Source organism: Homo sapiens, chromosome X (genome assembly GCF_000001405.40).
Source record: "Homo sapiens chromosome X, GRCh38.p14 Primary Assembly".
NCBI classification, from domain to species: Eukaryota; Metazoa; Chordata; class Mammalia; order Primates; family Hominidae; genus Homo; species Homo sapiens.
In genome coordinates this window covers 155,881,067-155,985,119 of record NC_000023.11, presented here as the reverse complement: position 1 = coordinate 155,985,119, position 104,053 = coordinate 155,881,067, and the positions used below count along the sequence as shown (strand labels likewise).

General features: G+C 40.2%; 1 protein-coding gene and 2 pseudogenes across 7 annotated transcripts, besides 2 other annotated features; 2 read left to right on the top strand and 1 right to left on the bottom strand.

Annotated features, from left to right (window-relative positions):
• On the top strand, positions 5,795-6,128 carry ELOCP24 (elongin C pseudogene 24; annotated as a pseudogene).
• On the top strand, positions 23,675-23,750 carry LOC124905299 (uncharacterized; annotated as a pseudogene).
• Positions 25,445-25,963: an enhancer, noted in NCBI's record as "NANOG hESC enhancer chrY:59291828-59292346 (GRCh37/hg19 assembly coordinates)". NCBI's record gives its function as "activates a minimal SCP1, AML or CMV promoter by ChIP-STARR-seq in primed H9 embryonic stem cells {active_cell/tissue: H9 hESC(primed)}" and the evidence as "EXISTENCE:reporter gene assay evidence [ECO:0000049][PMID:30033119]".
• VAMP7 (vesicle associated membrane protein 7) lies at positions 41,351-103,775 on the bottom strand. 7 transcript variants are annotated; one of them, NR_033715.2, is made up of 8 exons: positions 103,672-103,775; positions 95,573-95,662; positions 89,440-89,497; positions 86,871-87,008; positions 84,533-84,623; positions 65,240-65,307; positions 45,327-45,419; positions 41,351-43,237 (listed from the first exon to the last, which is right to left on the bottom strand). NR_033715.2 is itself a non-coding variant. In XM_017029760.2 (8 exons), exons 2-8 carry the CDS (start codon positions 95,489-95,491, stop codon positions 43,169-43,171), a joined length of 522 nt encoding a protein of 173 aa, XP_016885249.1. In that variant the 5' UTR covers positions 95,492-95,662; positions 103,672-103,775; the 3' UTR covers positions 41,351-43,168. The 7 variants fall into 7 exon arrangements, 5 of the variants coding, with proteins under 5 accessions (XP_016885249.1, NP_005629.1, XP_011529490.1 ...); XM_017029760.2 differs by having other exon boundaries at positions 95,487-95,662; NM_005638.6 differs by having other exon boundaries at positions 95,508-95,662.
• Positions 76,755-77,306: an enhancer, noted in NCBI's record as "H3K27ac hESC enhancer chrX:155137478-155138029 (GRCh37/hg19 assembly coordinates)". NCBI's record gives its function as "activates a minimal SCP1, AML or CMV promoter by ChIP-STARR-seq in primed H9 embryonic stem cells {active_cell/tissue: H9 hESC(primed)}" and the evidence as "EXISTENCE:reporter gene assay evidence [ECO:0000049][PMID:30033119]".

Below are 104,053 nucleotides of genomic sequence, written 5' to 3'. Positions count from 1 at the left end.
AAGAGGTACAAAAGCAAAGACTAGCAATATAAGGTCAGTGCCCTAAAGAGGTACTGGTCAGTGCCTTAAAGAGGTACAAAAGTAGAGAGTAGTGAAGACTAGCAGAGATTTGCAGGGACAGACAGGAACATTCTGAATTATGGAAATTAGCTATGGCTCAAAGTCCAATCAAAATCTGAGAGGGCAAATATAAAAGGAATAGAGAGGAGGAGGCAAGGAAGGATAAAAATGCTCTTTCTTTTCTCTCCGACAGGACCTTTTGGATTCAAGGTTGTGCTAGCAATAGGAAATGTTACTCTTGATATAAATACACGTTTTATTACATGCTCTGAATGTTGCTTGTTTACCTGCATTAATTCAACCTTTGATAAAAATCAAATTATCTTGATAATTAAAGCCAGGGAAGGAGTTTGGTTCCCTGTGTCACTAAATAGACCATGGGAGACATCACCCTCTATTTATATTGTAACTGAGATCCTTAAAAACTCTTATCCCATTCCAAAAGATTTACAGTTGAAGGCCATTGGAGGCTCTACATTTGTGGATTTTGTTCTGGTGGTTGTGTGCTTGTGCTGTCTCCTTTTAGTCTGCAGATGTGGAAGCTGCCTCTGAAGAGGAAGCCACCTCTGAAGAGAAAGCTGCCACCAAGAACAAGCAATGAGAGCTGTGGCGGTTTTACAAAAAAGAAAAGGGGGGCATGTTGGGAGAAGCTGAGTGTTGGGAGAAACAGAGGCAGGGCTTGCAAGTCTGAAATGATGTAAAAGAGTCTTGGAACATGTCCAAGGTCCAGGGTCTAAAACCCCTCATGGCCTTTGGAACACCAAGCTCTGTGCTAAAAGGTGGAAGGCTACCCTGATGCACCATAATCTAAGCCCAGGGCATAAAACCCCTCATGGCTTGGATAGAATCCAGGGCTCAGAGCACAAAACCCCTCATGGCTTGGATAGAATCCAGGGCTCAGAGCATAAAACCCCTCATGGTCTCTGAAATGTGTCTAGACTTGCTGGCTCCTTGCTCCTTGCTCTCCCAGGATTGATTGTATCTTGAGTTAAAAGAACCTGCTCTCCATTATCTCAAGTAGCAGAGCATATTCTAAACCATTACAGCTGTAAATCTTGTGCTTAATGCAATGCGCCCTTTCAACCCCACATTCTCACCACCTGTTTCTTTGATCACCAATAAATAGTCTGGGCTTCCAGAGCTCAGGGCCTTCACAGCCTCCATACTCACATTGGCCCCCTGGACCCAGTTTCTCTCTCTAACTGTCTTTTCTCATTCCTTTGACTCCACCAGACTTCGTCACCCCCATGACCTGGTGTTGGGTCTGATCACCCCAACATCTGCCCCTGCAGCAGATTTATGCCTGGACGTCCAGGTGTTTCCATATATCCTCTGAAATCTAGGTGGAGGCTTCCAAGCCTTAACTCTTGCCTTCTGCATACCTGCATGCCCAATACCATGTGGAAGCCACCAAGACTTGGGGCTTTCACCTCTGAAGCAATGGCCTAAGCTGTACCTTGGTCCGTTTTAGCCACAGCTGAAGCTGGAGCAGCTGGGATGCAGGGTACCATGCCTCAAAGCTGCACAGACCAGCAGGGCCCTAGGCCCAACCCATGGAACCATTTTTTCTTCCTCGGCCTCTGGGCCTGTGATGGGATGGGCTGCCACAAATATCTCTGAAATGTCCTGAAGACTTTTTTCCCATTGTGTTGGCTATTGGCATTTGGCTCCTTGTTACTTATGCAAATTTCCACAGCCAGCTTGAATTTCTCCCCAGAAAATGGCTTTTTATTTATTTATTTATTTTTAGATGGAGTCGTGCTCTGTCACCCAGGCTGGAGTGCAGTGGCACAATCTCAGCTCACTGCAACCTCTGCCTCCCAGGTTCAAGCAGTTCTCCTGCCTTAGCTTCCCGAGTAGCTGGGATTACAGGCGTGTACCACATGCCCAGCTAATTTTTGTATTTTTAGTAGAAACAGGGTTTCACAATGTTGGTCAGGCTGGTCTTGAACTCCTGACCTCAAATGATCCACCTGCCTCGGCCTCCCAAAGTGCTGGGATTACAGGTGTGAGCCACCATGCCTGGCTGGCTTTTTCTTTTGTACCACATGCTCAGGCTGCAAATTTTCCAAACTTTTATGCTCTGCTTCCCTTTTAAACATAAGTTCCCATTTCAGACCATCTCTTTGTGAATGCATATGACTGTATGCCATTGGTAGCAGCCAGGCAACATCTTGAATGCTTTGCTGCTTAGAAATTTCTTCCACCAGATACCCTAAATCATGTCTCTCAAGTTGAAAGCTCCATGGATCCCTTAGAGCAGGGGCATAATGCTGCCAGTCTTCTTGCTAAAGCATAGCAAGAATGACCTTTGCTCCAGTTCTCAATAAGTTTGTCATCTCCATCTGAGACCACGTCAGCCTGAACTTCACTGTCCATATCACTATCAGCATTTTGGTCAAAACCATTCAACAAGTCTCTAAAGTTCCAAACATTCCCACATCTTACTGTACTCTTCTCAGCCCTCTAAACTGTTCCAACCTCTGCCTGTTACCCAGTCCCAAAGTCACTTCCACATTTTCTGGTATCTTTATAGCAGTGCCCCACTTTCCTGGTACCAAATTTCTGTATTAGTTCATTTTCATGCTGCTATAAGGAACTACCTGAGGCTGGGTAATTTATAAAGAAAAGAGGCTTAATTGGCTCACAGTTGTGCATGGCTGGGGAAATCTCAGGAAACTTACAATTATGGCAGAAGGCATCTTACATGGTGGCAGGAGAGAGACAGAGTGAACAGGGAAGTGCCACACTTTTAAGCCATCAGATCTCATGAGAACTTATTATCATGAGAAAAACATGGGGGAAATCCACCCCCATGATCCAATCACCTCACTAGGTCCCTCCCCTGACATGTGGGGATTACAATTGGACATGAGATTTGGGTGGGGACACAGAGACTAAACTATATCAGGTATTGATGGAAAACCCCAACGAGGCTGTTTCACACCACCAGTCTCTTGTAAAAGGGAAGGTTATGTCTTTAGCCACTCCTTTTTAGTCATGCCAAGCTCTCCTGTTCCATTATTAGGTCATGACTTACTCACAAAATTACAAGACAATTTATAGCTAAGGCCCCACTTTCTAACTGTATGAACTCACACTTCACTAAAAGAGCTGCTACAGTCTATAGAACCTCACATTCTAAAACAAGTGCCGTTTGAGGTCTGGAATACTTCTATTTCTGGCCATTCAATATCAGCTGCTCCCATCATCATTCAGCTTAAAAATCCCAGTAAGTTCCCAAGAACCGCCAATACCCCTTGAAACCAGAAGCCCAAAAAGTGTTAAAGCCCCTAATAACAAAATGTTTAACCCATGGATTATTGTGCCCTTGCAACTTGCATTGCAGCACTCCCATTTTTGCTGCAAAAAAACCAGATGGCTCCTACCAGCTAGTACAGGACCTTAGAATTATTAATGAAGCTGTTATTCCTATTCATCCTATTGTCACAAACCCTTAGTCTCTTTTGGACAAATTTCCTCCACTGCAGCTTGGTTTACTGTACTTGATCTTAAGGATGCCTTTTTCTGCATTCCGTACACAAGATAGCCAATTTTTGTTTGCTTTTGAATAGCAAGACCTAGATACTCAAATAACTTAATAGTTAACTTGCACTATTCTGTCCTAGGAATTCAGAGATAGCCTCCACTGTTTTGGACAGGACTTAGCTAAAGACCTGTCCACCCTGCAGCTTCTCCCAGATAGCAATCTACTCCAGTATGTGGGTGACCTGCTAATCTGTAGTCCTAACAAGGCTGTTTTAGAGCAAAATACAGTACGAGTACTGAATAAAATTGCTGATTGTGGATATGAAGTATCTCCTTCTAAGGAACAAATATGCACATAAAGGGTTCAATTTGGGGGTATTTTAACCCCTGGTACAGAGAGCCTCTCTAGCACTTGTAAAGATCTTATTTTACACATGACAACTCCAGTAAATAAATAACAGCTTGAGTCCTTTTTGGGTAGGGCCAAGTTTTGCAGAATATGGATTCTTTCTTTCAGATTAATTGTAAAACCTTTATATGAAGCCCTTAGGGGTTCTTATAACCCTAACCCTAACCCTAACTCTAATACCTAACCAAATCCCAACCCTAAACCCTGTAAACCCAGAAAATCTGAGACAGGTCTCAGTTAATTTAGAAATTTTATTTTGCCAAGGTAGAGGATGCAGGCCCCTGACACAGCCTCAGAAAGTCCTGATGACATGTGCTGAAGGTGGTCAGGGCACAGCTTGGTTTTATACATTTTAGGGAGACAAGAGACATCATTCAATATATGTAGGAAGTACAGTGGTTCCGTCTGGAAAGGCAGGGACAACTTGAAGCAGGGAGGGGCTTCTAGGTCACAGGTAGGTGAGAGAAAAATGGTTGCATTCTGTTGAGTTTCTGATAAGCCTTTCCAAAGGAGACAATCAGAATATTCATCTACCTCAGTTAGCAGAGGGATGACTTTGAAAAGAATGGGAGGCAGGTTTGTCCTGAGCAGTTCCGAGCTTGACTTATCCCTTAGCTTAGTAATTTTGGGGCCCAAGATATTTTCCTTTCACAACCCTGACCCCTAACTTTAACCCTAACCCTAACCCTAACCATAATCTCTAATTCTAACCCTCACCCTAAGCCTAATCTTTGCTCTGACATTCTAACTCCTTAACCCTAATCCCCAACGTCTATCCTACACTTAACCTTAGCCCATAATCCTTCAAAAATTCTGGGTTTTTTTTTTTTTTTTGGTATAACCTCTAACCCTCTAACTGCTAACCACTAATACCCTAAATAGTACACCAAGCCATACCTTTTTCTAACCCCAATCGAGTACTGACTCAAACATATGATATCACCAGGACAAAAAAACTAAATGTTAATAAAACTCATAATGATAGACTTAATAATGTTTAACCAAATCATAGTAAGTGGAATTTGGTACATAGCGAAAACATTATACACCACAATGAAGAGGTCTTTTTTTTTTTTTTTTTTTTTTTTTCAGAAAATCAAAGGTTTTTCAACATACTAAAGCCATTCCTTTTCCGTATACTATATAATTAAAATGATGGGAAAAACACGTTTATCTCAACTGTTACAGAAAGTACTTAAAGATAATCAACGTATTTAATGATAAAAACCACCAATAAGCTGAAGATTCGAATTTTCTTCACATGATAAAACACCTTTATGCAAAACCCATAACAATCACCACCTGAATTGTTGGCACCCAAAGCTTTAAGATCAGGAACACAGCACTGATGCTCACTTTCATCATTGTGTTCAACACTGTACTAGAAGTTCCATCCAGAACAATTAGAAAAAAAAAAAAAAAATATATATATATACAAAGTCATTCATATGTGAAAGAAAAAAGTAAAACTACCTACTCACAGATCCCATGATCTCATACACAGAAAATCATAAGGAACCAACAAGAAATTGTTAAAACTAGTAAAGAAATTAAGCAAAGTTACAGGACAAAATATTAATACACAAAAATATATTTCTGTATACTAGCAATAAACGATATGAAAATGAAATTAAGACAACAATTTCATTTCTGAAAACTAACAGGCTGGAATACCTCCAACTGCCCTGGAACACACAGGGCAGGCAGCTTGGGGTGGGGGACGGCCTTGGAATAGGGGCTGTGGTGCTACATGGGGACTTGGCTGCAGTGGCTGCAGGGCTGACAAGAAACAACTGAAGTTCCTAGAGAATCAAAGTAGAATTCCTTAAGAACATAATGGATGAAGAGGAGAAAACGTACATTGGCTGTGAAAGCCCTGATGCCAAGATGTCAAATGAATATCTTCTGAATCATAAATATGTTGTAAAAAGAGAACACGCCCAAACATCAGGAAGAAGGAAACCCATGTTGAGTGGCCCAGGTCATTTTGCTGAGAATGAAACCAATTAGGTCAATTTGAGAGAGATCTCTTCACAAGTGCTGCCAAAAGCAGGCACGTATTTTACCTAAAAGTTTCGCTATACCTACAGCTCCACAGAGATTCTTAAATTCCCATTTCACCTGAAATGACACTAGAACTGCTGAGGCTGTGAACTTCCTAGATTGTTAATAAAATAAATTGTAATAAACTGTTAGTTCTTTCAGTGTTTAAGACCTGTACTTGAGTTACTATTTTGTTTCATATATAGCATGTTCCTTGTATGCAATGGAGCTACAAAATTCATTGCAAAGAAGATTGTCTTCTGTTTTTTGCATGGCAGAGTTGAAATCTGTTTGCAACATCAACAAATTAAGGACATTTTCACAAACTGAGAGATAAACAAATATGTCAATTCATAGGTGGTTTTGCCTTATCCTTTGGATATGACTTTTAAAATCAGAGCAATGATGACATAATGCTGCTGAAAATTAGTCATAAATGAACGTGTTCTACAAGTAAATAATGGGGATAAGTGTTTTTATGTATTTAGTATTTTCTTTAGAAAACTATTTCGATCTTATAGCTGTCCATAGCATTACTAGAGTTATGCAAATAATTGCATTATAAACATATTCATAACTTAGCCAAAAAATTGATTTGTATAACATTCCAGAAATAAGTGTTGAGGCTGGGTGTGGTGGCTCATGCCTGTAATCCCAGCACTTTGGGAGGCCAAGGCAGGTGGATTTCTTGAGCCCAGGAGTTTGAGACCAGCCCGGACAACATAGCAAATCCTCGTTTCTACAAAAAATACAAAAAAATTAGCCGGGTATGGTGGCTGAGGCTAAGACAGGAGGATTGATTGAGCCCAGGAATTAGAGGCTGCAGTCAGCCGTGATGGCACCACTGCACTCAAGCCTGAGCAACAGAGTGAGACCCTGTCTTAAAAAAATTAAAAGAGGGGGGGGAAAGAAGAGTTGGAAATTTCTTATGTCCTTTGGATAAGCTTTCAGTTATTTTTTAAATGTGTCCTGTCATTTTTATTGCTACAATTTAAGAAGTTTATTTAAAAGCAATTCTGGAGGTTATTAGGTACAACTTGAAGAGGTAACTAACTGGTAGCCAGATGGTCAGCGAGTCACTATTACACTTTAGAGTTTTTATGCATTATGCCTCTTTTGGGCAATTCAAAGTACTATATTTTCATTGACTATAAAGCATCCTTTGGAATTTTCAAAACAGAAAGCAAAAAAAAAAGGTTGGGTGTGGTGGCTTATATCTTTAACCCCAGTACTTTGGGAGGCCAAGGTGGGAGGATTACTGGAGCCAAGGAGTTTGAAGCTGCAGTGAGCTATGATCACCCTACCACACCCTACCTGGGCAACAGAATAAGGCCCTGTCTCAAAAAAACAAAAAAAAATCAACAGTAATAATGTTTTAAGAATAAATTTAACAAATATTCAAGACTTAGACATGGAAAATTACAAAATATTGCTGAAATAAATTCAAGAAACCCTAAGTAAATGTAAAGACACTCCATGTTTATGGATTAGAAGACAAATATTAATAATTCATCTGCTTAAATATCTAAGCTTACTTTACTAATTGTCCATTGTATAGAGAAATATATTTGCAAATATTTCTGTAGGTTGTCAAGATATACACTAGCACTTTTGTCAGTTAACTGTACCTTTTGATTACATAAACATAAGTGTTTAAGCCTGAAATCCCTTGCAACTGCTAATTACTGGTGCATGCAGCCCCCAGTCACGTACTCCCTGCTTGCTCAATTGATCATGACCCTCTCACATGTACCCCGTTAGAGTTGTGAGCCCTTAAAAGGGACAGGAATTGCTCACTTGGGGAGCTCGGCTCTTGAGACAGAAGTCTTGCTGATGCTCCTGGCCGAATAAACTGTTTCCTTCTTTAACTCGATGTCTGAGGGGTTTTGTCTGCGGCTTGTCCTGCTACATTTCTTGGTTCCCTGACTGGGAAGTGAGGTGATTAATGGATGGTCAAGGCAGCCCCTTAGGTGGCTTAGGCCTGCCCTGTGGAGCATCCCTGCCGGGGACTCCAGCCAGCTTGAGCAACACAGATCCTGAGAGCGCTCCCGGGTAGGCAATTGCCCTGGTGGAATGCCTCGCCAGAGCAGCATGTGGCAGGCCCCCATGGAGGATCAATGCAGTGGCTGAACACTGGGAAGGAACTGGCACTTGGAGTCTAGACATCTGAAACTTGGTAACACTAGTCTTTGGAACTTGCCTACCCCATTTTAGTGGAAATGTGGCCTGATCACCCACAGCGTGCCCCCGCCAGCACTTTGGTTTTTTTGTTTTTGACTTGACTTGGATTGCTTGATACTTTGGTTTTGGTTTTGACCTGGCTTGGATTTCTTGATACTCTGATTTTGGTTTTGATTCTGGTTTGGTGTAAACTGTAAAAGTGTGTGTGTGCCCTTTTTACCTGTTCTTTGTTTTGTGGTGTGCGTGTAGTGTGAGCGTGGTGTTTTGTCTTGAGAAAACATGGATCAGGCACAAAGTAAGCCCACCCCACTAGGAACTATGTTGAAAAATTTCAAAAAGGGATTTAAAGGAGACTATGGAGTCAACATGACACCAGGAAAATTTAGAGGTGGGTTGGCCATCAGAAGGAAGCCTGGACAGGTCCCTTGTCTTGAAGGTATGGCAGAGGGTAACCTGTAAGTCAGGGCACTCAGATAAGTTCCCATATATAGATTCTTGCTTACAGCTAGTTTTGGACCCCCGACAGTGGTTAAGAGGACAGGCAGCAGCAGTACTAGTAGCAAACGGGCAGTTAGTTAAGGAAGGTTCACGCTCCACCTGCTGAGGGAAGTCAGCACCAGAAGTCCTGTCCGACCCAACACTAGAAGAATCATGGCAGGAATTGGTACCAGCAGTACCCCCTCCTTATCGAGAGGAAGGGCTCCCCACCCCTGAGCCCACAGCACCTACACCTCCACCAGATAACCACACCCCTAGACCACCCAGAGTAGACAAAAGAGGAAATGAAGCCGCGGGAGAAACTCCTCCCATGGCAGCTCGCTTACAGCCCAAGACTGGAATCCAAATGCCCCTGAGAGAGCAGCGATATACTGGGATAGATGAGGAGGGACACATGGTGGAAAGGCGTGCCTTTGTGTATCAACCTTTCACCCCTGCTGACCTCCTCAATTGGAAAAATAATACTCCATCTTATACCGAAAAGCCTCAAGCTTTAATTGACTTGCTCCAAACTATTATACAGACTCATAATCCTACTTGGGCTGATTGCCACCAGCTGCTCATGTACCTCTTTAATACAGATTAAAGGCGAAGGGTACTCCAGGCGGCAACTAAGTGGCTAGAGGAGCACATCCCAGCCGATTACCAAAACCCCCAAGAATATATAAGAATTCAGCTGCCAGGAACAGACCCCTAATGGGACCCGAATGAGGGACCAGACATGGAGAGGCTAAGACGGTACCATGAGGCATTAATAGAAGGTCTAAAGAAAGGGGCTCAAAAGGCTACAAATGTAAATAAGGTCTCTAAGGTCAACCGAGGAAAAGAGGAAAGTGCAGTGCAATTCTATGAAAGACTGTGTGAGGCTTACCATATGTACATTCGTTTTGATCCAGATAACCCTGAAAATCAGCGCATGATTAACATGGCCTTAGTCAAAGCACAGAAGATATCAGGAGAAAATTGCAGAAACAGGCTGGGTTTGTGGATATGAATACCTCACAGTTACTGGAAATAACCAATCAAGTGTTTGTGAATAGAGATGCAACAAGCCACAGAGAAAGCTGTAAGGAAGGCGAACGCCAGGCCAGGCAAAACGCCGACTTACTGGCCACGGCCATTAGGGGAATTCCCCTGAAAGGAGAGGGAAAGGGGGGTTCCAGGAAGAATACCCAGTCTAATGGCACACTCTTGCAACGTAACCAGTGCGCCTATTGTAAGGAAATAGGACATTGGAAAGATAATTGTTCCCAACTGAAGGAAAAGCAAGGTGATTCACAACAAAAGACCTCAGATAAAGATGAGGGAGCTTTGTTCAATCTGGCTGAAGGGCTACTGGATGGAAGGGGACCGGGCTCAAGCGCCCCCAAAGAGCCCATGGTCAGGATTACAACTGGGGGCAAGGACATTAAATTTTTGGTTGATACTGGTGCTGAACATTCAGTAGTGACCACCCCAGTCACCCCCTTATCCAAGAAAATCATTGATATAATCGGAGCAACAGGAGTTTCCACTAAGCACACTTTCTGTCTACCACAGACCTGCTCGGTGCGGGGACCTGAGATAGTTCACCAGTTCTTTTACATGCCTGACTGTCCCGTGCCCTTGCTGGGAAAAGGCTTGCTTAGCAAGCTGACAGCCAACATCTCCTTTACAAACAGGGCTCTTTACAGCTAAAGTTACCAGGAACAGGAGTTATCATGGCCCTTATGGTCCCCCAGGAAGAAGAATGGAGACTTTTTCTAACTGAGCCAGGCCAAGAGATAAAACCAGCTCTAGCTAAGCGATGGCCCCAAGTATGGGCAGAGGATAATCCTCCGGGACTGGTGGTCAACCAAGCCCCTGTACACATAGAAGTTAAGCCTGGGGCCCAACCAATTAGACAAAAGCAGTATCCAGTTCCCAGAGAAGCTCTCAAAGGAATCCAGGTTCATCTCAGGCGCTTGAAAGCGTTTGGAATTATAGTTCCTTGCCAGTCTCCATGGGAACACCCCCTCCTCCCTGGTCCCTAAGCCAAGGGACCAAGGACTATCGATCGTACAGGACTTGCGCTTGGTCAACCAAGCTACAGTGACTCTGCACCCAACAGTTCCTAACCCTTACACATTGTTAGGGCTGCTGCCGGCTGAGGACAGCTGGTTTACCTGTCTGGACTTAAAAGATGCCATCTTTAGCATCAAAATAGCTCCTGAGAGCCAGAAGCTGTTTGCCTTTCAGTGGGAAGATCCGGAGTCAGGTGTCACTACTCAGTACACTTGGACCTGGCTTCCCCAAGGGTTCAAGATCTCCCCTACTATCTTTGGGGAGGCCCTGGCTTAAGACCTGCAAAAGTTTCCTGCTAAAGACCTAGGCTGTGTCTTGCTCCTGTATGTGGACTACCTTCTGCTGGGACACTCCATGGCAGTTGGGTGTGCAAAAGGGACGGATGCCCTGCTTCAGCACCTGGAGGACTGTGGGTATAAGGTGTCCAAGAAGAAAGCTCAGATCTGCAGACAGCAGGTAAGCTACCTGGGATTTACTGTTCAGAAAGGGGAGTGCAGCCTGGGGTCAGAAAGAAAGCAGGTCATCTGCAGCCTACTGGAACCTAAAACCAGAAGGCAAGTAAGGGAATTCCTAGGAGCTGTGGGGTTTTGCAGATTATGGATTCCAAACTTTGCAGTACTAGCCAAACCTTTCTACAGGGTTACAAATGGGGGCGACCGGGAGCCTTTTGAATGGGGGCCTCTACAACAGCAAGCCTTTTGTAAGTTAAAGGAAAAACTTATGTCGGCCCCAGTCCTAGGACTACCAGATTTGACAAAGCCCTTTACACTCTATGTGTCAGAAAGAGAAAAAATGGCAGTTGGAGTTTTAACCCAGACTGTGGGGCCCCAGCCAAGGCCAGTGGCCTATCTCTCAAAACAACTAGATGAGGTTTCCAAAGTCTGGCCACCATGTCTAAGGGCCCTGGCAGCAACAGCCCTGTGAGCACAAGAAGCAGATAAACTAACCCTTGGGCAAAACCTGAATATAAAGGCCCTCCATGCTGTGGTAACTTTGATGAATAGCAAAGGACATCATTGGCTAACAAATGCTAGATTAACCAAGTACCAAAGCTTGCTATGTGAAAATCCCCGCATAACCATTGAAGTCCGTAACACCCTAAATCCCGCCACCCTGCTCCCAGTATCAGAGAGCCCGGTCAAGCATAACTGTGTAGAAGTGTTGGACTCAGTTTATCCTAGCAGACCTGACCTTCGGGACCAGCCATGGGCATCAGCAGACTGGGAGTTATACATGGACGGGAGCAACTTCACAATCCACATGGAGAAAGATGTGCAGGATATGCGGTGGTAACTTTGGATGCTGTCCATTGAAGCCAAACCATTGCCACAGGCACTTCAGCCCAGAAGGCTGAGCTCATTGCTTTAACTCGGGCTCTAGAACTCAGTGAAGGTAAGACTGTAAACATCTACACTGACTCTTGATATGCCTTTCTAATCCTTCAAGTGCATGGAGCATTATATAAGTAAAAGGGCCTGTTAAACTCTAGGGGAAAGGACATAAAATATCAACAAGAAGTTCTACAATTATTAGAGGCAGTGTGGAAACCTCAGAAGGTGGCAGTCATGCACTGCAGGGGACACCAGCGAGCTTCCACCTCAGTGGCCTTAGGAAACTCTCGAGCTGACTCAGAAGCTTGAAAAGCAGCATCTACCCCTTACTGGGCATCGGTAGCAACCCCCTTACTCCCTCAAACACCTGACCTGGTACCTACCTATTCTAAGGAAGAAAGACTTCTTCCACTCAGAAAGGGGGCAAGTAAAAAAAAGGAGGATGGATCAGACTGCCAGATGGGAGGGTAGCTGTGCCTCAGTTGCTGGGAGCCACAATCGTATTGGCCATGCATGAAACCACTCATCTAGCACAAGAGTCACTTGAAAAATTGTTAGGGCAGTACTTCTACGTCTCACACTTGCCAGCCCTTGCCAAAGCAGTAGCACAATGGTGCGTTACTTGCCCACAGCACATTGATAGGCAAGGCCCCACTGTTCCGCCCGGCATACAAGCTTATGGAGTGGCTCCTTTTGAGGATCTTCAGGTGGAGTTCACAGAAATGCCAAAATGTGGAGGTAACAAGTATTTGCTGGTTCTTGTGTGTACTTACTCTGGGTGGGTGGAGGCTTATCCAACACGAACTGAAAAGGCCTACGAGGTAACCCGTGTGCTTCTCTGAGATCTTATTCCTAGGTTTGGACTGCCCTTATGAATCGGCTCAGATAATGGGCCAGCATTTGTGGCTGACTTGGTACAGAAGACAGCAAAGGCATTAGGAATCACTTGGAAGCTACATGCCGCCTACTGACCTCAAAGTTCCGGAAAGGTGGAGCGAATGAATTATACTATCAAAAATAGGGAAAGTATGTCAGGAAACAGGATTAAAGTGCATACAGGCCCTTCCTATGGTATTGTTTAAAATTAGATGCACTCCTTCTAAGAAAACAGGATACTCCCCTTATGATATACTGTATCATAGGCCTCCTCCTATATTATGGGAGCTTCCAGGCACTCCCTGAGAGTTAGGTGGAATTGAATTACAGCGACAGCTACAGGCTTTAGGAAAAATTACACAAACAATCTCAACTTGGGTAAATGAGAGGTGTCCCATCAGCTTATTCGCCCCAATTCATACTTTCTCCCCAGGTGGTCTTGTGTGGATAAAGGACTGGAACGTAGCCCCTTTGCGGCCACGGTGGAAAGGACCTCAGACCATCTTCCTGACCACCTCCATGGCTGTAAAGGTAGAAGGAATCCCAGCCTGGATCCACCACAGCCGTGTGAAACCTGCAGCCACTGAAACCTGGGAGGCAAAACCGAGCCCAGACAAACCCTGCAAAGTGACTCTGAGGAGGACAACAAGCCCTGTTCCAGTCACACCCGGAAGCTGACTGGTCTACGTGGCTGAAGCATGAGGAAGATCATCATGGGACTCATTTTCCTTATAATTTGGACTTGTATAGTAAAAATTTCCACTGATTTTCTCCACATGGAGACTGCTCTCAGTGTATACATGAGGTTACCGAGGTAGGGCAGCAAGTTAAAACAATCTTTCTGTTCTATAGTTACTATGAATGCCTAGGAACTTTAAAAGGAACATGTTTATATAATGACACTCAGTACAAGGTATGTAGCCCAGAAAACGACTGACCAGATGTGTGTTATGACCCCTCTGAGCTTCCCATGTGGACAGTTTTTGAAATAAGATTAAGGACTGAAGACTGGTGGGGACTCATAAATGATACTAGTAAAGTATTAGCCAGAACAGAAGAAAAAGGGGTGCCCAAACACATAATCTTGAAATTTGATGCCTGTGCTGTCATTAATAGCAATAAGTTAGGAAGGGGATGCGGCTTTTTTAGTTAGGAAAAAGGTGATATTACTGAAAATAAGTACATTTGTCATGAATTAAGACTGTGTAGAAATGAATGTGGATGCTCGTCTTGTGTCATTTGGGCCACTTAGATAAAAAATGAAAAGGATCCAGTCCACCTTCAGAAAGGAAAAAATGGCCCTTCCTGTACTAAGGGACATTGTAACCCCTTAGAGCTAGTAATAACCAACCCCCTTGATCCTCACTGGAAAAAAGGGGAGCGTGTGACCTTAGAAATCGATGGGGCCAGACTGGATCCTTGAGTAAATATCTTAGTTCGAGGAGAAGTTTACAGACGCTCTCCTGAGCCAGTGTTTCCAACTTTCTATGATGAATTAAATGTGCCAGTACCAGAAATTCCAGGAAAAACAAGAAATTTGTTTTTGCAATTAGCCGAGCATGTAGCCCAGTCTCTCAATGTCACTTCATGTTATGTATGTGGAGGAACTGTAATGGGAGATCAATGGCCATGAGAAGCCCGAGAATTAGTAGCTACAGACGAGTTCCTGATGAATTCCTGGCTGAAAAGAATCACCCTGATAATTTCTGCGTCCTAAAAGCCTCAATTATTGGACAATATTGCATAGCTAGAGAAAGAAAAGAATTCACTCACCCCGTAGGGCTACTTAGTTGTCTAGGACAGAAACTGTATAATGGTACCACAAAAACAGTCACTTGGTGCAGTTCAAATCACACAGAAAGGAATCCATTTAGTAAATTCCCAAAGTTGCAAAATGGGTGGACTCACCTGGAGTCCCACCGGGAGTGGACAGCCCCCACTGGATTATACTGGATATGGGAGCATAGAGTTACGCCAAATTACCCGACCAGTGGGCAGGTAGTTGTGTTATTGGCACTATTAGACCATCTTTCTTCCCACTGCCCACAAAAACAGGTGAACTCCTGGGCTTCCCTGTGTATGCTTCCTGCAAAAAGAGAAGCATAGCTATAAGAAATTGGAAAGATGATGAATGGCCCCCTGAGAGAATCATACAATATTATGGGCCTGCTACTTAGGCACAAGACAGCTCATGGGGATACTGGACCCCCATTTACATGATCAACTGAATCACACGGTTACAAGCTGTCTTAGAAATAATCACTAATAAAACAGGCAGAGCCTTGACTATACTGGCCCAGCAAGAAACTCAGATGAGAAATGCTATCTATCAAAATAGATTGGCTCTCGACTACTTGCTAGCAGCTGAAGGAGGGGTGTGTGGGAAATTTAACCTTACTAATTGCTGTCTACACATAGATGATCAAGGGCAAGTAGTGGAAGACATAGTTAGAGATATGACAAAACTGGCACATGTGCCCGTGCAAGTGTGGCATGGATTTGATCCTGCAGCCATGTTTGGAAAATGGTTCCCAGCGCTAGAAGGATTTAAACCTCTTATAATAAGAGTTATAATAGTAATAGGAACCTGCTTACTGCTCCCTTGTTTGCTACCTGTACTTCTTCAAATGATACAAAGCTTCATTGCTACCTTAGTTCACCAAAATGCTTCAGCACAAGTGTACTATATGAATCACTATTGATCTGTCTTGCAAGAAGACATGGGTAAGGAGAATAAAAGTGAGAACTCCCACTGTTGAGTGAGATTCTCAAAGTGGGGGGGGAATAAGGGAGGAGACCACCCCTCATATTGTCTTATGCCCAATTTCTGTATCAAAAGAAAGAAGAAGTAAAAACTAAAAGGCAGAAATAAAATCCACAAGCAGACAGCCCGGCACCACACCCTGGACCTGGTAGTTAAAGATCGACCCCTAACCTAATTGGTTATGTTATCTATAGATTACAGACATTGTATAGAAAAGCATTGTGAAAATCCCTGTCCTGTTTTGTTCTGATCTAATTACCAGTGCATGCAGCCCCCAGTCACCTATCCCTGCTTGCTCAATTGATCACGACCCTCTCATGTGCACCCCCTTAGAGTTGTGAGCCCTTAAAAGGGACAGGAATTGCTCACTTGGGGAGCTCAGCTCTTGAGGCAAGAGTCTTGCCAATGCTCCCGACCAAATAAACCACTTCCTTCTTTAAGTCGGTGTCTGAGGGGTTTTGTCTGTGGCTTGTCATACTACAACAGAATTAGCCGGACAAAGTCTTAGAAAATTTGATAAGGTTGGGGGCGCTGGGTGCATGGGTTAAGAGAACATGCATAAAATTCCTGAGACACCCACAAGCCTGCTATGTCCCTGTAATTGAAAGCAAATTGGACTGCAGGTAATTGGGGCTGACTGAATGGGAGAGGGGAGCAGGCAGGAGCACTCATGGGCCAGTAGACCATGAAAAGCCATATGGACCTTGTTCTAAGGCCAGTGGAAACCCATTAGGAACATTAAATCAGGAGAGTGACAGGATGAGATTTATGTGTGTATTTTGCCATTATCAAGTTGAGATCACCTGTGGTGGGTGGGTGGCTCTGTGTTCCTCCTGGTGGGCTGTACTGAGGAGTGCAGTGTTTGCAACTGCTCAGGAGGAAACAGGGGGCAGAAGTGAGAGAGGAGAAAGGAAAAAACCCGGTCAGGCAGCAGTTAGGGTGGGTGCTCAGATGAATCCTTTCAAACAAAAGAACAGCCTGCAGGCACAGATAAGGAACATGCACAAGGGGACTTGCCTAAGACATGGCTACAGCACACCAGATAAGAAAAGCTACACAGGTGACTTGCCCAGACATGCCCACAATGGAAAATTCTGTCCCCTGACACATGCACAGTAAGGGGGAACAAAGCAATTAGGTAGTGAACTCAAGATAAGAGCCCGCATGTGCACTAGAAAGATGGGGTGGCGCCACCAGAAATTCATGCCTTATGCAAATGAGATACCAAGACCTCATCTGTTTCTTATAAAAGCCTTTGCATTCAACTGTAAAAACAGCAACCCTCTTCTGGGTCCCCTCTCCGTAGTGGAGAGCTTTCATCTTTGGCTTATTAAACTTTCACTCCAACCTCACCCTTTGTGTCTGCACTCCTTAACTTTCTTGGTCATGAGACAAAGAACTCCAGGTACTACCTCAGGCAAAGAGAAACTTCTATGTTGTGGTGCATTGGCAAAACTATGACAGAGGCAGCTTGGATTCATCTCTATTATTTAAATCTGCCAAGGTTGTGAAACTGAGAGATAGTCACAGGAACAGTTCCAGGAAAAGAAAACTGGATCCAAAGGGAAAGAGACATTTTTCTCACAGTCAGCACAGGCAGTAAAGTGAACTGGGTCAGCTGATTGGATTGTCAGGTAGAAACCATATTGATTTCCTGATTTGGAGGTTATGTGGTGGTTACCTGGGAGAGTGTCCCTGCTTTGAGTAAAATACAGTAGAGTATTTTGTGTGAAGTTGCAAATCTGGTACTGGAGTGACCACTGGGGAATCTGAGAGAAAGGATAAAAGGTATTTTGTACTGCCATTGCATGTTTCCTATAAGTATGAATTTACTGGAAAGTAAATTACTTTATAAAACAACCATATCAATACCATACCAGGAAAGTAGAGATGACATCAAACTTCATTATAGAGGCTCCATTTCAGCCAAAGCTGTGAAACCAATAATTCTCAAAAGAGTGTGAATTTCATTAGTGGCCACTGTGTGGACATGATTCCATCAGTAGTAGGGGCCACTGAGTGGATACTAACTACTAGAGGCCATTGTGTGAATATATATTGTAGCCACTATGTCTTGGATGTTGAGAATGATCTCAGGGTGCAATGGCAACAGTGGGATTTTGGGGTTATATTTTTCTACATGAACCCTTCCTGTGCAGAATCCTCTGAATCAGAATCTCCGCTACACTCCGAGTTGTGGACAGAAGCTTTTAATTCACCACTGAACAGTATCAAGTTTAGATCTCCATCCTGGAGCCTTGAGGAAAATGAAGTTCTTGTCTCCCTGCTCCCACCATCTGAGGGGAGATGGTCAGAAGAGGCGGGTTCACATGCCATCTGGTGGCTGTCAGGACTCAGCACAGGACGCTCTTGCTCACAGTTTATCGGTGGACGTGTGCCCCCTCTTGGCTCTCTTGAAAAATCAATACAATTCAGCATTCATTTACTCAGTGCGATTATTTTGGAAATTCACTATCCCGTGTATTTTTCAAAAATAGTGATGGAACAATTATTTAGAAACCATATGGAATGAAAATAATGTACATGCAAACTAAAATTATGCAAAAATTCACTCACAATCATCCATAGGCTGAAATTTGAAATGCAAAACTATAAACATTCTAGAAGAAAGCCTGTGCAACCTTGGATTTGGTGCTGAGGTTTAACACATAATACCAAAAGCCACATCACAAAAGAAAAAATACTGATAACACAGACTTTATAAAACTAAATTTTCAACTCTGAGAAAGAGCCTATTCAGAGAACAAAGACAAGACACAGACTGGGAGAAAGTATTTACAAAATACATATCTGGTAAAAACAATTGTATTAAAAATATAAAAAGATGTTGGGTGGGGTGGCTCATGCCTGCAATCCCAGTTACTTGGGAGGCTGAGGCAAGAGGATGGCTTGAAGCTAGTAGTTTGAGACCAGTCCGAGCAATATAACAAGACACTGTCTCTAAAAATAATGATAACACAAAAAGAACTCTTAAAAAGAAGCAATAAGATAACTAAAAACCCAATTAAAATGAGTAAATAGCTAAATGGACACCTGACCAAATAAAATATAAAGATAGCAAATAATCATACAAAAGGGTGCTCAACATATCATTAGGAAATTGTAAATTAAAACAACAATGAGATAGCTGCACACCCTTTAGAACTGCTGAACTCTAAAAGAGCCCTGATAAACCACTTGCTGGAGGCTGAAGAACAATAGGAGCTGTCATTCATTGGCTGGTAGAACGCATAATGGTACAGTCACTTCAGAAGACACTTTCGCGTTTTTTTTTCCAAAGCTGAACAACTCTCACCTTATAATCTGACAATTGCACTCCTAAATTGCCTGTATTTAGACAACTGCTTTGAAAAGTTATGTTCAAACATATACCAGCATGTAATTATGTACAGCAGTTCTATTCATAATGGTCAAAATGTAATCAGAATTTCCTTCAATAGCTGAATGCATGATCAAATTGGGGTGCATCTATGCAATGGAGTACCATTCATAAATAGAAAGGAATAAACTATCTACGCATGCGAAGACATGGGTAAATCTTGCATGTATACTGCTAAGTGAAGGAAGCCAGTCTGAAGAGGCTACCCACCATTTCACCCCATTTTATATCATATTTTGGGAAAGGCAAAATTACAGAGATAAACGAATCAGTGGTTACATAGGGTGGGTATTTGAAGGTACTTCAATGGTGGATACCTGACACTATGCATTTTATAAAACTGATATAGTTTTACAGCCCAAAGAATAAATCACAAGCTATACAAATTAAATCAAACATTTAGGGTGCAGTAGTATCCAAGGATAAAATATAGAATGGGATCAGGAATCTAACTGTATTACAAATTTATGGAAAAACTCACTGCAGGTGATGGGCAGAAAGTGCTAACCTAAGTCACTTTGGAAATGAGTAGAATCTATAGTCTAAAAGCAGAATATACTGAATATAAATAGTGGTCTCTATTTTATAAAGTTCTCTCCCCCAGGGGTAATAGTCAATTTTGAAACCAGTATATCTGTAAAAAGAAAAAAAAACCTGTTTTTCATCTATACTCTCAATACTTCACTTCTGACACCAAATATATGAGGGATTTTCCCATATCAACCAATTCTCCAACTTTCTGGACACCAGCTGGGTGTTATATAGTTCAATTATGACATGAACTAACTGGAGTTATTACATACCTAATAGTTTAAGGGCTCAGTAACACCAGACTGCCCCCCCCACTTCAGATGCCAATCACAACTAGTAAATCCCCAGTTTACTCATACTTCTGTATGACTTAGCTGCAAATTGAACAGTCCCACACCTCCTCCTCAGGATTGATAATTTGCTATGATGGCTCATAGAACTCAGGGAAACATTTACTTATGTTTACTGGTTAATATGATCTCAATGTTGGTGTCCCCCCAAAATTCATATGTTGAAACCTAACCTCCAAGAGGATGGTTTAAACAGGTAATTCATTGTCAAGTGTTGTGGGAAGTCAGAGACCCCAAACAGAGGGACTGGCTGGAGCTGTGGCAGAGGAACATAAATTGTGAAGATTTCATGGACATTTATCAGTTCCCAAATAATGCTTTTATAATTTCTTATGCCTGTCTTTACTTTAATCTCTTAATCCTGTTATCTTCATAAGCTGAGGATGTATGTCACCTCAGGACCACTGTGATAATTGTGTTGACTGTATAAATTGATTGTAAAACATGTGTGTTTTAATGATATGAAATCAGTGCACCTTGAAAAAGAACAGAATAACAGCGATTTTTAGGGAACAAGGGAAGACAACCATAAGGTCTGACTGCCTGCAGGGTCAGGCAAAAAGAGCCATATTTTTCTTCTTGCAGAGAGCCTATAAATGGACGCGTCAAGTAGGAGAGATACCACTAAATTCTTTTCCTAGCAAGGAATATTAATATCAATACCCTGGGAAAGGAATGCATTCCTGGGGGGAGGTCTATAAATGGCCGCTCTGGGAATGTATGTCTTATGCAGTTGAGATAAGGACTGAGATACACCCTGGTTTCCTGCAGTACCCTCAGGCTTACTAGGGTGGGGAGAAACTTCACCCTGGTAAATTTGTGGTCAGACCGGTTCTCTGCTCTTGAACCCTGTTTTCTGTTATTTAAGATGTTTATCAAGACAATATGTGCACTGCTGAACATAGACCCTTATTAGTAGTTCTGCTTTTGCCCTTTGTCCTGTTCCCTCAGAAGCATGTGATCTTTGTTAGACCCTTACTAGCAGCACTGCTTTTTGCCTTTTGAAGCATGTGATCTTTGTACCTACTCCCTGTTCTTACACTCCCTCCCTTTCTGAAACCCTTAATAAAAACTTGCTGGTCTGAGACTTAGGTGGACATCATGGTCCTACTGATATGTGATGTCACCCCCGGCAGCCCAGCTGTAAAATTCCTCTCTTTGTACTGTCTGTCTTTATTTCTCAGCCGGCCGACACTTATGAAAGACAGAAAGAACCTACACTGAAATACTGGGGACAGATTTCCCCAATAATCAAGGCTCTGCCCTCATGAATGGCACAAGTGCCCTTATAAAAGAGTCTGTAGGGAGCCTGTTTCTCTATTCTGCCATGTGAGGACATGGCTAGAAGGTACTATCTCTGAGAGACGAGCCCTCACCAGACATGGAATCTTCCAGTGCCTTGATCTTGGACTTTCCAGGCTCCAGAATTATATGCAACAAATTTATGTTGTTTAAAAGTTACCCAGTCTATGGTATTTTTTTATAGCAACCTGAAAGGACTAAGACCCCAGTTCATTATAAAGGACATGGTAAAGAAAACACATGAACAGCCAGATAAGGGGGTACACAAAGCAAAGTTTGGAAGTGCGGAAGCTCTGTCCTCATGGAGTTGGGGTTTGCCATGCTCCCTGCACATGGATGTATTTAACAATTTAGAAACTCTTTAAACCCTATCTTTTAGGATTTTTTAAGAGACAAAGTCTCGCTCTATCCCAAGCCTGGAGTGCAGGGGTACAATTATAGCTTACTGCAACCTTGAACTCCCGCCCTCAAGCAATCCTTCTGCCTTAGTTTCCCAAGTAGCTAGGACTACGTGCACACACTACCACACCCAACTCTCTTATTTTCTGTAGAGATGGAGTCTCACTGTGTTGCCTAGGCAGGCCTCAAATTCCTGGCCTGAAGTGATCCTCCCACCTCTTTCAGGGATTTTTATGGAGGCTTTATCACATAGGCATGATTGATTATTAACTCAATCTCCAGCCCCCTTTCCCCTCAGAGGATAGGATATGAAGCTGAAAGTTACAAGCTTCTAATCATGGCTTGGTATTTCTGGTGACCACGCCCCATCCTGAAGCCATCCAGGAGCAGAGCAAAAGACATTCCTATTACCTGAGAGATTTTTAAGGCATTTGGAAACTCTGTGTCAGAAACCAGGGTCAAAGACCAAATATGAGAACAAAAAATGCTCCTAGCACCCCTATCACTCAAGAAATTGTAAGGGTTTTGGGAGCTCTGTACCAGGAAATAGAGACAGAGACCAAACATATATTTATTATTAAATCACAACTTATAATTTGAATCAACAACAATAAATTCGGTGTTTATACTGGAACAAGGGATTAAATAAATGGCAGATGGTAGAAGCTAATTCCTTGCTGTCAGAGTGAGAATTTACAGACAAGAAAGGCAGGGGAGGCTAGAATAATTCTTGTGATAATGGATCAGAGTCCATTGATTGGAGATATCAGTATAAACTCACATGTAGCTTAATATATACACAGATGGATCCACATAGAAATCTTTATAATTAGGCATGTATATGTAGGTTAGAACACACACATATATATTTCCTTGCATTGTCAGCTGTGAGGGACAAGATGCAATGAGCATATTTAGCTGCCAGATATAAGTTTTTAAAACCATTCTCTAATAAGGGAAATCAGTGCTCTTGGAAGAAATAGCTAAACTAGGGCTGAGACAGTAAATATATGAGCCAGGATACTCTTGAAGTGTCAGAAAGAAATTGTTAAAACAAAACAAAACAAAACATGCAGTTATGTCAAAGGAAAACAGGAGCCAATAGAAAGATCTCCCAATGGCCACAGGTAGGAAATCAAAGCAACAAAATACTGTACAATTGGATAATAACCAAAAGATTGAAGTAACTGTCTGGTTGTCCATACTGGTCTAAATAAATGATTAAATAAATATGCAAATTGGCCAAATAGAAATATCTTATACAGAAGAATTCCAAATACCTAATGTAGATACTCAGCCATCAAGGAAGTAGAGCTAACTCCCTACTCCTTAAGTGTGGGCTCTGCATGCTTATTTCCTCCAAAAGAATACATACAGTATGGACATGGGGAAAAAGTAACTTCACAGTGAGAAACCTAAAAACACTACCTCAGCCAGGTGATCAAAATTAACATTAATGGTGATAATGCATCTTGAGAGCATGAAGAGACTAGAATAGCACTACACATCTGATCTGCTTCCCCCAAACCCGTAACCCCAGTATAATTATGAGAAAAATACCAAGTAAACCACAATGAGATATTTTCTACACAATACCTGACCAGTCTTTCTTACACTGTCAAGGCTATCAGAAGGAAAGTCTGAGAAACAATCATAGGCAAGAAGAGCCTGACATGACAACTAAATGTCCTGTAGGATCTGAGATGGGATCCCAGAATAGAAAAAGATAGAACTGAGGGAAACCAAATAAAACGTGGGCTTATTTAGTAATAACATATTAATATCTGGTCATTAATGGTAACAAATGATGTAAGATGTTAAGAAGACATCTGATACATACTAATATGTTAATAAGAGGGAAAACTAGGTTGCAGCTACAGGGGAAATCTGCATTCTTCTTTCTAATTTCTGTGTGAATCTAAAACTAATTTAAAATAATAACTTTATTCAAAACGTAATTTTTTTCAAACATCTGCTTATTTATTTGTACTAATAATTAAGACTATACTTTCAGGGATTATTTCTATAGTTTGTTAATTATTTGTACTAATAGTAGTAATTGACACTAACTAGTCCTACATTTAAAAAATAAGAACATTCATGATGCTGTGAAGTATATAATGCAGACTAATAAATAATTCCAAATAAGTGCCTCTTTTGCATGTTTTATGTTAAAATAACATACTCGTGTAAACTTATTAATCATATTTTTTACTTGTGGTGTGGTTCTGTCCTGGGTTCACTCTCTAGAAATCTGGTCACCTTAGACCAGGGAAAAAATCACATTTTAGAGACTATTTCAATTCATTGCTGAACATTTTCAAAAGTACAACTTTAAAAAATAAAAAAGGGCCAGGCACGGTGGCTCACACCTGTAATCCCAGCACTTTGGGATGCCAAGGCAGGTGGATCACGAGGTCAGGAGTTTGAGACCAGCCTGGCCAACATGGTGAAACCTGGTCTCTACTAAAAATACAAAAATTAGCTGGGTGTGGTGGCAGGCACCTGTAATCCCAGTTACTCAGGAGGCTGAGGCAGAATTGCTTGAACCCAAGAGGCGGAGGTTGCAGTCAGCCGAGATCGCGCCACTGCACTCGAGCCTGGGTGACAGAGCAAGACTCCATCTCAGAAAAAAAAAAAAGGTCCAAATGACAAATTGATTTATTGTGACTGGATCACTTATTGTAATGAATCTTTGTCTTTGTTTCCAAGCATTCCTTTTAACAGTAATACAACAGAAACAAATATTTGTCACTGCAAAAAATATTCAGAGAAAGGAAGAATATGAACAGATTTTGTGACCACGATCATTCGGTGTCTCCTTGTGATGCTTTCTAAAACAGAAGAGTTTAAAGGGATATTCAAAGTCAATTTTAGAGAAATTGATGAAATTAGATAAACAAAAGTGGCAGGACATTCTATGAGTGATTTTAGATATTGCTATGTCTTGAGGAAAAATGTAATATACCTTTTAGAGGATCACAAAGGATTATTGGAAGCCCAGACTCTGGAATGTTTCCAAATTCAGTTGAAATTATGTCAATATAGGTAATAATGAAGGTAATGATAAAATGGGATCTGTGCCTTATTTGTGTAATAAAATCCACAGAGTATTTAATGCTCCTAGGAAAACATGTTAGACTTGAAATACAGTTAATAATATCAAAAGCAAAATACACTTCTGTAAACCAAAAATAAAATTCTAAGGCTCCCAACCTTCTAAATGGACTTCCTCCTCAGCCAAGGCTCTCTAAAATTTAATCTGAGAGACTGTTTCAGGCCAAGACGGGAAGTGAGGGTCAGACATGCCTCATTATACCTCTTTGGAATTAACATCAACACAGACTTTAAGTATGATAAGAAACATTTTAAAACGTATTCTCTGTGAAGCCTACTGCCTGAAGACTTCCTCTGCAAATAAGAACTTGGGTCTCTAAAATCCTTTATCTTAACCCAGACATTCCTTTCTATTGATCCCAGGTCTCTAGATAAATTCAACCAATGGTCAACCAGAAAAATTTTAAATCTACCTGTAAGCTGGAAGCCCCCCATTTCGAGTTGTCCCAGCTTTATAGATCAAGCCAATGTATTTCTTAAATGTATGTGATTGAAGTGCCATGTCTCCCTAAAATGTATAATAACAAGGCGTACCCTGACCACCTTGGTACATGTTCTCAGGACCTCCTAAGGGCTGTGTCCTAACCATAGTCACTCATATTTGGCTCAGAATAAATCTCTTCAAATGTTTTACAGAGTTTGACTGTTTTCATTGACACTTCCTTACATTTGATTGTACAACAGAAGTAGCTCATCAGGAACAAATGTACCATATTGAAGTATGTTCATATTGTTGACCTAAAGGAAGAAGCTGAGGCACAAAATAGAATTTTACAGTTTACTTGAGCTAAGATGAGGACAGCTGCCCAGAAGACTCAGACCTAAATATCTGTAGATATGAGCTCCATTCAACTTCTGTTACAAGCAGGTTTTTTAATTTGGCAGCCAGCACCAGGGCACCAGGGAGAGAGAATCTCCTGATGATCCACAGCTGTTAACATTGAAGTGTTAATTGAATGCAAATGACAGGGAGAAGAAACTTCCTGGGCATGTGCTTAAGAGACAAAATGGTGAAGTATGACCTTCTGGGGACACTCCACCAGAAAAGAGAGGAAAGCCTCAGATGGGCACGCGTACAAGCTTCCTAAAAAGACGGCAAGTGCTCAGTTCCCAAGGGTAAGGAGGGCACTGTGCATGCGGGCAGCCCACCCTAAGGGAAAAATCATGGGAAAGAGGTGAGCCTATAAAGTCCTAGGATCAAAGTTAAATGCTGTCTTTGACCTTCAGATGCCTACTTGGGTCTCTTTCAAAGCGAATTTTCCTTCCTTTCCTGTTCTATAAGCCTTTTTAAAATAAACTTACACTCTTCTTCTAAAACTCGCCTTGGTCTCTTCTTCCACTTTATGTCCCTCAGTCGAATTCTTTCTCCTAAGGAGGCAAGAACTGAAGTTGCTGCAGACACATATGGATTCACTGTTAGTAACTCAGGGTAACTTGGATACCTGCCACTGGTAACAATAATGGAATAAAGTTTTCTTGACTTTACTGAAACGATGTGTTGATGAGAGGAGGTGCCAGCTGGGCTTCCTGGGTCTAGCAGGGGCTCAGAAAGCTATGAAACTCATTTTCTGCAACAGGACTTACTTTGGTCCTGGATGAATAATATTGAAGATATATGCTTAAAATATTCCTAACATCAGAATTTGTGCATGTGTTTTCTTCCCCAAGAAAGCTATAAACAGCGAAACTTTTGCTGTAAGCTTCCCTGTGTCCTCGCTCCCTCTCTCCCTTCCCCCTCCCCTGAAACTGAAAGGAATGTTAAAAGCCCGTTTTTCTGTGACCAGCAAACCTTATCTATGCTCCCAATTCCGATTCCTTGTAAACACAGTTTGTAAAATCCTGTGAGATCCTGTCTCCTTTGCCATGCCGCTGCAAGGTCATAAAGTAGATAACCTTAAGTTACAATTCCGGTTTCCTCAGATCTGATACATGTTAATTGTCTTTGTTTCTCGCTCTGGTAACATCTTCCCGCCGCACGTATTTCCCGCCTTAAAGGGTTTAAAGGGGTGATCAAAAAATCTAACACTGGCTACCGGCCCAGGACCCTTCACGCTGTGGAAGCTTTGTACTGCCACTCTGCTCAATAAAGCCTACAGCTTTTTTCTCTCAGTCTGATCCGTGTCTCTCTCTCACCGCGGCTGCCGCCACATCAATTCTTTGGTGTGGCTAAGGCAAGAACCTTTGGCGTTACATTGAGACCAGAAACCCAAAATGATGGTGACTGAGAGTACTACTAATGCCCTATGTTTTGGTCACCTAGGTGAGAACCTGACCAAAAGGGGAGAGTTATTAACTGGGCTCCTGCACTAGGCCACAACAGACCAGGCCAAACCAGGATGGAATAACTGACGCCAAATGCCACACAACCAAACTGAAGTGTTAAGGAAGCAGATAAATCCCAAAACAGACCAGTGTTTCCTGAAAAAGAAAGGATTCCCGTCTACCTGAGTCAGCATAAGGAAATCCCCTCTGCTTTAACCCTTACCCAAAAAGGGACCTGATATTAACTGAACCCAAAATATCTGAGACAGGTCTCAGTGAATTTAGAAAGTTTATTTTGTCAAGATTAAGGACACACCCGTGACACAGCCTCAGGGGGTCCCGATGACATTTACCCAAGTTGGTAAGGGTACAGCTTGCTTTATACATTTTAGGGAGACATAATACATCAATCAACACATGTAAGATTTACACTGGTTTGATCTGGAAAGGTGGAACAACTCGGGGTGGGGGCTTCCAGGTCATAGATAGATTTAAAAATTTTCTGATTGGGAATTAGTTGAAAGAGTTATTATCAGTAGAAAGGAATGTCTGGGTGGATAAGGGGTTATGGAGACCTAGGTTTTATTATGCAGATGAAGCCTCCAAGTAGCAGGCTTCAGAGAAAAAAAGATTATAAACGTTTCTTATCAGACCTAAGGTCTGTGTTGATGTTAATGCTGGAGGGGTGTAATGAGGCATGTCCAACCCCCTCTTCCACAATGGTCTGAACTAGATTTTCAGGTTAACTCTGCAATCCCCTTGGCTGAGAGGAGTCCATTCAGGTGGTTGGGGGCCTTAGAATCTTATTTTTGGTTTACATAACCAATCAGCTGTTATTTTCCATTGTTCTGTTTCCTTGTTTCCATCTTACAAAACTCACTGTTCTGCTATTGCCCAGTGGGAACTGAGACCAAATAAGAACTTCTGAATTCCATACTGAGACCAAATAAGCCCATTTATAATGATGACAGAGAGTGGAGTCATGGTGACAATGCCCAAAAGTTTTGGTCAATTTCTCAAAATTAAAAGGCTGACCAAAAGGAGGGAGTTGTTAAACTAAATTTGGGCTTTAGAAGCCTCCCAACGAGTCCTTGTAAAGAACTACAACCTAAGTTAGTATATAAACAAACTGAAAATCTGACTTAGAAATCTGTCTTTATAACAAATAGCTGAGGCTAAACCAATCACAGCTGCCAAGTGTCAGCCAATGGCAGGCGGCCAACTGTTCAAACTAGGTTCCATAAAGGCAAATCCAGGCTGTAACCAATGGAGCTGTCTCTGTATTTCACTTGTTTTCTGTATGTCACTTTCTTTTCTGTGGTTATAAACATAACCTGCAGATGTCATGTGGCAGAGCATTCTGGACCATTTTTGGTCCGGACTGCTGCCTGATTCTAGAATCTCAAACAAAAGCCAATTAAGATCTGCAAACCTAGATGTGCTGTAATTTTGTCTTTTAACAGTTGGGTCCTGAAAATGATGGCCTATTAAGCTGAAGTTAATTAAAAATCACTTAAGGTCATCATTGGTGTCACGCGCGTCAGCGTGAAGAGACCACCAAACAGGCTTTGTGTGAGCACCAAGGCTGTTTATTTCACCTGGGTGCAGGTGGGCTGAGTCCGAAAAGAGAGTCCAGCTACAGCCTTGCAGAGAGCCAGCACCCATGCCGGCACCCTGAGCTGCCTGCTGTGCAGTGGCCAGACCCTACAATCGCTCAGACACCCCTCACCACTCCACGCCTGACTCGCCCTTGGCAGGCATGGGCTCCAGGCCAGTAGCATGAGCTGAGTGCAGCCTACCAGGCCAAGTGGGTAGAACGAGTCCAGCGGGCCAGGGTAAAACTGCAGCAAAGGCTCCACTAGCCACAAAGGTTTCCGGCCAGAAAAGTAACACCCCAAGGATCCCTAACAACATGAGGAAAGTAAAACATATGGCAGCGTTCCCTCCTCTGCACTCAGGGCATGGACAGGAACCTTATTCCTCACCTTCAGGTGTCCTGAAGCCAGGGTGCTTCCCCAGGTCCCTCCTGAGCAGAAGGAGGCTTGGGTCCTCCCTGGGCACGACCCCCAGGTGTTCCTTAGCCACAGAGGGTCTCCCAGGTGGGTCCTGAGGAGAAGGAGATTTGGGTCCTCCCTGGGCATGGCCCCCAGCTGTCCTGTAGCCACAGCAGCACCTCCTGGGTGAAACCTGAGAACAAAGCTTGGTCCTCACTGTGGAGGTGCCGGATGTCTACGCAGAGAACATGGGGGCCTCATGAGGGTCCAAAAAGGTGGGTTTGCATGCCCCTACAGGCCGTTGGGGGCAGTACAGGATGCTCAGGCGCTCACGATTTAGTGGTGCCCATAGGCTGCGGTCTGCGGTCCCCGTGAATCTCTGAAAATCCATTGTTCTGATAATTCCATGCCATGATTTTGGAAATTAAAACTGAAAGAGAGCCTACCATCCCTTGCCTTGACCAAAATGGATAGAGATAAAAAGCAAAGTAGATGGTCAACGGACAAAAGTCAATTGATGTCCTACGTATCAGCAATTATGTATGGATAAAACTGGAATTTGAAAGCTGGAATACAGTATTTAAAAAAATCAATATCATTTACAACAGCAGGCCTCAAAATTAAAGTTCTTAAGTATAAATTTTTTAAAAAGGTACACATATGCATTCATAAAAACTAGAAACACAGTTAAAAGAAACAAAACGTAAATAAATGCAGAGATATTCCTTATTCACCATTGGTAGACTAGACATAGTTAAGATAAAAATTCCTTCAAAGTTGATCTATATATTCAGTGCAATCTCAATTAAATTCCCAGCAAACTGTTTCTAAACCTATAATAGACAACACTGAATAAACACAAACTTAAGAAACTCACACATCTGTACCCTAACACTTATTATAAAGCTAAACTAATGAGGAAAATGTGATAACGACCCTGACCCCAACACTGATCCAAAACCTAACCCTAACCCCTAAACTTAACCCTATGCTGACACTGACCCTGATCCAACCCTGACCCTGACCCCAACCCCTACCCAACCCAGATCCAGACACCAACCCCAACCCATATTTATAACCCAGACCCTGACCCTGACCCAATCTCTGACCCCTAACTTTGATCCTGACCTTTAACCTGACCTAGACTTCTGACTCTAACCCTAACTCAATTTTCCCCAGTTCAACTTGAGTGCCTAAATCTGAAACCATAATCAAAACTCAATATTATCCCAAAGTGAAACTCAACATCAATTTCACCCTAACCCTAGTGGTAACACCCACCGTAAGTCCTAAACCAGAATTGAGCCTGTATCCTGAAATTGTAACTGAACCCAGGTTCAGCTGCTTGCTACTTGAAAGACAAAACTCAAGAGACAGGAGGTGAGAGGAAAAGCAGGTTTATTAAGAAAGCCAGCAAACCTAGAAAATGACATGCTAGCATCCTAAAGTATCATCTTAAGTCACTATAAATTTTAGGTTCTTTTAATGTTAAAGGCAAGAGGTAGAGGAAGGAGTTGGGATCTAGAAGTGACCAACAACTTCAGACATCTGGGCGCCAGTGAGGGCCCGAGGAGGTTGGGAAATTCTTTGTCCTTGGTCAGGTCACAATGCTCCTATAAGTCTTTTAACAAAACACAGTTAGTTGTTTACATGCTTTTTTCTTTAATCTCAGAGTTAGTTTTAAAAGCTACGTGATTGCTGTTTTTCCATATTATCTCAGTGCTCTAAAATTATCCTAGCCTATGTGCAGGAATGGGTAAATGTCCCTTAAACAAAAATAGAATTAGTTATGTTAGTTTTTTTGCTGTTTCACTGTTACAAAACCATCCCCACACTTGAACCCAAATCCAGAAATCTTGACACTTAATCCAAATGTAAACTAGGATCCAACTGAAACCTATTAACCCTATCCTGAGCCTAAGCCCAAGTCCCAACCACAATCCTAAACTCTTTATGTGACCTGTTTGTCAATCATAACCGTGACCTCAATACAAAACCACAAATCCTATCCACATCTGAACCCTAGTCCTAAACACTAAACCCTAACCCAAATTGAGGCCAAAGTCCTATACCCTAAAATCCAGCCCAAGTCAAGAGTCTAATCCCAAACCCCAACCAGATTCCAATCAGACACTGACATCAAACCTGATCCCATCCATAACATCAATACCAACCTGAAGTTGAACCAGAAGGTGAACTATGAACATGAACCAAAACCCTAATTCAACCCCCTAAACTCTAAAGTCAAGCTTCATTCAGAGCCTATGCACAGGCCAGGACATCATAAACTGCAATCCAAATCTGAATCAAACCCCAACTCCAATTCCAACCCTAACCCTTACCATAAACCTCGATCCCAAACTTGAACCCAAATCCAAACTCTGAATTCCAAACAGATCATGACCTGAACCCTGACCCCTACACCAATCCAAAATCCTTAACCAGAATTGAACACAAACTCAAACTTTAAACCGAATGTAACCTGACCCAAAACCTAAACTCTAAACCCAAGCTGAAACCTGAAGCCAAACATTGAAGCTGAATAAAACCTTAGTCCAAACTTCTAAACTTTAAAACCAAGCTTAAATCAGGAGCCCAACCCAGGCATAAACCTGAACCATACCAAGCCCCAAAGTCAAAGCCAAACCCAAACCTAACTCCAATTACAACCATTACTGTACCTCTAATTTTAACCATAAACACTAATCCCAAACTCTAACCCAAACCTAAACCCTTAACCATGAAACTGACATCTGGGCCTGCGGTTCTGCCCTCTGGGGGCATGGCTCATTCTTTTGTTCCCAGCTGCACCCACTGCTCCTCCATCTAAGGATGAGACTGCTCACCCTGGGCCTGAAGCTCAGGCCTCTGCCTATGCTCATGTGGCTCAGCCTTTTGTTTCCACAGCTTCACCATTTGGGGCCAGGCTGTTTCCTCTAACTCCAGGGCGATGCCACCCTTTAAGCTCAGGACCCCGCCCCCTGCACTCTGGGGTCTGCTCTCCTCTGGGTTAAATCTGCCTTCTACCATTGTGATCTTGGCTCTGGTCTTTGAAACACAACACTAAAACTGAACCAGCACACGAACCCCCCTATACATTGAAACTGAGCACAAGTGAGAGTCCAAGTTCAAGCCCAACCACAAACCCCAATCAAACCCAAAGCTGAACCCCACCAAAATCCCAGAACACTATACTTACATGTGGGCAAACCAGAACATGTACTTGAACCCCTAAACCCTAAAACTTAGCCCTAGAACCCCAATTCTAACATTGACCTGACAAACAAGCCAAACCCCAAGCCCATCCTAATACTAACCCTAATACTAAATCCCAACTAAAAGCCAAACACTGAACACAAGTCAGAACCTGAACCTGAACATTTGAACCTGAACCTAAAACCAAGCCCAAGTCAGAGCCCAAGCCTAAACAAGACAGAACACCAGTCCATATCAAGGCCAATGCTGTTCCCAACTTTGACTCCATGCCACCCTAATCCAACTGTAATCAGGCCCCTTGAGATTTCAGCATCCCAGCATTTTAGTGACTGAAATAATGAAAATTCTGATCAGACCACTGCTTAAACATGTTAACTACTCATTTTTGGCCCATTATTCCTTGTTTCCACAATATAATTATAAACTACTGACATATTCTTTCTTTGTCAAGCAGGAGGAGATAACTTCAGGGCCACGAAAAAAAAAAAATGGCAAAAGGAATGAATGTTTTGAAGGACATTGGGACCAGGTTTTGATGCCCAGAAGTCTGGTTGTTCCAGGTGTTATCTGAGATTGAAGAAACACAGACGTTGCCCTTCAGTTCTCTGAAATACTCCCTTATTCCCTAGCTGCATAAAAACTCCTTGCTGCATCTTTTTGTTAAGGCAGATTTGACAGATCTTGCTCTCCCGCCTTCTTGCTTTGGCAAAATCTAATAAACCTTTCTCTATCTCTAAGAACTGGTGTCTCGGTGTTTGGCTTCAGCTGTGCATTGGGTACACGAGTTTGAATCTGGGGTTCCACGACCCAATCGCAATAATCCAAAGCAGCCCCAACTCAATCCTAGCCCAAGTTCTAGTCAAAACCAGCACCCCAACCCTACCCTAACCCTAACCCAACCCCAAGCCAAGCCCTAGCTTCAGCCCTGGTACAAACCTGAGCATGAACCTAGACACTACACCAAAAGCAACTCTGACCACAACACCAACCCTAAACTTTAAAATCGTACTTGACTACTACTCAGACCTCACATCTAAACCCTAAAGACAAATCCAAAGGAGAACACAAACATGAACCCTAAACTGTAAAGCCAACTCAAACCCAAAGGTGAACTCTCAACCAGAATATGAACCTGAACTTCAACCCTAAAATTAACCTTAACCCTAAGACATGAACCAGGACCCAAACTGTAAACATGAACAAGAACTCATACCCTTAAATGCCCAAACCAAGCCTGAATCAGAGCTTGATCTGAATCCTGATCAATACTCCTGATGAAATTCCAACCCCGAACTTTGACCTCAACCCCAACCCTAATCCAAACATAATCAGAAACAAAAAACTCTAGTCACAACCTGAACCCTATCCCCAATTCAGGCTAAGCCTTAGCCCCAGTACATTCAAAGAACAGGCCAAGTCCAAGTGCCAGCTCCAGCCCATGCCAAGCCCCAGCCTGAGAACTGAGTCCAAGCTGAGTCCAAACCCTTACCCCAACCCCCAAATCGACCCTGACTTGAACTCTGTCCCCAACCGTTCCTAACCCCAACCACATACCCAACCCTAAATTCTTAAAACCAAAAACTCCAACCTCAACCTCCAATCTAAACCCATATACACAAACCTGAACTAGAACCTAACTCAAATTTCTAAAGCCTGAACCCAAGCTGGAATCCCTAAACCCCAAAACAAAGCCAAGTCAGGACTCAAGCCTGAGCACCATAAAAAACCCAATTCAAATCCTGCCCCCAACCCCAAACCCAACCCTGACATCCCACACCCACACTTGACATCAATCCCAGTCCCAGCACCAGTGAGAGCTTGAGCTGTCAAGCTAGAAATAGAGCCTGAGCTTGAGCCAAAGCCAAATCCCAAAACCCATTTTGAACCAAACACCAACCTGAATCCCAACCACAATGCTGACTTCAACCCAGAACCAAACCTGGGTTCCAAACCCTGTCCCCAACCACAACTACACCAAACTAAAGCCCTAAACCTGAAATATAACCTAAATCCAAACTCTGAAATTAAAGCATAATTTACTCAAACTCTAAACATTAAAGCCTGACTCAAACCTAAAGGCAAAACCTGAACCCCAATCAAAATCCTAATCCAAAGCCCTTAGCCATAATATTGAAATGGAGTCAAAGCCCAAGTCTGGGCATGAATGTGAACCGCAATCCAAACTCTGAATGTGAACCTAAAATTTAACTCCGAAATCCTGAACTAGAACCTAACTGGAACCTAACTACACCCCAGCCCAAGCCTGAATCCTAAAACCAAACCCAAACCTAAACCCTATGCCTGAGCTACACCTTGACCTCAACCTAGCCCCCAAAAGAAGGCCTAAGCATGAACCCAAACTCAAATTGATACTCTAACCCTAAACTCAAACTCCAAACATGACTAGAACACTGCACCTGACCACTAACCTGAATTCAAAACCCAAACTCTAAAACCAAGTCTGAGGCAAGGCCCAGGCTGAGGGATCATATCCTGACTTAATTCCAAACCCTGACCTGATCCTTTACCCAAATCCTGATCCCAACACTAACCTCAACTTCAACCTTTTCATGGTCCCAAACTCAAACCCAGCCTCAACACTGGCCCAAACCCCGTCCCCATCCATGGCACCAACTCCAGTGTGAGCAGAGCACTAGTTCAAACCTGAGCCCAAAACTCTAACCTGAACCACATTCCAAAACCAACCACAACCATAAATTAGAGCCAACATTGTCCTCAGCCCAGACCCCTAAATCCAAACTTGAACTCAAGTCAACCCCTGCATCCAAACAAGACCACACCCAAACCCGGACCTCTATTCCAATCATATACCTAATACCTGACCCATGCCCTGAGTTTGACCTGGAGCCAAATAGCAACTCTAACCTGAATTCGTACCCAAGCCTAAATCCCTGAACATAAAACCATTGCCAGAGTCTGAGCCCAAGCCCACGCCCAAACCATAAATCCAATCTAAACCTAAACTCAAAACACGACTTAAACCGTGAACTCAACCCTAACACTAACTGTAATCTTAAACCAAATTCCAATCAAATTTGCTCTTAAATTCTGACATTGAATGAGAGTGATACCTCAGGCTTAAAACTTAAAACTAAACCTGAGTGAGAGCTCAAGCCCAAATGTGAATCACTCCAGCACCGACTCCAAACCTAAATCATAATCCTGAACCCAAACCCCAAATTGTAAATCTGAATCCAGACCTGAACCTTGAACCCAAACTACTAAACTCCAAACCCAAGATAGAGCCTGAACCTGAACATGAAAACCCTAAATCCAAATCTGAACCTGAACTAGAATCCAAACCTAGCTAATCCCAATCCCATTACCATTTCCAGCCCCAGCCATAAACTTGCATAAAGCAGGTTCACTGTGCACTGCTTACCAACTTGTCTGGGTCTGGTGAGACAAGTTATATGATGAAGCAAATGTATTAATTACAAATAGGCAGTAAGAGAAAACAGAAGCCTAGGATTCACTGTGAGCCAGTCCCCCAAGGTTCAGGAAAGCTGCTCAGGGCAGATAGAGTCTTGTCTGTGCATGCCTCACTTGCACTGCAATTGAAGGATCCTGGAAAGCAGTTTGCTCTGGATTTTATACCCTGGGAGTACAGGAACTACTTGTCTAAAGCGTCGTATGACATCCTGTTCTGGGTGAGGGGCACTGGAACAAAGCCTGGGCTGTTCCAACTAGCCTTCCTTATCTCAGGGTGTTGCATTCCCAGACATTCTACAATTATTCTTGAAAATTACGAGTGAGAAAGAAGGGAGAACTGGGATGGTCCAAGGATATCTGGAGAACTATCCTGCACCTAGCTCCATCCTAAGCCCCTGTCCTAATCTCAATCTCAGCCAGAGCCCAAGCCCTAGTCCAAACTGAGCTCTAGTCAGAGCTCCAACATGAACTGGACTCAGAGCCCGAGCTTCAACACAGACCTCAAACTGAACCAAATCCCTACCTTAACTCCAGCCCAGAACCAAACTGCATTTCAATAATGTCCTTTAATCCAACCCCAAATCCTAACACAAATACAAATCCAAACTCTGAACCTGAACCAGAACCCAAGTCTGAATCCATACACCCTAAAATCAAAGTCAAGTCAGAGTACAAGCCTGAGCCCAAACCAAATTTCAAACTAAGCCCAAACCTCAGACTCAACATCCACACTAACCCTAACCCAAGCCTTATACCCTAAACCCTAACCATAAATATAAACCTTAATTCCAAACTCAAAATCTAACCCAGACTTGAACCCAAATCCCTAAGCCATAAAACTGATCCAGAGTCTTAACTTGAAATGGAACCCCTAAACTCTAAGCCTAAACTCAAACCTGAGCTAGAACCTTACCAAAACCCCTAAACCCGAACCCATGCCTGTAACCTGATCAATCCTAAACCTAACCAAACCCTGACTATGACCTCAATCCTAAATTTGAACTTGATTCCAATTCAAAACCTTCAATCTGGCTGGGTGCAGTGGCTCATGCCTATAATCCCAGCACTTTGGGAGGCCGAGGCAGGTGGATCACTTGAGGTAAGGAGTTCGAGGCCAGCCTGGCCAAGATGGTGAAACCCTGTCTCTACTAAAAATACAAAAATTAGCCAGGCGTGGTGGTGTGTGCTTGTAGTCCCAGCTACTTGGGAAGCTGAAACAGGAGAATTGCTTGAATCCAGGAGGCGGAGGTTGCAGTGAGCCAAGATTGTGCCACTGCACTCCAGCCTGGGTGACAGAGCAAGACTCTGTCTAAAAAAAAAACCGAAACAAAAAAAACCCCAAAACCTTTCAATCTGAGTATGAATCCAAACCTCAATAATAATCCCAACCCAATCCCTGATGTCAGCACTAATTCTAAAACAGAAGCTCAAGCTGAACTCAAACCCTAACCTGAACTCAATTTCTTAATCCCAAAGCTTACACCTGAACCTGAACCTTAGGAAATAAAACACCGCAATTGTTTTATAACACCAAGTTTTGGGGTTAGGGTTATTTTGCACTGGAGTTCAAATTCTGGGCAAGATGGAGAAAGCACACTCTATTGTGTCTCTCCCACAACTATAAATCCTAGATGGAATGTATGGAGCAGCTAATTTGAAGACTAAAAATGTATGTTAACAGGCAGATTGAAGATCAGAATCTGAAGTACCACCAAACCTGAAGTATTTCATTGCTTTTCCTTCTCAGACCATGTAGGCTCCAGAGGAAGCCCAAAACCTAACTCCTAGATTTTAAACTGGTAATCCTAATCCCCAACCTTAAACCCTAAAAACCCTGACACCTGATGAATTTACCCACTTATCATTATGAAACAATCTTCTCTATCCCTGGCAATATCCTTTGCTCTGACATCTACTGCAGTTTTCTCATTACTGTCTGCATGGTATATTTTCCCATGCTTTTACTTTTAACCTATATTAACATTTTAAGTGAGTTTCTTAAAGATAAGAGTTGACTCTAAAAATACACTTTGACATTTAACACTTTATCTTTTAATTGATGTGTTTCATTTGGAGAGTTTCTATTGCTTAGTCTTCAAGGTCAGTAATTTCTACTTCTGCTATGTCTACTAGGTCATTAATCCAATCCTGTGTATTTTACATCTCAGATATCCTAGTCTTAATTTCTAGAAATTAAATGTGCCTTTTTATTTCATGCCTCTGCTTACCTTTTAGAACACATGTAATACAACATTAATAGCTGTTTTTATATCTTTGCTAATTCTAACATGTCAGTTCTCCATTTATTTAAATTGATAAATTTTTTTATCTTATCGTTGGTCATATTTTCCTGCTTCTTTGTGTGACCGGTAATTTTGTATTTGCTGCCTTACACATTGAATTTTAATTTGCGTGCTGTGTTTGTGTTTCCATAAATATATTCTTGAGGTTTGTTCTGGGATGCAGTTACCTGGAAAACAATTTCATCATCTCAGGTCTTACTTTTAAAATGTATCAAGCTGGATGAGAGGTGTGTTTAGTCTACAGCAATGGTTCTCAATCAGGGACAATTTTGTCTTCCCAACTTTGTGAAATCATTTGGAAGGTTTTTGGTTGTCAGAACTGGGAAGACAGTGGCCCTGGCATCTAGTAGATTGATGGCCAGGGATGCTGGCAAAATACTATAATACAATGCACAGGACAGCCCCACATGACAAAAAATATCTGGCTCCAAATGCCAACAGTGCCAAGGTTGAGAAGCTCTGGACTAGGGTTATTTATTCTCCATTACTGAGGTAAGACCTTTCTGGGTACTCTATCAAATACTCTGTGATTCATGAAATTTTCCAGTTTGAATGCATATACAGGCACTACTTCTGGTACTGCGTGAGTGCAGGAAACTCTTCCGTCTAATCTTTTTTCGGGTGGTTCTTTCTCTGCCATTGAGTAGTTTCCTCAGATCTAGAGTCCTTTCTGTGCAGCTCTCTCCTCTCTAGTACTCTATCCTGCAAAGACATCTGTCTTGATCTTCCTGGAAATCTCAAGTCACATCTCAACCCAGGGAATCTGCCAGGCTCTGCCTGGGTTCCTCCTCATTGTATTATGACCTAGTTACTCTCTCCTCAGAATAAGCTGGTACAATTGTAGGATTCAACTCTTCGAAAGATCACTGTCCTTTGTTGCCTAGTGTCCAGTGTCTTGAAAACTGTTGCTTCATATATTTTGTCTTTCCGGGGGTGTTATTTCACGCAGGTAGGTAAATGCCCTGTATCTGTTACTCCATCTTGGCCAGCAGTGAAAGTCTGTAAGTTGCAGTCTTGAGTTCAATATTCTCTATGAGACTTCTTAAAGTTTTCTTTGTGCTTTTCTAAACTTGCAATGGGGATTTAAAAAGAAAAAACATGGTGTCAGCCCGTGCATGTTAGTTTTCTTATACAGAATATTGCCATGATTTTTTTTCTCTTTGGAAGAGATGTAAAAAGTCACAGCATTTTGGATTTAGATTGTTTGGGCTTAATAAATAGCACGAACCCAAAATAATTTTGTACAGTGTATTCTGACCAGAAGAATGCTTTAACTTACCAAAATTGTCTTGACAAAGCAGTAGAGCCAATACTATGAATGAGTCTAGGAGGAACTGGGCTATGCTAGACTGGCACCATTGCTTTTGCCAGAAGCTGAGAATTTCATAGAATCCCCTTACCCTAGATGGTTTTAGGGTTAGCCTTTCTCAGTGAGTTGCACTTATATGAGACTTGGAAAGCAGAACAAAAGTAGAGGCCAGTACCCTTCAAAGGATACAAAGATGCTTAGGTGCCTGGTGTGTCGCAGCTTTTCCTCAACCTTTTCCATTCCACATCCAACTCATTCTGTGGACTGTTAGTCATGCTAACCAACTGGGGCTGCAAGCCTACTACTTGGTACTTGGCATCAGATCTACTGAAGCTGTGGCTTCCATAAACCTTTCCACATGTCTCTCTTCACACACCAACTTTGGCAAGTGTATTAGTCTTCTCTCATACTACTGTACAGATACTACCCGAGACTGGGCAGTTAATAAAGGAAAGAGGTTTAATTGACTCACAGTTTCGCAAGGCTGGGGAGGCCTCAGGAAACTTACAATCATGGTGGAAGGGGAAGCAGCCACCTTCTTCACAAGGTATCAGGAGAGAGTGAGTGTGTGAAGGAGGAACTGTCGAACACTTATAAAACCATCAGATCTCATGAGAACTCCCTCACTATCATGAGAACAACATGGAGGAAACTGCCCCCATGGTCCAATCACCTCCCACCAGGTCCCTCCCTTGACATGTGGGGATTATAGGGATTAAAATTCAAGGCGAGATTTGGGTGGGGACACAGCAAAACCATATCAGCAAGCAGACATACAGGGCTTCTTAGGTTTTCCAGCAAGCTCCGACCTGTCTGCCTATGTCACTGCCTCAAGTGAAAGCACTAGGACTGTTCTTCTGATCTTCTGGTACCTGCCTTCCAGACCTTCACTTCCCAGTTTGTCACACATTTTTGTAACCTTGAATCCTATATTAAACTCTTTGTTTCCCTAACACTTGTCTTGCCTCTGCTGTCTTCACTGGATTCACGCTGATATACATGGCAACCACAACCACTACTTCCACCCTGTTTATTATACTTGAGAAGATGGCATTGCAAGACATAGACTTGCTTCTAATGTAGAACACTTTGGTAGGGTCTACGGTGCTGCTGTTGTTGTTACATTCATTTCCATCAAGATACCCTGGGAAGCAACCCAGTATCTTTGTCTATCTTGAGGCCAGAAAAGATAGATACCAAGAGTCAAGCAAGAAGAAACCATTATCTAAAGGCACCTACATTCACTATTAAGGAAACTTTTGGATTGTAACACTGTTTTTTTTTTTGCCAAGGGTTTGAAGTAAAGAGAAATAGCTGGTGTCACTTCTTTCTTTATTCATAACCAAATAAATAACCATCTTTTATTTTTCTCTAAGTGTCTGTTAGAGAATGCACATTTCAGTTGAAATCTGGATAAAACCTAGGGAGAACTTAAATAGGCTGTTTTTAAGTTATTGCAGCCTGTACAAAAATATATTCTATACCTGACTTTAGCCACCTTACGTTCAGAGGTCCCAAGTGACTGATTATTTTGTTGTGACCTATCTATTTGTATATTTGATTTGTGCCTGTTTTTCTTTTATTTCTGTTTAGGTACCCTGTTTGCTATAATGAATTATTCCCTCCCACCATTATGCCTTCCGCTTGAGTCTCTTTCAGAACCAGTCATTTAACTTTAGATAGAAAGATTTTTCAGAATTGTGCTAAACTGGATGAAAATCCCTGGGGTTCTTTTTCAGTTCTGTCTAAATCATGCACTCAGGACGATAGTTGTGAAGGCTGTGTGATCATCTCAGAATCTTTCATTGGTTTCAGCATGGGCTATATATTTTTTAAGTTCATTTGTGTCTTTTGAAGAAATTCTACACACCTGAGACTATGCTACAGATCTTTACTGGAAGTCTCCAGGTAACACTTCTTAATATATTTTCCGCATAAGTAAAATACTTTTGTTCTGTAAACAATGGCAAATGTCATCAGAAGAAATTAGGTTCCAGAAAGAACTTCTAAAACAAGCAAATCATTGTATTACTCTTAAATTTTATTAACATCTTCAGTTTGTGCGTCATTTAAAATGAGACATGTGCTTTAAAAAGCATTCTTATACATAAATAGACCAAGGAACAGTTAGGTAATTGATCCCTAAAACATGCACATCAATTTTATTCAGGTGTGTATAAGAAAGGGAAATAAGCTTTAAACCTTTTTCTTTGGATTAAAAACATTTGGAAATTATTCAGGAATGCCAAATGTTTTTCTGGAACAGATGTATTTTCCAATAGGAAATACTGATGCAATTAAGAGGCATTAGTGTTGATAAAGAAGACTGGAAAAACGTTTGTGCTATGCTAGATAAACAAGAAAAGAGTTCAAGTGGGCCTAAGATCTATGTCAAATAAATGAATCAGGTAGCATGAATTGAAAGGTTTGGATAGAAGAACAGGTACCATGAGCCAGATTATGGGACACATATATGTTCAAGGCACATGACTAGGCTAAACAGGTGGCTAGATTCTACAGACTAATTTGTTCATTCATTGAGAAAGTGTAAAATGTAATATAATTTCAATTTAATGGCACTTATTGATAAATAAATGCAATTGGATCTAGGGTAGAAAATGTCTTCCTTTCAGATACACACCAGAAATGCATACTAGATAACAGATGCCAGTAGCGATATGATTACAGTCCAATTTTCTTACACTGCAGTTAAATGGTTGTTAAACTGTTTTGTATTAATTCTATATGTCATACTGTCTATTCTCTTTCAAGTTTCACAAAAGAATTCATCAAAACTAGGCAGATTTAAGAATTTATTTAACCACAAAGAATGCTCAAAACTATTATTCAACAGGAATCAAGCCCAAACCCTGGAGTTGACTGCTGACCGTATTCGGTTTGGGCTTTTCCCAGAATGGAAACACTTTTCCCACACTACCTCCCTTTGCACAGCTAAAATGCTAGCATATCCACTGTGGTTCCCTTCTTTTTCTTTGGCAAGTCAGAGGAATTTACCTCCCCACCCCCTCTACTACATATTCTATTAGCGACACGATTGCCCTAAATATTCACAGAAGAAAAAGGAACACATTTAAAAAACTGCAACTTTCAACAATATTTAAACCTTCATCTTCTCAAATCAACTGCAATGGGAAAACAGAAGATATCAAGCTATCCACTGTATTGTGAATGATCAGCACACTGAACTTTATTCCTGAAAGTCAATATTAGGAGGACAAGGATAATTCTGTGTGCTTCTAATGGGCTAGCAAAATGTTCCCCATCTAACTGAAATAAGAATGTTTCATACTTTACTTGTCTGAGCTCTTAGAAGGAAGCAGCACCAACATCATTACAATTCCCCAAATAACAACTATTATCCATTTATATTGTTTTGAAGCACCTAAAACTTCTCAATAACAAAAGACATTAAGATGAGATGTTAGCAATACTGTCTCTTGAATACTTTTGTGTGCACATACAAAGTTTCTCCATAGTTTTAGTAGATAGCTCATAAGACTAGCGGCGACAGCTTTGAGCAATTAAAAACAAAAATGTTTCTCTAAATAGATGACACTAGTTAACAAACCAAAGAAATAAACAAAAGCCTTTTTAAGGCTACTGCTGCAATGAATGGTTCAATCTGAAGTTCACAGGAATAAACTGGTAGATAAGACAAAGATAAACCTGGAGGCATGGAACAAGATTTTAAAAAGTGAGAAGAGGGTTGAAGAGACTGGCAGATACCATCTGTCAGTATGTGAAAGGCTTGAGTCACATGGATTGCTTTTAACTCCTTGTTCTCTCATATCCTTGGTTAATGGTAACTTCTTCTTTCCTATTTCTTCACACAGCTTGGCCATGTAAATCCACCACAGAGAGGTGAAACAATGATATAGATGAACACCTGGAGGGACGAGGAGAGCAATTTTATTTTCTTGAATCAATCATATTATTCTAAATAATATATATAGGAAAGTAGAGCCTTATTAAGAAATACTTCTGATTCCATTAGAGTAGCAGTTATGTAGTAATGGAACACACTAAACAAGTATTTTCCAAGACAGAAGTGTAGTTAACATTGTCGTTTTTGGTATAACTCACACCCACTTGAACTCTAGCGTTTCCTTCAGTGGGAGAGAAAGCAGTGGGGTTGTTGCTCTTCACTGGTAACTCGGCAGAATCAAGGCTAAATGAGCAACTCATACTGATGTGTCATTAACAAGTCATAAAAAAATCACAAATAACCATAATTCTCCTGAAGTATGGTTTCATTAATTATATTTTTAGGTTTTGCACATGAATTTTATTTTTGATTAATATAAGAATATATTTTAAAAGCCTGAGTAGAAGGCTTTCATCTATATCACTTATGAGCAAGAACACTGCTACGAACTGTTCAGTGGATAATGACACAATAATTACGATGACCAAAACAATGAAAAGCAGATGATGTAAGTAACACTGCAAAAATACTGGTGCTATTACAGATGTGTTTGCTTTTTAATTCTAGATTATAATTTTAAATTATATTATAAAAGTCACTACTTGTTCACATTATTATATCACAAAAAATAGATTTTAAACATTAGGTTCACTGCATTAGTCACTTTATTTTATTTATTTTTTATTTTTTATTTTTGTAGAGATAGGGTGTCACTATGTTGACCAGGCTGGCTTCAAACTCTTGGCCTCAAGCAATCCTCCTGCCTCAGCTTCCCAAAGTGCTGGGATTACAGGCATAAGCCCCTATGCCTGGCTTTATTTTGCTTTAAATTACAACTTTTTGAGATCTTTAAGTGACTGATTTCATTATTTGCAAGCTTGGAAAAGGATGCATTGATGAATTGCATGCCCTTTGCTCCAAAAGTGAGCAAAGCATTTTGCCTTGTAGGGAACTATAAATATTGCCAGGGTTGGGGGGCAGATTACAGCAAATTCTGTTTATTAATGAATAGGTTGAACTTCTGACATCATATTCACACATACACACACATACTCACACATACACATGCCACAAATGTAAAGTTTACCAACTTGATGTAAAGTTGACTATTTGTCACAGCTGTAATATAAGGATTTTTCAAGCTGAAGTACATCTCGTTAGGTGACAACACCTTTTCGCAAAGATTGATATTGCATTTAGAGCTGTGCTCTGCATGTAATAAGTAATCAGTAAATATATTCTGAATTTAACAATTCAGCTGCACAAATCAACCTAAACTCCCAGACCAAATAATAAGTAAGAAGCTAAGCTCAGGAGCCTAAAATGTGATATTAGAAAGAGAAACCTGAGCAAGGAACCATTCAAGGCCATGACAATTACTTCCAGTATAAAATCTACAGATCTATGACTGCTCTTCTCTTTTAGATAAATCCAGCTGTCTAAGGCAGAGGACCCTCAAGCTGTGGTAGAGGAGAAGCAGGGTCAGAGTTATCTGCTTGGAGGTAACTTTGGGCTTCTGGACATGACTGGAGGATGGGGAGGAAAGGCAACTTTATCTGACCATGAACAGGGTAAAGCACCCCCCACCTGTTAGCAATAGTTTTTAAAGTTGTGGTTTAGGACCTCTTTACACACTCAAAAATTACTGAGGACTCCAAAGAGTTCTTGTTTAAGGGGGATTATAATTATCAGCATTTGCCATATTAGAAATTAAAACTTTAAAAATACATAATTAATTTAAAAATAAAAACAATAAACCCATTACATATAAACCAGAAATGTCTTTATTTAAAATAACTACATTTCTGTGAGGTCAGTTTTATAGATCTCTTCCTATTGAGAATATATAATAATTCTCAATAGGAAGGAGGGGTTTAAGTAGAGATATTTCATAGTGACTTCATAGGAAAGCCACTGCCTGGTCATGTGTTTCACTATTAAAAGACATATGTAGCTCATTTCAGAGTGTTAATCATTGAGAAATAATTCTAGTACCTAATTTCTTAGAGATTGAAAAATAAAGCCATACACTAAAAGGACAAAAACTTACAATTGATACGATGATGATGATAATAGTGAGCTTGAGGTTCTTCATACACATGGCTCGAGCAAGATTTCTGCTGGTAGTTTTGAAGGTGACAGACTAGAAAAGAGGCGAGAATTGTTTAACCCCTGGCACTGACTACATGAATGATTTGCAGTAACAACCTGAGAACATTTTACTTCCATTAATTCCATTTAAGTCCAATGACCTCTCTTTACAAGTAGAGACTGGCCATTCATACTCAATAGTTGCCAAAAGCAAGACTCTGCCAGGCCTATCATAAGCAGTATGAGCCCAATGAAAACGCTTCCCTCTTTTTTCTTCTCCACTGCAGCAATGCACATGATGTTGAGCACCAGAAGTGGTTCTTCCCGCTAGTGGAAAAGAATTTTCCTCTCTATACTTCCAATAAGAAAGGCTCTTTTAAAGCCAGCTGACTGCAAGCACATTCGCCTATTCTGCCCCGTATAATTCCGGGGCTTTGAGCCATAAAAACCTGTTTGATTTCTGTAGGAAGATATGTATTTACTTTTGTGAGGGCCAAAACCCATAGAACTTCATTCCTTCTGCTATCCATTTTCTTTTGCATCATCAATTTCTCAGTATCTACTGAACAATTCCCACCAGGACACAAGGAGTTTAAAACAAAATGGCAAACAACCAACCAACAAAACTCCCTAATAATCCAGCAATCCACTCTGGTATGGTCCCACAGATGTATGCAAATTCACCAAAAGACATATAAAAAAATGTTTTGGACAGCACTACTTTTCATACCTTAAACTGGAAACCACCCAAATGCCCATCAACTGTGCAATGCATAAATTACAGGAGAGTCATAACATGGAATACAATACAGTAATGACAATTCACAATCTACTACTACATTTATACAATTTACCACAGATGAATCTCACAAACATCATTTTGAGCAATAGAAACTTGACATAAACAGAATACCTGCTATATTTTATTATTTATCTTGAGACAGGGTCTTGCTCTGTCGCCCAAGCTGGAGTGCAGTGGCACAATTACGACTCACTGCAGCTTTGACCTCCTGGGCTCAAACGATCCTCCCACCTCAGCCTCCTGAGTAGCTGGGACTATAGGTGTGTGCCACCACTCTCGGCCCCTGCTATGTTTTATTAATCTATGTGGAGAAATCAGGACAGTGGCCACCTTTGGAGAAGAGTAGTGACTAAAAGAAGGGAGAAGGGAGCTTCTGGGGTACTGTTCGTGCTCTAGTTCTTAATCTGGGTGTTGGTTCTACATGGTATGTTTACTTTGTGAAAACACAACAAGTTGTATGCTTACAGTTGATGCACTTTATGTATATTATACTTCACATATTGGTTTTAAAAAATCCACTCCCTTAACCATAGATTCATCTCCAACCACATACTCCACAAAGTCTCTGCAGTAGAACAACTGACAGGGGCACCAGTCTTTGGGTTTCACTTCATGAAGACTGCACAGGATGCCACCTGGAGGCACATACCAAAACTGATTACATCTAGAGCTAAATATATATGTTGAATAGAATATATGCATTGACTAGAACTTTTGAGAAGAAACAGCAGTTAAAGTGAGGAGACAAAAAAAGCAATGGGGACAAACAGTCCTTAATGGAACAAAGTTAATATGGGAAACAAGATAGAATAACAGTAATAAAAAAATTTCTAATAAGTATCCTCAGATACAAGACATAATTGAACTAATTTTAAACAAAGTCATCAGAGGACATAAAAAATTAGATAACATGACAACATTCCAAAAACTATATTTTAATAAAATGGCATAATTTTTTAAAAGCAGAACATAAATGAGCAAAAGCAGCTTCTGCAGTAACAATTCAAAAAATTTGTTCTGAAAACAGCAAAATGTCTAGGTTGTAAATCATGAAAGAAGATGTAAGATACACGGAAAACTGATCAAGCAAATCCAGGATCAATTTATACGATCAACAGATATTTAACATGTGCTTATTATGTGCCTGGTACTGATTTACACACCTATTAGCAGTCACAGGAGAGAATACAGCCAAAAGAGAAGGATCAATAATCAAGGGACTAATTGAAGAAAATATCCCCCAAATAAGACAGACTTGAATCTTCAGACTAAAAGGACCTACCCACCATGTGGCAAGAATATTGAAAAAAGGAAAATGTTACACTTTTAGTAACATTTCAGACCTCCAAGCTTTTGTTTCTACTCTAATTTTATTTTTTTCTGCCTTGAAGTATAATTGGCAAATAAAAATGGTATATATTCAAGGTATACAATGTGATATTCTGATAAATGTACACATTGTGAAATTATTACCACAATCAAGCTAAGTAAAATATCCATCACCTCACATAGTTACTTTTTTGGGTATGTGGTGAGAATGCTTAAGATCTATTCTTATAGCATATTTCAAATATTCAATACATTATTATTAACTATAGTTGCCATGCTGTATGTCCGGTATCCAGAACTTATTCATCTTACAACTGTAAGTTCATACACTTTGACCAACATCTCTCCAGGTCTCCCACCCACTGTCAACCACTGTTTTACTCTCTGCTTTTATGAACTGAACATTTTTTTTAGATTCCATATATAAGTGAAATCATACAGTATTTATCTATCTGTGTCTAGTATATTTCACTTAATATAATGTCTTCTAGTTTCATCCACATTTTAGAATTTTTTTTTCTATTCTGTGAAAAATGCCATTGGAATTTCAATAGGGATTGTGTTGAATCTGTGTATTGCTTCAGGCAGTATGAACATTTTAATAATATTGATTCTTCCAATCCATAAACATAAGGTATCTTTCCATTGATTTGTGTCTTCTTGAATTTCTTTCATCAATGTTTTATAATTTTCAGTGTGCACATTATTACATCCTTGGTTAAATTTATTCCTAACTATTGTACTCTTTTTGATGCTATCATAAATGGGATTTTTAAAAAATTTCCTTTGATTCCTGTTCCAAGATGGCCAAATAGGAACAGCTCCAGTCTACAGCCCCCAGCGTGAGCAACGCACAAGACGGATGATTTCTGCATTTCCAACTGAGATACCGGCTTCATCTCACTGGGGCTTGTTGGACAGTGGGTGCAGCCCACCGAGCGTGAGCCGAAGCAGGGCGAGACATCGCCTCACCCGGGAAGCACAAGGGGTCAGGGAATTCCCTTTCCTAGCCAAGGGAAGCTGTGACAGATGGCACCTGGAAAATCGGATCACTCCCACCCTAATACTGCGCTTTTCCAACGGTCTTAGCAAACAGCACACCAGGAGATTATATCCCGCGCCTGGCTCAGAGGGTCCCACACCCACGGAGCCTCACTCATTGCTAGCACAGCAGTCTGAGATTGAACTGCAAGGTGGCAGCGAGGCTGGAGGAGAGGCGCCCGCCATTGCTGAGGCTTGAGTAGGTAAACAAAGCTGCCGGGAAGCTCGAACTGGGTGGAGCCCACCACAGCTCAAGGAGGCCTGCCTGCCTCTGTAGACTCCACCTCTGGGGGCAGGGCATAGCTGAACAAAAGGCAGCAGAAACCTCTGCAAACTTAAATGTCCCTGTCTGACAGCTTTGAAGAGAGTAGTGGTTCTCCCAGGACAGAGTTTGAGATCTGAGAACAGACAGACTGCCTCCTCAAGTGGGTCCCTGACCCCCAAGCAGCCTAACTGGGAGGTACCCCCCAGTAGAGGCAGACTGACACCTCACACGGCGGGTACCCCTCTGAGACAAAACCTCCAGAGGAACGATCAGAGAGCAACATTTGGTGTTCAGCAATATTCACTGTTCTGCAGCCTCCGCTGCTGATACCCAGGCAAACAGGGTCTGGAGTGGCCCTCCGACAAACTCCAACAGACCTGCAGCTGAGGGTCCTGACTGTTAGAAGGAAAACTAACAAACAGAAAGGACATCCACACAAAAACCCCATCTGTATGTCACCATCATCAAAGACCAAAGGTAGATAAAACCACAAAGATAGGGAAAAAAACAGCAGAAAAACTGAAAATTCTAAAAATCAGAGCGCCTCTCCTCCTCCAAAGGAACGCAGCTCCTCACCAGCAACAGAACAAAGGTAGACAGAGAATGACTTTGACGAGTTGAGAAAAGAAGGCTTCAGATGATCAAACTTCTCTGAGCTAAAGGAGGAAGTTTGAACCCAGCACAAAGAAGCTAAAAACCTTGAAAAAAAGATTAGATGAATGGCTAACTAGAATAACCAATGTAGACAAGTCCTTAAATGACCTGATGGAGCTGAAAACCATGGCACGAGAACTAAGTGACGAATGCACAAACTTCAGTAGCCGATTCGAACAACTGGAAGAAAGGGTATCCGTGATTGAAGACCAAATGAATGAAATGAAGCGAGAAGAGAAGTTTAGAGAAAAAAGAATAAAAAGAAACGAAAAAAGCCTCCAAGAAATATGGGACTATGTGAAAAGACCAAATCTACGTCTGATTGGTGTACCTGAAAGTGATGGGGAGAATGGAACCAAGTTGGAAAACACTCTGCAGGATATTAGCCAGGAGAACTTCCCCAACCTAGCAAGGCAGGCCAACATTCAAATTCAGGAAATACAGAGAACGCCACAAAGATACTCCTCGAGAAGAGCAACTCCGAGACACATAATTGTCAGATCACCAAAGTTGAAATGAAGGAAAAAATGTTAAGGGCAGCCAGAGAGAAAGGTCGGGTTACCCACAAAGGGAAGCCCATCAGACTAACAGCTGATCTCTCGGCAGAAACTCTACAAGCCAGAAGAGAGTGGGGGCCAATATCCAAAATTCTTAAAGAAAAGAATTTTCAACCCAGAATTTCATATCCAGCCAAACTAAGCTTCATAGGTGAAGGAAAAATAAAATCCTTTACAGACAAGCAAATGCTGAGAGATTTTGTCACCACCAGGCCTGCCTTACAAGAGCTCCTGAAGGAAGCACTAAACATGGAAAGGAACAACACATACCAGCCACTGGAAAAACATGCCAAATTGTAAAGACCATCAAGGCTAGGAAGAAACTGCATCAACTAACGAGCAAAATAACCAGCTAGCATCATAATGACAGGATCAAATTCACACATAACAGTATCAACCTTAAATGTAAATGGGCTAAATGCTCCAATTAAAAGACACAGACTGGCAAATTAGATAAAGAGTAAAGACCCATCAGTGTGCTGTATTCAGGAAATCCATCTCATGTGCAGAGACACACATAGGCTCAAAATAAAGGGATGCAGGAAGATCTACCAAGCAAATGGAAAACAAAAAAAGGCAGGGGTTGCAATCCTAGTCTCTGATAAAACAGACTTTAAACTAGCAAGGATCAAAAGAGACAAAGAAGGCCATTACATAATGGTAAAGGGATCAATTCAACAAGAAGAGCTAACTATCCTAAATATTTATGCACCCAATACAGGAGGACCCAGATTCATAAAGCAAGTCCTTAGAGACCTACAAAGAGACTTAGACTCCCATACAATAATAAAGGGAGACTTTAACACCCCACTGTCAACATTAGACAGATCAATGAGACAGAAAGTTAACAAGGATATCCAGGAATTGAACTCAGCTCTGCACCAAGCGGACCTAACAGACATCTACAGAACTCTCCACCCCAAATCAACAGAATATACATTCTTCTCAGCACCACATCGCACTTATTCCAAAATTGACCACATAGTTGGAAGTAAAGCACTCCTCAGCAAATGTAAAAGAACAGAAATTATAACAAACTGTCTCTCAGACCACAGTGAAATCAAATTAGAACTCAAGATTAAGAAACTCACTCAAAACTGCTCAGCTACATGGAGACTGAACAACCTGCTCCTGAATGACTACTGGGTACATAACGAAATGAATGCAGAAATAAACATGTTCTTTGAAACCAATGAGAACAAAGACACAACATACCAGAATCTCTGGGACACATTTAAAGCAGTGTGTAGAGGGAAATTTATAGCACTAAATGCCCACAAAAGGAAGCAGGAAAGATATAAAATTGACACCCTAACATCACAATTAAAAGAACTAGAGGAACAAGAGCAAACACATTCAAAAGCTAGCAGAAGGCAAGAAATAACTCAGAGCAGAACTGAACGAGATAGAGACACAAAAAACCCTTCAAGAAATCAATGAATCCAGGAGCTGGTTTTTTGAAAAGATCAACAAAATTGATAGACTGCTAGCAAGACTAATAAAGAAGAAAAGAGAGAAGAATCAAATAGACGCAATAAAAAATGATAAAAGGGGATATCACCACCGATCCCACAGAAATACAAACTACCATCAGAGAATACTACAAACACCTCTACACAAATAAACTAGAAAATCTAGAAGAAATGGATAAATTCCTTGACACATACACCCTCCCAAGACTAAACCAGGAAGAAGTTGAATCTCTGAATAGACCAATAACAGGCTCTGAAATTGAGGCAATAATTAATAGCTTACCAACCAAAAAAAGTCCAGGACCAGATGGATTCACAGCCGAATTCTACCAGAGGTACAAGGAGGAGCTGACACCATTCCTTCTGAAACTATTCCTATCAATAGAAAATGAGGGAATCCTCCCTAACTCATTTTATGAGGCCAGCATCATCCTGATACCTAAGCCTGGCAGAGACACAACACAAAAAGAGAATTTTAGACCAATATCCCTAATGAACACCGACGCAAAAATCTTCAATAAAATACTGGCAAATCGAATCCAGCAGCACATCAAAAAGCTTATCTACCATGATCAAGTGGGCTTCATCCCTGGGATGCAAGGCTGGTTCAACATATACAAATCAATAAATGTAATCCAGCATATAAACAGAACCAAAGACAAAAAACACACGATCATCTCAATAGATGCAGAAAAGGCCTTTGACAAAATTCAACAGCCCTTCATGCTAAAAACTCTCAATAAATTAGGTATTGATGGGACGTATTTCAAAATAATAAGAGCTATGACAAACCCACAGCCAATATCATACTGAATGGGCAAAAACCGGAAGCATTCCCTTTGAAAACTGGCACAAGATAGGGATGCCCTCTCTCACCACTCCTATTCAACATAGTGTTGGAAGTTCTGGCCAGGGCAATCAGGCAAGAGAAAGACATAAAGGGTATTCAATTATGAAAAGAGGAAATCAAATTGTCCCTGTTTGCAGATGACATGATTGTATATCTAGAAAACCCCATTATCTCAGCCCAAAATCTCCTTAAGCTGATAAGCAACTCCAGCAAAGTCTTGATACGAAATCAACGTGCAAAAATCACAAGCATTCTTATACACCAATAACAGACAAACAGAGAGCCAAATCATGAGTGAACTCCCATTCACAATTGCTTCAAAGAGAATAAAATACCTAGGAATCCAACTTACAAGGGATGTGAAGGACCTCTTCAAGGAGAACTACAAACTACTGTTCAGCGAAATAAAAGAGGACACAAACAAATGGAAGAACATTCCATGCTCATGGATAGGAAGAATCAATATCATGAAAATGGCCATACTGCCCAAGGTAATTTATAGATTCAATGCCATCCCTATCAAGCTACCAATGACTTTCTTCACTGAATTGGAAAAAACTACTTTAAAGTTCATGTGGAGCCAAAAAAGAGCCTGCATTGCCAAGTCAATCCTAAGCCAAAAGAACAAAACTGTAGGCATCATGCTACCTGACTTCAAACTATACTGCAAGGCTACAGTAACCAAAACAGCATGGTACTGGTACCAAAACAGAGATATAGACCAATGGAACAGAACAGAGCCCTCAGAAGTAATACCACACATCTACAACCATGTCATCTTTGACAAACCTGACAAAAAGAAGAAATGGGGAAAGGATTCCCTATTTAACAAATGGTGCTGGGAAAACTGGCTAGCCATATGGAGAAAGCTGAAACTGGATCCCTTCCTTACACCTTATACTAAAATTAATTCAAGATGGATTAAAGACTTAAATGTTAGACCTAAAACCATAAAAACCCTAGAAGAAAACCTAGGTAATACCATTGAGGACATAGGCATGGGCATGGACTTCATATCTAAAACACCAAAAACAATGGAAACAAAAGCCAAAATTGACAAATGGGATCTAATTAAGGAGCTTCTGCACAGCAAAAGAAACTACCATCAGAGTGAACAGGCAACCTACAGAGTGGGAGAAAAGTTTTGCAATCTACTCATCTGACAAAGGGCTAATATCCAGATTCTACAAAGAACTCAAACAAATTTATAAGAAAAGAAACAAACAACCCCATCAACAAGTGGGTGAAGGATATGAACAGACACTTCTCAAAAGATGGCATTTATGCAGCCAACAGACACATGAAAAAATGCTCATCATCACTGGCCATCAGAGAAATGCAAATCAAAACCACAATGAGATACCATCTCACACCAGTTAGAATGGCGATCATTAAAAAGTCAGGAAACAACAGGTGCTGGAGAGGATGTGGAGAAACAGGAACACTTTTACACTGTTGGTGGGACTGTAAACTAGTTCAACCACTGTGAAAGACAGTGTGGCGATTCCTCAGGGATCTAGAAGTAGAAATACCATTTGACCCAGCCATCCCATTACTGGGTATATACCCAAAGGATTATAAATCATGCTGCTATCAAGACACATGCACACGTATGTTTATCGTGGCACTATTCACAATAGCAAAGACCTGGAACCAACCCAAATGTCCAACAATGATAGACTGGATTCAGAAAATGTGGCACGTATACACTATGAAATACTACGCAGCCGTAAAAAAGGATGAGTTCATGTCCTTTGCAGGGACATGGATGAAGCTGGAAACCATCATTCTCAGCAAACTACTGCAAGGACAAAAAACCAAACACCACATGTTCTCACTCATAGGTGGGAACTGAACAATGAGAACACCTGGACACAGGAAGGGGAACATCACACACCGGGGCCTGTTGTGGGGTGGTGGGAGGGGGAAGGGATAGCATTTGGAGATATACCTAATGTAAATGATGAGTTAATGGGTGCAGCACACCAACACGGCACATGTTTACATATGTAACAAACCTGCACGTTGTGCACATGTACCCTAGAACTTAAAGTATAATAAAAAATATATATATTTATAAAAAAAATAAAAAATAAAAAAGAATTAAAAGAAAAAAAATTTTTTTTTTTTTGAGATGGAGGTCACCCCTCTGTAACCCAGCCTGGAATGCAGTGGTGTGATCATAGCTCTCTGCAGCTCTGAATTCCTGGGTTCAAGCAATTCTCCATCTTCAGCCCCCCAAGTAGCTAGGACTACAGGTGCACCCAATCACACCTATTTTTTTTTTTTTTTTGTTTGGTTTTGTAGAGATAAGGTCTCACTTTGTTGCCTAGGCTGGTCTTGAACTTCTGGATTTTAGAGATCTTTCAGCTTTGGCCTCCCAAAGTATAAGTATTAGGATTATAGGTATGAGCTACCATGCACAGCCTTGATTTATTTTTCTAATAGACTGTAATCTAGATAGTAACAATGTGATTTAGGGTGGGGAAAAGACACTCCAGAAAAAATGACTATGTGATTTAGGAGGCTTTGGATCACACCAAGTGGAGCTGGAGACTGAGATCAAGCCAGAGGGCAGTCAGTCAATAATGCCTACATAATGAAACCCCAATAAAAACTCTGAACACTAAGGCTTGGGTAAGCTTTCCTGTTAGGCAATGCTCTGCACATTTTGTCACACACTGATGCCAAGAGAGCAACGTGTCCTGACTCCATGGGAAGAGGACAACAAAAGCTCTACATTTGGTATCTTCCCAAACTCCACCCTATGTACTTTTTCCCTTGGCTGGTCTTACTATGTATAATTTGCCTGTAATAAACCATAACTGTGAGTATAATAGTGCTCACAGAGTATTATAAATCCTTCTAATGAACTATCAAATCTGAGGGTGGTTTGGGGAATCCCCAAACTTGCAGTTGGTGCCATTAAGTGAGGGTGGACTTGAGTAAACTGTATAGTTGTTCATGCCATGGCTCCAGCGTGAGTGGATGGCTTGACTGAGATCCTGTTGCTCTGCTCCTCTGTGTTGCCAATCAATTTGGCCTTGAGACCTCACTAAGTTCTTTAAGCCATGGTACCTTTTTTACGTCTTTCCATCCAACACGGGACAAGAATATCTGGGAATAAGCCTCCCCAGTGACATGGGATAAACTTATATCTAAAATGCTGATCATCAATGCTTTCAGAAGAGAAAAATTTTGATCAAAAGGGGGAAATGAGAAAAGAAAAACAGCTCAGAGCAGCCTGAGCTATGTGAGGTATATAAAATTTATCAGGCCCAGAAGACATGAGTATGGGGACTTCAGTCACACCCCCCACACAATGCCCAGGGGGGGCAACTGTTTAAAGGCAATTTGTTGCTGACTAGCTGCCTCAACCATTATCTTCATGTTCCTGGAATTTGTGATACAAAGGACAATGTATAGCAATCAATAGCTTATGCTATTTTAATGTAAATTCTTGGTAAACAAATTAGATACTGCCTCTCCTTTTTTCCTTTAAAAACCTACTTGTAACTGCTGCTAATTAGAACATATATTCAGAGCAACTTGAATCTATGCTCCTGGGTTGCAGTCCTCAAACTTGGCCCAAATAAAAAACGTGTAAACTGTATAGTTGTTGAACTTCTCAGATGCCTAAATTCTTCATGCACTGAAATGCAGCAATATTCAGAGAATTTTGAGAGAAAATGATCTTAACCCTAGAATTCTACACCAGTCAAAAAATTGTTCAAATATGAGACCAAAATAACACTTTTATTCTTGAAGGGATTATCATCCACAAACTCATATGAAGAAAATGTGTGAGGATATACTACAAACAAAGACTAATTCACAATAAATAATTCAAGAAAGAGAAAGATGATGTAGATGAGAAAAAGCAGTGAGGAATGAAACTAATAAATCCGAACATAGCTGTGTGATTCAACAGGTTGTAATGGAGATTCCTCCACCACTCTCAGGTCAACATCTGAACACTGACAAACCATCTGTTTAAAACAAGTTCACCTATAAAGAACAATTGTTAAATGTTGCCCTAAGACATGCCTGTGTCCTAATCCCTATGAATGTGACATATGTGATATTATCTGGAAAAGGGGTCTTTACAGATGTGATTATGTCAAGAATCTTGAGATGAAGAGAGTATCCTGGATTATCCATGTGAGCCCTAAATGACATCACAAATGTCTCTATAGGAGGAAAGTAGATGGAGGCTTGACACACATGCAAAGGAGAAGGTAATGTGAACATGGAGGCAGAGACTACAATGATATAGCCACAAGCCAAGAAATACTGGCAGCCACCTGAAGCTGGAAGAGGCATGGAACAGATCCTCTCCTAGAGCCTCTGGAAGGAGTGTAGCCTTGCTAACACCTTAATTTCAGCCCAGTTAAACTGATTTTGAACTTCTGAAATCCAGTAGTGGGAGAAAATAAATTTTTGTTGTTTTAAGCCACCAAGTTTGTGATAATTTGTGATAGCAGCCACAGAAAGCTAATAACCATATATAAAAAGTTGAAAACCAAATATAAAAAGACACTCTTAAAACCAGCCAAAGGGGGCCAGGTGTGGTGGCTCATGCCTGTATTTCCAGCACTTTGGGAAGCCAAGGTGGGAGGATCACTTGAGCCTGGGCATTTGAGACCAGCCAGAGCAACATAGGGAGACCCGTCTCTAAGAAAAATTTAAAAAATTAGCTAAGTGTGATGGCGCATGCCTGTGGTCCTCCTACTTGGGAGGCTGAGGCAAGGCAGGAGGATCACTTGAGCCTGGGAGGTGGAGGCAACAGTAAGCTGTGATCGTGCCACTGCACTCCAGCCTGGGTGAGAGAGAGAGACTCTGTCTTAAAAAAACAAAACAAACAACAACAACAACAACAACAAAAGCCAAAGGTGGGGTAAGAATCATTATTTTTCAAGTAAGACTAAGAGAAATGACAATCTCTTTGAGAACATATGAAAGCCAAAGAAAAATGGAATGGCATTTTTAAAGCACTCACTTTAAAAAAAAAAAAAAACTGCCATTGTGAAAAACTAAAAAACTCTATGCAAAGAAAGTATTCTTTAAAAAAATGATGAAACAGATTTTCAGACAAAAGCTTAGAGAATCTCTCATCAGTAGATCAACATTATAAGAAACAATAAAAGAACTTCTTCAGTTTGAAGCAAACAAAATCGTACACTGAAACAGAACTGCAGGAAAACAATAAAGGACACAGAAAGAATTACAGGCATATCCCCTTTTATTGTACTTCACATTATCGCACTTCATGGATTTTTTTTTTTTTTTTTTTTTTTTTTTGGCAAATCGAAGGTCTGTGGAAACCCCATGATGAGACTATCAGCACCATTTTTCTGGTTTGTTTTTTTTTTTTCCTGCTTGGCCTGCACTTTTTGTTTCTTTTTATTATTATTATTATACTTTAAGTTCTAGGATACATGTGCAGAACGTGCAGGTTTCTTACACAGGTATACACGTGACATGGTGGTTTGCTGTACCCATCAACCCGTTATCTACATTAGGTATTTCTCCTAATGCTATCCCTCCCCTAGCCCCCACTCCCCGACAGGCCCCAGTGTGTGATGTTCCCCTCACTGTGTCCATGTGTTCTCATTGTTCAACTCCCACTTAGGAGTGAGAACATGCGGCAGCACCATTTTTCTAACAGCATGTGGTCGCCTCATGTCTGTGTTTTGGTAATTCTTATAACATTTCAAACTTTTCATTATTTTCATTCTATCTGTTATGACGATCTGTGACCTCTGATGTTACTATTGTGATTGTTTTCGGGTGCCATAAACTGTGCCTATATAAGGTGACGGAGCTAACGGATAAATGTTGTGTGTTCTAACTGTTCACTGACCAGCTATTCTCTTATCTCTCTCCCTCTCAGGCCTCCCTATTTGCCGAGACACAATATTGAAATTTGGCCAATTAATAACCTTACAATGGCATCTATGTATTCAAGTGAAAGGAAAAGTCACACATCCCTTGCTTTAAATCAAAAGATAAAAATAATTAAGCTTAGTGAGTAAGGCATGTCGAAAGCTGAGATGGGCCTAAAGCTAGGTGTCCTGTGACAAACAGTTAACCAAATTGTGAATGCAAAGAACAGTTCTTGAAGGAAATCAGGAGTGCTACTCCAGTGAACACACATATAAGAAAGCAAAACAGACTTACTGCTGATATGGAGAATGTTTTAGGGGTCTGGATAGAAGATTAAACCAGCTATAACATTTCCTTAGGCCAAAGCCTAATACAGAGCAAGGCCCTAACTCTTCAACTCTATGAAGGCTGAGAGAGGCGAGGAAGGTGCAGAAGAAAAGTTTAAAGCTAGCAGAAGTTGGTTCATGAGGTTTAAGGAAAGAAGCCATCTCTATAACATAAAAGTACAAGGTGAAGCAGCAAGTGCTGAGAGAGAAGCCACAGTAAGTTATCCAGGAGACCTAGCTAAGATCATTGATAAAGGTGGCTATACTAAACAACAGATTTTTCAATGTAAACAAAACACCCTTCTTTTGGAAGAAGATGCCATCTAGGACTTTCATAGAGAGAAGCCAATGACTGGCTTCAAAGCTTCAAAGGATAAGCTGACTTTTATTAGGGACCAATGCAGCTGATGACTTTAAGCTGAAGCCAATGGTAATTTACCATTCTGAAAATCTAGGGCCCGTAAGAATTATGCTAAATATACTCTGCCTGTGCTCTTGAAATGGAACAACAAACCTGGAAGATAGCACATCTGTTTACAGGATGGTGTACAGAAGATCTGTGGAGATCTGCTGCTCAAAAAGAAAAGATTCCTTTCAAAGTATTACTGCTCATTGACAATGAACCTAGTCACTCAAGAGCTCTGATGGAGACTTACGAGGAGATAAATGTCGTTTTCATGCCTGTGTGAAAGGAAAATAAATCTTGGGGCCTCCAAATCACTAAGCTAAAGGGAAAAGTCAAGCTGGGAACTGCTTATGGCCAACCTGCCTCCCATTCTATTCAAAGTCACCCCTCTGCTCACTGAGATAAATGCGTATCTGATTGCCTCCTTTGGAGAGGCTCATCAGAAACTCAAAAGAATAGAACCATTTGTCTCTTATCTATCTAAGACCTGGAGGCCCCCTCCCCACTTCGAGCCTTCCCGCCTTTGCTTCGAGTTGTTCCGCCTTTCCAGGCCAAACCAATGTTCATCTTGCATATGTTGACTGATGTCTCACGTCTCCCTAGAATGTATAAAACCAAACTGGGCTTTGACCACCTTGGGCACATGTTGTCAGGACCTCCTGAGGCTGTGTCACGGGTGTGCGCTCTCAACTTTGGCAAAATAAACTTTCTAAATCAACTGAGACCTGTCTCAGACTTTTGGGGTTCACACCTGCTAATACAACATCCATTCTGCTGCCCATGAATCAAGGAGTGATTTCAACTTTCAAGTCTTATTATTTAAGAAAAACATTTAGTATAGCTGCCATAGATAATGATTCCTCTGATGGATCTGGGCAAAGTAAACTGAAGACCTTCTAGAAAGGATTCACCATTCTAGATGCCATTAAGAACATTCATGATTCGTGGGAGGAAGTCAAAATATAAACATTAACAGGTGTTTGGAAGAAACTGATTACAACCCTCACAAATTACTTTGAGGGGTTCAAGACTTCAGTGGAGTGAGTAACTGCAGATGTGGTAGAAATAGAAGAGAACTAGAATTAGAACTGGAGCCTGAAGACATGACTGAACTGCTGCAGTTTCTTGATAAAACTTTAATGAATGAGGAGTTGTTTCTTATGCATGGGCAAGGAAAGTGGTTTCTTGAGATGGCAACTATTCCTGGTGAAGATGCTGTGAACACTGTTGAAATGACAACAAAAGATTTAGAAAATTACATCAACTCAGCTGATAAAGCAGTAGCAGGGTTTGAGAGGATTGACTCCAATTTTGAAAGAAGTTCTATTGCCAGTAAATTGCTATCAAATAGCAACACATGCTACAGAGAAATCTTTTGTGAAAGAGTCAATCAATGTGGTAAACTTCACTGTTGTCTTATTTTAAGAAATTGCCACAGCCACCACAACCTTCAGCAACCACCAGCCTGATCGATCAGTCAGTAGCCATCAACATCAAGGTGAGACCCTCCACCAGCAAAAAGATTAAGGCTCACTGAAGGCTCAGGTGATTGTTAGCATTTTTTTTTAAGCAATAAACTATTATGCTTAGTGAAATAAGCCAGACACAAAAGGGCAAATTTTGTATGATCCCACTTATATGACATATCTAGAACAGGCAAATTCAGAGACAGAAAGTAGATTAGAGTTACCAGGGGCTGAGAGTAAGGGGAATGGGGAGTTATTATTACTTAATGGTTACAGAGTTTTTGTTAAGGGGTGATAAAAAAGTTTTGGAAATAGCTAGTAGTGATGGATGCACAACATTGTGGATGTAATTAACATCACTGAATTGTGCACTTTAAAAAGGTTAAAATGGCAAAATTTTATGCTATACATATTTTACCACAATTTTAATAATGTAATATACTAAATTCCACTGAAGTGTACCCTTTAAATGGGCAATTTGTATGGTCTGTGAGTTATCTCTCAATAGAAGTGTTAAAAAACAAATAGAGATGGTTAAAAAACAATTTAAAAAGTACTTGAGTAATCAAAATAAAAAAGAAGAGGACAGGGATGCGGCAAATAAAAAACAAAGAGCAAGATACCTACACCTAACTCTATCAAAATTTGCATTACATGTAAGTGGAATAAGCACTTCAATTATAAATATACTTCATATACTCAAGGTAGAGGAAAGTATGCACATGTTAAGGAGACACATGGAAGATATAAAAAAGATCCAAAACAAACCTGTAAAGATGAAACATACACAGGACAGAAACAGCAGATTGCGAACTGCAGAAGAAAAGGTAAGTAAACTTGAAGACATAGCAATAGAAACTATTCTAAATGAAACATAGTGGAAAAAAGACTTAAAAATGAACAAAGCATCAGTGAGTTGTGGGACAGCTTCAAGTGGCTTAATACAGATGTCACTGGAAGCCTAGAAAGAGCTAAACATTTTCATAATTTGATGAAAACTACAACAAACTCAAAGCCAAAGAAACATAAAGAAATATATACCAAGGCATATATATTATAATCAAATTTCTTAAAACCAATGATAAAGAGAAAATCTTTAAAGCATCCAGAAGAAAAAAAAATACACTTTATGTATGTAAGAATGACAGCAGAATTCTTGTCAGAAACAATGTAAAAGACAGTGATGAACCACCGTTCATCAAGTATTAAAAGAAAGAAAAATCACTGACCTAGAATTCTATACTCAGTGAAAATGTCTTTCAAAAAAAAAAAGGAAGTGAAATAAAAACTTCTCAGACATACCAAACCTGAAAGAATTCATTTCCAGTAGACCTACACACTTGAACTACAATGGAAGATTATATGTTAAATTAAAGCATACAGGCAGAAAGAAAATAACATCAGATAGAAACTCGGCCTACACAAAAGAATTAAGAGCACTGAAATGGTAGCTGCATGGGTAAACAGAAAAGACTTCCCTTATTATTTAAATCTCTTTAAAAGATAATCAACTCTTTAAACAAAAACAACAACAATGTATTATGAAGTTTTTAATACATGTGTAAATAAAAATATGTCAACAATAGCATAAAGGCCAAGAAGAAACAGCTAGAAGTATACTATTATAAGGTTCTTATCTATTCATGAAGTGGAAAAATGCCACTTTAAGGGAGATTATAAATCAAAGACATACTGTAAACCCTAAAGCAATCAGAAAATGACAGAATGGAGCTATAGCTAATAAACTGACAAAGGAGACATAATGGAATAACAAATGTACTAAATCCAATGGAAGGCAGAACAAAAAGGGAACAAAGACTAGATGGTATAAATAGGAAACAAACAGCAAGATGGCAGATTTTAAATTTTCCAACGAAGAAAACTCGAGGCCCAATCTGCTTTACTAGTAAATTCTTCCAAACATCTAAGACAGATAATACCAATAGTACCCAAACTCAGAAGATAGAGAGGTAAGATTTCCCAACTTGTTTAATGAGGCCAGCATATTCCTGATACCAAAACCTAAAGAGAAAAATAAATTACAGACCACTATCTCTTATAAACATAGATGCCAAATTCCTGAACAAAACAATAGCAAATCCAATAAAGTGTTATATAAGAAGGGTAGTAAGTCATGACCTTGCAGGAATGCAAAGTTGGTTTAACACTGAAAAATCAATGTAATTTGCCATACTAACTGAATAAAGGAGAAAAACCAAAGATCTCAATAAATGGAGAAAAAGCATTTGATAAAATCATGAATACAACTCTCAAATGAGGAATTAAAGGGAATTCTTCCACCTATTAAAGGGTACCTACAAAAAATCTACAGTTAACCACAAACTTAACACTGAATTTATTTTTTTCAAAAAGTATTGAATTTTTCCCCACAAGATGGTCAATAGGCAAGGATGTTCACTGTTATCACTTGTATTCAGTATTGTGTAGAAGGTTCTAGCCAGAATAAGGGAAGGAAAATAAAAGGCAGGAATGTACAAAACAGTAACCAGAACTGGTAAATGAATTTTTCTAAGGTTGCAGAATACAAACAAGGTCAATATACAATAACCAACTTTATTTCCATATACTAGCAATAAAGAATTAGAAACAAAATTTAAAAATTTGTTACACAATACAAAAGCATGATATTCTCAAGGGTAAATTTAACAAATATGTGCAAGACCTGTACACCAAAAACTAAAAAATACTGCTGAGAAAAATTTTTAAATCCTAAGCAAAAGCAGAGATATGTCACGTTCATGGACCGAAAAACTCTATACTGTCAAGATACCAATGTCCCCTAAAGTGACCTATATATTAAATGCAGTCACAAAGATACACATTGTTGTGGGGTCAAGAGATGGAAAACAAGCTTATTCTAAAACATATATGGAAATGCAAAGCACCTAAAAGAGTGAAGACAATATTGGACAACAAGAATATAGTTGGAAGACTTACACTACTTAATTTCAAGAATTCTATTAAGTTATACTAATCAACACAGTGTGGTACTGGCATAAAGGTAGACAAACTGACCAATGGAACAAAATAGAGAATCCAGAAATAAAGCCCCACAGAGAAGAACGGATAAACAAATTGTGGTAGATTTGTATAATGGAATAATATAAAACAATAAAAAAGAATAAGTGATTACTATAATAAAAAACGTGGATGAATTTCACAGGCATAACAGTGAGTGAAAGAGGCCAGACACAAATAAATTTTAAGAACAGGCAAAACACTATCTGTGGTGATATAAGTCAGAAACATAATTACGTCTATTGGGGATTATTAACTGGAAGGGGTATGAGGCAGCCTTCTGGGGTGTTGGTAATGTTTTCTATCTAGATCTGGGTGGTGGTTACATGGGTATAGATATATATAAAAAATAATTGAGCTATACACTTAAAAGTTGTACACTTGATACAATTTGCTGCACGTATGTTATTCTACCATAAAGAGAGATACCTGTTAGTTCATTAGTACCTTCTGTTTTCAGTCATGAAGTCAACAAAATTAAGACTTTTATTTGTAAAGTACAGATCATACTACTATTGGTCAAAGACAGACCATTCCCCCTAAGCAGGGTAATCCTCAAGAATTAAGAATAACTAAGAGACAGCCTGGAAGTATCAAAGAAATTGGTCTGCAGATCTGGAATCAGATACTTCTCTGTTTTCTTTGCTCCCCAGCAATGGGTCACAAAGTGAGATCTAGAACCCAGGTGTTTTGACTTCCTGTATGGTAGCATCCTTCCTCCACCTACCACATGCTTTGATGAAAAAACTGTTTATAAACTCCTAGAAAACCTGATAGTAGACTGTATATACTAAAACCTGCTGCTAATAGATGTCCCTGTAAAATTAACAATAATGATGAACATTTAAATAGCTCTTACTATGTATCAAATACTGTGTTAGGCACTTTACATGCATTATCTGATTTAATCCTTAAAATGCTCTGAAGTGGGTACATCTTCATTTTACAGAAGATGATGACTGAGGCACAAAGAGGTTAAGTCATTTGCCTAAGGTCACACAACTAGTAAGTAGCAGAGGTGGGATTCAAATCCAGGCAACCTGATACTAGAGCCTGTGTTCTTAACCACTACAATCCAGCTGTCAGTCACAACGAACATAATCAATCACTGTTTTCTTTCAAGGTGTAAACCTGCACTGTACATTTACATTTATAATTGTGTAGACCCAAATTGTAGCTGATCTCTGCCCTCCTTCTGTTCACCATATATCTGTCATCTTTCCTTAAAACTTTCATCCACAGTAACTGCATTGAAAATGTGAGGACATACGGAACCATAGTATAAGCAGCTCACAAGGACACATTGTCTCCTTTAAGGCTTATTGGCGCTTTCCAATCGATGTCTCTTGATTGATACAAGGCAAGATGAAACTATCAGTGTAAGCAAAAAAGTGAATTGTCCAGTTTTCAAGATTCATACTGGGTCACAAACGGCTTGCACATTTGTTTCATGTTTTACAAATTTGTAAAGGGAACAGACTGTTACATGCAGTTGAGGTGCTAAATTATATAGGCCTCAATCCAAAGCTTTAGAAAATTGTTTCTGTATACTGAGTATGTTTTCCAAACCAAAGCTACCTTAATGGCTATTAGGGGATGATGTTTCTTTTCTATGCCTCATTGTTATCCTCATTATTACAAAGTAATCACATAATGGAAATGAGAAAGAAAAAAAAACCACCAAATATTTGAATTTAAGGTATTTCCCAATTATGTTAGCCATCATCCATAGTTTCTCCACTTTACATCAGACTCCATATTATCAGATTCCATACTTACAGAATCCACAAGATTTTCTGTTTTGTCAATCAATAATTCCAATCTTTCTCCTCGCTGAGCTACCAGATCTGAAAATATTGGAAAAGTAGAAAAGGTCAAGTTTTCCATTGTAGAATAAAATAAACTTTTTTTAAAAAAGTAATATAACTTAATGAATACACTGTCCTGGGGCCAAAGGACAGGCATGCTTCACCCACTGGTGACACCACTCGAAAACAAGGACTAGCCCACCTGAAATCCCCATGCCCATCAAAACTTCACCACAGCCTCCATAACAACTACACCCTAAGCCACTAAGAAAAATACAGACATGGTTGATGATGCTGTTTATAGCTGAAGAAATTATACAGACTACACTACTGAATGTACCCATAATCAAAGTCTAAGTGCCCTGCCCAACCAACACCATAGATATATCCTCAAGAAAAAGTCCTTGCATATTAAAGCAAATCTAAAAATTGGAAGAAGTGACCATAGAAATACTATTAACAACTATATGCTAATAAACTTGAAAACCCAGAAGAAATGGATAAATCCCAGGACACATGCAACCTACCAAGACTGAATCAGAAAGAAATAGAAAACCTGAACAAGCCAGTAATGAGTAATGGGATTGAATCAGTAATAAAGTATAATCAGTAATAAAGTCTCCCAACAAAACCAAAACAATGCCCAGAATCAGCTGGCTTCACTGGAGAACTCCATGAAACTTACAGAGAAGAACTAATATCACTTCTCAAACTATGCCAAAAAATTCAAGAGGAGGGAATTCTCCCTACTCATTCTATAAGGCCAGCATTACCCTGATACCAAAACCTGATAAGGACTCAACAAAAAAACAAAACTGCAGGCCAACAACCCTGATGATCACAGATGCAAAAATCCTCAACGAAATACTAGCAAACCAAATCAAACATCACATCAAAAAGATAATACACCATGATCAAGTGGGATTTATCCCAGGGATGCAATGATGATTCAATGCATGCAAATCAATAAACATGAAACATTCCATCAATAGAATAGAGAATAAAAGCCACATGATCACCTTAATAGATGCAGAGAAAGCATCTGATAAAAAAAGCATTTGATAAAATTCAACATCTCAGGGTGGTTGGCAAGATGACCGAATAGGAACAGCTCTGGTCTGCAGCTCCCAGTGAAATCAATGCAGAAGGTGGGTAATTTCTGCATTTCCAACTGAGGTACCCGGCTCATCTCATTGGGACTGGTTAGACAGTGGGTGCAGCCCACGGAGGGTGAGCCGAAGCAGGGTGGGGCGTTGCCTCATCCAGGAAGCACAAGGGGTCGGGGAACTCCCTCCCCTAACCAAGGGAAGCCTTGAGGGACCGTGCCGTGAGGAATGGTGCACTCTGGCCCAGATACTATGCTTTTCCCACAGTCTTCGCAATCTGCAGACCAGGAGATTCCCTTGGGTGCCTATGCCACCAGGGACCTGGGTTTCAAGCACAAAACTGGGCGGCCATTTGGGCAGACACCGAGCTAGCTGCAGGAGTTTTTTTTTCATACCCCAGTGGCGCCTGGAATGCCAGTGAGACATAACTGTTCACTCGCCTGGAAAGGGGCTGAAGCCAGGGAGGCAAGTGGTCTAGCTCAGTATATTCCACCCCCACGGAGCCCAGCAGGCTAAGATCCACTGGCTTGAAATTCTCATTGCCAGCACAACAGTCTGAAGTCGACCTGGGACACTCGAGCTTGGTGGAGGGAGGGGCGTCTGCCATTACTGAGGCTTGAGTAGGCAGTTTTCCCCTCACTGTGTAAACAGAGTGGCCAGGAAGTTTGAACCGGGGAGAGCCCACCGCAGCTCCGCAAAGTCCCTGTAGCCAGACTGCCTCTCTAGATTCCTCCTCTCTGGGCAGCGCATCTCTGAAAGAAAGGCAGCAGCCCCAGCCAGAGGCTTATAGATAAAACTCCCATCTCCTTGGGACCGAGCACCTGGGGGAAGGGGTGGCTGTGGACTCAGTTTCAGCAGACTTAAACGTTCCTGCCTGCCAGTTCGGAAGAGAGCAGCGGCAATCCCAGCACAGTGCTCAAGCTCTGCTAAAGTATAGACTGCCTCCTCAAGTGGGTCCCTGAGCTCCATGCCTCCTGACTGGAAGATACCTCCCAGCAGGAGTCGACAGACATCTCATACAGGAGAGCTCTGGCTGGCATCTGGCAGGTGCCCCTCTGGGACGAAGCTTCCAGAGGAAGGAACAGGCAGCAATCTTTGCTGTTCTGCAGCCTCCGCTGGTGATACCCAGGCAAACTGGGTCTGGAGTGGACCTCCAACAAACTCCAGCAGACCTGCAGCAGAGAGGCCTGTTAGAAGGAAAACTAACAAACAGAAAGGAATAGCATCAACATCAACAAAAAGGATGTCCACATAGAAACCCCATCCAAAGGTCACCAACATCAAAGACCAAAGGTAGATAAATCCATGAAGATGAGGAAAAACCAGTGCAAAAAGGCTGAAAATTCCAAGAGAACAAACTGGACGGAGAATGAGTTTGACAAATTGACAGAAGCAGGCTTCAGAAGGTGGATAATAACAAACTCCTCCAAGCTAAAGGAGAATGTTCTAACCCCATGCAAGGAAACTAAGGACCTTGAAAAAAGGTTAGAGGAATTGCTAACTAGAATAGCCAGTTTAGAGAAGAACATAAATGACCTGATGGGACTGAAAAACACGGCACGAGAACTTTGTGAAGCATACAAAAGTATCAATAGCCGAACTGATCAGGTGGAAGAAAGGATATCAGAGATTGTAGATCAACTTAATGAAATAAAGTGTGAAGACAAGATTAGAGAAAAAATAATGAAAAGGAATGAACAAAGGCTCCAAGACATATGGGACTATATGAAAAGACCAAACCTATGTTTGATTGGTGTGCTTGAAAGTGACAGGGAGAACAGAACCAAGTTGGAAAACATTCTTTAGGATATTAACCAGGAGAACTTCCCCAACCTAGCAAGATAGGTCAACATTCAAATTTGGGAAATACAGAGAACACCACAAAGATACTCCTCGAGAAGAGCAACTCCAAGACACATAATCGTCAGATTCACCAAGGATGAAATGCAGGAAAAAATGTTAAGGGCAGCCAGAGAGAAAGGTCAGGCTACCCACAAAGGGAAGCCCATCAGACTAACAGCAGATCTCTCGACAGAAACCCTACAAGCCAGAAGAGACTGGGGGCGAATATTCAACATTCTTAAAGAAAAGAATTTTCAACCCAGAATTTCATATCCAACCAAACTAAGCTTTATAAGTGAAGGAGAAATAAAATCCTTTACAGACATGCAAATGCTGAGAGATTTTGTCACCACCAGGCCTGCCTTACAAGAGGTCCTGAAGGAAGCACTAAATATGGAAAGGAAAAACCAGTACCAGCCACTGCAAAAACATATCAAACTGTAAAGACCATCAACACTATGAAGAAACTATATCGACTAACAAGCAAAATAACCAACTAGCATTATAATCACAGGATCAAATTCACACATAACAATATTAACCTTAAATGTAAATGGGGTAAATGCCCCAAATAAAAGACACAGACTGGCAAATTGAATAAAGAATCAAGACCCACCCATGTGCTGCATTCAGGAGACCCATCTCATGTGCAAAGACACACACAGGCTCAAAATAAAGGGATAGAGGATTATTTACTAAGCAAATGGAAAGCAAAAAAAAGCAGTGGCTGCAATCCTAGTCTCTGATAAAACAGACTTTAAACCAACAAAGATCAAAAAAGACAAAAAAGGGCATTACATAATGGTAAAGGGATCAATGCAACAAGAAGAGCTAACTATCCTAAATATATATGCACCCAATACAGGAGCACCCAGATTCATAAAGCAAGTTCTTACAGACCTACAAAGAGACTCAGACTCCCACACAATAATAGTAGGAGACTTTAACACCCACTGTCAATATTAGATTGAGACAGAATATTAACAAGGATATTCAGGACTTGAACTCAGCTCTGGACCAAGAGGACCTAATAGACATCTACAGTACTCTCCAAGCCAAATCAACAGAATATACATTCTTCTCAGCACCACATTGCACTTATTCTAAAGTTGATCACATAATTGGAAGTAAAACACTCCTCAGCAAATGCAAAAAATGGAAATCGTAACCAACAGTCTCTCAGACCACAGTGCCATCAAATTAGAACTCAGGATTAAGAAACTCACTCAAAACTGCACAACTACATGGAAAATGAACAACCTGTTCCTGAATGACTACTGGGTAAATAACAAAATTAAGGCAGAAATAAATAAGTTTTTTGAAACCAATGAGAATAAAGACACAACGTACCAGAATCTCTGGGACACAGCTAAAGCAGTATTTAGAGGGAAATTTATAGCACTAAATGCCCACAGCAAAAAGTGGGAAAGATTTAAAGTCAACACCCTAACATCACAATTAAAAGAACTAGAGAAGCAAGAGCAAACAAATTCAAAGGTAGCAGAAGACAAGAAATAACTAAGATCAGAGCAGAACTGAAGGAGAAAGAGACATGAAAAACCCTTCAAAAAGAATCAATGAATCCAGGAGCTGGTTTTTTGAAAAGATTAACAAAATTGATAGACTGCTAGCGAGACTAATAAAGGAGAAAAGAGAGAAGAATCAAATAGAAACAATAAAAAATGATAAAGGGGGTATCACCACTGATCCCACAGAAATACAAACTACCATCAGAGAATACTATAAACACCTCTATGCAAGTAAACTAGAAAATCTGGAAGAAATGGATAAATTCCTGGACACATACACCCTCCCAAGACTGAACCAGGAAGAAGTCAAATCCCTGAATACAACAATAACAAGTTCTGAACTTGAGGCAGTAATTAATAGCCTACCAAACAAAAAAGGTCCAGGACCAGAAGGATTCACAGCTGAATTCCACCAGAGGTATAAAGAGGAGCTGGTACCATTCCTTCTGAAACTATTCCAAACAACAGAAGAAGAGGGACTCCTCCCTAACTCATTTTATGAGGCCAGCATCATCCTGATACCAAAGCCTGGCAGAGACACAACCAAAAAGGAAAATTTCAGGCCAATATCCCTGATGAACACTGATGCGAAAATCCTCAATAAAATACTGGCAAATCGAACCCATCAGCACATCAAAAAGCTTATCCACCACGATCAGGTCAGCTTCATCACTGGGATGCAAGACTGGTTCAACATACGCAAATCAATAAACGTAATCCATCACAGAAAAAGAACCAATGACAAAAACCACATGATTATCTCAATAGATGCAGAAAAGGCCTTCGATAAAATTCAACACCGCTTTATGCTAAAAACTCTCAATAAACTAGGTATTGATGGAATGCATCTCAAAATAATAAGAACTATTTATGACAAACCCACATCCAATATCATACTGAATGGGCAAAAGCTGGAAGTATTCCCTTTGAAAACCAGCACAAGACAAGGATGCCCTCCCTCACCACTCCTATTCAACATAGTATTGGAAGTTCTGTCCAGGGCAATCAGGCAAGAGAAAGAAATAAAGGGTATTCAAATAGGAAGAGAGGAAGTCAAATTGTCTCTCTTTGCAGATGACATGATTGTATATTTAGAAAACCCCATTGTCTCAGCCCAAAATCTCCTTAAGCTGATAAGCAACTTCAGCAAAGTATCAGAATGCAAAATCAATGTGCAAAAATCACAAGCATTCCTATACACCAATAAAAGACAAACAGAGAGCCAAATCATGAGTGAACTCCCATTCACAATTGCTACAAAGAGAATAAAATACCTAGAAATACAACTTACAGGGGATGTGAAGGACCTCTTCAAGGAGAATGACAAACCACTGCTCAAGGAAATAAGAGAGGACACAAATGAATGGAAAAACATTCCATGCTCATGGATAGGAAGAATATGGCCAAACTGCCCAAAGTAATTTATAGATTCAATGCTATCCCCATCCAGCTACCATTGACTTTCTTCACAGAATTAGAAAAACACTACTTTAAATTTCATTTGGAACCAAAAAAGAGCCCACATAGCCAAGACAATCCTAAGCAAGAAGAACAAAGCTGGAGACATCACGCTACCTGACTTCAAATTATACTACAAGGCTACAGTAACCAAAACAGCATGGTATTGGTACCAAAACAGATACATAGACCAATGGAACAGAACAGAGGCCTCAGAAATAACGCTACACATCTACAACCATCTGATCTTTGACAAACCTGACAAAAACAAGCAATGGGGAAAGGATTCCCTATTTAATAAATGGTGTTGGGAAAACTGGCTAGCCATATTCAGAAAACTGAAACTGGCCCCCTTCCTTACACCTTATACAAAAATTAACTCAAGATGGATTAAAGACTTAAACATAAGACTTAAAACCATAAAATCCCTAGAAGAAAACCTGGGCAATACCATTCAGGACATAGGTATGGGCAAAGATTTCATGACTAAAACACCAAAAGCAATGGCAACAAAAGCCAAAATTGACAAATGGGATCTAATTAAAGCAAAGAGCTTCTGCACAGCAAAAGAAACTATCATCAGAGTGAACAGGCAACCTACAGAATGGGAAAAAATTTTTGCAATCTATCCATCTGACAAAGGGCTAATATCCGGAATCTACAAGGAACTTAAACAAATTTACAAGAAAAAAACAACCCCATCAAAAAGTGTGTGAAGGATATGAAAAGACACTTCTCAAAAGAAGACATTTATGTGGCCAATAAACATATGAAAAAAAAGCTCATCATCACGGGTCATTAGAGAAATGCAAATCAAAACCATAATGAGATATCCTCTCACACCAGTAAGAATGGCGACCATTAAATGGCAATCATTAACAAGTCAGGAAAGAACAGATGCTGGAGAGGATGTGGAGCAATAGGAATGCTTTTACACTGTTGGTGGAAGTGTAAATTAGTTCAACCATTGTCAAAGACAGTGTGGCGATTCCTCAAGGATCTAGAACCAGAAATACCATTTGACCCAGCAATCCCATTATTGGGTATATACCCAAAGGATTATAAATCATTTTACTATAAAGACACATGCACACGTATGTTTATTGCAGCACTGTTCACAATAGCAAAGACTTGGAACCAACCCAAATGCCCAACAATGATAGACTGGATAAAGAAAATGTGGCACATATACACGATGGAATACTATGCAGCCATAAAAAAGGAGGAGTTCATGTCCTTTGCAGGGACATGGATGAAGCTGGAAACCATCATTCTCAGCAAGGTAAGAAAGGAACAGAAAACCAAACACCACGTGTTCTCACTCATAAGTGGGAGTTGAACAATGAGAACACATGGACACAGGGAGGGGAACATCACACACTGGGGCCTGTTGGGGGTAGGGGGGCTAGGGGAGAAATAGCATTAGGAGAAATACCTAATGTAGATGATGGGTTAATGGGTGCAGCAAACCACCATGGCATGTGTATACCTATGTAACAAAGCTGCACATTCTGCACATGTATCCCAGAATTTAAAGTATAATAATAAAAAAAGAGCAAATGTGTAACATAGAAATTGCAATGGGTCAGGTTGAAATATTTCCATTTTCATCCATAATTTTAGCAGTATGATGACATAGCTCAAAAGGAAAATAGGATATTCTACTTTTATATATTCAAATAAAAATATATAGTTCAAGGTATCAAAAAAAATTCAACATCTCTTCATGATAAAAACTCTCAAAAAACTAGGCATAGAAGGAATATCCCTCAACATGATAAAGGCCATTTATGACAAACCCACAGCTAACATCATACGGAATGGGAAAAACGAAAAGCCTTTCCTCTAAGAAATGGAAAACTCTCACCACTCCTATTCAACATAGTACTGGAAGGAAGCCCAGTTTCACTACTCCTATTCAACACAATACTGGAAGTCCTAGCCAGAGCAATCAGGCAAGAGAAAGAAATAAAGGGCATCCAAATTGAAAAAGAGGATGTCAAATTATCCCTCTTTGCAGATGATATGATCTTATGTCTAAAAGACCCAAAGACTCCACCAAAAAACTCCTAGATCTGATAAATATATTCAGTAAAGTTGCAGGATACAGAATCAACATACAAATATCTGTAATGTTTCTATGCATCAATAATCAACTTGGTGAAATAAAACTTTATGAAATCAAGAAGGTAATCCCATTTATAATAGTTATGAACATATAAAATATTGAAGAATAAATTTAACGAGTAGGTGAAAGACTCCTACAAGTAAAACTACAAAACACTGATGAAAAAAACTGAAGATGACACAAAGATACAGAAAGACATCTTATGGTCATGGATCATAAGAATGTATATTATTAAAATGACCATAAGCCCAAAGCAATCTACAGATTCAATGCAATCTCTATCGAAGTACCAATGTCATTTTTCACAGAAACAGAAAAAACAATCCTAAAATTAGTATTTCAGGAACCAAAAAAGAGTCCAAATAGCCAAAGCAATCCTGAGCAAAATGAACAAAGCTGGAGGCATCACACTACCTGACTTCAAAACATATTACAAGGCTACAGTAACCAAAACAGCATGGTTTGGTATAAAAACAGACACAAGGTCGATGGAATAGAATAGAAAAGCCAGACATTGATCCACGTATGTACAGCCACACATATATAGGCAACTGATTTTCAACAAAGGTGCCAAGGACGTACACTGGGGAAAGGACACTTTCTTCAATAAATGGTATTGGGAAAACTGGATATCCATATGTGGAAGAATTAAACTGGACCTCTGTCTCTCATCACATACAAAAATCAACCAAGATAGATTAAAGACTTAAATTTCAGACCCAGAACTATAAACCTACTAGAAGAAAACATAGGGGAAACACTTCAGAACACTGCTCTAGGAAAAGATTTTATGGCTAACACCTCAAAAGGACAGGTAACGAAAAGAAAAATAGACAAATAGGACTATATTAAACAAAAAAGCTTTTGCACAGCAAAGGAAATAATCAAGAGTGAAGAGACAACCAGTTGAATGGGAGAAAATAGTTGCAAACTATTCATTTGATAAGGGAATAATATCCAGAATATATAATGAACTCAACAGGAGATATACAAATAATCCCCTTAAAAAGTGGGCAGAGGACATGAATAGCCATTTCTCAAAAGAAGACATACAAATGGCCAAAAGGTATATGAAAAAATGCTCAACATCATAGAAATGCAAATAAAAGCCAAAATGAGATATCATGTTACCCCAGTTAGAATGGTTACTAAAAAGATACAAAATAACAGATGCTGGCTAGTATAAGGAAAAAAAAAAAAAACACTTACACACTGTTGGTGGGAAAGTAAACTAGTGCAGCTACTATGGAAACCAGTGTGGAGATTTCCCCAAAAACTAAAAATTAAACTACCATATGATCCAGCAATCCTACTACTGGGTATTTATGCAAAGGAAAAGAAATCAGTGTATAGACGGGATATCTGCACTTGCATATTTATTGCATCCCTATTCACAATAGCAAAGATATGGAGTCAACCTAAGTGTCCATGAATGGATGAATGGATAAAGAAAATGTGGTTTATAAACACAATGGAATACTATTTGACCATGAAATAGAATGAAGTCATGCCATTTACAGCAACATGGATGTAACTGGAGGTTATTATGTTAAGTGATATAAGGCAGGCATGGAAAGACAAATATCACATGTTCTTACTCACATGTGGGAACTAAAACAGTTGATCTCATGGAGGTAGACAATAGCACAATAGATACCAGAGGCTAGGAAGGGTGTGGGTATGTGGGGCCGAGCAGGGAATATGAGAGGATGGTTAATAGGTACAAACACACAGTTGGATAGAAGGAATAAGTTCTAATGTTTGATAGCAGAGTAGGGTGACTAAAGTTAACAATAGTGTATTATATATTTCAAAATAGCTAGAAGAGAGAATTTGAAATGTTCCCATCACACAGAAATAAATTCTTGAGCTGATGGACACCCCATATATCCTGACTTGATCATTACACAGTCTTTGCATGTAACAAAATATCACACGTACCCCATAAATGTGTACAAATATTATGTATCAATTAAATAAAAGACACTAGACAGCTAGCTCTCTTTTCCTTGCCTGATGGGAGAACAGAGAGAGAAGATGCTGTCTGCAAGCCAGGAAGAGAGCCCTTACCAGAACCTGACCATACTGGCACCGTGATCTTGGACTTCTAGCCTCCAGAAATGTGAGAAAATAAATTTCTGTTGTTTAAGTCACTACGTCTATGGAATTTTGTTATGGCAGCCTGAGCTAAGACAAATGATCTCAAATTAACAACCTAACAACTTAACTTTCTACCTTATGGATCTAGAAAAGAAGGGTAAACTAAATCTAAAGCTAGCAGTGGGAAGGAAATAAATATTAGGGTGAACAAATTAAATAGAGAACAGAAAAACTATAGAAAAAAAATCTATGAAACCAGAAGTTGGTTCTTTAGAAAGATCAATAAAATTGACAAACCTTTACGTAGAATGACCAAGTAAAACAGAAAAAACTTACATTACTAAAATCAGAAATGAAAGAGGAGACATCACCACCAAACTTACAAAATGAAGAGGATCTTAGGGGAATTCTATAAACAGGAGTGTGTAAATAAATTAGGTAACTTAGATGAAATGCACAAATTCCTAGAAAGATACAAACTGCTAAACAGACTCAAGAAGAAATAAAAAATCTGAATAGCTACAGCAAGCATAGAGACTAAATCAGTAATTTTAAAACTTCAGGCCGGGCATGGAGGCTCATGCCTGTAATCCTAGCACTTTGGTAGGCTGAGGCAAGTGGATCGCTTGAGCCCAGGAGTTTGAGACTAGCCTGGGCAACATGGCAAGACCTTGTCTCTACAAAAAAACCAAAAAACAAAAATTAGCCAGGTGTGGTGGCACATGCCTGCAGTCCCAGCTGCTTGGGAGGCTGAGGTGGGAAGATTACCTGAGCCCAGGAGGTCAAGGCTGCAGGTAACCCTCCCACCAAGGGAATGAAAGAGGAATTAGAGAGGATCATGTCACTGCACTCCAGCCTGGGTGACAGACAGACCCCATCTCAAAAAACAAAAACAAAAACAAAAAAGCTTCACACAAAGAAAAGCCCAAGCCCAGGTGGCTTCAAAGGTGAATTCTACCAAACATTTCAAGAATTAATACAAAACTTTCACAAATCTTTCCAAAATAGAAGAAAAGGGGAACACTTCTTGACTCATTCTATGAGCCCAGCATTACCCTGGTATCAAAACCAAAGACATCACAAGAAAAGAAAATGGCTCTCCCTCTCCCTCTCCCCCTCCCCCTCTCACTCTCCCCACGGTCTCCCTCTCCCTCTCTTTCCACGGTCTCCCTCTGATGCCCAGCCGAAGCTGGACTGTACTACTGCTATCTCGGCTCACTGCAACCTCCCTGCCTGATTCTCCTGCCTCAGCCTGCCGAGTGCTGCCACGCCTGACTGGTTTTCGTATTTTTTTGGTGGAGACGGGGTTTCGCTGTGTTGGCCGGGCTGGTCTCCAGCTGCTAACCGCGAGTGATCCGCCAGCCTCGGCCTCCCGAGGTGCCGGGATTGCAGACGGAGTCTCGTTCACTCAGTGCTCAATGGTGCCCAGGCTGGAGTGCAGTGGCGCGATCTCGGCTCGCTGCAACCTCCACCTCCCAGCCGCCTGCCTTGGCCTCCCAAAGTGCCGAGATTGCAGCCTCTGCCCAGCCGCCACCCCGTCTGGGAAGTGAGGAGCGTCTCTGCCTGGGCACCCATCGTCTGGGATGTGAGGAGCCCCTCTGCCTGGCTGCCCAGTCTGGAAAGTGAGGAGCGTCTCTGCCCGGCCGCCATCCCATCTAGGAAGTGAGGAGCGTCTCTGCCCAGCCGCCATCCCATCTAGGAAGTGAGGAGCGTCTCTGCCCGGCCGCCCATCGTCTGAGATGTGGGGAGCGCCTCTGCCCCGCCGCCCCTTCTGGGAGGTGAGGAGCGTCGCTGCCCGGCCGCCCTGTCTGAGAAGTGAGGAGACCCTCCACCCGGCAGCCGCCCCGTCTGCGAAGTGAGGAGCCCCTCCGCCCAGCAGCCGCCCCGTCTGGGAGGTGTACCCAATAGCTCATTGAGAACGGGCCATGATGACAATGGCGGTTTTGTGGAATAGAAAAGGGGGAAAGGTGGGGAAAAGATTGAGAAATCGGATGGTTGCTGTGTCTGTGAAGAAAGAAGTAGACATGGGAGACTTTTCATTTTGTTCTGTACTAAGAAAAATTCTTCTGCCTTGGGATCCTGTTGATCTATGACCTTACCCCCAACCCTGTGCTCTCTGAAACATGTGCTGTGTCCACTCAGGGTTAAATGGATTAAGGGCGGTGCAAGATGTGCTTTGTTAAACAGATGCTTGAAGGCAGCATGCTCGTTAAGAGTCATCACCACTCCCTAATCTCAAGTACCCAGGGACACAAACACTGTGGAAGGCCGCAGGGTCCTCTGCCTAGGAAAACCAGAGACCTTTGTTCACTTGTTTATCTGCTGATCTTCCCTCCACTATTGTCCCATGACCCTGCCAAATCCCCGTCTGTGAGAAACACCCAAGAATGATCAATAAAAAAAAATAATAAAATAAATAAATAAATAAAAGAAAATGATATACCAACAACTCTTAAAAATACAGACATTTAACAAATCCTCAACAGACTACTGGCAGGATGAATCCAATAATATGCAAAAAGGACTATACACCATGATGCAGTGGGATTCATTTCAGAAACACAAGGTTGATTTAATATCTGAAAATCAATTGTTATAATACATCATATTAATAAAGAACAAAAACCATCATTTCAATAGATGTAAAAAAAATTGACAAAATCCAACACTGTTTAATGATAAAACCACTCAACAAATAAGAAAAAGAAACTTCCTCAACCTGATAAAGGACATCTATGAAAAACCCACAGCTAACCTCATACTTAATTGTGGAAGATTCTTCAAGATCTCCCTAAGAGCAGGAATAAGACAATGATGTCCACTCTTACCACTTCTATTCAACATTATACTGGAGGTTCTAGCTAGGGCAAATAAGCAATAAAAAGAAATGAAAAGCATCCAGACTGAAAAGGAAGAATTAAAACTATCTCTATTTGCAAGTAGCATGATTCTATATAGAGAAAATCCTAAGGAAACTATTAAAAAGCTATTAGAACTAATAAAGGAGAACAAGGTTGTATGATACAACACCAATTTATAAAAATCAATAAAATTTCTATACATTAGTACTGAACAATCCGAAAATGAAAGAGAAAAATTCCATTTACAATAGCATAAAAAAATACTTAGGAACAAGGCAAGAAGGATGTTAGAAGAGATATTGTTAAAGAAAAATTATTCTGACACTGGTTAAAAAATGGTAAGGCAGATTTTGAGATTACTGCAATAGGGGTCAAGGCTATCACAATGGAGGGGAGAGATTGAGCTCAACTCCTAACACAACCAAGACCAGTGGGGATTTGTGGCCAATGAACAGAGTGAGGGGGTCAGAGGATGGAAAATTACTAAGAGGAGGCATCAAGGGCAAGGGGATTCTCTCTAAACTGGCCTAACAGGATTCCTGCTAAAAGCTGGCCGGACTTATATAACAAATATAGGGGACAAGGAACTTGATCAAGGGTGGGGTATTAGCAGGATTCTTTGCTAAGACTTCCTTAGGCAGGCCAAGGACAGAGCCCGAGGATGAGACCTAGTTTAACAGAGTGCTCAGAGGAGCTTGTCTAAAATTTGGTGAAGCAGAGTCTTTGTCATGTAAGACTTGCACACTGAAAACTACAAAACATTGTTGGAAAAAATTAAAGAAACCTAAATGAATAGAAAGAAAGCCCATGTTCATGGATCAGAAGTTTAATATTGTTAAAATGGCTCCCTAATTGATCTACAGATTCAACACAATCCCTATCAAAATCCCAGATAGCTTTTTTTGCTATCTGAAATTGACAAGCTCATCCTAAAGTTCATGAAAATGAAAGGTACCCAGAATAGTCAAAGCAATTTTGAGAAAGAATAAAGTTGGAAGATGAATATTTCCTGATTTTAAAACCTACTACAAAGCTATAATAATCATGACAGCCTGGTACTGGCATAAAGATAAACTGAACAGAACTGAAGGTCCAGAAACAAAGCTATACATCCATTGATAACTAATTTTTGATAAGAATGCTAAGATCATTCAACAGGGAAAGAAAAGCCTTTTCAGCAAATGGTTCTGGAACAACTGTATATACATATTCAACAGAATTAAGTTGGATCTCTTCTTTATTCCATACATAAACATTAACTCAAAATAGATCATAGATAGAAATGTAAGAGCTAAAACTAGTCTTAGAAGAAAACAAAGTAGTAAATCTTCATGATCTTGGCTTAGGCGACAGTTTCTTAGATATGTTATTCAAAGCACAAACTAAAGAAAAAAATAAATTGGACTTCATAAAAACTGTTGTGCTTCAAAGAACACCATCAAGAAAATGAAAAGACAACTCACAGAATAGAGCAAAATATTTGAAAATCATGTATCTGATAAGGGTCTAGTATCCAGAATATATAAAGTACTGTTATAGCTCAACCATAAAAAGACAAATAACCCACTTAAAAACAATAAAGTATTTTTAAATAGACATTTCTCCAAAGGTAAAGAAAATATACGAATGGCCTATAAGCACATGAAAAAATGCTCAACATCATTAGTCATCAGGGAAATGCAAATCAAAATCACAATAAAGTACCATTTCACTAGACTGGGTATAATCAAAAAAGATAAGTTTTGGCAAGGATGTGGAGGAATCAGAATCCTCATACATTGCTATTAGGAATGTATAAAGGTGCAGTCACTTTAGGAAAGTTTGGCCCTTCTTCAAAATGTTACAAAGTTGCCATGTGATCCAGCAATTCTATTCCTAGGTATGTAAGCAAGAGAACCAAAAACATATATATATATATATAATATATAATATATATATATGCTCACACAAAAACTTGTACACAAATGTTCATAGCAGCATTATTTATAATAACCAGACCATGAACTAATGAGTAGATACATAAAATGCATTAATGCATTGGAATTATTAGTCATAAAAAAGAATTAAGTATTGATTTATGCTACGACATGAATGAATCTCACAATCATTACGCTAAGTGAACGAAGACACAAAAGGCCACATATTACAAGATTCCATTTATACGAAATGTCCAGAATAGGCAAATTTATGAAGAAGAAAAGGGAATTAATTGTTGCTTAGGTCTGAGAGTTGAGGAGCAACTGCAAATGAGTACAGGGCTTCATTTAGGGATGATAAAAATGTTACAAAATTGATCGCAGCAATGGTTGTACAATTCTGTGAATATAGTAACCACTGACTGTATACTTTAAATGGGTGAATTATATGATATGTGAATTATATTTCAATTAAGCTGTTAAAAAAATGAAAGGGAATTAACTAGGAATGTTCTTGTCACATTTTAAATTTGCTTTTTTTATTTTATTTTATTATTATTATACTTTAAGTTTTAGGGTACATGTGCACAATGTGCAGGTTTGTTACATATGTATACATGTGCCATGCTGGTGTGCTGCACCCATTAACTCGTCATTTAGCATTAGGTATATCTCCTAAAGCTATCCTTCCCCCTCCCCCCACCCCACAACAGTCCCCAGAGTGTGATGTTCCCCTTCCTGTGTCCATGTGTTCTCATTGTTCAATTCTCACCTATGAGTGAGAACATGCGGTGTTTGGTTTTTTGTTCTTGCGATAGTTTACTGAGAATGAGGATTTCCAATTTCATCCATGTCCCTACAAAGGACATGAACTCATCATTTTTTATGGCTGCATAGTATTCCATGGTGTATATGTGCCACATTTTCTTAATCCAGTCTATCATTGTTGGACATTTGGGTTGGTTCCAAGTCTTTGCTATTGTGAATACTGCCGCTATAAACATACGTGTGCATGTGTCTTTATAGCGGCATGATTTATAGTCCTTGGGTATATACCCAGTAATGGGATGGCTGGGTCAAATGGTATTTCTAGTTCTAGATCCCTGAGGAATCGCCACACTGACTTCCACAAGGGTTGAACTAGTTTACAGTCCGACCAACTGTGTAAAAGTGTTCCTATTTCTCCACATCCTCTCCAGTAACTGTTGTTTCCTGACTTTTTAATGACTGCCATTCTAACTGGTGTGAGATGGTATCACATTGTGGTTTTGATTTGCATTTCTCTGATGGCCAGTGATGGTGAGCATTTTTTCATGTGTTTTTTGGCTGCATAAATGTCTTCTTTTGAGAAGTGTCTGTTCATGTCCTTCGCCCACTTTTTGATGGGGTTGTTTGTTTTTTTCTTGTAAATTTGTTTGAGTTCATTGTAGATTCTGGATATTAGCTCTTTGTCAGATGAGTAGGTTGTGAAAATTTTCTCCTATTTTGTAGGTTGTCTGTTCACTCTGATAGTAGTTTCTTTTGCTGTGCAGAAGCTCTTTAGTTTAATTAGATCGCATTTGTCAATTTTGGCTTTTGTTGCCATTGCTTTTGGTGTTTTAGACATGAAGTCCTTGCCCATGCCTATGTCCTGAATGGTAATGCCTAGGTTTTCTTCTACGGTTTTTATGGTTTTAGGTCTAAATGATAAAGGGGATATCACCACCGATCCCACAGAAATACAAACTACAATCAGAGAATACTACAAACACCTCTACGCAAATAAACTAGAAAATCTAGAAGAAATGGATAAATTCCTCGACACATACACCCTCCCAAGACTAAACCAGGAAGAAGTTGAATCTCTGAATAGACCAATAACAGGCTCTGAAATTGTGGCAATAATCAATAGCTTACCAACCGAAAAGAGTCCAGGACCAGATGGATTCACAGCAGAATTCTACCAGAGGTACAAGGAGGAACTGGTACCATTCCTTCTGAAACTATTCCAATCAATAGAAAAAGAGGGAGTCCTCCCTAACTCATTTTATGAAGCCAGCATCATCCTGATACCAAAGCCGGGCAGAGACACAACCAAAAAAGAGAATTTTAGACCAATATCCTTGATGAACATTGATGCAAAAATCCTCAATAAAATACTGGCAAACCGAATCCAGCAGCACATCAAAAAGCTTATCCACCATGATCAAGTGGGCTTCATCCCTGGGATGCAAGGCTGGTTCAGTATACGCAAATCAATAAATGTAATCCAGCATATAAACGGAACCAAAGACAAAAACCACATGATTATCTCAATAGATGCAGAAAAGGCCTTTGACAAAATTCAACAACCCTTCATGCTAAAAACTCTCAATAAATTAGGTATTGATGGGATGTATCTCAAAATAATAAGAGCTATCTATGACAAACCCACAGCCAATATCATACTGAATGGGCAAAAACTGGAAGCATTCCCTTTGAAAACTGGCACAAGACAGGGATGCCCTCTCTCACCACTCCTATTCAACATAGTGTTGGAAGTTCTGGCCAGGGCAATCAGGCAGGAGAAGGAAATAAAGGGTATTCAATTAGGAAAAGAGGAAGTCAAATTGTCCCTATTTGCAGATGACATGATTGTATATCTAGAAAACCCCATTGTCTCAGCCCAAAATCCCCTTAAGCTGATAAGCAACTTCAGCAAAGTCTCAGGATACAAAATCAATGTACAAAAATCACAAGCATTCTTATACACCAATAACGGACAGAGAGTCAAATCATGAGTGAACTCCCATTCACAGTTGCTTCAAAGAGAATAAAATACCTAGGAATCCAACTTACAAGGGATGTGAAGGACCACTTCAAGGAGAACTACAAACCACTGCTCAGTGAAATAAAAGAGGATACAAAGAAATGGAAGAACATTCCATGTTCATGGGTAGGAAGAATCAATATCATGAAAATGGCCATACTGCCCAAGGTAATTTATAGATTCAATGCCATCCCCATCAAGCTACCAATGACTTTCTTCACAGAATTGGAAGAAACTACTTTAAAGTTCATATGGAACCAAAAAAGAGCCCGCATCACCAAGTCCATCCTATGCCAAAAGAACAAAGCTGGAGGCATCATGCTACCTGACTTCAAACTATACTACAAGGCTATAGTAACCAAAACAGCATGGTACTGGTACCAAAACAGAGATATAGATCAATGGAACAGAACAGAGCCCTCAGAAATAACGCCACATATCTACAACCATCTGATCTTTGACAAACCTAAGAAAAACAAGCAATGGGGAAAGGATTCCCTATTTAATAAATGGTGCTGGGAAAACTGGCTAGCCATATGTAGAAAGCTGAAACTGGATCCCTTCCTTATACCTTATACAAAAATTAATTCAAGATGGATTAAATTTGCTGTTTCTATAACTCTAAAAATAAATAAGTCATTTAAAAGGAGTCGATTAAAAACGTTGATTTTTCTGGAAACTTTATGCATCTGCAATAAATAATATTGTAGCAATTGTCTGCCTCCACTTTCGGGCAAAATAAATACATTTGGTGACAAAAAAAAGAATAAAAATAAATAGTAGTTGTCTCAACAGATTCTCTAGTCTCTATCTAGATATATAATTAAAACTAAAATCAATTAAAGGAAATCACTTTAAATAGCCAAGACGTACATATCAAGAACCACGAAAACGTTTGCGCATTTTGATTATTAATCCCATTCCTGATAATTAATCTCAAGAAAATAAGAAAAACATAATAGGCACAAAAATATAACAGTATGGTTACTACTGTAGGATAAACTTCTAAATCAGTCCTACTTAAGAGTATTTGCAACTGGTTGACTAAGTCTCTAAGCATACTGTTCAGTCCAATTGACATTTTCATAGCAAGAGGGCCTCAGTGAAGGAAGCACAATATTGATTGACATTCTTCAGCAAGCTCCTTATCTGGTTGCAAAACAGCACTCTAACACTGTGCTAAAGAACCTATGCGTCCAAAATTCAGGCAAGGTTAGGTAACCCGTGATACATTAACTCAGTGAAATACTGTACAATCACACTGACCAAATTATTCTAAACTGCTGAATTATCATAAGGTTCTTAGAAATTAGTCTTGTTAAGCAAACTAGTAAATTTAGAATGAAGAATAGTTGCAAGGACAAAGAAGAAACCATTTGCACAAGCAGACAGTATCACAGTTGTCTCAGCTGACAATTAACTTCCAATGGTAAGAATAAGGAAGTGCTATTTTGGCTTCTCTAGAATAATTTGACCCCAGTCAAGTAATCTTTATCATTTTTGCCCACATGCATGAAACTATGCCATGAAACATACCTATGTTTCTGACCATGATTCCTTTCAGTTCATCCACTTGGGCTTGAGTCTCCATCACTTTGTCTAGGCCCTTATTCTCAGAGTGATGCTTCTATAAGAAAATAAGTTTTAACTTATGGTACCTAGACATTATTTACAATAGGAAAACAAAAATAAGGGGAATGACAATTTACACTGAGGAATGCTATAAAATTATGTCTCTATTGATATAAAAGATACATGTCACTTCACTGGAAAAATGTTACAATACCCAGGAAAAAATATGGGCAGCATAAAAAATGCTTCTATACAAACTATAAGTATGTAGTCTAAAAATTACCTTATTTTAAATAAAATAAAAATAAACATTATATCAAATATACATGTGACTTGTGGGGCAGAGATTGGGGGGGATATATAATCTGTGCTCAGACAAGGAAGAAAGGAGAAAAAGAAGACTGTAGTTGGGGCAGTGGGGGAAAGAATGCTGCAAAATTGTTCCCCACTTCTTGAGTATGATGAGGTAGGGGCTGGCCCAGCTTCTCAGAATCTGTTCTTGTATCTGCCAGGATCACAGCATATAAACTATTTTTATTGGCTTCTCACAGGATCTAGAATCTAAGACACTGATAATATATAGTTTGAAATTATTTATCCATAGCTAGCAATTATGGGGTGCTTAATACACAATGTTCCAGTCATTTCATTGTGTTAAGTGCTTCAAACGGGATATTATTTAATCCACCCCAAAACTCTATGAAACGATGCTATTATCTCTATTTACAGACAAAGGAACAGGTAGAGATTTTGTTCAGAAGGTCACACAGATCTAGAGCTAATGACAAATTGGTTAATTTGAAAGTTTTGTTTCTAGCTGACCCTTTACTTTTGACTAAGTACTGGTATTTTTGTTGTGGGTAGTGTTTTACACAGTTTTACACAGATGAACATTTCCTAGTGGGGAGTATGAAACAAACCAACTGCTTGAATAATAAAGGTTTATAAGTAACCAATTTAAAGGGACTTTATTGCCAGAAGAGTATGTGTGTGCGTGTGTGTGTGTGTGCATAAAATTTAGAAATGTAATACTCAGAGTATTAAAACCACAGGAGAAGTGAAAGTATTCCATTACAATACAGCTTTTTTTTAAACTCACAACAAAATCATAGCTAGAGCTTACGTCTTTATACTCAAATAGTTTCATGGATAAAAGGGAAGCATTTCGAAAGGTGTCTGACATCATGAAAACATAAATTAAAACCACAATGAGATACCATTACACATCAACTGGAATGGCAAAACTTAAGACCACATCAAGTACTGGCAAGGACGCAGAGACACTGGAACTGCTGGTGAGAATATAAAATGGTACAACCACTTTGGAAAAAAAAGTGGTGATTTTTTTTTTTCAATTACACATCACCTACCATATGACCCAGCAATTCCATTCCTAGGTATTTATCAGAGAGAAATAAAAACATATGTCCACACAAAGACTTATACATGGAGGTTAACAGCAGCTTTATTCATGATAGCTGAAAACTGGAAGCAACCCAAATATCCAGCAACAGGTGGATGGATAAACAAATTGTGGTATATGCATATACTACTACTTAGCAAAAAGGGGAACAAACTACTGATTTATACAACATGGAAGAATATCAAGAGCCTTACACTGACTGAAACAAGCAAGACACAAAAAAGTACATACTGTATGATTCCATTTACAGAAAGTTTACATACTGTATGATTCTATTTACAGAAAGTTCTATGAAAGACAAAACTAATTTATAGTGATAGAAAACAGATCCGTGGTTGCCTGGGGCAAAGTGTAGGGGAGGGGACCAACTGGTAAGGGATATGAGGGAACTTTTAGGGTGATTAAAATGCTGTCTTAAGTACAGTGGTATTTCACAGGTATATTCACATGTAAAACCTCACTAAGCTGACAATTAGGGATTCATACAGATGAGGAGAGTTTCAAATTATTAATTTGGGTTGTTAGAAAATTAAATTTCCCTCATGGAAGGGTAGAAGGTTTACGTATAGTTTAAAAGATCATTTGGCATGCTGAACACATTTAAGCATCAGATGGGTAGTTCAACTAGATGATCTTTAATGCTCTTCCAATCATGAGACACTGTGACCACTATTAATAGAGATAATAAAGACTATCACTGTTTTCTACCCTAAAATGGCCCCTTTACATTTTTTTTTTAATCAGGGAAGTTTTATTATGTTGGCTTACAGTAACACAATCAGAAAACTATATTGCAGGTCAGGGCCCCCTAGATTCATAGTGTTTGAAGGTAATGAAGAAGATATAAATCAAAATACCTTATCCTGAGAAAGATCTTACCAGCTGTGCAGCTAAGACACTTGAGAACTCGCTATTCATGGCATATGGAAGTGCTGTCTGTGCTCTTGAACCGTAAGTAGTCTGGAACCTCTTCTTTATCTCATTCAGAAAATTAAAGGCTCGGGAACGTTCAAAATCCTGAAAAGAGATCAACACAGAACTCACATTTAGAAAGTAAACAAAGATGATGTGAGTGATTAAGAACAACAATAAAAAACAGCTAACATTTACTGAGCAATGATTATCTGAGGAGGAACTAGCATTGATCCTATCTTAAAGATAAGTAAAGGAAGGCTCTGAAAAAGTAACTAACTTGTCCAAAGGTCCAACAACTAGTAAATGAAAGAGCTGAGAATGAATCCAGATATATCTGGTCATTGACAACTGAAGATAATGATACCTAGGTTATCAACTTCTTGACATCAGGAATTGAATTTTACTTCCTCCATATATTTCATAAGATCTATTAGAAGGCCCAGCACAAGAATATGTTTAATAAATCCCATAATAATCATAGAGTCTTTCACACATACAGATACTACTACTGATATTAACTTCAAATCGAATTTTTTCAATAGTGGTGGTATATTTGAAAAGATCAAGTGACATACTCATGTCTAATCCCAGCCAGCCAAAAAGTATGTGTGTTCTCTGTAAGAATACCTTAGAGGAAAAAAATGAATGTGTGTATGTGTGTTTATGTATACATGTATATGTGTGTATCAAATTATAGCTCAAGAAATATGAGGCTCGACTCTAACTATCCCAGATTTCATTAGTATTTTCCTTCTATTCCAAGCTGTTTCACATCAGTCATTTCACATATAGCTAGATTTTTTCGTACTTTTGGAAAATATTGTGAAGCCAGAGATAAAAATCATTGTGATGATCACTATGGTTGACAGTCATTTCCCTTTCACCCAAGATGCTTAGTCTAAGCCAAGGGTTCTTAAATTGGGGTCAATGGTCCAAATTCAAGGGGCCTTTGAACTTGGATAGAAAAAAAGAAAATCACATCATTATTTTTATCAATCGTTAACTTATATTTCAATTGTGAATATAGGTTGTATATTCATAATCGGGGTAGTATTAAACAGTACCTGTAACTGTCACCAACAGAAATCTTTTTTTGTATACCATCACAGTTACAGATATCTCAAAATACTGTCAACACCCATCACATCAAGACTATTAGTTATTAGACCTATGACTAGATCTTGTTAATGAGTTCATAAAGAAGCATATATATTACTACATCAAGTTTTTAAAATATTTTGAATACTATATATATATATATTTCAATATAATTGGCTTTGTTAGAATTGTGTGTGTTTTATACATTTAAAAGCATTCTGGAAAAGGAAAATTAAAAAAAGAAAACAAAAACATTCTGGGAGTGTCCCACAAGTGACGAGTCTGTGATACAATAAAGATTAGGAACCCTGATCTATGGCAACCATGCCAATTCCAAGTCTCTTTGCCAGTAGGCAGTTTAGAAATGAGCATGCAGCCAATAAGACATGAAAGGAAGTTCACTTTGAAAGCAGGGGGAGGGGAGGGCATGCAGCTGGGAAAAGCTTCCTCATTCCTACAATAAGACACTCAAGAAGACACAGTCCCTCTACTCCGGACATGAATAAATAAGTATGTAGCTCTACGAAACCATAATGGCAACCTGTCTGGGAAGAAGGAGACACGGAGATAAGCAGAGAAGAGAAAGGACCTTAATGACATCATTAAGTTACTGAGAATTTTGGGCTGAGAGCCGACAAACAGTCATACCTAACCAATGTAAACTACAGGTTTATATAGCTGATCATAATGTATTGTAATTTTGTTTTTCCAAAGTTCACATACATTAAAGGATTCATTAACTACTGATAGAAGAAATGATGCTATCTAATTTAACATTCCACGTAAACAATTTTTGAGAGGTTTTGATATCAAAGAATTATAATTATGAACATCAATTCTCACTACAAAATAGAATAAATATAGAAGTTGCAAGAGGCTAAGCTAAAACTCTACCAAAATTGAGTTGATTTGCACATACCCCAGTATCAAGTTTTCTTAACATTTGCTGCTCTATATGACAAATGCAAAATATTAACAATTCCAGCTATGTAAAGTTCGCATCACGTTTGCCCACTATAGGTACAGATCAGCAGTCCCCAACCTTTTTGGCACCAGGGACCGGTTTTGTAGAAGACAATTTTTCCAAGGACTGGGGGAGGGTGAATGGTTTCGGGATTAAACTGTTCCACCTCAGATCATCAGGCATTAGATTCTCCTAAGGAGCATGCAATTTAGATCCCTCGGATGCAGAGTTCACAACAGGGTTCACACTCATATGAGAATCTAATGCTGCTGCTGATCTGACAGGAGGCAGAACTCAGGTGGTAATGCTCATAGGCCACTCACCTCCTGCTATGTGGCCTGGTTCCTAACAAGCCACAGACCTGTACCGGTCTGCAGCCTGGGGGTTGGGGACCCCTGGTATAGATAATTAAGAACTGGCTGTATTAACAGTACACATAGTTAAATAGCAATATGTCTTCAAGTTACTTACATCATCAGTGATACAAAGATATACAATCCTGTCTTGGCAGATGTAATGAAACAAATAACTGTAGAATAAAAGATATAAAACTTACTGTGGTTATAAGCAACATCACTTTTACTTCTATCTTCTATCTATGTATAAGCACGTTCAGTACTGCCAATGTCACCATATTACTTACGGATACAGTCTCTTCTCCCTCTTCCCCTTCCCAATATACCTGTTTCTTTCAAGTCAAACTGATAGAAGTACATAAGAAATAAAAAGATCTCTATTCTAGCTACATAGCACAACAGCATGTGTATTACCCATTAGAACGATAGCTGCAAAAGCATAATTGGACTCTTAAAGCATGAACAAGAGATGACATCTTAGGAGGAGGATGTAATTAAGATTAACCCCCAATAGGCCATATGGTTTTCTTTGCTTTTTCCTAAGTTCTTAAAGCAAACATCTTTTCTACCAAATTCTCAACATTTGAGTATCCACTTTGAGTTAGTTACTGTGCTGGATGCTGAGGATACAAAAAAGCAAAACCACCAAGTCCCAGTCTTCATAGGGATCACAGTGTAAGGAATTACAGTGCAGCATGGCAAACAGGATGACAGGAAAGTTAAAGGCAGTACATGGTGCTCTGGGGACACATTAATAGATGAGGCACGAAATGGAGATTTGCCAAAGGGTAACCAGAAAGACTTCCCAGAACAAGTGATGTCTGATTTAAGACCTGAAGAATAAGTAACAGATGGCAAGGTAAAGAGTGAGCGAAAGGCCAGGCGTGGTGGCTGGCTCATGCCTGTAATCCTAGCACTTTGGGAGGCTGAGGCGGGCAGATCGCTTGAGCTCAGGAGTTCAAGACCAGCCTGGGCAACATGGCAAAACCCCGTCTGTACACAAAATACAAAAATTAGCCAGGTGTGGTGGCACACGCCTATAGTCCCAGCTACTTGGGAGGCTGAGGCAGGAGGATCGCTGGAACCCAGGAGGTTGAGGCTGTAGTAAGCTGAGATTGCGCCACTGCACTCCAGCCTGGGTAACAAAGTGAGACCTTGTTTCAAAAAACAACAACAACAAAAAAAAGTGAGCAAAGAGTTTTTCCAGAGAGGAAGCAGCAAGCATAAGGGCCTAGAGGTAAAACAGCACCTAATAGATTTAGGAAAGTAAAATTGGCTCACATGACTAGAGTACAGAATGTGAAGAAAAAGTGAATTATCTGGACAGACAAGACTGGAGAAGTAAGCAAAAACCAGGTTATACAAGACTTTATAAACCACACTGTGCATTATCCTAAGAATAATGAATAAACATCCAAAAGTTTTAGCCTAGGGAGGGTGTGATCAGATTTGCACTTTAAAAAGGACACATTAAAAAAAAAAAAAAAAAAAAAACAAAGGACACATTGGCTAGAGTGCGGAAAACTGACTCAAAGGAGGACCAGACAGGAGACTACTGCAGTATACCGGGTAAGAAATGAGGAGGGAAATAAACTAAAGTAGAATGGGTAATAAAGAAAAAGGGACAGAGAAGAGATAGGAGGCAGCATTTATAGAACTTGGTGACTGGCGTGAGACAGGTTAACTAAATTTTGCCTCCCACATTTGTACCTTGGGCAAGTGGATAGATAGGGGTACCTGTTGAATTATATTAATGTTCACAGAGGACTGACATGAATTACAAGGAGATACAGGAACTCAGGCAAAATCTTTTCCTCCAATACTCTAAAACTATTTGCACCATTTCCACCAATGACTTCCACATTGCCATATCCAGTGGCTCTCTCTGAAACATATGATAGTGTTGACCACTTCCTTTTGGAAAGTGTTTTATCTTCACTAGATTTCTTGACATCAGGCTTGCCTGGTGCTATAGACTGAACTGTGTCCTTTCAAAATTCATATGTTACAGTGTGACTATATTTGGAGACAAGGCCTTTGGGAGGCACTTAAGATTAGATGAGGTCATGAGGGTGGGGTCCTCGTGATGGGATTAGTGGCTTTAAAAAAGAGGAAGAAAAAGATCACTCTCTTTCCACCACCTGAGAACACAGCAAGAAGGTGGCCATCTGCCAGCCAGGAAGAAGGCCCTCATCAAGAACTGAATTAGCGGGCACCTCACGCAGTCTCCAGAACTGTGAGAAACAAGTATCTGTTGTTCAAGCCACTCAGTCTATGGTATTTTGTTATAGCAGCCCAAGCAGGCTAATATACCTGGTTTATATCATAGTCCCTTTCCCTCTACACTAACGTTTTCTAGCTTCCTTAGCCTCCTGCTTTTTTCACACTTACTTACTCCCTGGAGGGCAGCATGCACTCTCATGTTTTGTTGTAGTTTGTTTTCAGCTACCACAATTATGCCAATGATTCCCAAATCTCCATCTGACCTATCTCCTGAGCTCCAGGACTACCTACACTACTGTCTACTAGACATATCCAACTGGACATACCATAGACAGCTTAAACATGACATGCCCAGAATGAAAGTCATCACTTTCCCCATAAAATTTGTTTCTCCTAAACCAGACTTGTAAGTCACTTGGTGCACAGGCCACAAAAGGTAACAAGGTATGATCCCTGCCATCAAGAAGCCTACAGTCAGGGTACAGAAATAAACAATCATTTCAATTATAATACAGTCTGAGGCCAGGCACGGTGGCTCATGCCTGTAATCCCAGCACTTTGGGAGGCCGAGGCGGGCGGATTGCCTGAGGTCAGGAGTTCGAGACCTGCCTGGCCAACATGGTGAAACCCCATCTCTACTAAAAATACAAAAATTAGCCAGGCGTGGTGGCACACGCCTGTCATCCCAGTTACTCGGGAGGCTGAGGCAGGATAATCACTTGAACCCAGGAAGTGGAGGTTGCGGTGAGCTGAGATTGCGCCATTGCACTCCAGCCTGGGCAACAAAAGCGAAACTTCGTCTCAATAATAATAATAATAATAATAATAATACAGTGTGAAAAGTGTTACAATATGAACAAACTAGATGCTATGTAGACACATAAAAAGAGTGTCTGATTGCGGTGCCTGACTCAGTGTTAATGTTCAGGGGTTTCTGGAAAAGGAAACATCTAAGCTCAGGCACACAAAGTGAGATTTTTAAAAAATTAAGTAGATAAATATATTCCAGTAAAAGGTAACAGCTATTGCAAAGGCTAGGAAGAGAGAAAGAACCTAGCATTGAATTGTAAATGGCTAAGTATGAAGTATGGCTGGAAAGCAAAACTGAGGACTAAAGTAGTAAAAGATGAGCCCACAGAAGGAAAAAGTGGCAGATCTTGAAGAATATTCCAAGTCCCGTTAAGGAATTTTACCTTGAGGGCAGACAGTATCTGTTGAAGGAAGGAATATGATCAGAACTGCCCTTTTAGAAGCATTAAAGTACAAATTAAGAAAGTATTTCGCTTGGGACCTGTAAAGTGAGCAAAAGTTTACAAGGAGGCTTAGGGGGAGAACAGCATTCCTAGAAGATAACAAAAGCATGAAAAAAAGGTACCAAAGCTCGAAATAACACAGCTAGATCAGAGACACAGGCAGAGAGGCATGGCAGACAGATAACATCTCCTTCTACTATAACTGCATTTTAATTGGATTACATATTCTATACTCTCTTAAAGCTACATATGGCTGTGACTAAATTCTGGCTCATAATACATGAGTGGAAGATATATGCCCTATTTCCCAGTCTTGCCTCTAAAAGGACGACTACATGTGCTTTCCCTGGACATTTTCCCAGGAACTGCCTAGAAACACAAAGACTGTAAGTCTAATACATTTTTAGAGAAAGTATAAAGCCAAAATCATAAGAAGCTAAGATTATTTAACCCCTAACCTCTAGGCCCACAAACCTACGCTGGCAGCAAGAGGACTACAAAATGGGTACAATTCCCAAAGATGATATACTCTCTAACTACCATTTTGGATGTGGCCAGAAAGGAAAAACTTCCTGGAGAACAAAGCCAGGAGTCAGGGAAAAAGGGTGAGGGAGTTCCTCCAAGAAAGCAGAACCACTAACCACTTCCTGGTCAGAATAGGGAGTCTTTGAAATTGTGTGAGGCAATTATTTGATCATTACTGGAAAGCAATGACTTCTACATGTTTCTCATTCTTCCCTTTTCCAAATGGGAGTTTGTAACTCTCACTGTGATGATCCTTTTCTTATTTCACCATTGTCTACTGGGTTAGGCTGGGAAAGCAGGGAAAACATATGACTTATCTTTTACTTTATGGTCAGTGGACCACAGGAGCCACACCAGGGCCTGATGGATAGGACTGTGTACCACCTAGACATGCTGGACTTGGAGCCAAACACAGTGACTAGATAGGTCTTTGGAGCTACCTCTCTCAGAGAAGAGGCGTATTCTATGTTTGGGAAGAAAGGTTCACTGAAATATCTGGGTGGCCAGGAGAGTAGACTGGAAGACTGCAAGTCATCCCCTGATATCCTATAACTTCCTCCAGAGTAACAGAGTTTTAGTTGAGCCTACGACTACATAGCCAGAGATGACAATTCCTGGCCTCCCTTCTAGCTATGCTAGCTACATGACTGTGTAGTGAACAGTAAGATGTAAGTGGAAGCTTCTCAACAATATCAGGCCACTTCTGGGCCCTGCCTTTAAAATTACTGGGCAAGCACTGGGATATAACAAGCACCAAAGGAGCTGCCTTGGCCAGAAGTGGAAAGCACTAATTGCTTTGGGAATTAGGGAATTGGAAATGGCAGAGCCACCCCAACATCCCAAACCACTCATCTCTGGACTATCTCATTAAAATTAATACTGTATCTTGGGGGTCTCTCTCATAGTAGCTTAGAGTACACCTTAAACTGTATAAGGGGTTAGCCATAGAAAGTAATAAGGACCTCATTCTGAGATAAGAACTAAGGAAGTAAGGCTGGGTTAAGTAAGAAAAGATTTTTAAGTGCCAACGGGGAAGGTTGAGGCACTTTTTAAAACTAATTACTAAGATTTCCCAACTATGGCCACTCTAATAAGCCACCAGAGTGATCTTTCTAAAGCAAAAACTGACTGAAGGGCCAGGGGCAGTGGCTCACGCCTGTAATCCCAACGCTTTGGGAGGCCAAGGCAGGCGAATCACCTGAGGTCAGGAGCTTGAGACAAGCCTGGCCAACATGGTGAAACCCCAACTCTACTAAAAATACAAAAATTAGCTGGGCATGGTGGTGCACGCCTGTAATCCCAGCTACTCAGGAGGCTAAGGCACGAGAATCATCTGAACCTGGGAGATGGAGGTTGCAGTGAGCCAAGATCGCACCACTGCACTCCAGCCTGGGTGACAGAGTGAGACTCTGTTTCTAAATAAATAAATAAATAAATAAATAAAACAAACCTGACTCTGTCACACCCTGGCTGAAAACCTTCAATGCCTTTCCACTGCCCACAAGGTAAAGTCCAAGCTCTTAATATGGCCTACAAGGCCCTACATGACTTTTCTTCTACCCATCTCTCTAGCTTTATTTTCACCATCCTGGGCACCAGTCACAGAGAACAGTCTGCAGTTCCCTAAATATGCCCGCCCTATGATCTCATGCCTCCATACTTCTCTACCTGCTGTTCCTTCTACTTGGAATACCATTCTCCTATCTACTACTTCCCATCCCCCCAACCCTTGACATCGTGGATTTGACTTTCTCCCTCATTAAACTATAACCCTTATGAGGGCAAATACCACATATCTTGTTATATCCCCAGCACCAAGCAAAGTGCCTGGCAATAGTTAAGTGCTCAGTAAATATTTACTGAAAGAATGAACAAAGGAACATTATCTATCTTATCTGAATTATTTTCACATATCACACAGCTCTAGAGCAAAGTCATTTTTACATTTAACATTTCATCTTTCTTCAAAATAAAATATCACTTCAATAATAGAATAAAATAATTACAAGTTAAATTTATAAGTAACAAAACCAGATATATTTTCTAAGTTGGTGAAGGTTACTATTCTGTCAGCTTATTCAAATTATGTACCTAGAAGCTTGTTTTCTACTTTTCTACCGTTCTGATTAGAGTAACAGAATTCCCTTCTTTCATCCCTTACCACATGCAGAACAGAACTCACTTGCCATGTGAGTACGTTAGTTTGTTATTTTCAGAAGGTATCTTAGCCAGAATCTGCTCTGTCACCTCCAGGAAGTTTCCTCCACACCAAGCATGTTTGGCAAGGATAGTGGTCCCCCTGGCAACAACAGCAAAAAGAATCGCCATGGCTTCAGTCTATCAAAAGGAAAAAGACACAGATTTAGAATATTTCTTTGACATAATCTTTCAAAGGTAACTTACTATCATTTATCAACATACTACCTGGAGATAGTATCTAACGAGGCACTATAACATGAAACTTAACAACAGACTTAAGAGCAGGCTTAAAAAGAAGGTCAAAGTTTTCTACAAACTTACAACCTAAGCCATGCTTGTATGCATTCATATAAAGAGACATACAAAACACATACACACACACACACACCATTGATAGCTTGCATTTACAAATTATTATAGCACAAACAGATATCACCCTTTTGAAAAGCAATGACTATAGATAGCAAAGGGACATAAAGATGTCTTCATTCTTTAATGTAGAAATTCCATCCTGAAAATTTATCCTAGAGAAATAGTTCAACAGAAGTTAAGACTCTAGATTCACAAAGATAACTATTAACAATAAAAATAGCCTATATTTATTGTTTACTATGTGCCAGGTACCATTTTAAATACTTTATAATTATTAATCCATTTAATCCTCACAACTCAATGAGATTATACACTATTATGATACTTCTATTATAGATGAGAAAACTGAAGCACAGATGACTTAAATAATTTCCCCCAAATTACAGAGCTAGTAAGTGTGGAGCTGCAATTTAAACCTAGGCAGTATGGTTCTAGAGCTCATAATCTTAGCCTTTTACTGTACACTGCCAGTATAAAGGCATTATCCATAACAGAAACAAAGTGAAAATAACTCAAAGCTTCCACAAGAAAGGAATGGTAAGACCCTTCATAAACAAAACATTACTAAAACCATATGGCATGAGTTTAAGATTATTTTCCTTATGTCTGCCTATGAATATGTGCTATTATTTCCCACCTAACAAGCCCAGCTTCTCTTATTTAATGGCATAAACATAAAAAGAGATGAACAAATCCTTGTCTAGTCTTCGATTAACTGTTAAACCTACTCTTATTTGTTAACATGCTCAGTACCCAACATACCAGTGGTTCTCAAACTGTAGTGGGAATACGAATCATCTTGTGTGGCAGAGTATGAGTCATTTGCTAAAAATTCAAACTCTTGGCATCACTTCCTGAAATTCTGATTCCGTAGGCCTGAGGTAGGGCCCTGGAATCTGTATTTAATACAAGTCTGTCTGGATGCAGGTGATTCACACAAACATACTTTGTGAAACACAACAGCAAACTATAAACTGTTTGAGATCAAGGAATGTGCAGATTCCTTATTGCAATCCCAGCATGGAAGGACAGCACACAGAGCAGAAGGTGCTCATCTGTCTCTTGGGCTGAATGCCTTTTGGGGATCTCTTTTTCATTCCTACTCTCTAACTGAAGTTGTTCCCCAGGGTTGTGATCTCAACCATCTTCTTTCTAGAATTCTCCTTACACATATGCAGTAAGTTATAGTTTCCAAATTGCTGTCTTATACTTTATCTCCCTTGATCCTAAAGCCTCCCTAACTGTGGATCCTACTGTTCTGTTTCTTTTCTTTTTTTTTTTTTTTTGAGACAGGGTCTTGCTCTGTCACCCAAGCTCCAGGCTAGAGTGCAGTGGCACAATCTTGGCTCACTACAGCCTCCACTTATCAGGCTCAAGTGATCCTCCTACCTCAGCCTCTGGAGTATCTGGGACTACAGGTGTGTGCCACCATGTCCGGCTATTTTTGTATTTTTTTTTGTACAGACAGGGTTTCACCATGTCACCCAGGCTGGTCTTGAACTCCCGGGCTCAAGTGATCCACCTGCCTTGGCCTCCCAAAGTGCTGGGATTACAGGCATGAGCCACCGTACCTGGCCCTGTTCTGTTTCTTCAAAGCATCGTTACGCATTATCTCTGCTCCTCTGCCTCCTTTCAACTCTTCTACTTACTATAATCCAGCTTTTGCCCTTAAAACTCCAGAAAACCATGCTTCCTAAGGTCACCAACAGCCTCTATATTGCAAAATACAGTGGTTGCTTCTCTATTCTTACCTTACTTGACCTCTTAGGCACAGTCAACACTGCTGACCGACCCTCCTTCTTGAAATGCTCCTACATCTCTGGCTGCTCTTTTTGTCTTCTTGCTGACTCTTCCTCCTCTACCTGACCTCTAAATGTCGACTTTCCTCCGGGACTGATTCTGTGCCCTTTTATTCCCAGATGAGCTCAGTTAGATCTGCCATTTTAAACATGATTTATTTGCTGAAGATATATTGCATACAGAAAAAAAAAATAGTGCCAAAGATAAAACCCAAAGCACAACCAACAGTTGAGGGAAAGGTAGATAAATAGAGACTCACAAAGACTGAGGAGGACCAAATGGGAAAGCCAAAAGTGTGGTGGCCCAGAAGCCGAAAGGAAAGAAAGAGAATGAAGACTGTAAAACAATCAGTGAAATTTTATAACAAGGAAGGAGGTCATTGCTTAGGGTCAAAGAGACACAGTAGAGAGGAACAAAAACACAAAGAGAAACAGAGATAAGAAATCATATGGTCCCTGGAACAGAGAGATGAAAAAGTAGCAGCAGCCTCAGTCCCTGTGCAGGTTCAGAAGGAAACTTGACCTTGGCAACAATTAATACAAAAAGATCTAGTGTTTCAGTGGACTGTAAGTTCATTATGAACCAACGGTATGCGATATTGCTTAAAAATGCTTACATAATCTCAAAGTACATTAAGAAATAGGGTGTCTTGACCTGTTTAAGTACTAGTCCCATTACACTCTGTGCTGGTTAGAACATATGTAAAATACTGAATTCAATTCTGGGTAGAATATTTAACGACTAGACAAAAGGGAGGCAATACAATATGGGTGAGAGACATGGAGATTGTGTCATCTGAAGACTGGCTGGAGGAACTAGAGATATGTAACATGAGAAAGAGAGGACTTAGAGGGAACATGACAATAGTTTTTGAGTTTATATAAAGTACAGTCACCTGGAACAGGGAGCACATTATTCAGAATATAACTAGGAACAATGAATATAAGTTATACGCAAGTAGTGTTTCTTCCAATAAAAGCAGTCCCCAACTTAAAAATGACTGTTAAACAGTGGGTACATAGCAACAGAAACTTTACTTTCCTTCCAGATGTCACTAATAGGAATTCCTTCCTCTCTGCTATACTGCTAAAAATCCCACCTATGAAGTCTTACCTGCCCCCATTGTAAGTGTCTTGTAATAGAATCCATAACGTCTTGATGAGTATTGGGATAACAGAAACAATTGTGGCACAATGAACACTGCACTTGAAGTTAGAAAACCTGGCTCTGCTAATTATTAGCAGTATGTAAATGCCTAATAAACCATAAAGTGCTATATAAAGATAAGATCCAAGAAGAAAAAGAATGAAAAGATAAGCCAGAGAGAGAAGGGAAGAAAAAAAGATAATGCAACATAAAGGAAAGCCCCATATCAACACTGTTCCTCTTTGTTCTCCTATTCACTCCCCACTTGGTCCCACAGCCACCATCCCAATTCTACTTTATTCCTGCTAAGAATCCTGTATTAGTTTCTTGTAGCTGCAGTAATAAAGTACCAAAAACTTGGTTGCTTAAAACAACAGAAATGTATCGCCTACCAGTTCTGAGGGTTAAAAGTCCAAAATCAAGATGTTGGCAGGGTTATGCTCCCTCTGAAACCTGTAGAAGAGAATCTTTCCTTATCTCTTTCTAGCTTCTGATAGTTTGGTGGCAATCCTTGGTGTTCCTTGGCTTGGAGGTGCAGCACTTCAATCTTTACCTCTGTAGTCACATGGTGTTCTCTGTATCTGTGTCTTCACACTGCATTCTCTCTGTCTCTCTTCTTTTATATGGATGCCAGTCATATTGGATAAAGGGCCCACTCTACTCCAGTATGACCCCATTTTCAATTACATCTTAATTACATCTGCAAAGATCCTATTTCTAAATAAGATCCCATTCACAGGTACCACGGGTTAGGACTTCAACACAGCTTTCTGGAGGACACAATTCAACCCACAACAAACCCCCATTTTAAACTGATACTACACCTGATCTTAGCCAAAAGGCTGACAAGCAATGCAAACTTCCATTTTAGAAACTCACTGTTCATCCCAAATAAATCCTACCCTTCCCTTTCCAGATACTCATATCACCCAACTTGCCTCCCTCTCTAAAACCTCTGTCCCTTCGTTTTCCTTGCTCATATTGGAGGACTGTCCTTAGAGCTAAGGGCTAGAAGGGTCACCCACAACAGTTTGGAGTTAGAAAAGCCTGTTTTTACTATGTTAAGGGACTAAAGAAAGGATATTTTTGTTCTAGTTGTTGGGTTTCTAAAAAAAGATATGCTATAAGGGAATTCAAATGAGAATTATAAATGCAGTTTTTTAATAGAGGAATTATTGTAAATTGTGGGGAAGGTCTTCGAGTCCACTAAATTAAAAGTTAATAAAATGATACTGGTTGGCATAACAGTGTAAATGTCATGGATAGCATTATTTATAGAAGGAAATGCATCCAGCGTTCCAAACAATAAGCTTACAACAGTACTTTTAGAATATATCCATTTGTAAGTAAGAAATTGCCTGTATTAAAAAATTTGGTAATAACATAGAACAGCAATGATGAAAATGCTCCTCCTCAGCAGAAGCATCTTCAAGTAGAGGCTGAAGACAGTTTCAGGTAACTGAGTAAGGGGAAAGGCCAAGTCCATGTGTTTTGAGAAATCTTTTAATTCTGCATTTGTATTTTGATAACACTGAAAAATGTATAAGAATATTCTGGATCATCTACATGTGTATCTTATAAACGAGCAATGGCACACAATTCAGTGCTGCACTTGCATTCCTGTCTATAAAGAAATAGGTGTCAATAAATCACCTAAAATAACAATGCTTAATGTTTACATCTTAGAAGTATCTGGCTGATCTTAGGTTGGCACATCCTAAATTCACGACAGTCATGACTCAAGCACTCTTGTACTGCTGTTGTTTTTAATCAGTTATAAAGACAAAATTTGTCTTTTGCAGTAATGATTTACAATTGAAAGATACCTGCATGGAATAAGACTTTAATTTTGGCTGGGCGCAGTGGTTCATGCCTGTAATCCCAGCACTTTGGGAGGCTGAGGCGGGCGGATCACCCAAGGTCAGGAGTTCGAGACCAGCCTGACCAACATGGAGAAACCCCGTTTCTACTAAAAATACAAAATTAGCCAGGCGTGGTGGCGCACGCCTGTAATTCCAGCTACTTGGGAGGCTGAGGCAGGAGAATCGCTTGAACCCGGGAAGTGGAGGCTGAGGTGAGCCAAGATCATGCCATTGCACTCCAGCCTGGGTAACAAGAGCAAAACTCTGTCTCAAAAGAAAAAAAAAAGTTTAATTTTAATACTTGAGGCTTTTATCTGACATCCTGAAAATGACAATGTGGCAGAATAACATTACCACTTAAATTACCTCAGGCTGAGAAAGTAATACTCAAAGATGTGTTTCTTGGCCGGGCATGGTGGCTCATGCCTGTAATCCCAGCACTTTGGGAGGCCGAGGTGGATCACCTGAGGTCAGGAGTTCGAGACCAGCCTGACCAAAAATGGTGAAATCCCGTCTCTACTAAAAATACAAAAAAAAATTAGTCAGGCGTGGTGGTGTGCACCTGTAATCCCAGCTACTCAGGGGGCTGAGGCAGGAGAATTGCTTGAACCTGGGAGGCGGAGGTTGCAGTGAGCCGAGATCGCGCCGCTGCACTCCAGCCCAGGCAACGGAGTGAGACTCCGTCTCAAAAAAAAAAAAAAAAAAAAAGATGTGTTTCTACCAAGTAGAAACCAAATGATACCAAAACATGCTGTGTGAACAGAGGTTATACAACTGTTCAAATAAAGTAGTAGAATTAACTCATTACATAGCACATGGTGATAGTCAATGCAAAATCTTTAAAAAGTATTCTGTATCATTATATTATTGCAGTAGGATCTATTACATTAATTCTTGCAAGAGTTCATTGGCAGAATGTTTCATAGGAAATATAAAAAGGAAATTAATTTTTTTCCACCCCTGTATCATGAGCAGATTATTAAATTAACTGGCCCACCAAATTAATGGAGGGAGGTACACAAGGTGCTTGGGAAGAGATGGGAGATCCTTTTAGGAGGGATGGATGGAAGAAGAGAAGGCACTGAGAGCAAGGTAAAGAAGGTACATAAGCTAGCCTGATAAGATGGAATGGTCCACCTTTGGTGAATGAGAAGGTTGAGGAATACGGCTGATGGCCTTACATAAAGAAGGCCTTGTATAAATCATGTCATTTAAATTTGATCAAATAGGGAGTCTATTTCAGTTCAACACGTATATACTGGTGGGTTACTATATGACAGTCAAAGTAGACACTAGAGGTATAAAGTTAAGGAAGAAGGGACTCCTATACTTGAGGGAGCCATAGAACAATGGGGAAGACAGATATAAATAAATGCAATAAAGTATAATAAGTGAATAATCTAAGAATGTCCGCAATTGCTCAGGAAATGTCTTAATGTTTTGTGATGATCTCACCTCGGATGAAGAACAGGAATGCAGGTGTCAGCCTATGCCTTAGAAATTTCCTCAGTATACTGTTAGGATTATTTCTCCTTGGAAGAGAGGTCAAAGTGTCTATTTTACCCTATTTTCCCAGTGCTCAGCACAGTGCCTACCATCTAATATTCCCTCAAATATCTGTTGAATAAATGAGTGAACATTGAGCATATTTTGGTTTTAAAATATACTATAAATGGTAGATAACTTTATATTCAGAAGGACCTGGTAAGAATAATATTTTCACAACCAAACTATCTTTCTAAGTAAGATAAAGCAGTTGAGCTAATAGTAATCCAATCCCCCACTCTTCTCTCTGGGTCTTAGAAGGAATAAACCAACTACAGATAAACCATGAATTCTGATGCAATAACCTTGGAGGAGATAGAAGAATGAAGAATAAACACTGCTTAGACAGGGGAAAAGAAGAGGTGTTTACGAAAAGTCATGTTACAGATCAAGATTATTCCTGTTGGTATTACAACTATTCTTTCTGGACGATGCCCTGACCTCTGACTTTCTTAGGATAGGATCCCATCCTTTCAAGTCAACCACCTGTTTTATTTTGCATTAACCAATATATAACATAATCCTGATTATTCCTGTTTTCCCCTCTAGACACAAACATGTAAGTTCCTGAGAGTAGCAACCTCCTAAGTCTTGTTTACAGCTGTATCCCCTGCACTTAAAAGAGTGTCAAGCATATACCAGCCGTTCAATAAATATTTGTTAAATGTATGAATGGATCTGCTCTCAGCCACAGGTATTCAAAGGGAATTAATATCCTAAACATGACTGTATCCTCTGGGATCAAGGGAGGGATAATGGAGATACAGGTAGTTGAAAGCAATTAATGAGGCCAAATGAAGACAGTTGGTTGGTTGTGAGAGTTATGGGAGACGGAGATGTAAAGCATTTACCAAAGTACGCAGTCAGAATTTGATAAACATTGGCCATTAATAAAAACACCAAACAGGTCTGAAGCTGAGGAAACGGGTCTAGGCAGAAATACAGTCCCTGAACAGAGGAAGAAGGGGACTGTCAATACTGAGCAGTGGAGGAAGGGCGAATAAGGGGCTAGGAACCCACGAAGGAGCATAAACAGCCAGAAGTAGAAGGTGAAGCAGAAAGTGACGTCATCGAACAAGGACGTAGAGAGTTTTTAGAAGACTCTGGCGATCTCAAGAGATTTAAATGCTACAGAAAGGTCTTGTAGAATACAAACTGAGAGAAAGTTAACATTTTTTCCCTCCTGTAATGACAGCTTAAGTGACGCATTCTGACACTCTTTAACTCGAGGCCTTTCCAGTGGCATAAGACGCACCTCGCCAAAACTGGTCCTGCCCGACAACTGGAACTGTCGACACCAGAGAAGCCCAAGTCACCCCTGCACTGCCTCCTCGCTCCACCCCAGCACCTTTCCATCGACACCTCCGCCCTCCCTCCGCAGTTCTCTCCCCGCCTCCCGCAGGCGCACCCCACTCCATTTACCTGTCCGGGCACCCTCTGAGGGCGCGCGGGCTCGGGACGGAGGGACGCGGGTCAGTGCAGGGTCGCCAACTGCCCGCTCCCAGAGGAGGCTGGGACCGGACGCCGCTGACTTCCGCATGAAGCGCCCCGTCTACGCGTGGCCTCTTGGGAGTGGGAGCGCTCCTCCAATGGCAGCAGGCGACACGGCTAGGCCTGCTGCGTTCCCAGCCCCCCGCACTTCCCAGGAGCCGTACTGCATTCTGGGAGTAGTAGTTCCGGTTGGAGTATCACTGAGTGTTTCACGTTCGTTCGACAGCTCTTGTGGTAAACAGCGTCAAATGCCGTATAGGGATCCAGGAAAATGAGAGGATGCAGGCTAGATAAAGAATCTACCAGCAATGAG

Excerpts from the sequence above, each read along its gene's own strand:
- VAMP7 (NM_001185183.2), bottom strand. The coding sequence starts at position 95,653 with ATGGCGATTCTTTTTGCTGTTGTTGCCAGGGGGACCACTATCCTTGCC. Across the intron at positions 87,009-89,439 it reads ATCTTTGTATCACTGATGAT|GATTTTGAACGTTCCCGAGC; the intron begins GTAAGTAACTTG and ends ATCTCTTTTCAG. Across the intron at positions 45,420-84,532 it reads AATCATGGTCAGAAACATAG|TCTGTCACCTTCAAAACTAC; the intron begins GTATGTTTCATG and ends CCTCTTTTCTAG.